The sequence below is a fragment of the Thalassophryne amazonica genome, chromosome 20, assembly GCF_902500255.1.
Source record: "Thalassophryne amazonica chromosome 20, fThaAma1.1, whole genome shotgun sequence".
NCBI classification, from domain to species: Eukaryota; Metazoa; Chordata; class Actinopteri; order Batrachoidiformes; family Batrachoididae; genus Thalassophryne; species Thalassophryne amazonica.
This window is the reverse complement of record NC_047122.1, coordinates 27,044,813-27,188,991: the sequence shown is the minus strand read 5'-3', so window position 1 is coordinate 27,188,991 and position 144,179 is coordinate 27,044,813. Positions and strand designations below refer to the sequence as shown.

Below are 144,179 nucleotides of genomic sequence, written 5' to 3'. Positions count from 1 at the left end.
GGAGAGAGCATATCTCACCCATATTGGCCTCTCTTCATTGGCTTCCTGTTAATTCTAGAATAGAATTTAAAATTCTTCTTCTTACTTATAAGGTTTTGAATAATCAGGTCCCATCTTATCTTAGGGACCTCGTAGTACCATATCACCCCAATAGAGCGCTTCGCTCTCAGACTGCAGGCTTACTTGTAGTTCCTAGGGTTTGTAAGAGTAGAATAGGAGGCAGAGCCTTCAGCTTTCAGGCTCCTCTCCTGTGGAACCAGCTCCCAATTCAGATCAGGGAGACAGACACCCTCTCTACTTTTAAGATTAGGCTTAAAACTTTCCTTTTTGCTAAAGCTTATAGTTAGGGCTGGATCAGGTGACCCTGAACCATCCCTTAGTTATGCTGCTATAGACGTAGACTGCTGGGGGGTTCCCATGATGCACTGTTTCTTTCTCTTTTTGCTCTGTATGCACCACTCTGCATTTAATCATTAGTGATCGATCTCTGCTCCCCTCCACAGCATGTCTTTTTCCTGGTTCTCTCCCTCAGCCCCAACCAGTCCCAGCAGAAGACTGCCCCTCCCTGAGCCTGGTTCTGCTGGAGGTTTCTTCCTGTTAAAAGGGAGTTTTTCCTTCCCACTGTAGCCAAGTGCTTGCTCACAGGGGGTCGTTTTGACCGTTGGGGTTTTACATAATTATTGTATGGCCTTGCCTTACAATATAAAGCGCCTTGGGGCAACTGTTTGTTGTGATTTGGCGCTATATAAAAAAATTGATTGATTGATTATGTAAACCAACATGTTAATGTGACGTCTGTCATGTGTTGGTGTTTACAGATAAATGTGCTTTTGTAAAACATTCCATTTTTTTTATTTGTAAAAACAGGAATTTTTACAGAGCCCTGGAAGTGTCATCGCAAAATGTTTTGCATGTGGAGAGAATGGGCGCACGTTTTATGATGTTGTAAAACGTGCTTTACACTGTGCAAGATGATTTTTCATGCAGGAATTTTTTGGACCAAGTTTCAGGTTAATCACACGTCCTGCATCGTGTAGTGTACATGGAGTAACAAGCTGCGTTTAACATCTCAGGACCACCTCCTGATCGCCGATCATATGGTCCAATGAAAATCAAACCTGTTTGATATTATTCTGGTCGGCCGTCGTGAGGGTATCCTGCTGCTGAAAAGCTACAAGCATCTAACCGCTCGCACTGTGCCTGTGCAAACACTGCAGAGCTGTCTTGTAATGTTATTTTTTTTTTTTTTTGCTGTTGTTTTGTTTTTAAACTTCATTTGTAAAAAAAAAAAAAAAAAAAAAAAGCCATTTGCAAAGCCAAAAAGTTGATTTGGTGCCCAGACGCTTAGTACTTAGGGCGAATACTGAATACTGCCATGAACACTACTGGCCAGTAGATGGCAGTAGAGGCCTTGAAAACAAAATTCCAGATAATCCCTGTCTGCTACATTTAAAATGCGTGGAATTTAACAAACGCAAATACAATAACGTCTATAAACCCAGAGAATATATTCACGAGAGTTTTAGGCACTAGAGTTTAATGCTGTTGTCCGTGGAGCCTGAACAGAGTGTCTGAAATGCAATTGTCCTGTCGTGAACGTACTGAGATTACATCATCCTACCCATAATGCACTGCTGGGCACAGCATGTGCTCACAAAACCTTAAAAATTAGCACATTACTTTAAAACTAAAACATATATCTGATATTTTCACTTTATAAAACTTCAGACATGACAGTAATTTTAAATAACTTGTCCAAAATTAGTTTGGTTAAAATTTGAACCATAAGTTAAAAATGTATGCCTCTGGATGACTTAGGTGATATTGCCAGCATATCGGTATGGTGTTAAAAAGGAAAATTTTTTTTTTTTTTTTGGCCATTTCTCCTTTGTCTACAGAGGATAGAGACGCTTTTCATAGAAGCAGCTCTCTTCTGTTAGCAGAGGGTATAACTGTCCATCTGTTACAAAACTTTTAACAGGTAGGTGCTGAACTGATTTAAAATTTTAAAAATGCTTGTTGCTGTTCAGCTTTGTTTACTTTATCGGTCTAAAAGTTATCGGACAAAAATTAATCCGAAGATAACTGGTCCGATAATGGTTTTTAAAGTTATCTAAAAAGATAATCTGATAATGAAAACATTATCTTCGATAATTATCTGCTATCAGATTATCGGAAGTGTGCCCACCACTGCTTGCCATGAAGGCAACCTAATATGTGAAATAGTGCTGTCACAACATGGAGTTCTAGTTTGATGGTCGGCATGAAAACAAGTTGTGTGCCAAAGCACACACTACTGCTTCAGTGGCAGGAAATACTCACGCAAAGCTGGGTGCATTGTGTCTGATTTACTGTGTTCATCAGGCAGGAGTTTGTTTTAGTTCTAACACATCATTAGCCAATCAGAGTGGCGTGTGTCCTTCCCTTTAAACTGGACTACATCGGGCGCATAGCGCAGTGATATGAAAGAAGGAAACACAAGTGAGAGGACTTCTAGTATGTTAACGAATTAGTAGCAAGGTGATGTTGTTTGAGAGACAAGTATACAGAGACACACAGCGAGACAAATGGGGGTTCTAACTTATATATGACAGGCCTTGACTGTATGTAGTAGGATTCAGGTACTCAAACATTTAAAACATTGTTACAGTCACTATGAATAGAACACAATAAGGAGTTCTGCACATTGACATTTTTTTTTTGCTCTAACAGAGGGATATAGAAATGCTGTCCATCTGTCTGAAACACTGCAGAACCTTTCACAGATTTCAGACAGGTTTCCCACATTTGCAGCAGGGATTCATCCCTTGAAGGTCTAGGTCAAGTTCGATGATGAGTGACCATGACCAACACTGAAGGTCACAGAGCCATAAGTGTCTGCAACGGGGAACATGAGGTCTTCAGTCAAATATTGAATTTTTGCTACAGAGGCATGGAGGTAAGATACACTGATGGAAAGTAAAACTCAAACAAGCAGCAAATATGATCAAGATGTTTTTGCTCACTTGTCATGAACAAGGCTGGACAGCAAGGGTGCCAGACTCTGTACAGGTTTCCTCTTATGGACTTCCGGTGTGGGAGGGGTCTGGTCCACTTCTATCACCTAGAACGCAGACCACGCAGTACAGATACAAAAATATATTTTTAAAAGTTACATAACTCAAAAATCGAGTTGATTTTCATAAATTGCAGGGAGATTTACATTGGGTAATTTCGATTTCAATTTATTTGCATTTATATAGCGCCAAATTACAACAAGGTTGCCTCAAGGCGCTTCACACAGCAACAGTGGTAAGGAAAAACTTCCTCTAAGGAAGAAACCTCAAGCAGACCAGACTTAAATGGGTGACCGTCTGCCTGGGCCATGCTACAAACACAAATTACAAAACAATTCACAAAACGAACATACAGAAAATGTTGCCGATGGTATTGTTAAGATTTTAACTAGACTACTACTAAGTGGAACTGCTTACCAATCCAGTGTTGCCGACCAAACGATACCCCCTAAAAATCGGTCCAACCTGCCTTCGCTGCACATGTCACTTTGGAGCTCGGCAGTGTCATTTCTGAGTGTCACTAGCATTTCACTGATTATTCACTTTGTTTCTGCTTAAAACTGCACTCCAGTCATTATCTAGCTAAGCGACAGATATCTGAATCTTTTGTACAACAATTGATTTCACGTAACTTCAGCATTATTTCATAATAAAAGACAGAGGACGCGCCTACGTCATTTCAGACCGTCAGTAACAACTCACCGATTATGACCTCGTTTCTGCTTAAAACGGCCTTGTTTCTTCTTAGAATTGACTTTAGAATGATTTAAGACATTTTACCTTGTCATCAGATGGTTAATAATCACATTATTCCCTTTGATCGCTCTGGGTGTGGAGAGTCATTTTCAGACGAGCTGCTGAGCTCTGAAATGATGCATGCGCAGTAGAGACAGAGACGACCGTTTGGTCAGTGACATCGGTATTTTAAAGGTACTAGTGCAGTGCCCATAGGAGGAATGTATTCCTATAGAAAATTGGAAGCTTAAGTAGATTTTTCATGACTGGTCATATGAGGCTGTGTTTGAAGGTGGGATGTACAAAGAAGTGTACTTACTCTTACATAGTTTTAACAGACAAAGTGTATGTTTGTTAAGACATGGTGGGCATTAAGATACAAAGAGACACGAAGTACAGTTATTTTAAGAAAAAGACTGACATTCATCCCACATGGTCAGACATATATACACCATGTTTTCTTAAATTATTAAATGTTACATTATATTATTATTTGAATATAGTATTGTATATTGTTTTCAAAAATCAGTTTTATTATCAATTATATGAAAATAAAAAGATTTCTATTAAATAGGTTACTGGAAGACACTCACACAAAATTAAACAGAACATTTAGAATATTTAAAACAGCAAATCCTCAGTACCCCCACCTCCTGAACAGTGTATTTAAACTTGAACTCACAAAAATATAAGATTTTATTCATCTTATTTACTTACTGAAACTATGTACAAATTGTGGGAAATTTGTTTTTTTGTTTTTTGTTTTAGCAAAAAACAGATTTTAGCTAATGTGCCCTCAAGTGCTGTCAAGTTAAACTCAGTTGCAAGGAACACTGACAGCATGCCTTTCATAGTAAAAGCATTTGCTGGGATGCTGGCATTAAACTTTTTTTGTGAAATGGTGTGCGCAAAATGAACGATCTAATGTTGTTTAACTTTGCTACCAGTAACATCAGCGAGGCACAATTGGTATTATTTGCAAACAAATGTGAAAAGAACACGTTTAATTGACTGCTGTTCTCAAAAGTCATTCTCCTGCAGTCTGTTTTCTCACTTTACCCTGACACTGAAGTTGTAGCTTTTGATCAGCGTTAGCTTACTGTCATGTAGGTGGCAAAAGAGTAGGACAGAGACGCCATGGAGGGCACCATCTTGAAGTACTGATGTTAAAATTAATCAAAATAAAGGTTTTGAAAATTAATCCCCAAAATTTTGATAATAAAGGATGCACATCATCGTGCTATGAGAAAGCCATACCTGAAAGCTGAGGCCAATCTGACAAGCAGTCAGAGAGATATGTGAGCCCCCCCCCCCCACACACACACATTTTTCTTGTTTTAGTAGATAATATTCTGATTATTACTTTTTTTTGGGGGGGGGGGGAACCAAACTAAAAACAGAATTAATGTTTTATTTTGTACCATCCATTTAAGAAGTGCAACCACATCCTTGAGTACTTAATTGTCAGATCTGTGCATGCGCGCACCACACACACACGTACGTATATAGTATGGGAATAAAACCATTTAGGTTTAAGTTGTTGAGTTCTCACCTTTACTGGAGAGTCAGATTTATTTGTGTCTTCATTCGCAGGTACTTCCACCACAGAGTAGGTCCTGACAGTCACCTATGAACAGCAAAAGGCTGATTAGCATTTATCTGAATTGCAGCTCGCATGACAAAATCTTTGTCTTTATTGTATGGCTTTGTATGTTGTGGGATGAATGCTTACGCCACATTCATTTAAGCCAGCATTCTCACTTCCAGTCTTAATTGTGGGCACATGTACTCACTGGTCATGAAAATTTATGTTACAGTGGATATTTTGGCAAAATTACACCAAAAATGATCTCAATAACTCATTAATGTCATTGTTTTAAGTGTTATTTGTAGACGGAAAAAGAATTTGGACAGTAGGCCGCAGCAAAGTCGAGCCTTTGACATTCATCTGAAGATTCAAAAACATTGTTATTTAATGATTATATCATCATTCTATTTGTCACTTAATATTGTTATTATTTAATATACAGACAGGCTGCCGCTAAGTAAAAGACAGTTATGCATGTATCACAAGTCAAGACAGACAAAGAAATTCAGAAACAATCAAGACACAGACCAACTGAAGAAACAAGAAAACTATTGCATCAATCTGGGTCAAGGACTATCGGATACATTTTATGATTACAAATACGAGTAAATAAATACGGGCTCGGGCCTGGGCCGATACCCGATACTGGTATAGAGATCGATGCATCCCTAATACAAAGTGTTGGAGGATCACCCAAGTACACCCTTATGCTAAATATGGTCAACTGGTTCTTGAGATATTGATTGTAGTTCATTTCACTCTAAAAATCTGAGGAAAATGGGCTGTTCCAGACATTGTTCAGAAAAACAGTTGAAATGATCTCAAATGCCTTAAAATGGCGGTGTGGGGGGTGCGTTCTGGCGCCGCCGGGCTGTTCCCCTGGTGGTTCATTGTGCTGCACCAGTGGTTCTGGTGGCTGCCCTTCCTGGCCCCTATGCCCTTCCACTGCCCCTTTTCTCCTGGTTTCTCCTGGGGCCCTGCGTCCTGGACCCATTTCCATCGTTGCGTGCGCCCGGTTGTATGGCTTCTGACGTGCCAGAGTGGTCCACGTTATATGTTAAGGTTCTGTACTTTTGTCTTGGCCCAACACACCAGCCACAGTAGTGATCGGATATTTAGCTGTGATCTGGGTCTCTGCGCGTGGATGGTTTGTGTTTGTGGCCGTCACATTTCGATTCTGGATACTCTCAAGGGGATCAAGACTCTGGTGATCTAGATTAGTGTATGGACGCTCACTATTTAGACAACAGAGTGTTGCTGTTACTGCTTGTTCACGTGTGGTTGTTTGTCCTGGTAAATTGTATGGTTGGGGCCCCGGCTCCTTGGTGTCTCACTTCTCATCACTTCACAGTCACTGCCTTCACCACTTGTCTTTTGTTCTTGTCTGTCTTTATGTTGTTTTAGTGGTCAGCCCTTCCTGATAGAAGTTGTCGGTTGGCTTTGGGTAGGATGCTGTAGGCTGATTCAGAAGGGCGGATGGGGGGTCACACATGCACACCACATTCACTCACACACTACATACCTTCTGTCTTGCAAGAATAAATTGCATATATGTGTATTAATGTATATAAATGGTTCTGCCAGTGTGACATTTACCATTACTATGTAACCAGAAAACCACAATTCAAATGGATCGAAGAATTGCCAGAGTGGCAAAGACTCAGCTAATGATCAGCTTCAGGGTGATCAAAGAAGATCTAAAGTTACCTGTGAGTACTGTAACAATTAGAAGAGGCCTATGTGAAGCCAAACTATGGGCAAGAAACCCCCACAAAGTCCCATTGTTGAAAAAAATTACATGTGCTGAAGAGGTTATAGGGATGCACCGATCCACAATTTTTCACTTCTGATCCGATCCCTGAATTTGGATATCTGCCAATACCAATACTTTTCTGATCCGATACCAGAGCTCTGTTTGCTTTAATATCATTATGATTATTGTTGATTTTAAATGAGGATTTTCTTAAAAAGGAGACCTGAAAGTTCAGCTACAATTTGCCAGAAGGTGTATCTAAGATGAAAGCCTAGATCTGATGTTTTGGTGAAAGAATTAAGTACTTTTATAGCCTTATTTTTATAGACTTAAAGAGAAAAGACAGCATTCTCTCTCTCTCTCTCTCTGTCTGTCTCCCTCTGTCTCTCTCCCTGTCTTTCGCTTTCCCTCCCTCTCTGTCTGTCTTTCTACTTCTCTGTCTGTCTCTCACTCTGTCCGTCTCTCTGTCTGTCTCTCCTTCTCACTTTTTAATTTCAATGGGCTTTTATTGACATGGGAAACATGTTAAAACAAGTGTTAAGAGTAAAAAAATAAAAATAAAGTTCTCTCTCCCCGTCTTTCTGTCTCTTGTTTGCTCTATCTCTTTCTCTCTCCCTCTGTCTCTTTTTCTTTCTCGCTGTTTTCATGCTGCGCAAATTTCAAACTTTTTGGAAACATGAAGCCTTTCGAGTGTAAAACCGGAAATTTCTAAATGTATCATCATTGACGCTCACACGCAGGATTTTAATGGAGATTTTTTTTTTCCTTTCAGCGGACAGAATCTCTGTTCGGCTACACGCTGAGCTGGCATTTCACAGCCTCTGGACACCGAAGTGGCTAACTTTTCAGCACACATTTTCAGCAACAATTCAGTTCAATTTTCGGAAAATCCATGCTCAGTGAACAGACAATTTGAACCTGAGAACCGGGCAGAAATTTGCCGCTACCCGCAACTAGAACACTGCTGAAGAGAGCGCTCTTAAACAGCCCAGCTTCAGAAACCTCCCCGCCTCCTGCTCGGAAGCAAACAAACAGAGAGCAAACAACAGCATCAGAGGATTCACAGTGGCTCCTCGTGTATCAGAAAATGCCACGGGTTGGATTGGTATTTTCCAATATTTGAATTACGTTGCTATCAGAAGCTGATGCCGATACCGGATCAGATCAGATGCAACCTTAGGGTCCTGTCCCACTGGCGTTTAGGAGGATTTGCAGATGGAATGCGCACAAAAGTGGCCCACATCCGCCAAACAACCGCAATAACCGTGTAACATTCCTGTATGAGTCGGCCGCCATCCGAACACGTCCGTGATCATCCGCAGAGGCACGCATGTCCGCAGCCAGGATTTTTGAGCGGCTCAAAAATCCTGCTGCGGATGAGACCCGCATCACTGCCTGAACACATACTGAAGACATACGCAGGACATACACAACCAACGTGCCGCATATCCTCTGTCATCCCCTGATATCCGCAACCGACGGGTTGGAGCGGCTTGGCGGCGGACCGGGACAGCGTGCAAAACAGATATGACGCATGCCCAGCATGGCCACATCACGGTCGCAAATGGTATGTCGCGCATGCAGACAGAGTGGATGAAGCGAGTGCATCACGGCCGCTGTGCCCCTCATGGGGGCGCCTCTGCGGTCGCCTTCGCTTCTGTTGCCTGTTATATCCGCTTTTCTTCCTCATGTGTTCGCTGATCCACCCCGGGACATTTGTCATTTCCACCCACCTTTGTTGCGGACGCTCAGCTTTTGTCTCCTCATTTCATGCGCAAATCCTCCTAAACGCCAGTGGGACAGGGCCCTTAGTTATAATTTGCCCAACAACACACTAACTGGCCTGAAGAGAAATGGAACATTTTGTGGACTGATAAAAGCAAGATTGTTCTTTTTGGCTCTCGTGGCCACAGCCAGATTGTTAGATGACTGCCAAAAACTGATTTCAAGCCACAGTGTACTGTGAAGACAGTGAAGCCTGGTGGAGCAAGGATCATAATATGGAGATGCTTTTCATACTATATGGTGTTGGGCCTATTTATAGCATACCGGGGATAGTGGATCAGTTTGAATTAGGTATGGGCCGGTATGATAACCGTGGGCAAAAATAATGCGGTTTCACGGTATTATGTATATTTATGTATATGGCTATTTGCATATGAAGCGCGCATGATTCAGGTGCACTGATTGACGCGACATCTACCGCTACGAGCAGTATACCACTGATAACTTCAGAGAAAATACCAAAATGATATTCTCTCTTTTAGATATTTAGCATCTGCCCCATGGGAAGCATGACTTACTTGCTTAGGGAGAAACGTGGCTGGAATAAGGTCCGGACGTTCGGGTGCTCAATACTTGGCCCAGCTTCACCAACAAAGTGCTTGGAATAGATGTATTTGTACTTCTTGACATGTTTGTGGGAGAAATTTGGTCGACCACAAGCACAACTCAAGTCCACTGCTTGTACTTCTCAGTGGTTTCAAAGAAAGGATAAAGTTTACTTCTTCCATGTAATCCTTTGCGGGTATCTTGAATCGCTCAGATTACGGCACAGGCTACGGTGCTTTGTTGCCACCATTTTGGTTTGAAGGGCTATTCCGCGGAAAATAAAACCAAAAAAAAATAATAAATAAATAAAAAATGTTGGACGACCTCCTTCCTCCAATTCGTTGGAGTCTGCCCATGTAATCCCATACAGGCGACTTGGTCCTTTTAGACGGAGGGAAAAGTTCAGTGCAGACTTCGCCTCCTTCAGCCATGATGCAGAGCTAGCTAATGTTAGCTGCTTGTCTGTAAACAGAGACAGAGATGCACGCCAGGGGGAAGGGCGGCAGCGGCTGCCTCTGCTGTGCCTGTGAAGTAGTCTCATAATCCGCTCATACCGTAGGGACGGTATAATGGAAAATTTTAGTGGTTTTGATACCGTGGCTTTTTCATACCATGAAACCGCGGTATACCATGAAACCGGTTATCAGCCCATGTCTAGTTTGAATACATCAAAATAATTGAAGAGGTCATGTTACCTTATGCCGAAGAGGAAATACCCTTGAAATGGGTGTTTCAACAAGACAACAACCCCAAACACACCAGCAAGCAAGCAGCAGCTTAGTTCCTGACCAACAAAATGAAAGTTATGGAATGACCAGCCCAATCACCGGACCTTAATCCAATAAAAAAACTTGTGGGGTAAAATCAAAAATGCAGTCTCTGAGGTAAAATGAAGAAATGCAATATTAATTCAGTGATTCACAGTAAAACTAAATCACAATCAACCATTTTTCATTTATTCACTAAATATTTGAGTTTGTAAAAAAAAAAAAAGAAAAAAAAGCAGACTGCTATTTTTTGAACAGCCTAATATTCCTCTTTCTTCACTTTGTGTAAAGTAATAAAAAAAATTGATACATTCTATTTGGAATAGAATGTGCAGTGTTGTGTGGGCCACCAGAAGCGGAGGTACTGCTGGCCCACCACCAGAGGGCGCCCTACCTGAAGGCGGGCTTCAGGCACCAGAGGGTGCAGTTGCCCCCCCCAGGAGCCGGAGCTGACAGCTGTCATCAATCATCCATCATCACCATCTTCCATAAAAACCTGGCAGTGACATCACATCCCTGCCGAGAAATCTGCTTACCCTACAGGTAACCTTCTCAGCCTTTCTCTGTGCTGTACGCACATATTGAATGCTAACCTGTTTGCAGTCGTAACCTACCGTAACTAACAGCTTGGAGCTGGTGTGTTGGAAATTTGGAGGAGTCGGCGATTCCGCGCCTAAATTTCTTCGTGTTCAGTAGGCACTGCACAAACTGGTTTTCATGCTACCTGAGAATGAAGGACTTGTCACTCCAGAAAGAACTGTGAGTTGCTGACTGTTGCTGGGTGTTTCACACACCCACATAATCTGTTTGTGCTTCCTGCCAGCAGTACCCGATCCGACAGCTGAGGCAGTGGCCACCTGGGGACTCAGGACCTGGCGGCTCCGGTGTGTTACAGGTCTCCGCTGGCAGTGGAAATCGTGTGGGGGCAGACTCTTCTCTGGACAGGCGTCTCCTATCCTCGAGCCTGCCCACATGTCACCTATTGTTTAATTGACTGTTTCCTAAAGTGGTATCTGTATTTCGTTGTGCACATTTTCACAACATTAAATTGTTATCTTTTGGCATTTTCATCGTCCGTTCATTCACGCCCCCTGTTGTGGGTCCGTGTCACTACACCTTCCCAACAGGATTTCTCGGCCAATCGTCATGGACCCCGAGGGGCGTCAACCATCGAGTGAACCACCAATGGAAACGCAAGGTGCACAGGCGCCAGCAGGAGGCGTATTAGGTGAGCTGCAGCAAATCCTAACCGCCTTCACTGCTCGGTTAGATCTGGTAACCGAGCAGAATGTTATACTCAATCAGAAGATGGAGGCTCTCACTGCCCAGGTGGAGGCGCACAGCGCAGGGCGCTGCTGCAGCACCTCCTCCTGCTGACCGAGTATCGAATACAGACATTCCAGTGGTCGTTCAACGAACCCCCCCCCCCGTCCCCTGAAACATACATAAGCCCTCCGGAGACGTGCGCTGACTTCCTGATGCAGTGTTCGCTCGTTTTTACGCAGCGTCCCATCATGTATGTGTCAGACGCCAGCCGGGTGGCTTATGTGATAAATTTGCTTCAAGGAGAGGCACGCGCCTGGGCTACGGCGCTCTGGGAGCAGAATTCACGGTTCCTAACCACATATACTGGGTTTGTGAGGGAGTTCAAACAGGTTTTTGATCACCCCAATAGAGGCGAGACCGCTTCGAACGTGCTGCTGTCAATGAGACAGGGGTGTCGGAGTGCAGCCGAGTATGCAGTCGACTTCCGCATCGCAGCAGCGAGGTCCGGCTGGAATACTGTTGCACTCCGCGCTGCCTTCATAAACGGACTGTCTTCGGTCCTGAAGGAGCATCTGCTGGCTAAGGACGAGCCGCGGGATTTTGACGGGTTTATCGACCTGGTCATACGGTTAGACAACCGATTAGAAGAACATCGCCGGGAGCGGGGCGAAGGGCATGGCCGGGCATGAGCAGTCCCTCTTCCTTCCGGGTCCGAAAGGGTGCCGCCGTCCCCACGCTCCACAGCCAGAGAGCTCCGTGTGGCAACAGCTCCCCCTGCTGACGAAGCTATGGACAGGAGCAGGGCCAAAGTAAAATCAAATAACAGACAGAGGCTGGCCCGCGGGGAGTGTTTTTTCTGTGGCTCAAGTGAGCACATACAAAAGAACTGCCCCAAGCGGTTAAACTACGACACCCGCCCTTAGAGACTGGGTTAAGGGTGGGCCATAACACTCACGCAGGGAAACCCCGTAAATCCGCACGTATCCCAGTCACGATCCTGAGTGGGGATCTAACCCTTCACGCCCCAGCACTGGTGGACACGGGGTCAGAAGGGAATCTGCTGGACAGCAGATGGGCAAGGGAGTTTTGGCTCCCTCTAGTGGCCCTACCTTCACCATTGAAGGTAGGGGCACTAGATGGCACCCTTCTTCCACTAATCACACACCAGACACAGCCCGTGACATTGGTTGTGTCTGGGAATCACAGGGAGGGGATTGTGTTTTGTGTAACACCTTCTACCTCCAGAGTGATTTTGGGTTTTCCATGGATGGTAAAACACAATCTCCGGATTGATTGGCCGTCTGGGGTTGTGGCTCAGTGGAGCGAAACCTGCCACCGGGAGTGTTTAGGATCCTCGGTTCCACCCGGCGTGGCAGCTAAGGAGGAGGTTCCAGTCCCCCCCAATCTGGCGGCGGTGCCGTCCGAGTACCACAACCTTGCTGACGTTTTCAGCAAGGATCTGGCACTCACACTGCCCCTGCACCGCCCGTACGATTGTGCCATTGATTTGATCCCGAGCGTTGAGTACCCGTCCAGCAGGCTGTACAACCTCTCACGTCCGGAGCGCGAATCAATGGAGATCTACATCCGGGACTCTTTAGCTGCTGGGTTGATCCGGAACTCCACCTCCCCGATGGGTGCTGGTTTCTTTTTTGTGGGCAAAAAAGACGGTGGATTCCGTCCATGCATTGACTACAGAGGGCTGAACGAAATCACGGATCGCAACCAATACCCGTTACCCCTGTTAGATTCAGTGTTCACGCCCTTGCATGGAGCCCAAATCTTCACCAAATTGGATCTTAGAAATGCATATCACCTGGTTCGGCTCCGGAAGGGAGACGAGTGGAAGACGGCATTTAACACCCCGTTAGGTCACTTTGAGTACCTGGTCATGCCGTTCGGCCTCACCAATGCGCCCGCGACGTTCCAAGCTTTGGTTAATGATGTCTTGCGGGACTTCCTGCATCAGTTCGTCTTCGTATACCTAGACAATATTCTCATCTTCTCCCCGGATCCTGAGACTCGTGTGCAGCATGTACGTCAGGTCCTGCAGCGGTTGTTGGAGAACCGGTTGTTTGTGAAGGGCGAGAAGTGCGAGTTCCACCGCACTTCTTTGTCCTTCCACGGGTTTATAATCTCCTCCAACTCCGTCGCCCCTGATCCAGCCAAGGCTGCGGCGGTGAGAGATTGGCCCCAAGCGACGAGCCGTAGGAAATTGCAGCAGTTCCTCGGCTTTGCAAATTTCTACCGGAGGTTCATAAAGGGCTATAGCCAGGTAGTTAGCCCCCTGACGGCCCTAACCTCCACTAAAGTCCCCTTCACCTGGTCGGATCGGTGCAAAGCCGCATTTAGGGAGTTGAAACGCCGGTTCTCGACTGCTCCAGTTCTGGTGCAGCCCGATCCCAATCGCCAGTTTATAGTTGAAGTGGATGCCTCTGACTCAGGGATAGGAGCTGTGCTGTCCCAGGGCAGGGAGTCCGATAAGGTCCTCCATCGTTGTGCCTATTATTCCCGCAGGTTGACCCCGGCCGAAAGGAACTATGACGACGGCAATCGGGAACTTCTGGCGGTGAAGGAGGCCCTTGAGGAGTGGAGACACCTGTTGGAGGGAGCTGCGGAACCTTTTACGGTTTTCACGGACCATCGGAACCTGGAGTACATCCGGACCGCTAAGCGTCTGAACCTCAGGCAAGCCCGTTGGTCATTGTTCTTCGGTCGGTTTGACTTCCAAATCACGTATTGCCCCAGGACCAAAAACCAACGGTCCGATGCACTGTCCCGGGTGCATGAAGAGGAGGTCAGGCCAGAGCTGTCAGATCCACCGGACACCATCATCCCCGAATCCACTGTTGTCGCAACCTTCACCTGGGACGTGGAGAAGACCGTCCAGGAGGCCCTGACACGATACCTGGACCCCGGCGATGGACCGAAGAACAAACTGTACGTCCCACCAGAGGCCAGAGCTGCAGTCTTGGATTTCTGTCACGGTTCCAAGCTCTCCTGCCACCACGAGGTGCGAAGAACCGTGGCAGTGGCCCGGCAGCGCTTCTGGTGGGCATCGATGGAAGCCGACGTCCGGGAGTACGTCCAGGCCTGCACCACCTGTGCCAGGGGCAAGGCAGTACATAAAAAGGAACAAGGACTCCTCCAGCCGCTGCCCGTGCCACGTCGCCCCTGGTCCCACATAGGCCTGGACTTTGTCACGGGTCTCCCCGCGTCCCAGGGTATGACCACCATCCTGACAATAGTGGACCGTTTCTCCGAGGCGGCCCACTTCGTGGCCCTCCTGAAGCTCCCGACGGCCCAGGAGACTGCGTCTGCATGGTATCCCGACGAACATCGTATCAGATCGTGGTCCCCAGTTCTCCTCGCAAGTCTGGAGGAGTTTCTGTAGGGAACTGGGGGCCACCGTGACCCTTTCGTCCGGGTACCACCCGCAAACCAACGGACAGGCAGAGCGGGTCAACCAAGAACTGGAACAGGCCCTCCGGTGTGTAACCTCCGCGCACCCGGCGGCCTGGAGTAACCATCTGGCCTGGATCAAGTACGCACACAACAGTGAGGTATCATCAGCGACCGGCCTCTCCCCGTTCGAGGTGTGTTTGGGGTACCAGCCCCCATTGTTCCCAGTCGTGGAGGGAGAGGTCAGGGCCCCCTCGGTCCAGGCCCATCTCAGGAAGTGCCGTCGGGTGTGGCGTACTGCCCGCTCTGCCCTGCTTAAAGCCCGGACGAGGGCTAAGGACCACGCAGACCACCGGCGTACCCCAGCCCCTGCATACCAGCCCGGGCAGGAGGTGTGGCTCTCCACCAGGGACATCCCGCTACAGGTTGAGTCGCAGAAACTCAAGGACCGCTATATCGGACCCTTTACCATCATCAAGGTCCTCAGCCCAGTACGCCGGCTCCTGGATGTCCGTCGAAAGGGCCGGGGGTTCCAGTATCTGGTGGACTGGGAGGGTTACGGACCCGAAGAGCGCTCCTGCGTGAAGAGGAGCTTCATCCTGGACCCGGCCCTCCTGACCAATTTCTACAACCGTCATCCCGACAAGCCTGCTCGGGCGCCAGGAGGCGCCCGTTGAGGGGGGGATCCTGTTGTGTGGGCCACCAGAAGAGGAGGTACTGCTGGCCCACCACCAGAGGGCGCCCTGCCTGAAGGCGGGCTTCAGGCACCAGAGGGCGCAGTCGCCCCCCAGGAGCCGGAGCTGACAGCTGTCATCAATCATCCATCATCACCATCTTCCATAAAAACCTGGCAGTGACATAACATCCCTGCCGAGAAATCTGCTTACCCTACAAGTAGCCTTCTCAGCCTTTCTCTGTGCCATACGCACATATTGAATGCTAACCTGTTTGCAGTCGTAACCTACCGTAACTAACAGCTTGGAGCTGGTGTGTTGGAAATTTGGAGGAGTCGGCGATTCCGCTCCTAAATTTCTTCATGTTCAGTAGGCACTGCACGAACTGGTTTTCATGCTACCTGAGAGTGAAGGACTTGTCACTCCAGAAAGAACTGTGAGTTGCTGACTGTTGCTGGGTGTTTCACACATCCACATAATCTGTTTGTGCTTCCTGCCAGCAGTACCCGATCCGACAGCTGGAGGCAGTGGCCACCTGGGGACTCAGGACCTGCCGGCTCCGGTGTGTTGCAGGTCTCCGTTGGCAGTGGAAATCGTGTGGGAGCCGACTCTTCTCTGGACAGGCGTCTCCTATCCTCGAGCCTGCCCACACGTCACCTATTGTTTAATTGACCGTTTCCTAAAGTGGTATCTGTATTTCGTTGTGCACATTTTCACAACATTACATTGTTATCTTTTGGCATTTTCATTGTCCGTTCATTCACTCCCCCTGTTGTGGGTCCGTGTCACTACACCTTCCCAACAGTGCAGTGTTCCCAATACATTTGCATGTCTGGTAATAAAAGTGATTATTAGGATTTTGAAGCTTCAGTCTCTTTTTAAACACACTGCTATTATGTTGAACACAATTGTATGTGTTATTACCGGGGTGGTCAGAGATACATGTATGGAGGCACTCAGGTGTACCTTTGTTCCAGGTTTGAGGCCGCTGAGCTGAGGAGGGCGTACATGTGTACGATGGTGTAGTACTTTGTGCTCATTGCGGTCTTTCACATACAAGAAATGGAGACGACACCTATCACAGCCAAGTAACTGCTGCTTCCTCTGAAATCACACAGGAGACCATATCATCACTGTGCACATGGAATCTGACACAATTGCTGGCATGTGCGTGTTTACCAGGTGTCTCATGATGTGCTCCTGATAGCATGTGCTCTTGCGTAGAATGCGGAGACAGAAGACACACAGGTGGTTGTTGGTTTTGACGTGAGCTTTGCTGAAGTGAGAGCAGACATCAGAATGAAATGATGATCGGAATTCACACACCTGCAGGACAGACAAGAGTCATCAGGAGATGACATATCTCCGGTGCCCACAAATCAGAAATACAAAGTGTCAGGGGATCACCCAATTACATAAAATATGAATGAAATTGGTCAACTGGTTATTGATATACTAACAAGGGTGGCAATGACATTATCTTGAATATCTCACTGTGACCTTGAAATTGACCCCAAGGTCATCATAATCAACTGGTGTCAGGGGATGACCCAAGTACACCCTTATGCTAAATATGAATGAAATTAGTCAACTGGTTCTTGAGATATCACGCTAAAGAGCAAAAACTGATGGACAGACAGACAGACAGATGGGTGGACAGACATGCTCATCACTGTATCTCCTGTATTTCATAGCAGGGAGATAAAAAGGCAACAAACTCTGTACAACTACATTTATTACCAAACACATAAAGGTCTACAGCATACAAAAGAGGAGGAACAAAATCTGCATGTTAATGGTGGCGTGCACACAGCAAAACACTAATTTATTTATTTTAATTGCAGTGTGATCAATTGTCCAGCCATAGTGTTGAATGTGAAAATGAAAAACATGTTGCTCAGACCTGGCAGACGTAGGGCATCTCTCCAGGTTTGTGGGTCATCTTCATGTGCCACAGGAAGGCCTGCTCATTTTCAAAACCCAACTCACAGATCTTACAAACAGCTGGAACACAGTTTCAAATAATCCACATTAGCACAAAGACATGTTCAGCAACAATCCATCAGTGTGATGGTGCAATTTTTAATGTTCTTTGGTGAGCTGGTGCACCAGTAACAACCTGGACCTGAATGCCAACAAGACAAAGAAAGTCATCATTGATTTCAGGAGGAACCAGCCCACCCACATGCCCCTCTCCATATGAGGTGCGACTGTAGAGATTGTCCAGTGCATCAAGTTCCTGGGGGTGCAAATCTCCAGCGACTTAACCTGGACCTGGACACATCTCCCTGACCAAGAAGCCCACAGACGACTGCACTTCCTCAGACAGCTAAGGAAAGCTCACCTTCCCCATAAATCCTCACCACTTTCTACAGGGGCACGGTTGAGAGTATCCTAACAAACTGCATCTCTATCTGGCATGAGAGCTGCACTGCAATGGACCATGAGACCCTGCAGAGGAGAAGTGGTAAGAGCCACTGAGAAGGTCATTGGCTCTCCCCTCACTCCCATTAAGGCCACTGCCCACAGCCGCAATCTGTCAAAAGCCACAAAAATCACTGCAAACAAAGAGAAGAGGATCTCTGTGGACCACGACTACACCACTGAGGTTCTAAAACGCAGACGTGAGTACAATGAAGTCAAAAAGGTGCTTTGAGAAAAGTCCATTCACTTCCAGACTCCCTACCCAGCTAGACTAAGAGTGTTTTTTGAGGGAGAGACCTGCCTTTATAACTCTGCAGAGGAAGCAACCAAAGATATGGTGGAAAGGGGTTTCCCTGTATCAATCATCCAGGCTCCCACTACAACTCTGGATAAAATTATGGCTACTATGTGGCAGAAGGTAAAGGCAAGGGAGCCAGAGAAGGGATATGATGGATCTGTGAAGAAAGGATTTAAGAAGAAACTTGCTGTCTTTCGTAAGCAATAACAACACCTGATGAGGAGCCAATGTTGACACTTGGGAGAAGGTTGTTCTTCAAGTTGGGACTATAAAGGATGACGAGGACAGTAAAGGAGATGGAGAGGATGGGACGACATGAGCATGCTGCACTCTGGGGGGCCCCTACCACCTGGACTGGAGAGGACTGGGTCCTGCCCCCTGCAGCCACCTACCACTTACCAACTGGACTTTTTAAGGGTCATAATGAAGACCCCTGCCTTGGAAGTCAAGTTGGTGTTTGTACAGATCGCTTCGGTTGAAGTGACTGTTCCATTGTTATCTGTTTTGGTTCGTTATGTTTTCACAGAAGCTGAGTTCATAAATGTGAATGCAATGGTTAAAAGGTGTTTAAAAGGGGGGGGGGACTAAATGGCTAATAACTCATCTTTGAGGATTATTTCTTATAATGTCAAGGGTCTCACAAATCCAGTTAAAAGGGCAAAAATGTTAACTAAAATGAAGAGGGAGGGGGCGAAATTATTTTTCTACAGGACACCCCCACCTGACCAATGATGAACATTTAAAGTTAAAACGACAAGGCTACAATAAAGTTTATTATGCATCTTATGATTCTGGACGTAGGAGGGGAGTAGCAATTTTGATTTCAGCAGGGGTGGTTTTTGAAATAATATCTGAAATATGTGATCAGAATGGGAGGTATATAATGATCATTGGTCGGTTATGATTTTTCATGCAGGAATTTTTTGGACCAAGTTTCAGGTTAATCACACGTCCTGCATCGTGTAGTGTACATGGAGTAACAAGCTGCGTTTAACATCTCAGGACCACCTCCTGATCGCCGATCATATGGTCCAATGAAAATCAAACCTGTTTGATATTATTCTGGTCGGCCGTCGTGAGGGTATCCTGCTGCTGAAAAGCTACAAGCATCTAACCGCTCGCACTGTGCCTGTGCAAACACTGCAGAGCTGTCTTGTAATGTTATTTTTTTTTTTTTTGCTGTTGTTTTGTTTTTAAACTTCATTTGTAAAAAAAAAAAAAAAAAAAAAGCCATTTGCAAAGCCAAAAAGTTGATTTGGTGCCCAGACGCTTAGTACTTAGGGCGAATACTGAATACTGCCATGAACACTACTGGCCAGTAGATGGCAGTAGAGGCCTTGAAAACAAAATTCCAGATAATCCCTGTCTGCTACATTTAAAATGCGTGGAATTTAACAAACGCAAATACAATAACGTCTATAAACCCAGAGAATATATTCACGAGAGTTTTAGGCACTAGAGTTTAATGCTGTTGTCCGTGGAGCCTGAACAGTGTCTGAAATGCAATTGTCCTGTCGTGAACGTACTGAGATTACATCATCCTACCCATAATGCACTGCTGGGCACAGCATGTGCTCACAAAACCTTAAAAATTAGCACATTACTTTAAAACTAAAACATATATCTGATATTTTCACTTTATAAAACTTCAGACATGACAGTAATTTTAAATAACTTGTCCAAAATTAGTTTGGTTAAAATTTGAACCATAAGTTAAAAATGTATGCCTCTGGATGACTTAGGTGATATTGCCAGCATATCGGTATGGTGTTAAAAAGGAAAATTTTTTTTTTTTTTTTGGCCATTTCTCCTTTGTCTACAGAGGATAGAGACGCTTTTCATAGAAGCAGCTCTCTTCTGTTAGCAGAGGGTATAACTGTCCATCTGTTACAAAACTTTTAACAGGTAGGTGCTGAACTGATTTAAAATTTTAAAAATGCTTGTTGCTGTTCAGCTTTGTTTACTTTATCGGTCTAAAAGTTATCGGACAAAAATTAATCCGAAGATAACTGGTCCGATAATGGTTTTTAAAGTTATCTAAAAAGATAATCTGATAATGAAAACATTATCTTCGATAATTATCTGCTATCAGATTATCGGAAGTGTGCCCACCACTGCTTGCCATGAAGGCAACCTAATATGTGAAATAGTGCTGTCACAACATGGAGTTCTAGTTTGATGGTCGGCATGAAAACAAGTTGTGTGCCAAAGCACACACTACTGCTTCAGTGGCAGGAAATACTCACGCAAAGCTGGGTGCATTGTGTCTGATTTACTGTGTTCATCAGGCAGGAGTTTGTTTTAGTTCTAACACATCATTAGCCAATCAGAGTGGCGTGTGTCCTTCCCTTTAAACTGGACTACATCGGGCGCATAGCGCAGTGATATGAAAGAAGGAAACACAAGTGAGAGGACTTCTAGTATGTTAACGAATTAGTAGCAAGGTGATGTTGTTTGAGAGACAAGTATACAGAGACACACAGCGAGACAAATGGGGGTTCTAACTTATATATGACAGGCCTTGACTGTATGTAGTAGGATTCAGGTACTCAAACATTTAAAACATTGTTACAGTCACTATGAATAGAACACAATAAGGAGTTCTGCACATTGACATTTTTTTTTGCTCTAACAGAGGGATATAGAAATGCTGTCCATCTGTCTGAAACACTGCAGAACCTTTCACAGATTTCAGACAGGTTTCCCACATTTGCAGCAGGGATTCATCCCTTGAAGGTCTAGGTCAAGTTCGATGATGAGTGACCATGACCAACACTGAAGGTCACAGAGCCATAAGTGTCTGCAACGGGGAACATGAGGTCTTCAGTCAAATATTGAATTTTTGCTACAGAGGCATGGAGGTAAGATACACTGATGGAAAGTAAAACTCAAACAAGCAGCAAATATGATCAAGATGTTTTTGCTCACTTGTCATGAACAAGGCTGGACAGCAAGGGTGCCAGACTCTGTACAGGTTTCCTCTTATGGACTTCCGGTGTGGGAGGGGTCTGGTCCACTTCTATCACCTAGAACGCAGACCACGCAGTACAGATACAAAATATATTTTTAAAAGTTACATAACTCAAAAATCGAGTTGATTTTCATAAATTGCAGGGAGATTTACATTGGGTAATTTCGATTTCAATTTATTTGCATTTATATAGCGCCAAATTACAACAAGGTTGCCTCAAGGCGCTTCACACAGCAACAGTGGTAAGGAAAAACTTCCTCTAAGGAAGAAACCTCAAGCAGACCAGACTTAAATGGGTGACCGTCTGCCTGGGCCATGCTACAAACACAAATTACAAAACAATTCACAAAACGAACATACAGAAAATGTTGCCGATGGTATTGTTAAGATTTTAACTAGACTACTACTAAGTGGAACTGCTTACCAATCCAGTGTTGCCGACCAAACGATACCCCTAAAAATCGGTCCAACCTGCCTTCGCTGCACATGTCACTTTGGAGCTCGGCAGTGTCATTTCTGAGTGTCACTAGCATTCACTGATTATTCACTTTGTTTCTGCTTAAAACTGCACTCCAGTCATTATCTAGCTAAGCGACAGATATCTGAATCTTTTGTACAACAATCGATTTCACGTAACTTCAGCATTATTTCATAATAAAAGACAGAGGACGCGCCTACGTCATTTTCAGACCGTCAGTAAACAACTCACCGATTATGACCTCGTTTCTGCTTAAAACGGCCTTGTTTCTTCTTAGAATTGACTTTAGAATGATTTAAGACATTTTACCTTGTCATCAGATGGTTAATAATCACATTATTCCCTTTGATCGCTCTGGGTGTGAGAGTCATTTTCAGACGAGCTGCTGAGCTCTGAAATGATGCATGCGCAAGTAGAGACAGAGACGACCGTTTGGTCAGTGACATCGGTATTTTAAAGGTACTAGTGCAGTGCCCATAGGGGAATGTATTCCTATAGAAATTGGAAGCTTAAGTAGATTTTTCATGACTGGTCATATGAGGCTGTGTTTGAAGGTGGGATGTACAAAGAAGTGTACTTACTCTTACATAGTTTTAACAGACAAAGTGTATGTTTGTTAAGACATGGTGGGCATTAAGATACAAAGAGACACGAAGTACAGTTATTTTAAGAAAAAGACTGACATTCATCCCACATGGTCAGACATATATACACCATGTTTTCTTAAATTATTAAATGTTACAATTATATTATTATTGAATATGTATTGTATATTGTTTTCAAAAATCAGTTTTATTATCAATTATATGAAAATAAAAAGATTTCTATTAAATAGGTTACTGGAAGACACTCACACAAAATTAAACAGAACATTTAGAATATTTAAAACAGCAAATCCTCAGTACCCCCACCTCCTGAACAGTGTATTTAAACTTGAACTCACAAAAATATAAGATTTTATTCATCTTATTTACTTACTGAAACTATGTACAAATTGTGGGAAATTTGTTTTTTTTGTTTTTTGTTTTAGCAAAAAACAGATTTTAGCTAATGTGCCCTCAAGTGCTGTCAAGTTAAACTCAGTTGCAAGGAACACTGACAGCATGCCTTTCATAGTAAAAGCATTTGCTGGGATGCTGGCATTAAACCTTTTTTTGTGAAATGGTGTGCGCAAAATGAACGATCTAATGTTGTTTAACTTTGCTACCAGTAACATCAGCGAGGCACAATTGGTATTATTTGCAAACAAATGTGAAAAGAACACGTTTAATTGACTGCTGTTCTCAAAAGTCATTCTCCTGCAGTCTGTTTTCTCACTTTACCCTGACACTGAAGTTGTAGCTTTTGATCAGCGTTAGCTTACTGTCATGTAGGTGGCAAAGAGTAGGACAGAGACGCCATGGAGGGCACCATCTTGAAGTACTGATGTTAAATTAATCAAAATAAAGGTTTTGAAAATTAATCCCCAAAATTTTGATAATAAAGGATGCACATCATCGTGCTATGAGAAAGCCATACCTGAAAGCTGAGGCCAATCTGACAAGCAGTCAGAGAGATATGTGAGCCCCCCCCCCCCACACACACACATTTTTCTTGTTTTAGTAGATAATATTCTGATTATTACTTTTTTTTGGGGGGGGGGGGAACCAAACTAAAAACAGAATTAATGTTTTATTTTGTACCATCCATTTAAGAAGTGCAACCACATCCTTGAGTACTAATTGTCAGATCTGTGCATGCGCGCACCACACACACACGTACGTATATAGTATGGGAATAAAACCATTTAGGTTTAAGTTGTTGAGTTCTCACCTTTACTGGAGAGTCAGATTTATTTGTGTCTTCATTCGCAGGTACTTCCACCACAGAGTAGGTCCTGACAGTCACCTATGAACAGCAAAAAGGCTGATTAGCATTTATCTGAATTGCAGCTCGCATGACAAAATCTTTGTCTTTATTGTATGGCTTTGTATGTTGTGGATGAATGCTTACGCCAACATTCATTTAAGCCAGCATTCTCACTTCCAGTCTTAATTGTGGGCCACATGTACTCACTGGTCATGAAAATTTATGTTACAGTGGATATTTTGGCAAAATTACACCAAAAATGATCTCAATAACTCATTAATGTCATTGTTTTAAGTGTTATTTGTAGACGGAAAAAGAATTTGGACAGTAGGCCGCAGCAAAGTCGAGCCTTGACATTCATCTGAAGATTCAAAAACATTGTTATTTAATGATTATATCATCATTCTATTTGTCACTTAATATTGTTATTATTTAATATACAGACAGGCTGCCGCTAAGTAAAAGACAGTTATGCATGTATCACAAGTCAAGACAGACAAAGAAATTCAGAAACAATCAAGACACAGACCAACTGAAGAAACAAGAAAACTATTGCATCAATTGGGTCAAGGACTATCGATACATTTATGATTAACCAATACGAGTAAATAAATACGGGCTCGGGCCTGGGCCGATACCCGATACTGGTTAGAGATCGATGCATTCCCTAATACAAAGTGTTGGAGGATCACCAAGTACACCCTTATGCTAAATATGGGCAACTGTTCTTGAGATATTGTGTAGTTCATTTACTCCTAAAAATCTGAGGAAAATGGGCTGTTCCAGACCTTGTTCAGAAAAACAGTTGAAATGATCTCAAATGCCTTAAAATGGCGGTTGTGGGGGGTGCGTTCTGGCGCCGCCGGGCTGTTCCCCCTGGTGTTCATTGTGCTGCACCAGGGTTCTGGTGGCTGCCCTTCCTGGCCCCTATGCCCTTCCACTGCCCCTTTTCTTCCTGGTTTCTCCTGGGGCCCTGCGTCCTGGACCCATTTCCATCGTTGCGTGCGCCCGGTTGTATGGCTTCTGACGTCCAGAGTGGTCCACGTTATATGTTAAGGTTCTGTACTTTTGTCTTGGCCCAACACACCAGCCACAGTAGTGATCGGATATTTAGCTGTGATCTGGGTCTCTGCGCGTGGATGGTTTGTGTTTGTGGCCTGTACACATTTCGATTCTGGATACTCTCAAGGGGATCAAGACTCTGGTGATCTAGATTAGTGTATGGACGCTCACTATTTAGACAACAGAGTGTTGCTGTTACTGCTTGTTCACGTGTGGTTGTTTGTCCTGGTAAATTGTATGGTTGGGGCCCCGGCTCCTTGGTGTCTCACTTCTCATCACTTCACAGTCACTGCCTTCACCACTTGTCTTTTGTTCTTGTCTGTCTTTATGTTGTTTTAGTGGTCAGCCCTTCCTGATAGAAGTTGTCGGTTGGCTTGGGTAGGATGCTGTAGGCTGATTCAGAAGGGCGGATGGGGGGTCACACATGCACACCACATTCACTCACACACTACATACCTTCTGTCTTGCAAGAATAAATTGCATATATGTGTATTAATGTATATAAATGGTTCTGCCAGTGTGACATTTACCATTACTATGTAACCAGAAAACCACAATTCAAATGGATCGAAGAATTGCCAGAGTGGCAAAGACTCAGCTAATGATCAGCTTCAGGGTGATCAAAGAAGATCTAAAGTTACCTGTGAGTACTGTAACAATTAGAAGAGGCCTATGTGAAGCCAAACTATGGGCAAGAAACCCCCACAAAGTCCCATTGTTGAAAAAAATACATGTGCTGAAGAGGTTATAGGGATGCACCGATCCACAATTTTTCACTTCTGATCCGATCCCTGAATTTGGATATCTGCCAATACCAATACTTTTCTGATCCGATACCAGAGCTCTGTTTGCTTTAATATCATTATGATTATTGTTGATTTTAAATGAGGATTTTCTTAAAAGGAGACCTGAAAGTTCAGCTACAATTTGCCAGAAGGTGTATCTAAGATGAAAGCCTAGATCTGATGTTTTGGTGAAAGAATTAAGTACTTTTATAGCCTTATTTTTATAGACTTAAAGAGAAAAGACAGCATTCTCTCTCTCTCTCTCTCTGTCTGTCTCCCTCTGTCTCTCTCCCTGTCTTTCGCTTTCCCTCCCTCTCTGTCTGTCTTTCTACTTCTCTGTCTGTCTCTCACTCTGTCCGTCTCTCTGTCTGTCTCTCCTTCTCACTTTTTAATTTCAATGGGCTTTTATTGACATGGGAAACATGTTAAAACAAGTGTTAAGAGTAAAAAAATAAAATAAAGTTCTCTCTCCCCGTCTTTCTGTCTCTTTTTTGCTCTCCCTCTTTCTCTCTCTCTCTCTCTCTTTTCTTTCTCGCTGTTTTCATGCTGCGCAATTTCAAACTTTTTGGAAACATGAAGCCTTTCGAGTGTAAAACCGGAAATTTCTAAATGTATCATCATTGACGCTCACACGCAGGATTTTAATGGAGATTTTTTTTTTCCTTTCAGCGGACAGAATCTCTGTTCGGCTACACGCTGAGCTGGCATTTCACAGCCTCTGGACACCGAAGTGGCTAACTTTTCAGCACACATTTTCAGCAACAATTCAGTTCAATTTTCGGAAAATCCATGCTCAGTGAACAGACAATTTGAACCTGAGAACCGGGCAGAAATTTGCCGCTACCCGCAACTAGAACACTGCTGAAGAGAGCGCTCTTAAACAGCCCAGCTTCAGAAACCTCCCCGCCTCCTGCTCGGAAGCAAACAAACAGAGAGCAAACAACAGCATCAGAGGATTCACAGTGGCTCCTCGTGTATCAGAAAATGCCACGGGTTGGATTGGTATTTTCCAATATTTGAATTACGTTGCTATCAGAAGCTGATGCCGATACCGGATCAGATCAGATGCAACCTTAGGGTCCTGTCCACTGGCGTTTAGGAGGATTTGCAGATGGAATGCGCACAAAAGTGGCCCACATCCGCCAAACAACCGCAATAACCGTGTAACATTCCTGTATGAGTCGGCCGCCATCCGAACACGTCCGTGATCATCCGCAGAGGCACGCATGTCCGCAGCCAGGATTTTTGAGCGGCTCAAAAATCCTGCTGCGGATGAGACCCGCATCACTGCCTGAACACATACTGAAGACATACGCAGGACATACACAACCAACGTGCCGCATATCCTCTGTCATCCCCTGATATCCGCAACCGACGGGTTGGAGCGGCTTGGCGGCGGACCGGGACAGCGTGCAAAACAGATATGACGCATGCCCAGCATGGCCACATCACGGTCGCAAATGGTATGTCGCGCATGCAGACAGAGTGGATGAAGCGAGTGCATCACGGCCGCTGTGCCCCTCATGGGGGCGCCTCTGCGGTCGCCTTCGCTTCTGTTGCCTGTTATATCCGCTTTTCTTCCTCATGTGTTCGCTGATCCACCCCGGGACATTTGTCATTTTCCACCCACCTTTGTTGCGGACGCTCAGCTTTTGTCTCCTCATTTCATGCGCAATCCTCCTAAACGCCAGTGGGACCGGGCCCTTAGTTATAATTTGCCCAACAACACACTAACTGGCCTGAAGAGAAATGGAACATTTTGTGGACTGATAAAAGCAAGATTGTTCTTTTTGGCTCTCGTGGCCACAGCCAGATTGTTAGATGACTGCCAAAAACTGATTTCAAGCCACAGTGTACTGTGAAGACAGTGAAGCCTGGTGGAGCAAGGATCATAATATGGAGATGCTTTTCATACTATATGGTGTTGGGCCTATTTATAGCATACCGGGGATAGTGGATCAGTTTGAATTAGGTATGGGCCGGTATGATAACCGTGGGCAAAAATAATGCGGTTTCACGGTATTATGTATATTTATGTATATGGCTATTTGCATATGAAGCGCGCATGATTCAGGTGCACTGATTGACGCGACATCTACCGCTACGAGCAGTATACCACTGATAACTTCAGAGAAAATACCAAAATGATATTCTCTCTTTTAGATATTTAGCATCTGCCCCATGGGAAGCATGACTTACTTGCTTAGGGAGAAACGTGGCTGGAATAAGGTCCGGACGTTCGGGTGCTCAATACTTGGCCCAGCTTCACCAACAAAGTGCTTGGAATAGATGTATTTGTACTTCTTGACATGTTTGTGGGAGAAATTTGGTCGACCACAAGCACAACTCAAGTCCACTGCTTGTACTTCTCAGTGGTTTCAAAGAAAGGATAAAGTTTACTTCTTCCATGTAATCCTTTGCGGGTATCTTGAATCGCTCAGATTACGGCACAGGCTACGGTGCTTTGTTGCCACCATTTTGGTTTGAAGGGCTATTCCGCGGAAAATAAAACCAAAAAAAATAATAAATAAATAAAAAATGTTGGACGACCTCCTTCCTCCAATTCGTTGGAGTCTGCCCATGTAATCCCATACAGGCGACTTGGTCCTTTTAGACGGAGGGAAAAGTTCAGTGCAGACTTCGCCTCCTTCAGCCATGATGCAGAGCTAGCTAATGTTAGCTGCTTGTCTGTAAACAGAGACAGAGATGCACGCCAGGGGGAAGGGCGGGCAGCGGCTGCCTCTGCTGTGCCTGTGAAGTAGTCTCATAATCCGCTCATACCGTAGGGACGGTATAATGGAAAATTTTAGTGGTTTTGATACCGTGGCTTTTTCATACCATGAAACCGCGGTATACCATGAAACCGGTTATCAGCCCATGTCTAGTTTGAATACATCAAAATAATTGAAGAGGTCATGTTACCTTATGCCGAAGAGGAAATACCCTTGAAATGGGTGTTTCAACAAGACAACAACCCCAAACACACCAGCAAGCAAGCAGCAGCTTAGTTCCTGACCAACAAAATGAAAGTTATGGAATGACCAGCCAATCACCGGACCTTAATCCAATAAAAAAACTTGTGGGGTAAAATCAAAAATGCAGTCTCTGAGGTAAAATGAAGAAATGCAATATTAATTCAGTGATTCACAGTAAAACTAAATCACAATCAACCATTTTCATTTATTCACTAAATATTTGAGTTTGTAAAAAAAAAAAAAGAAAAAAAGCAGACTGCTATTTTTGAACAGCCTAATATTCCTCTTTCTTCACTTTGTGTAAAGTAATAAAAAAAATTGATACATTCTATTTGGAATAGAATGTGCAGTGTTGTGTGGGCCACCAGAAGCGGAGGTACTGCTGGCCCACCACCAGAGGGCGCCCTACCTGAAGGCGGGCTTCAGGCACCAGAGGGTGCAGTTGCCCCCCCCAGGAGCCGGAGCTGACAGCTGTCATCAATCATCCATCATCACCATCTTCCATAAAAACCTGGCAGTGACATCACATCCCTGCCGAGAAATCTGCTTACCCTACAGGTAACCTTCTCAGCCTTTCTCTGTGCTGTACGCACATATTGAATGCTAACCTGTTTGCAGTCGTAACCTACCGTAACTAACAGCTTGGAGCTGGTGTGTTGGAAATTTGGAGGAGTCGGCGATTCCGCGCCTAAATTTCTTCGTGTTCAGTAGGCACTGCACAAACTGGTTTTCATGCTACCTGAGAATGAAGGACTTGTCACTCCAGAAAGAACTGTGAGTTGCTGACTGTTGCTGGGTGTTTCACACACCCACATAATCTGTTTGTGCTTCCTGCCAGCAGTACCCGATCCGACAGCTGAGGCAGTGGCCACCTGGGGACTCAGGACCTGGCGGCTCCGGTGTGTTACAGGTCTCCGCTGGCAGTGGAAATCGTGTGGGGGCAGACTCTTCTCTGGACAGGCGTCTCCTATCCTCGAGCCTGCCCACATGTCACCTATTGTTTAATTGACTGTTTCCTAAAGTGGTATCTGTATTTCGTTGTGCACATTTTCACAACATTAAATTGTTATCTTTTGGCATTTTCATCGTCCGTTCATTCACGCCCCCTGTTGTGGGTCCGTGTCACTACACCTTCCCAACAGGATTTCTCGGCCAATCGTCATGGACCCCGAGGGGCGTCAACCATCGAGTGAACCACCAATGGAAACGCAAGGTGCACAGGCGCCAGCAGGAGGCGTATTAGGTGAGCTGCAGCAAATCCTAACCGCCTTCACTGCTCGGTTAGATCTGGTAACCGAGCAGAATGTTATACTCAATCAGAAGATGGAGGCTCTCACTGCCCAGGTGGAGGCGCACGCGCAGGGCGCTGCTGCAGCACCTCCTCCTGCTGACCGAGTATCGAATACAGACATTCCAGTGGTCGTTCAACGAACCCCCCCCCCGTCCCCTGAAACATACATAAGCCCTCCGGAGACGTGCGCTGACTTCCTGATGCAGTGTTCGCTCGTTTTTACGCAGCGTCCCATCATGTATGTGTCAGACGCCAGCCGGGTGGCTTATGTGATAAATTTGCTTCAAGGAGAGGCACGCGCCTGGGCTACGGCGCTCTGGGAGCAGAATTCACGGTTCCTAACCACATATACTGGGTTTGTGAGGGAGTTCAAACAGGTTTTTGATCACCCCAATAGAGGCGAGACCGCTTCGAACGTGCTGCTGTCAATGAGACAGGGGTGTCGGAGTGCAGCCGAGTATGCAGTCGACTTCCGCATCGCAGCAGCGAGGTCCGGCTGGAATACTGTTGCACTCCGCGCTGCCTTCATAAACGGACTGTCTTCGGTCCTGAAGGAGCATCTGCTGGCTAAGGACGAGCCGCGGGATTTTGACGGGTTTATCGACCTGGTCATACGGTTAGACAACCGATTAGAAGAACATCGCCGGGAGCGGGGCGAAGGGCATGGCCGGGCATGAGCAGTCCCTCTTCCTTCCGGGTCCGAAAGGGTGCCGCCGTCCCCACGCTCCACAGCCAGAGAGCTCCGTGTGGCAACAGCTCCCCCTGCTGACGAAGCTATGGACAGGAGCAGGGCCAAAGTAAAATCAAATAACAGACAGAGGCTGGCCCGCGGGGAGTGTTTTTTCTGTGGCTCAAGTGAGCACATACAAAAGAACTGCCCCAAGCGGTTAAACTACGACACCCGCCCTTAGAGACTGGGTTAAGGGTGGGCCATAACACTCACGCAGGGAAACCCCGTAAATCCGCACGTATCCCAGTCACGATCCTGAGTGGGGATCTAACCCTTCACGCCCCAGCACTGGTGGACACGGGGTCAGAAGGGAATCTGCTGGACAGCAGATGGGCAAGGGAGTTTTGGCTCCCTCTAGTGGCCCTACCTTCACCATTGAAGGTAGGGGCACTAGATGGCACCCTTCTTCCACTAATCACACACCAGACACAGCCCGTGACATTGGTTGTGTCTGGGAATCACAGGGAGGGGATTGTGTTTTGTGTAACACCTTCTACCTCCAGAGTGATTTTGGGTTTTCCATGGATGGTAAAACACAATCTCCGGATTGATTGGCCGTCTGGGTTGTGGCTCAGTGGAGCGAAACCTGCCACCGGGAGTGTTTAGGATCCTCGGTTCCACCCGGCGTGGCAGCTAAGGAGGAGGTTCCAGTCCCCCCCAATCTGGCGGCGGTGCCGTCCGAGTACCACAACCTTGCTGACGTTTTCAGCAAGGATCTGGCACTCACACTGCCCCTGCACCGCCCGTACGATTGTGCCATTGATTTGATCCCGAGCGTTGAGTACCCGTCCAGCAGGCTGTACAACCTCTCACGTCCGGAGCGCGAATCAATGGAGATCTACATCCGGGACTCTTTAGCTGCTGGGTTGATCCGGAACTCCACCTCCCCGATGGGTGCTGGTTTCTTTTTGTGGGCAAAAAAGACGGTGGATTCCGTCCATGCATTGACTACAGAGGGCTGAACGAAATCACGGATCGCAACCAATACCCGTTACCCCTGTTAGATTCAGTGTTCACGCCCTTGCATGGAGCCCAAATCTTCACCAAATTGGATCTTAGAAATGCATATCACCTGGTTCGGCTCCGGAAGGGAGACGAGTGGAAGACGGCATTTAACACCCCGTTAGGTCACTTTGAGTACCTGGTCATGCCGTTCGGCCTCACCAATGCGCCCGCGACGTTCCAAGCTTTGGTTAATGATGTCTTGCGGGACTTCCTGCATCAGTTCGTCTTCGTATACCTAGACAATATTCTCATCTTCTCCCCGGATCCTGAGACTCGTGTGCAGCATGTACGTCAGGTCCTGCAGCGGTTGTTGGAGAACCGGTTGTTTGTGAAGGGCGAGAAGTGCGAGTTCCACCGCACTTCTTTGTCCTTCCACGGGTTTATAATCTCCTCCAACTCCGTCGCCCCTGATCCAGCCAAGGCTGCGGCGGTGAGAGATTGGCCCCAAGCGACGAGCCGTAGGAAATTGCAGCAGTTCCTCGGCTTTGCAAATTTCTACCGGAGGTTCATAAAGGGCTATAGCCAGGTAGTTAGCCCCCTGACGGCCCTAACCTCCACTAAAGTCCCCTTCACCTGGTCGGATCGGTGCAAAGCCGCATTTAGGGAGTTGAAACGCCGGTTCTCGACTGCTCCAGTTCTGGTGCAGCCCGATCCCAATCGCCAGTTTATAGTTGAAGTGGATGCCTCTGACTCAGGGATAGGAGCTGTGCTGTCCCAGGGCAGGGAGTCCGATAAGGTCCTCCATCGTTGTGCCTATTATTCCCGCAGGTTGACCCCGGCCGAAAGGAACTATGACGACGGCAATCGGGAACTTCTGGCGGTGAAGGAGGCCCTTGAGGAGTGGAGACACCTGTTGGAGGGAGCTGCGGAACCTTTTACGGTTTTCACGGACCATCGGAACCTGGAGTACATCCGGACCGCTAAGCGTCTGAACCTCAGGCAAGCCCGTTGGTCATTGTTCTTCGGTCGGTTTGACTTCCAAATCACGTATTGCCCCAGGACCAAAAACCAACGGTCCGATGCACTGTCCCGGGTGCATGAAGAGGAGGTCAGGCCAGAGCTGTCAGATCCACCGGACACCATCATCCCGAATCCACTGTTGTCGCAACCTTCACCTGGGACGTGGAGAAGACCGTCCAGGAGGCCCTGACACGATACCTGGACCCCGGCGATGGACCGAAGAACAAACTGTACGTCCCACCAGAGGCCAGAGCTGCAGTCTTGGATTTCTGTCACGGTTCCAAGCTCTCCTGCCACCACGAGGTGCGAAGAACCGTGGCAGTGGCCCGGCAGCGCTTCTGGTGGGCATCGATGGAAGCCGACGTCCGGGAGTACGTCCAGGCCTGCACCACCTGTGCCAGGGGCAAGGCAGTACATAAAAAGGAACAAGGACTCCTCCAGCCGCTGCCCGTGCCACGTCGCCCCTGGTCCCACATAGGCCTGGACTTTGTCACGGGTCTCCCCGCGTCCCAGGGTATGACCACCATCCTGACAATAGTGGACCGTTTCTCCGAGGCGGCCCACTTCGTGGCCCTCCTGAAGCTCCCGACGGCCCAGGAGACTGCGTCTGCATGGTATCCCGACGAACATCGTATCAGATCGTGGTCCCCAGTTCTCCTCGCAAGTCTGGAGGAGTTTCTGTAGGGAACTGGGGGCCACCGTGACCCTTTCGTCCGGGTACCACCCGCAAACCAACGGACAGGCAGAGCGGGTCAACCAAGAACTGGAACAGGCCCTCCGGTGTGTAACCTCCGCGCACCCGGCGGCCTGGAGTAACCATCTGGCCTGGATCAAGTACGCACACAACAGTGAGGTATCATCAGCGACCGGCCTCTCCCCGTTCGAGGTGTGTTTGGGGTACCAGCCCCCATTGTTCCCAGTCGTGGAGGGAGAGGTCAGGGCCCCCTCGGTCCAGGCCCATCTCAGGAAGTGCCGTCGGGTGTGGCGTACTGCCCGCTCTGCCCTGCTTAAAGCCCGGACGAGGGCTAAGGACCACGCAGACCACCGGCGTACCCCAGCCCCTGCATACCAGCCCGGGCAGGAGGTGTGGCTCTCCACCAGGGACATCCCGCTACAGGTTGAGTCGCAGAAACTCAAGGACCGCTATATCGGACCCTTTACCATCATCAAGGTCCTCAGCCCAGTACGCCGGCTCCTGGATGTCCGTCGAAAGGGCCGGGGGTTCCAGTATCTGGTGGACTGGGAGGGTTACGGACCCGAAGAGCGCTCCTGCGTGAAGAGGAGCTTCATCCTGGACCCGGCCCTCCTGACCAATTTCTACAACCGTCATCCCGACAAGCCTGCTCGGGCGCCAGGAGGCGCCCGTTGAGGGGGGGATCCTGTTGTGTGGGCCACCAGAAGAGGAGGTACTGCTGGCCCACCACCAGAGGGCGCCCTGCCTGAAGGCGGGCTTCAGGCACCAGAGGGCGCAGTCGCCCCCCAGGAGCCGGAGCTGACAGCTGTCATCAATCATCCATCATCACCATCTTCCATAAAAACCTGGCAGTGACATAACATCCCTGCCGAGAAATCTGCTTACCCTACAAGTAGCCTTCTCAGCCTTTCTCTGTGCCATACGCACATATTGAATGCTAACCTGTTTGCAGTCGTAACCTACCGTAACTAACAGCTTGGAGCTGGTGTGTTGGAAATTTGGAGGAGTCGGCGATTCCGCTCCTAAATTTCTTCATGTTCAGTAGGCACTGCACGAACTGGTTTTCATGCTACCTGAGAGTGAAGGACTTGTCACTCCAGAAAGAACTGTGAGTTGCTGACTGTTGCTGGGTGTTTCACACATCCACATAATCTGTTTGTGCTTCCTGCCAGCAGTACCCGATCCGACAGCTGGAGGCAGTGGCCACCTGGGGACTCAGGACCTGCCGGCTCCGGTGTGTTGCAGGTCTCCGTTGGCAGTGGAAATCGTGTGGGAGCCGACTCTTCTCTGGACAGGCGTCTCCTATCCTCGAGCCTGCCCACACGTCACCTATTGTTTAATTGACCGTTTCCTAAAGTGGTATCTGTATTTCGTTGTGCACATTTTCACAACATTACATTGTTATCTTTTGGCATTTTCATTGTCCGTTCATTCACTCCCCCTGTTGTGGGTCCGTGTCACTACACCTTCCCAACAGTGCAGTGTTCCCAATACATTTGCATGTCTGGTAATAAAAGTGATTATTAGGATTTTGAGCTTCAGTCTCTTTTTTAAACACACTGCTATTATGTTGAACACAATTGTATGTGTTATTACCGGGGTGGTCAGAGATACATGTATGGAGGCACTCAGGTGTACCTTTGTTCCAGGTTTGAGGCCGCTGAGCTGAGGAGGGCGTACATGTGTACGATGGTGTAGTACTTTGTGCTCATTGCGGTCTTTCACATACAAGAAATGGAGACGACACCTATCACAGCCAAGTAACTGCTGCTTCCTCTGAAATCACACAGGAGACCATATCATCACTGTGCACATGGAATCTGACACAATTGCTGGCATGTGCGTGTTTACCAGGTGTCTCATGATGTGCTCCTGATAGCATGTGCTCTTGCGTAGAATGCGGAGACAGAAGACACACAGGTGGTTGTTGGTTTTGACGTGAGCTTTGCTGAAGTGAGAGCAGACATCAGAATGAAATGATGATCGGAATTCACACACCTGCAGGACAGACAAGAGTCATCAGGAGATGACATATCTCCGGTGCCCACAAATCAGAAATACAAAGTGTCAGGGGATCACCCAATTACATAAAATATGAATGAAATTGGTCAACTGGTTATTGATATACTAACAAGGGTGGCAATGACATTATCTTGAATATCTCACTGTGACCTTGAAATTGACCCCAAGGTCATCATAATCAACTGGTGTCAGGGGATGACCCAAGTACACCCTTATGCTAAATATGAATGAAATTAGTCAACTGGTTCTTGAGATATCACGCTAAAGAGCAAAAACTGATGGACAGACAGACAGACAGATGGGTGGACAGACATGCTCATCACTGTATCTCCTGTATTTCATAGCAGGGAGATAAAAAGGCAACAAACTCTGTACAACTACATTTATTACCAAACACATAAAGGTCTACAGCATACAAAAGAGGAGGAACAAAATCTGCATGTTAATGGTGGCGTGCACACAGCAAAACACTAATTTATTTATTTTAATTGCAGTGTGATCAATTGTCCAGCCATAGTGTTGAATGTGAAAATGAAAACATGTTGCTCAGACCTGGCAGACGTAGGGCATCTCTCCAGGTTTGTGGGTCATCTTCATGTGCCACAGGAAGGCCTGCTCATTTTCAAAACCCAACTCACAGATCTTACAAACAGCTGGAACACAGTTTCAAATAATCCACATTAGCACAAAGACATGTTCAGCAACAATCCATCAGTGTGATGGTGCAATTTTTAATGTTCTTTGGTGAGCTGGTGCACCAGTAACAACCTGGACCTGAATGCCAACAAGACAAAGAAAGTCATCATTGATTTCAGGAGGAACCAGCCCACCCACATGCCCCTCTCCATATGAGGTGCGACTGTAGAGATTGTCCAGTGCATCAAGTTCCTGGGGGTGCAAATCTCCAGCGACTTAACCTGGACCTGGGACACATCCTCCCTGACCAAGAAAGCCCACAGACGACTGCACTTCCTCAGACAGCTAAGGAAAGCTCACCTTCCCCATAAATCCTCACCACTTTCTACAGGGGCACGGTTGAGAGTATCCTAACAAACTGCATCTCTATCTGGCATGAGAGCTGCACTGCCATGGACCATGAGACCCTGCAGAGAGAGTGGTAAGAGCCACTGAGAAGGTCATTGGCTCTCCCCTCACTCCCATTAAGGCCACTGCCCACAGCCGCAATCTGTCAAAAGCCACAAAAATCACTGCAAACAAAGAGAAGAGGATCTCTGTGGACCACGACTACACCACTGAGGTTCTAAAACGCAGACGTGAGTACAATGAAGTCAAAAAGGTGCTTTGAGAAAAGTCCATTCACTTCCAGACTCCCTACCCAGCTAGACTAAGAGTGTTTTTTGAGGGAGAGACCTGCCTTTATAACTCTGCAGAGGAAGCAACCAAAGATATGGTGGAAAGGGGTTTCCCTGTATCAATCATCCAGGCTCCCACTACAACTCTGGATAAAATTATGGCTACTATGTGGCAGAAGGTAAAGGCAAGGGAGCCAGAGAAGGGATATGATGGATCTGTGAAGAAAGGATTTAAGAAGAAACTTGCTGTCTTTCGTAAGCAATAACAACACCTGATGAGGAGCCAATGTTGACACTTGGGAGAAGGTTGTTCTTCAAGTTGGGACTATAAAGGATGACGAGGACAGTAAAGGAGATGGAGAGGATGGGACGACATGAGCATGCTGCACTCTGGGGGGCCCCTACCACCTGGACTGGAGAGGACTGGGTCCTGCCCCCTGCAGCCACCTACCACTTACCAACTGGACTTTTTAAGGGTCATAATGAAGACCCCTGCCTTGGAAGTCAAGTTGGTGTTTGTACAGATCGCTTCGGTTGAAGTGACTGTTCCATTGTTATCTGTTTTGGTTCGTTATGTTTTCACAGAAGCTGAGTTCATAAATGTGAATGCAATGGTTAAAAGGTGTTTAAAAGGGGGGGGGGACTAAATGGCTAATAACTCATCTTTGAGGATTATTTCTTATAATGTCAAGGGTCTCACAAATCCAGTTAAAAGGGCAAAAATGTTAACTAAAATGAAGAGGGAGGGGGCGAAATTATTTTTCTACAGGACACCCCCACCTGACCAATGATGAACATTTAAAGTTAAAACGACAAGGCTACAATAAAGTTTATTATGCATCTTATGATTCTGGACGTAGGAGGGGAGTAGCAATTTTGATTTCAGCAGGGGTGGTTTTTGAAATAATATCTGAAATATGTGATCAGAATGGGAGGTATATAATGATCATTGGTCGGTTAGATGGAGTAGAGGTTACACTTTTTAATGTGTATGCCCCCCTGGGCTCAAACTGGATGTTCTATAAACATGTTATTGACCTAATGATAACAAAGGCAGAAGGTATACTGGTCTGCAGCAGTGATTTTAATCTGAGATTGGACCCCAAGGACTCCTCTGGCCTGGCAGCCGGGTCTGTCAATATACAAAATACACGAATGAGTAAAATGATGAGTGAGTTTGGTATAAGTGATATATGGAGAGAACTTAACCCCACAGGGAGGGACTACTCTTTCTATTCAAATGTTCATAGAACATATTCCAGAATCGATTACTTTTTGTTCTAAATAGAGACACTGAGAGAGTGACATCATGCAAATTTGGATCGATAGACCTTTCAGACCACTGTCCGGTATATCTGAATCTAAAATTGGGCGTCAAAAAATTTACCTCATTGTGGAGATTAAATACCAGTGTACTTAAGGGACAGATTAGAGAAGAACTAGAAAAGGAAATTCAAACCTACTTAACTGATAACGATAATGAAGAAGTGTCACCAATCATTCTGTGGGACTCATGCAAAGCAGTCCTCCGAGGAAAGATTATAGCTAAAACATCATTACTTAATAAACTAAGAAAAGAGAAGCTGCATGTTTTAACAAAAGAATTAGAACTCGAAAAAAATAATAAAAACAAAATAGATGATGAGACAATTAAAAAAATTAAGGTAACAAAAAACCAAATTGACAATTTACTTAATGTAGACGTGCAGAAAAAATGATGTTTCTGAAACAAAAATATCAGGAAGTAGGACCTAGATCAACCAAATTACTTGCATACAAATTGAGAAAACAGCAGGTAGAAAGGGACATTTATAAAAATAAGGATCCAGTTTCTAAACATATAAAATATAAGATGCAGGAAATAAAAAACTGTTTTCAGACCTACTATAAAAATCTGTACTCTTCCCAATCCCAGCCGGTCCATAACTTTTCAGAGACCATTCTTAAAACACTAAATCTGCCAAAAGTTACAGAAAATCAAAATAGGGCTCTGTCTGCAGAGATAACTAAGGAGGAGTTAAAGAGAGCAATACAAGGTCTTAAATCAAATAAGTGCCCCGGCGCAGATGGTTACCCTGGAGAGTGGTATCGGCTTTATTCAAAAGTTCTGTCACCGGTCTTACTGAGACCTTTTAACTGGGTTTTAAAGTATGGTGAATTACCTCCCTCTTGGAATGAAACACTCATAACAATGATTCCCAAAGAGGGTAAAGATAAATTAGATTGTGCCAATTTTAGACCAATTAGTTTATTAAATCCACATTATAAAATGTTCACTTCAATTTTGGCTAGAAGATTGGAAATAATATTACCAGAAATTATTCATTTGGACCAAACGGGCTTTATAAAAGAGAGGAAAACGCGAGACAATATTCACAGGACTTTACATGTTGTCCACCATATACTTGCCCAGGATGAACAGGCAGTAATACTGGGATTAGATGCGCAGAAGGCGTTTGATTCAGTAAAATGGGGCTTTTTGTTGGAGGTTTTGTCAGTATTTAATTTTAGTGATACATTTATGAAAACGGTGAATGTCCTGTATCAGAACTCTACAGCCAAAATTAAAATTAATGGAGGTCTTTCAGACTCATTTAGAATACAACGAGGGTGCAGGCAGGGGTGCCCGATCTCCCCACTACTGTTTGCATTATTTATTGAACCATTGAGCCAATGGGTTAGAGAGAATCACAATATTAGAGGAATTGTAATTAATCAGGAAATTCACAAAATAGCCCTCTTCGCAGAAGATGTGTTATTGTACTTAAAAGACCCCAACGACTCTCTTCCTGAACTTCATCAAATATTGAAAATGTATGGAAAATTTTCATGCTACAGGATCAATTCTTCCAAATCCCAAGTTCTATCATTTAACTATAGACCAAATCATCTTTGTCAAACTTTATTTGAGATCAATTGGGAAGCGGAGGAATTGGAATACTTGGGAATCACAATACTCAAAAAACCCCATTCAATAGCGGCTCATAATTATGGAGCCTTGTTGAGAGATCTGAAAACAGATATATCTAGATGGAATCTGATACCCTTCTTAGACTTAGCATAAAGAATTGAAACTGTTAAAATGAATGCATTGCTGAGGTTTTTATACCTGTTCCAACCTATACCATCAGAACTCGCAATTAGTACATTTCAAGAAATTGACAAAATTATATCATGCTTCATCTGGCAAGGGAAAAATCCAAGGGTGCGGTTTAAGACATTGCAGTTGGCAAGAGGAAATGGAGGACTCTCACTTCCAAATTTTCAAAACTATTTCCGAGCAGCTCAGATAAGCCCTCTAATCGACCTGTGTGATTCTCAATATAAGGCAAGGTGGAAAAAGATTGAATGTGGTATACCTGGGATTATTCCTCTACCTGCTCTGATAGGTAATGCCTCTGGTAAAAAATATTTTAAATTGAACAACCCTTGGACTGATGCATCATTGAATGTTTGGTTTAATCTTGTTAAAGAGTATAAGGACCCATGCCTGCCATTTACATGGATAGCTCATGATCCTAATTTTACACCTAATGTCACAAATGATACTTTCAAACGCTGGGCAAGTAAAGATCTTACAATTTATGATGACCTGAGAGACAAAAAAGGAAATCTAAAAACCTTCCAAAACATTAGAACTATGTACAACTTAGATAATAAGGACTTTTATGGATTTCTCCAAGTTAGACATTATTTGGGAAACACAAAGGGAACACAAACTAAAATGCCCTGTGAAATAATTAAAATGTTTATAGAGGCATATAGAGATGAACCAAGAACAAAAGTCATCTCTAAATTATATAATGCTGTTCAGAATAGTGGCGGGCATGGGACACAATATATAAAGGAAAAGTGGGAGAAAGAGGGAGGATTTGTGTTGCAGATGGAGGAATGGGAGGACATCCTGGCAAACAATGTGAAGTGTACATCATCCATTACTTGGAGGGAATTTGTATGGAAAAATATGATACGTTTTTCAGGGTGCCCTCCCAGGGCTCTTGGGTAGGGATACCTCCTGCTGGAGAAAATGTGGGATGGGTCGGGCCGACCATTACCATATATTCTGGGGATGTCCCAAGATTTCGTCCTTCTGGCAACAGGTTGGGAGTAGTGTAGGAAAAATACTCTTTCAAATTACCACACAATTTTTAAACACTGTATCTTGGGAAAAGACAAGTTGAACTGGTAGAACAATGGAAGAAATACATGTACAGTATACTATTGGCTGCGGGAAAGAAAAGTATTACAAGGAAGTGGTTAAGTGACACTGCCCACACCCTGGAGGAATGGATGAATGCTGTCCATGATATTTATGTTATGGAAAAAGTGTCCTTCTCTTTTAAGCTTGAATTTGATAAATTTTCCAAATACTGGAAAGCCTTTATAGAATTTATTACCCCATTTAGATCTGACTTTAACTGAAGGTAATTGCTGAAACCACTGCATTGTTTCTGTTATTGTTCCCGTTTTTGTAATTTTAATTTCTATTTTTATTTTTTTTTGCTTTGTATATTTAAAACGTAAAACTGTTAAGTACGTACAGTGAATTGATCTATTTGGAAAAAAAGGGCTAATAGTTATTTTCGTTGTATTATTGATATGTTAATGTATGATAACTTTTCCCCTCAATAAAAATTTAATGGGAAAACAGCGAAGTATAAACCAGACACTACATACCACACAATAGTAGTGTCAACCATGAAGACCTTATGCGTGTCTTCATCATCATGACACAGCCAGTGTTGGTGTTGCCAACCGAACGGTCCCCCCTATAAATCGGTACCCCCTTCATTCATTGTGCATGCGTCATTTCAGAGCGTCAGCATAGTCATTTTTAAGCATCAGCTGTGATCCACCGATAATCACCTCATTTCTGCTTAAAACTGCACTCCAGTCATCATCTATCTCAGCGACAGATATCTGAAGCTTTTGAACAAAAATCATTTCCACATAAATTTAGCCTTATTTCGTAATAAAAGACAGTGGAACGATCAAAGCGCAGCAGACGTTTGACTGTGCAGCTGCACCTATGTCATTTCGCTGCATCAGTAGAGAAATTATCCGATTATCGCCTCGTTTCTGCTTAAAACGGCCTTGTTTCTGCTTAAAACTAATTTTAGAATGTTTTAAAAGGTTTTACGTCATCATCTGATGGTTAATAATCACATTATTCCCATTCATCGTGTTGGGTGAAAGACGCGCTGCTATGGTCCCAAATGACACATGCAGAGTGAAAGCAGAGCGGATCAATTTTTAGGGGGAACGTTTGGTCTGCAACATCGGCCTTGATCCAAACCAAGGTCAAACTGGACAGTGTGCAGCAGGCAACACATATGTTGGACTACTGCTACCTATTAGCCATGTAGCCAAGTGCTATGAGAAATGCCACGTGGCTAAAAGAATTTGGCTGCTTTTAGCCACAGTGGCAAAGAATCATACATGGCACTCTTGCTCACTTGAGAGAAAAAACAAACAAACAAACAAACAAAAAACACCACTGACCTGTGGACTTGAAGTTGTGAACAGCCTTCAGGTGGCAATGCAGCTTCTTCTGAGAGCCAAAGCATCGAAAACATTGAAGACAAGAAAATTGTGCCTCCTGCTCGAGCACCAACTTCACATGGTACAGCATGTGGTCCATTAGCCTGAGAGAGAAATAGTGAAGCAGGTCACAGGTTCACTCAGGACTCAAAGATTTCTGGTTTGTTTTTACAAAAATGTTCATTTGTTGTTAAAATAACTAGCATCAATCATTCAAAACACTTTACTTTGAAACCTCCCCACTTTTTAAATTACGTTATAAATATAACACAATGTTAAAATACCCTCGGCTGTATGAACATAAAAATAGGAAACAGAAACCTTTTGACCTCATAAAATAGGTCAAGGTTAGCCATCTTTGAACTTGTCCAAGGTCTGTGTCCCAAGAATACTCCCTTTGAAAGTGAAGACCCTGGCAGTAAGAGGACTGGACTTGTGCTGAGCACAGACAGATGGACAGACACAAAGTCTTCACAATACCCAATAGCCATATTTTGGCCTCGGGTAAAAACAGAAATCTGCCAAATTTGAAAATACATACTTTTCACAGACACCACCAGACTGAAGGTTTTTTAAAACAATCTGAGTCTTACTCAATGTTGTTCTGGAGGGTCTCTTCACAATGAATGCAGCGGTACGGCCCAATAAAGACATTGGCTGCCCAGTGGTCTCCAGATGTTCTGCCTGGACTGGAACCATAGTAGAAATCTTCTACCAGGATAACCATTTTTTGTGGAGGGGGGCACAACAGTGCCTTAGACTGGTCCTGATTGGGACTGGATGTGGGTACAGGCAAAGTGGAGGCTGTGTCGATTTCTGGTATAAAGATGGCAGCATTCTTCTGGATAGATGAGATCACTTTAGACTGAAGACAAAAAAAGAAGATGAGGATGAAACAAAAGAAATTAAAGAAGACCTGCATTGAAATAAATGTGGTCAGATTTCAGAAAGAAATAGCTGATATGTATTTATAAGACCCTTGTGAATGCAGTAAAGTAAATCTGTAAGCCCAAATTTGTAATTCAGCGGAGAAATCTTCGTTTAAAAATGACAAATTTGCAGCTAAAATTTAGCCCTCTGTGAAAACAGTTTGTACAGCCGTATCATTTTCATGACGTCAGGGGCAAGACGACGCGCTCCCGCCTTCAGTCCGATCCCGCGTTGAAATTGATTTCATCTGTTAGTAATGTTACTTATACACGTCCTGGTTTCAACATCCAAAAGTAAGCTGCAATGAATGTGAGATACAGATCTGTGTGCTCAGATCAGCAACGACATCGACAGAGGGCGCCGTTCTTCCTCTCCCTCTCTGCCTCCGCTACGCTTAAGTCTGCGGGCTCGTTAACGAGCTCGTTAACCGCTGACGCGGGCCACTCACACCGCCCGTGTCTGCTTTGCAGCCGGTGTTGTGCCAGATTCAGCACACAACACCGGCATCACCTCTCTGTCTACTGAATGGAGCTGCAGCACACTTGGCACAAGTCCTGAGATTATGCTCGCTGTTTTAATGCGAAGCGGCCGGTAGACCTGTTGCTGCAAGGACAGACTTCTTGCGGCAAAAGCCACAGCACCGCACGTCTCGGCAATCGGAGCCCCAGAGCTCCATGGACGCTGAGAGAGGTTTATATATTTTTAATGACTGGGATTCTTTGCGGGTCTCGCCTCCATATCCCGCGATGGTACCGGAGGCGAAAGACAGTAGCTTTTCATTGCGACACCACTCAATCAAACGGGCGTATGAAAAAGTCCCCCAAAATAATTTTCAAGCACAAATAAAAGAAATGTGTACTCACCAAACGTGCCGCAAGACAATATTGAGTTTTAAAAAAAGTAGATCCTTCCGTATAAGACAAGAAAAAGGTGCAGATGCAAACTGACATAAATCCACAAATTACAATTGGCGCAATGCATGCTGGGAGAGGGTCTTGTCCGTGACGTCTCGGCAGCGTCCATGATGAGAGGGACAATTTGCGGAGGGCTAAATGTTAGCTGTAAATTTGGCATTTTCAAATTAAGATTTCTCAGTTGAATGACAGATCTGGGCTTGCAGATTTACTTTACTACATTCAGAAGGATCTCATGTGTAAATGTAAGTCATTTTTTGTTCAAAAAATCTGACTGCATTTTTTTCAATGCAGGTCTCCTTTAAAACTAATGTTTATATTATCGATTACTCCATCAGGATTTGTGCTGGACAAACCTGATCATGAAGGAATGAACACAGGGCGTCTGGAGTGTTGGAATGTGTAATGAACCTGTCCCTCTCAGTGCTGGGATTTCCTACAGAGAACCCTGGCTGAGTCCTGAAGCTTCTTGGGGATGTCTGATTGAAGTATTTGGATTTGTCTCTGTTCCTTCTGTGGTGTTTCTGCTTCTTCTTCAGGTTTTTCAGACTGTGAGCGATCACAGGACTGCACAGCTGGACATAAAAAAGGACACTTGTTATGAGAGTCTGATGGCAAATCAAAAATGGTAGATGCAGTAGGCTTTGCACATCCTGAGGATAGAGGGGTCAATTTGCAGACTTACACACATGAATCCTCTGAGTGAGGGGATCATTCGGTACTGGGACCTGCAGGTGGAACAGTCTGGAGGTGAGATGGGTCCCAGCAGCCCTGAGGACAAACACACCACTGGATAATAAAAGGCTACCCTGGACATAGTTAAAATGCACCCAAACACTGTGGACCATCTTTGACCCTGGTAACAGCAGGAATATGCAAAGTCTTGTTTGTGTGTTCTTGTAAACAGTTGTTGCTTGACATCTGGTGATGTAGTGACTTCTTGTGGGCAGCTTTTGGCAGGGTGGGGTTAATAATTTCCAACACTATGTCTGTCTGACTCGTGTGCTACACAGTTCTAAGTCCCAATACATTCATTTCCTATAGATGCAACAGGCTGACCAGCAAAAAGGAATTGGCATTAACCTGGTGGAAGGACACAATGTCCAAAATGGTATCACTGCCATATTAATGTCACATCATCCAATTTATAACATTCTGCCCCACCAAAATATGAGCTCTTCCAGGCAGTTTAAACACAATGCTAAATAGTATAAATTTGTGATATTCACACAATTGTTATTTATTAGGCGGCAGAGAAGCTAACCGGCTAGTTAGCATGGCACAGTTGCACAACTCTCTAGGGTTGGGCAGCTGGACAATTCCAACGTCCATATCCAACAGTTGTGTTGTGAAAGTGTAGGAACACGGACCCACAACAGGGGGGCGCAATGAACGGACAATGGAGAAGGTAAATAACAAGGTTTACTATTGTGAAACGAGCACAATAAATACAACAATCACAATTTGGGGTCGAATCCGCTGGTGTCGTGTGGGCAGGCTCGAAGGTAGGAGACGTCCGTCTCAGTCGAACCGGAGCCACCCAGATCTCCTCTGCCACCGAACCCTGGAAATACTGGAACCGCCAAGTCCCGAATTCCCAGGTGGCCACTGCCTCCGCTCGTCGGATCCGGTACTGCTGGCGGGAGAGAGCAACAACACACAGGTGTGGATGCGACCGCACCCAGTAACGGAGAGGGGAGAAGCCGCCTCCACCTCTTGTCAAAGTACAGCAGGAAGGTGAGTACTTATCCAAGCAATGAAGCTATCAGTAGTCAACAGTCCTGAAAAGGTTTAACAAGTTTAGCTGGTTGTTCAGAATATAAATGCAGAGAATATTACCTCAGTCTTAGGCGATATCTCAGCACTGAGGTGGAGACGCCGTCCTCCTGATATACCTCTGTGCTGAGTGGAACAGCTGTGTCTGGTGATGGGTGACAGCTGTCACCCAGGTTACTTCCATAAGGCGGCAGCGCCCTCTGGTGCCTGGAGCCCGCACTCCAGGCAGGGCGCCCTCTGGTGGTGGTGGGCCAGCAGTACCTCCTCTTCAGCGGCCCACACAACAAGTTGACCAGCATCACGATGCGGAGCCACTGCTGTGACGACACACCCTCATCCTACCACACACACACTAATTCCATTGTTATTGCTATAATGTAAATATATTTGCTAAGGATATTTACTTTAGTGTCAGCCAGAGTGTGCACCAATGCAGGACAGTGGAGAATCTTTATTTCTATGTTGAAATGGCTGTGATGTGCTGTGTAGGGCAGTCTGTGATGGTGTGCATTAGGGTGGTCCTCCACAGTATACCAAAAATAAAAATGTGACTTTAAGGGCCCCGTAACTGTTGGGAAAGTGTAGTGACACGGACCCACAACAGGGGGCGTAAATGAACGGACAATAGAAGGAGTTAAATTAGAACACTTTACTGTTGTGAATGCCACAACCAAACACAGCAGATTACAGAATGTATACAAGTCAATCAATAAAGGTGTCGTGTGGGCAGGCTCGACGATAGGAGACGCCCGTCTGGAGACGAACCGGAACCACACGATTTCCACTGCCACCGAACCCGAGGGATACTGGAGCCGCCAAGTCCCGAAGTCCCCAGGTGGCCACCGTCTCGGCGTGTCGGATCTGGTACTGCTGGCGGAAAACAAAAACAGTCAAGTGTGGGTGTGTGTACACTCAGTAACAATTATGGTGGGAATTCCACCTCCACCTCTCACTCTATATCTTGCAGAGTACCGCAGTGATTCCTCAGGGGAAAAGAGTGCCGTCCAGCACTCTCTCAGCTTCCACCGACAGAGGTACCGGTACTCCTGCAAACACTCACAATATACAAATTATATTGTAACTCACAAACGGCTGAGGATATTACCTCTCAATGAAGATGATATCTCGGCGATGTGGTGGAGGTGTCTTCCTGCTTTTATTCCTGGTGTAATGTAGATGATCAGTGACAGCTGTCATGGTTGATGGGTGACAGCTGTCACCTCGGCAGTTCCTGGAGGCAGCAGCGCCCTCTCTGCCTGAAGCCCGCACTTCAGGCAGGGCGCCCTCTGGTGGTGGGCCAGCAGTACCTCCTGTTCTGGCGGCCCACACAACAGTAACACTAGAGCAGGAATGCCATACAAATCACACGAATTGGAAAAACAAAAACAATTTGAGCTGCATTCGCACAGGACAGACATTCTTACAGCCGTGTACGAATACCCAGAATGTGGAACAAATGAAATGATTCATTTCATGCAATTCGGAGTGCAGCAGCACCTGAATCCAGGTTGAATAACCAGAGTACAGGTCGAATCCAGATGCTTTTGGAGCCGTTCCAAAGATGATTATTTACTTTATTTACATTGTAACACCTCAAACAGTTGCATCGTCAGTCCTTCTAATGGTTTAGATGATGTATCAGCGCTCCTGAACGGGGTGTTACAGCTGCAATGAACAAATGACAGAAACATCATCTAAGCCAATAGACTGACGATGCAAGTGTTTACCGAGGCACTACAATGTAAATCAAGTAATTAATCATGTTTGGAACGGCTCTAGAAGCGGCTCCCATAGCACGGCGACCACCAGCCATGCTGCAGCCTGTCATGCAATCCGTGTGGACCTGGGTGCGACATGGGATGGTGACATCTGCCATGATACGAGGGCAGATGCATCATCCACTAAGAAATAATTATTCCATATGATGCCATGTCCAGCGGCGTAACACCTGATCACACAGATCAGACAGTCCATCATGTGCAGCATTAACTGATTGGCAGGACCCACATGCCTGTTCCACCAACCCATGTTAGTGTGATCAATTAATACAGCTAATAATATCCTGGAGAGAGGAAGGGCATGGAGGGAGGGCGAGGCCTGAGCCACAGTGGGAGGGAGGAAGAGAGAAAGAGTGAGAGAGCGCAGCGACGTCAGAGGTGTCATAGTGATGTCAGGACCTGCCTTACCTCTCCTCTGAATTATGTATTTTATTCAATATATGGACAGATGTATATAATCCAGGGTCTCCAGATCCCAGGTTTACTGTGATGCACCACGGACTTAGTGGCTATTACTGGTAATAACAGCTGTGGGTGTGCACATCAGTGTTCTGATGGCTGCAGTAATCCGATCACACGCTGTACAGTAATGCGATAGTCAGAGGACCCTGATTTACATGTTCTCAGTTCATACGCTGGATGTCATGCAGCATCCAGCAGAGACACACGGCAGGCCCTCAAAAGATAGTGGACCACAGCGCTCGCTCTCCCACGCTCCTCCCCTTTGTTGCCTTTCACCCAGACTTTGGCTGGCGATTGGACTGCACTCGCACAGCATTCAATTTCATTCTTGATATTCTTGCTGCACTCTGGGTATTCGTACTGTGTTCCAACTGCATGTGAACTGCATTTGTGAGCATACACACAGAATGCGCCGAATCAGTCGAGGTGGGATCCGCCTGCATTCTGAGTACTCGAGTGGCTGTCTTAAGGCAGCTGTTTGTGAATTTGTGTTCATCCCGACTGCGCCTCAATGTTTGTTTTTCCTCCCCCCATTCAGTCTGATTCGGTTTCACATTCGTGCCAAGTCTGACAGGGCCCTTAACAGGTTAAATAGTCACATTGAGCCTCATGAATCAACGTTGCGTACGACGATATTTAAGCGTATATGGGGTGTACGCCAAAATGGCTGCGCTACTTGGCATTTATCAATGTGGTCGTTGGCGTATGGTGCGCTGAAAATATACACCAGGTCGAGAGGTGGTGTAAATTATACACCAAAATGAACCAGCACTGGAATCCACATAAAAATGAAAATGATCAACGATAAACAGTGCCATCATACAAATCAATGCATATGTTAAATAAATAACACTTTCTTGATTATACTACATAATAATTAATACAAATCCCGCTTTTGCGGGATTGTTGGTCTCGAGCATGATCCGTGGCCACAGCGCTGACCGCTCACCTTTTTCTCCAGACTTCGAGCCTGGAGCCAGAGCAGCGCTGAGCTTAACTTTATGTGGTGTGATCGTTTTAGACAATGGAATTGATAATTACAACTGTAGTGTTGTCATTCCCTTCACCCGTGCGGCAATCAGGTTTTGTCTTCTCCATTCGTTTGTTACAATAAAATAAATAAAGAAATACATTCTAAAAATAAAGAAATCTGAAAAATTAGGCGTGTCTTATTAATTGAGCTAGCAAATATCCACGTCGAGAATTATTGACATGTGAAAAGAGAATACAGTGGTCCCTTGCTATAACGCAGTTCACCTTTCGCGGCCTCGCAGTTTTGCGGATTTTTTTAGTCCAATTTTGCATGCTTTTTTTTTTTTTTTAACAGTGCATTGTGGTCTGCGTGTCTGTTTATAAGAATCTTCTCACCCAGAAGAAAAAAAGAGCGCCACCAATTACTCTTAACTGTGTTCTTCACTCGGAAAGAGACACCTGCAGCGAGGTGTGAGTGGAAAAAGGTGCGGCGTCAGGACGCAGAGGCGCGATCAGAGGAACTGTGAAATACTGGTCAGTCACTATTAATAATTTCTTATGTGTCCAACCTCATAGGTTGATTGTTAAAATTAAATTCGTTAGTTCTAAAAGCCATCATAATTATTTATAGGAAAACGTTCTATTTTTATTTCTCAAAATTTCTCTATTTTATTTCTCTATTTTGCACAAGCTGTAATTTATTTACATTATTTACTGAAGTATTTGACCAGACAACTGCACAATAATCCAACTGAGACAATTGGTGGAGTTCTTTTTCTTTGCCATCTTCCTGGCTTCCATGTCGTAAAATGAGGGTGTGTCTGAAGTGGAGTCTGAATATTTATGGGCGTGTTTATTATAATTACGATTGTTTTCACCCGCCGCATTTATCAAGGTCACGTCAGGCGTACGCTGGAAATGGGCAGGTGCGCACTGCTTGATACATGTCACGGCAAGTTTGGTGTACTTCAAATTTACACCGTAAATTTACGCCACAAGTGTGCAACGTTGATACATGAGGCCCATTCTGTTTCAATCTGTTTGTTTTTTTTTTTGAGTGGTGGGGGTGACAGCCAATCACAGTAGAGCTGCACAGTGACGTCAGTGGTTGGTCTCTCAAAAATCACTGTTTTCTGCATTCATATACGTGTCTCGTTTCTTATGCAAAAGCTAGTTAAAAATAAACACTGGAGACTGCTTACTACATCTACAGGCAGGAACATCCTGAAGATGCAAATGCCATACCATGTCAGCATGAGTTTTTTTTTACCTTCTTATGAATAACCAAAAAAACAATATACAAAATTGGAGATGTCTACACATTATATTGTACCACAGTATAATGACAGTGCTATACTCATAGAACAAAATAAAACCATAACAGTGCAAACCAACCTCAAACTGTATGTCAAACCTCAAACCAAATACGTAACATTAAAAACACAATTTATGCATGCTAAGTCACATTTCATTTATGTACAGCAATATGAGATCCCGAGCAGCATGGTGGCTTAGTGGTTAGCACTGTTGCCTCACAGCGAGAAGGTCATGGGTTCAATTCCCATGGCCTTTCTGTGTGGAGTTTGCATGTTCTCCCTGTGTTTGCGTGGGTTTCCTCTGGGTGCTCCGGTTTCCTCCCACATCCAAAGACATGCGGGTTAGGTGGATTGGACTCTTTAAAATTGTCCGTAGGTGTGTGTGTGTCTGTGTTTGTTTGTCTATTTGTGGCCCTGCGACAGACTGGCGTCCTGTCCTGGGTGTACCCCGCCTCGCGCTCTGTGACTGCTGGGATAGGCTCCAGCCCCCCGCGACCCTTAATTGGACTAAGCGGTAGAAGATGAATGAATGAATGAATGAATATGAGATGCCCAAAAAAACTTTTTTCAGAATCTTTCTACAATCTTACAAAAGTCCTCTATTTCATGTACTTTAAAGAAGCATATTATTATTTGTCTTTAATAGGGAGTTTGCCATTTTTACACCATCACTGAAAGAATACACAGATTATTTTGTTTTCCAGCAAACTGCGGTACACAAGCTACCCGCCAGCTTGTGAAGTGGTGTTGAGGATCACTGGGACGACAAAACCAGGTTGGGCTACCAGCTTGTGCCGCCAAGACAATGAAGGACAATTTTCCCTCCAATTCTGGGATATATGAGGGATTTCAATATGTGTGAAAATAAAAAGTGATGTCTTAGTACCCATGAAGACGTTCTCTTTGTTTTTACTTTTCCTGTCAGTCTGTAACAACCTAATCTAGGTACTTCTTAACAATAATTTCCATACATCATGCATCCTAAGGCACAATCTCAAGTAGCAGTTGCACAACAAAACATGATGAGTGTACATCGAAAATGTCAGGGGGATGGAGGGCCGCAGGTGAAGTGTTGCTGGTGCAACTGGCACAGGATGTAAGTCCTGCTGTGCAGTCGGCAGCTGTGATGTTGCTGAATGAGATAAGACCTGTGGAGGTTGTTGTGCTTCAGCAGTATAGAAATGGCTGTCATCCACCATCTGGATATCTGTGTCCAATGTGAGTGCACGTTGCTGCTATTGTCTTTCAAGACAGGTGCTCTGAAAATGCAGTTAAGACATTTGTTTCATATGTTTACACCGTCTAGATAGGGTGGTCTTAAAATATTAAGAGAGTTTTTAAAATCTAGAGGTGTTCAAACAGGATTCATTGCATTTACTGTCTAAAAATTTAAAAGCAAGTAGAATTACATTATACAATTAGAATGAAAGGTGGCTTTCCGGAAATGGCCTGCAGATTTATGAAGATCAGCATTCATTTTAAACAACGTATATATCATTATGGATAATGGAGCGTATATTATTATTGATATATAGAACGTATAGCTGGAATCAAAGTGTACTTTGTGTTCATCTCTGGAGCTGTTTGTTTTGACTGGCTTATGTGCATGACTGTTCACAAAAGTGCACAAATACAGGTATATCTCATGGCCTCCAACAGCCAAAATCTGATTTGTTTCAAATATTGTGATATAACTGGCAGCTACATGTCCTTTCATTGATTACTTATGTTAACTTATTACACTAAATATATATCATAAAGAATGATATCCTTTATTCTTATAGATATTTATAGGGATGTCCCGATACGATCACGTGGTTTCAGACTTGATCGAAATTGGACGTTGCATCCCGATCAGGACTCCGATATAGATTTTATCCTCATTATTTTGATCAGCGCTATTTCAGGCTCATTATTGCAGATTAATGGGCCTTTCACGCGTTGGAAGCATCAGAGGCGTGAGACGCGTTGCTTTTTGGTTCTGACGGGAGCGCGCATTGCCGCTTGTCGGCAGGCTGACGTGGTCAAAGTTAAACCCAATCTTCTTTTTTTTTTAAATTGAACAAAAGAAAAAACATCAGTTCATCCGGACATTCTCGCACACGCGTGCAGCTGAAACCGATTCCTGTGGAGAAAAGGGAACAAGTGTAGCACCGTGAATTTGGGAAGAAGAGATGGAATTGTAACCCGGACAGAGGTGGGGGGAGTTACGCGCGCAAAGTTTCTTTCGCAGAACTGCTGCTGGTGTGTTTACATGCTCAGCCTGACGTCTCGATGGAATGACAAGAGCATGATGGACACTTTCCCACCGAAACTCTTGCTCAGTCATCCTTCCGTGCGCAGCAGGACCCGGTGCTGACCAAGTCCTCAGGACGACGATCTGTCATCTGATTAACAAAAAGAAAAAAACAAATTGTCCTGTGATCGTTTGTCTGCAAAACGGAGCAAGAGATGGTGTGTGCACGAGACGTGCGCACTCATCACATTTAGGAGCGCGTCTTAAAGAGCTTCCGTCTTCATTCACGTTCACTGCGCTGCTCTGACTTGTTGAACACTGATAAAGCGTCAGAGGTATACTGAGGACTGTCAGGACGCAAATGTAAGTTTTTTTTTTCCCTTTTATTTTTTAAGTTGACTTTTGAACTTTCGACGGTCTGAGCTGTGACGTAGCTTCACGCTGTCCAAGAGGAACGACGCATCGAGTCAAAACACGGAAGACTAGTGGCAGAAACCACTGATCTGTACAAATGGTAAATGGACTGCATTTATATAGCGCTTTTCCATCTGCATCAGACGCTCAAAGCGCTTTACAATTATGCCTCACATTCACACAGATGTCAGGGTGCTGCCATACAAGGCACTCACGACACACCGGGAGCAATAGGGGATTAAAGACCTTGCCCAAGGGCCCTTAGTGATTTTCCAGTCAGGCAGGGATTTGAACCACAGATCAGTGCAGAAACCACGTGTCCGAAGAAAAATCCTTTTTGTTGTTTTTGTTTGTTACCTCAAAATTTCTGATTACTGTTTAAAAAAGTTTAGCACACTTGTAGTTAAAATAACTAAATCAATAAATGTTTTTTAGAAACCTTTCATCTATAAATTAAAACCACCTGTTATTTCAGATTAGATAATTTCTTGTTTAACATACGGAACCTTGGACATTTATTTTTAGACAAATAAAATAATATGGAAATTTGTACATTTTTTTTAAGTCTGGTAGATTGTTACTTGATTGTTCAAGCTACCTCAAGGAGCAGTGTACTGTTTAAGTGATAAATAATAAAATATGGTGATTAAAATGAAATTATTATATATTTAGCATTTGTTCACTGTTCATTTAGTTTTTTAAAGTATCGGATCGGGACTCGGTATCGGCAGATACTCAAAATCAGATGACTCGGAATCGGATCGGGGCCAAAACAAACAAAAAAAAAATGATCGGGACATCCCTAGATATTTATAACTATGGCTGGACTCAGAATATTGAAAACAGAATAGAATTACGTGTTGAAGTTTTACGTTTGTGACTGCAGCGGATTTTCTCCTCTTTGGTGGACCAGGATCACACCCGCAGACTTTAGTGTCTTGCTCCACAGACACATAAAGCTTGACGCGAGCAGGCTTAACAGCCAGGATGGTGTGTGGCTGCAAATCCAAACAACCCCAATGCCCACTTAACCACGCTCCACAACCAACAAAATTGTCATGGACGACAAAATGCTCTCTGCACATGGTTTATGTAATGGTGGGACCCCTCCAGAACCTGCAAGTTGATTTCACAAGCCCTGTCCATTCTGTCGCCCGATCAGGGTCGTCTTTAGGCCAAGTATGCAAGTGATCTGTTTTCGCTCCTCTTTTGGCAATACAGAATCGCTGTAATGGTTGTCACAACCTCCTACGATACATTCTTGTGTCATTGTGACCGTGCAGAATATCCATGAAAAATAACTGTTGTAGTTTTCTTGCTTACTTTAGCAGAGGTTTGTCTTCACTGTCAGAAACACTCAGAAAAACAAATAATCAGAAGTACTTTGTTTTCAGCAGTCTCTGTAACTATTTGTTGCGAATGCCGTATACTCTGAGACCGGTCAGGGAAGTGCACAAAATAATCCCGCTGTATCATTGGAGGGTCATTAACATCTTAAATCTAAGTTGTTATGATTTCTGTGTGATATGTCCTTTAAATCCTTCATCTTCATGAAAGAAGTACAGACAGATGATAAAGAAAAGCATTTATGAGGAATGTGTTTTGCATTTAGTCCTCTCAAATATTAGAGATATTTGGTTATCAGGACTTTGCACAATTGCTAAGTTACCAAAAATAAATAAATAATAACAAAAAAAACCAACCTTTTCTCAGTTGTCTGGGAGGAGGGCTGCTGATGCTGCAAGGGGGTGTGGCTAGGAATGAGGCTTTAGGAGGGTCTGAGGCTGGATAGGGCCTCTTCAGCAGTGTCTGAGATGTGCTTGACATCCCCTGAGGAGACTGACTAGTAAAGTTCACATTGTGATCGCTCAAAACCTTCTTGGCTGCTTCACCTGAGACCACACCTACACAACAGAGAGAGAGACAAAAAAAATTACTAAGGGTGTAGTGCATGGGTTAAAGCAATAAATTTTCATCTGACTGAAATTTTTTCCTAGCAAAAATCAATGCCAGCAATTTCCTAAAATGTGGCATAGTGGGGGCACACGCTCTTTTTTCCTCAATAAATACAATAATCACATTATACTGTATATAAATCTATTCTAAATAGCCTCTAAGGAGAGAGAGACAAAGCACAAAAAGAATGCAAAACCTGAACATAAAGGTACATAAATGGGTGGTGGAGGGCGGGGGCGGGTCTTGATTCTGGGGGGTCTTGGGGATCTCTCCCAGAAAACGTTTTAAAAGAGCAAGTCAAATTTTGTATATTCTGGTGAATTTTAATGAGTATGAACCCTCTGAAACAACAAAAACTCACTTCAAGCTGTTAAGTAAAAAATACAGTATTGATTATGGGGGGTCTGGGGGATCTGTCAAGTAAAGTCTTTGTCTTTTGTAGCATTTTGATCGGTTCCATTCCGGTAAATGCACCAAAAGGGTGCTGTGTCGCTGGTTGTACAGTAAATAAAATACAAAATTAGGGCCTAAAGCAACTGACAACATTGTTCTGCTGTGCACAAAGTAACACTGTCACCAGTTTTGAAAACGCATGTGCACTGAGAAACTCAAAACTGGCTTATTCACATTTAATTGGTAAAATGCTCTCACTCGTAAAACAAACTAGGGCTGCACCTAACGATTTTAGTAATCGATTAATCGGTTGATTATTTTTTTCAATTAATCATTTTTTATTTTTGTTTACTTATATGTGAGTTTTGCCATTATTTCTTGAAGTGAGTTATTATTAAAAGGCCTTTATCATGCAACATCAATGTCTGAGCTTGTAACAAAGTTCTGATGTTATATTCTTGTCAAAAACATACATAGTGTTTTGTTTTATTTTGCACATACACACATCACCGACACACCACAAAGAGATTTCTATCAGGTTTCACCCGATTATGAGCATTTTTAGATGCCTACAGAAACTATCTCAACCTCTGACAACATATTACAGCAAGAGTCCACAAAGGTTTTTGAAGGCCTGACTAAAGTGTAATATTATAGTATAATAAGATATTTTCATGAAAAAAAGACACAAATGTGCAATTTACTGCATTTTTTTTTTCTTGTGTAAAAACACAGCTTAGATGTGGTTTGACCAAAACAAACTGTCATTAAACTTAAATAAAACAGGGATGGCGTGGAGGTGTAAGAGTCACTAGGTGTTCACAGGAAACAGCTATTTATTTCTATATTTATTTATTTATGTTCATTGTTAGTTGGTTTTATCATTTGTGTTGTTTCTTTTTGTCTGTTTCTCTAAAATTGTATTGTAGCATTATTAGTTATTATTACTATTATTGTTGTTGTTGCTATTATTATTAAAACATAAATAAAAATGAATAAAATATTACAATTTGTAATACATTTGACTTTTACAGCTTAATGCTAACTTTAGCATTGAAAACGCCATAGACATGCTAACGCGTTAACATTGGTCCCGTTTTTAAGTTATAAAATACTTCTATCAACTGTTTCAGAAGACCATAACAGGTAGGTAAAGGTAAAGATACATATTACTCACAGACATATGCTCTTTAGGGTTTTAACAGGGAAAAATTAAGATAAAGAGAAATAAAACAAAGAACCGAAGCACCAGATCGAAGCATTGCTTCACTGCTTTACTGGTTCAATACAAAGCCACGCCCTGCTCTACTTGGGGAAGGTCTGCCAATGTTCCCACAAAGACATGGAGGAGAAGGACCGTGGCTCATGGCAAGCAGTAAACAGAGTGCAGAGGAGTGAAAATTCACACAGTCCCTTTCTCCGCAGTCCACGTTGACATTGCTGCTGCTTTGATTCGCGCAGAATGGGATGTTGCTTTGACAATGAGAGTATCATATTTTGGCCCCAAAACACGCATGACACCACGTGCACGCGCGTATGTGTAGTTAAATTTTCCAAATGACGGAAATCCGTCGTGGTGACAGAGAACTTTAACCATGATGTAGCAATACATGTATTTGTACTGAACCGGTTCTGTACAGGGCTGTGCACGGGTGAGTTCACGATGCGTGTGTTTACATTCAGTGTTGCCGACTTTCTCGCTAAATCTAGTGACTTTCCAAACCCTCTTGACGACTTATTTTCTCAAAAGCGACTAGCAACAAATACAGCTACTTTTCCTGGCGTTACTGGAGACTTTTCTTTTGTTTGGAGACTGAAAGTGAAAGTCTCTGATGTCACTGAGCAGCAGCGAGTCCTCCTCACTTGGACTCGCTCAGCCTACTGACGTCGTTTGTTGCACTCTGTTCCAAGACTTTGAGAAACCCTGGCCTTGAGAAGTTATTTAATTTTAATAAGTGATGGCCAATTTTAATGGCAAAATAAATAAACAAACCAAGAATCAAGTTTATTTGTGGTTCTAAATATTTTAAGGTAGTTTTACTCATTTTTTTGCCTCTCCCACAATGTTTTTGTTTTCAAAACTTTATTTAAAAAGATATATTAACAAACTAAATGAACAGTGAAATGAAAGCGATAGAAAATACAGCCCCGATAGCAAATATTTACTCATTTTGAAATGGATGCCTGCAACACACTTTAAAAAAGCCGGGTCACTGGTACTGTGTTACATCACCTTTCCTTCTAACAACACTCAATAAGTGTTTGGGAACTGAGGACACTCATGATTGGGTATAAAAGGAGCATCCCCAAAACGCTCAGCCGTTCACAAGCAAAGATGGGGCGAGGATCACCACTTTGTGAACAACTGCATGAAAAAATAATCCAACAGTTTAAGAACAATGTTTCTCAATGTTCCATTGCAAGGAATTTAGGGATTCCATCATCTATAGTCCATAATATAATCAGAAGATTCAGAGAATCTGGAGAACTTTCTACATGTAAGCGGCAAGGCCGAAAACCAACACTGAATGCTCGTGACCTTCACACCCTCAGGCGGCACTGCATTAAAAACAGACATCATTGTGTAAAGGATCTTACCACGTGGGCTCAGGAACACTTCAGAAAACCATTGTCAGTTAACACAGTTCTTTGCTACATCTACAAGTTCAAGTTAAAACTCTACCATGAAAAGCGAAAGCCATACATCAACAACATCCAGAAATGCCACCTTCTCTGGGCCTGAGCTCATTTGAAATGGACAGACACAAAGTGGAAAAGTGTGCTGTGGTCTGATGATTCCACATTTCAAGTTGTTTTTGGAAATCATGAATGTTGTGTCCTCCGGACAAAAGAGGAAAAAGACCATCCAGATTGTTACCAGCGCTAAGTTCAAAAGCCAGCATCTGTGATGGTATGGGAGTGTGTTAGTGCCCATGGCATGGACAACTTACACATCTGTGATGGCACCATCAATGCTGAAAAGTACATCCAGGTTTTGGAGCAACACATGCTGCCATCCAAGCGACGTCTTTTTCAGGGACGTCCCTGCTTATTTCAGCAAGACAATGCCAAGCCACATTCTGCATGTGTTACAACAGCGTGGCTTCATAGTAAAAGAGTGTGGGTACTAGACTGGCCTGCCTGCAGTCCAGACCTGTTGCCCACTGAAAATGTGTGGCGCATTATGAAGCGCAAAATAAGACAACAGAGACCCCGGACTGCTGAACAACTGAAGTCATACATCAAGCAACAATGGGAAAGAATTCCACCTACAAAGCTTCAACAATTACTGTCCTCAATTTCCAAATGCTTATTGAGTGTTGTTAGAAGGAAAGGTGATGTAACACAGTGGTAAACATACCACTGTCCCAGCTTTTTTGAAACGTGTTGCAGGCATCCATTTAAAAATGAGGGAATATTTGCACAAAAACAATAAAGTTTATCAGTTTGAACACTAAATATCTTGTCTTTGTGCTGTATTCAATTGAATATAGGTTGAAGAGGATTTGCAAATCATTGAATTCTGTTTTTATTTACATTTTACACAGCATCCCAACTTCATTGGAATTGGGGTTGCAAAATAAATTGTACAAAAGTAAAGGGATTCTTTAATATTAATTATTTTAAAAAATTCCTTATAGAGTGTGAGAGTTTTGGACAAGTTAATTTTTCTGGCAAAAAATATGGAGGTTAAATAAAATTGAACAGGACTTCATGCTGGCACAGTTGTGCTGCGCTTTACTTGTGGAAAAATTTTGTTAAAAGCTGTTTACTAGGAATTTTATTTTTTATAATATTTCATACATTTGTTGTTTATTTGAGAACATTTGTGTATGTTACACCCCTAAAAATTACACATCAAAACCTGAATCCAAGAGCCTCATAAAGAGCTATGTTACTATGAGCACAAGGTGTTGAGATGCAGTCTCAGATGAGATGACATGCAGTCTCAGATAGTCATGTTTTCTACAGTATTCACCAGTGATGATGGGGGTGCAGTCAGCTACGTATCCCTGTGAAGAGGAGGTCTCAGCAGGAGGCGCCATGGACGGGGTGATGGAGGCAGTCAAAGAAGCTGTAGTGTTGATACGGCAGATGCCGGCAGGGCTGTGGACTGTCAGCGTCACAGGGATCTGCACAGTAGTGAAACCGCTCACTGAACCTTGAGGGTGGGACAGCAGCTTTAGCTCTGCACCCTCACCTGCAGGACAGAAAAGCTATTTAAATGAAGATCACAGAGGCCTTCTTTTCATTTTTTCTGTGATTACATCAAGTTCTTGTAGAGCACGTAGCTCAGTTGTTAAGGGGCTGGCCTGCCAATATGCAGGTTCCGACAGGTTCATGGTACTTGTCTGTGTCCTTGGCCAAGAAACTCAGCTATAAAATGGATGCTGGCCTTGGTTGGGGAAGTAAAAGCGGAGGCATCATTGTAAAGCACACTGAACATTTGCAAGATGGAACATGCGATAGAAATGCAGTCCTCCTACTTTTGCAGCAACCGTGGTTCAGGAGCATTAGCACCACAAATCACTGAATTCAAACCAAGAAAACCACTCTGAGGCGGTGACTGATGCAGGGAACAAGTAGTATGTTTGTGCATTTTACATGTGACATTTCAACTTCCACTGAAATCAATTTTTGTTTTTTTCAGCACTGAGATTTGTGTGTCAATGTCCTATGCTCTTTAAGAGTGTCTGTTACTCAGTCATCATGTTGAACAACTAAATTATATGTTCATTCATTTAAAAATTTTAAACTGAAACTTTAACCTTAGAAAAATATGATGTACATTGCTTTTTTAATATGACTTGATATACATTCTCTACAAATGTATTATTTAACTTTTCCCACAGAATACTGTTACCAGAAGGAAACAAAAGTCACCATAATATACATCATAATGTCATATTGCAATATTTGTTGAATTGCATTTCTTAAGAATTGCAATATCTACACTAAAATATGCACACCCAGTGATCTTAATACACATCATATGTGGAGATAAGTGTATCGTCCCAGTCAGAATAAACACTGCTTTATAAACAACAGAATGAGGAGAACTGACCTCCAGGCTGGAGAGGGATGAATCGGCCATTCACCATGAAGCCAAGAAAAGTACCTGAATCCTGTGCAAAAGTTAATGATGCATCAATATTCAGACAAAGATTGTGTAAGAATACATATTAAACATTATTAATACAAAATGTCTCAATAATTAAAGAACATATATCCAGTGCATCTGGAAAGTATTCACACCGCATGTTGTTGTTACAGCCTTAATCCAAAATGGAGTAAATTCATTCCCCCCTCAAAATTATACTTACAACACCCCATAATGACAACATGAAATTAGTTTTTTTTTTTTTTTTTTGCATATTTATTAAAAATAAAAAAATTAAAAAAATTAAAATCACGTACATAAGTCTTTCACACCCTTTGTTCAATACTTTGTTGATACACCTTCAGCAGCAATTACAGCCTCAAGTTTTCTTGAATATGATGCCACAAGTGTGGTACACCTATCTTTCAGCAGTTTTGCCCATTCATCTTTGCAGCACCTCTCAAACTCCATCAGGTTGGATGGGGAGCGTCGGTGCGCAGCCACTGTCAGATCTCTCCAGAAATGTTCAATCAGATTCAGGTCTGGGCTCTGGCTGGGCCACTCAAGAACATTCACAGAATTGTCCTGAAGCCACACCTTTGATATCTTGGTGTGTTTAGGGTCATTGTCCTGCTGAAGATGAACCGTTGCCCCAGTCTGAGGTCAAGAGCTCTCTGGAGCAGGTTTTCATCCAGGATGTCTCTGTACATTGCTGCATTCAGCTTTCCCTCAATCCTGACTAGTGTCCCAGTTCCTGTCGCTGAAATCATCCCCAACCTATGATGCTGCCACCACCGTGCTTCACTTTAGGGATGGTGCCTTGTTTCCTCTAAACATGTCGCCTGCCATCCATGCCAAAAAGTTCAATATGAGTCTTTGTCATATCAGACCAGAGAATTTTGTTTCTCATGGACTGAGAATCCTTCAGGTTCCTTTTGGCAAATTCCAGACAGGCTGCCATGTGCCTTTTACTAAGGAGTGGACTCTGTCTGGCCACTCTACCATACAGGCCTGATTGGTGGATTGCTGCAGAGATAGCTGTCATTCTGGAAGGTTCTCCTCTCTCCACAGATGAATGGTGGAGATCTGATGGAATAACCATCAGGTTCTTGGTCACCTCCCTGACTAAGGCCCTTCTCCACCAATCACACAGTTTAGATGGGGCCAGCTCTATGAAGAATCCTTGTGGATCCAAATTTCTTCCATTTACAGATGATGGAGGCCACTGTGCTCATTAGTACCTTCAAAATAGCATAAATGTTTCTGTACCCTTCCCCAGATTTGTCCCTCGGGAGGTCTACAGATAATTCCTTTGACTTCATGCTTGGTTTGTGTTCTAACATGCACTGTAAACTGTGGGACCTCACATGTATATAGGCCTTTCCACATCATCTCCAATCAACTGAATTTATCCCAGGTGGACTCCAATTAAGCCGCAGAAACATCACAAGGATAATCAGTGGAAACATGACACACCTGAGCTCAATTTTGATTTCTTAGGATTTTTTTCCCAAAAATTTGCAAAAATCACAAAACAAAACTTTTTTCACATTGTCATTATGGGGTATTGTGTGTAGAATTTTCAGGGGAAAAAAATTAATTTCATCCATTTTGCAATAAGGCTGTAACATAAAATGCGGAAAAAGTGAAATGTTGTGAATTCTTTCCGGACGCACTGTATGCACTGACCCATTTTCTGACCATATCTACTGTGCCCAAACGAGTTACAAATGACTTGTTGGTGGAAGATGGTAGGATCATAACTTAGAATATATTTGCCTGACTTTGGTACAGTAAAAGGAAATTCAGATGCCTTTTTAAAACTGTCTGTAGCCAGTGTATCTTTCATTTTAGTAAATTTTTGTCAATGTGATGTTACAGTGTGACCACTGAGTTTCTTCTTTCACTCACATTAGGGGGTGCTACAGAAAATCATTCATTTCCATCTCATCCTGTCCTCTTCATCTTCTTCTGTCACACCAACCACCTACATGCCCTCACTAAGCACATCCATAAACCTTCTCTTTGGCTTCCATCCTCAGCATATTTCTCGCTATAAAACCCTGGATCCCTCCCCTGCACATGTCCAAACCATCTCAGTTTCACCTGACTGCTGTCTCCAAACTACTACCTGTGCTGTCCCTCTAATATACCCTTTCCTTGTCCTAACCTCTTTGCTAGCACCACTGCTAACAAAAGTGCACAATATAGCTGGTCTCACTATCATTTATAAACTTTCCCTTTCACTTCTTGCAGATATCCTTCTATCATAAAACACACCTGCCACCTTTCTCCACTCACTCCACCTTGCCTGCACACTCTTCTTCAGCACTCTGTCACACTCTTGATTATTTTTATCAGTTGACTCCAAGTACTTATACTCCACCATTATATTCTACTTCACCACTTTTAGTCCTTGCAACCTCAACATTCCACTGTACCTCCTCTCATTTACACACGTGCAATCCATCTTGCTCCAACTGTCTTTCATTCCCGTTCTCTCCAGAGTGTACCCACAACTCTTCACACTCATCTCAACCTGTTCCATACACATCACAGTGACATCTGCAAACATCATAAAAGTACTGCAAGGACAGACTGCTACAACCTAATTAAGGCTGGTGTTACCTGCAGGGTGGCCTTGTCTGTGGGGAAGCTGCAGTTATTTTCTGGTTGGAGCGGGATAGGGATGACCCTGACAGATGAAGACTCCTCCTCCACTGGGTTGTCAGTGGTCTCCATCACTGTGGAGACAGACATTAAAATTTATTTTTATGTTTGTCCCCAAAGAAAGGCATTCAGGCACTGAAGCAAAAGCTTTTAGCTCTCTGAAGTCGTGTCGTGTCAGAGATGAGTATGCAGTAGTTTCACAGTTACTGAAGTCTTTCAAAAACTTGGAAAACAATCTCAAAAAATGTATAGAAAATTGAAGACGCAGTACACCACATTCCACAGACACATTAAGAATTACGTTAATTACAACTAAGAGACAGGAACTCCTGAAGTAAGTGAATGTCTCCATAAGTTTGACCACTGTCACCACATACAGATACATTTCTGATGGTCAACTCCACAAAGTCATCCAGCATCTTGTGGTTTTGCAAGATGCTGGCTCATTGTCTTGAGCCAGCATTTTGCAAAACCACAGTTAAGATATCCATTGGTTTCACAAAGATCACAGCATCATCGGAGAAGTCAAGGTCAATAAATCCTTCTTCACAAAAAAAAAACAAAAAACAAAAAAACAAAAACCTAAGCCACTGGTTTCTACAACCCAACACCTAGTCCATACAAGCATTAAACCAAAACACATCCCTGGCGACGTCAGAAATCACTGGGAAATATTTAGAGATTCTTACCCTGCTATGCATAGCCCTCACAATACCCATCCGTGTAAAGGCTCACTATGTCCAGAAACCTTTTCATCATTCGACCTGTGTTGTACCAACATCAAAACAAATAACATGGCAGAAAAATAGGAAGCGAGTCATTACGTACCTTCTACATTCTTAGGATGTTACAGAGAGCATATTGATCAACTGAACCAAACATTTTTTTATATTGTTTAATGTGACTGTGGCGTGATTATATTGAGTTTTGGATTGATGGTGAGGCAAAACAGTAAAATGAAAACATGAGTTTGTTCTTAGAGAAACTGAAGTAGACATTTTTGTCTGAGAAAAGGTAAACATCAATATTTTAAATTGAACCTTTAAGGCCCAGTCACACGGGACTTAATGAAGGGTGATGAAGTCCTGACGAAACAGGAAATCTGGACTTTCATTGGCATCGTTAAAATTTGAACGAAGGGCAACAAAAACCTCAATTCGTCTGTTTCATTTTCCTGTCATTCATGACGTTCTTTAATCGTTTGTTTACTTTTTGTAACGTTATTGCTTAATTTGACTTCGTTGGAGCAGCTGAATGTTTTCACACAGTGCAGAGCCGGTTTGTGAGCGCTGAGGCTGCTGCTGCTTCATGTACCGTTGGAAAATACAGGGCAAACTCAGCCTGCTTTCTTGGATTTTTTTTTATCTGTGTGTGTGTGGGGGGGCAGCTTCAATGGGCTCAGGCACCTTACATAGGCCAGAATTAATCTTTTGTGTGGATATAATTAATTATTTTGCCACAAGCAACTGTTGAATTTGAAACAACAAAAAAGTTGTGTAAATTCCGATGGTACCTGAATGCAGCATGAGCAGCAGAAGGAGCTGCTGCGTGCGCTTATAAATTAAATACAACCCCTGGCAAAAATTATGGAATCACCAGCCTCGGAGGATGTTCATTCAGTTGTTTAATTTTGTAGAAAAAAGCAGATCACAGACATGACACAAAACTAAAGTAATTTCAAATGGCAACTTTCTGGCCTTAAGAAACACTATAAGAAATCAGGAACTGACTGTGGATGACTGGATGAAAGTCATATTCAGTGATGAATCTCGAATCTGCAATGGGCAAGGTGATGATGCTGGAACTTTTGTTTGGTGCCGTTCCAATGAGATTTATAAAGATGACTGCCTGAAGAGAACATGTAAATTTCCACAGTCATTGATGATATGGGGCTGCATATCAGGTAAAGGCACTGGGGAGATGACTGTCATTACATCATCAATAAATGCACAAGTTTACGTTGATATTTTGGACACTTTTCTTATCCCATCAATTGAAAGGATGTTTGGGGATGATGAAATCATTTTTCAAGATGATAATGCATCTTGCCATAGAGCAAAAACTGTGAAAACATTCCTTGCAAAAAGACACATAGGGTCAATGTCATGGCCTGCAAATAGTCCGGATCTTAATCCAATTGAAAATCTTTGGTGGAAGTTGAAGAAAATGGTCCATGACAAGGCTCCAACCTGCAAAGCTGATCTGGCAACTGCAATCAGAGAAAGTTGGAGCCAGATTGATGAAGAGTACTGTTTGTCACTCATTAAGTCCATGCCTCAGAGACTGCAAGCTGTTATAAAAGCCAGAGGTGGTGCAACAAAATACTAGTGATGTGTTGGAGCGTTCTTTTGTTTTTCATGATTCCATAATTTTTTCCTCAGAATTGAGTGATTCCATATTTTTTTCCCTCTGTTTGGTCTAAAAAAGTAACCATTACTGACTGCCACAATTTTTTTCCCGATTTCTTATAGTGTTTCTTAAAGCCAAAAAGTTGCCATTTGAAATGACTTTAGTTTTGTGTCATGTCTGTGATCTGCTTTTTTTCTACAAAATTAAACAACTGAATGAACATCCTCCGAGGCCGGTGATTCCATAATTTTTGCCAGGGGTTGTATAACAGTATGAGTGTAGGAATGACAATCCATCCCTTCTGTACATGTGGCAATAGGTAGATGAATCAAAATGATTACATAAAGAGCTGTTCTGGAAGGAAGAATTCACGTTGTGGATCAGTGATCAGCTGGTGGAATAACCGCACATGTGAGTCAATGCTCGCATTCACACGCACTGATTAATTTACTGCTCTGATATATTCAATCATCTTTACACTTATATTTATATTTATTCTCCTTTTGACAGTTTTCTGTTATAAATCAATATATATGGCTTAGAACATAATACTGTGATACAGCAATGACCACAGCACACTTTTTATTTTTTATTTATTTATTTTTTTAATTGGAGGAAGACGGAGCGTGCAGCGTGTCGACAGACACTGAGGATTCTCATGATGATGGAGATGATCCCTCTTTTGTTTTGGACGAGGAACCATAGCAGGTGGTTCACCGACATGCACACAGATCTCCACAGCTTCTGTTTGCAGTTTCTCCAGGACTCAGGTGCTATGAGCGCCGTCCCAGTGCAGAGTCCTGGAACTCAGAGATGCAGACACACACTGCTCCAGCTGTGGCTCCAGGCACGTTTCGTAAAAGCGTCGAGATCGTGAGCTTCGGTTTTGTTAAGTTCCTCTTTCGTCCCTTTTGTGCTCTTGCTTTGCAGACTGTTCGGTGATAAAAGCTCTTTCATCCACCTTTTCTCAACAAATTGTGACGTTTTTTACTTTTCGTCGTGTGCCGTGTGACTGGGCCATTATTTAACCAAGTTAGTCCCATTGAGATCGATATCTCTTTTACAAGGGAGACCTGGACAATTTTTAAAGTTTCCAATTCACCTAACCTGCATGTCTTTACATGATGCAGTATAGCAAGTTTCACAGACACAGATTAAGAATCACTTTAATCATAACTAATTACCACTGAAGCTCAGTCTGTTCTGAATACATTCAAAATCTTGCCGTTTCAAATCTGTAACACAAAACTGTATTCACATGACCAATGCGTTCAATAGAAGGTATGAGGCATGACATCTTTCAATTATTGACAGTATGCTGTGCACCAACAACATCACAATTCAAAATAACTGCTCAACTAATCATTAGTTTCTAACTATTTATAACAAAATAATGGACTGTATTTTTTAGAGTCCGACCAATATATCGGCCGATATTATCGGCCGATATAAGCCCTTTTCAAAGTACTCACTATCGGCTGAAATTTTGTCGATAATTTCTCATAAACAGAACAGTTACTGAAATAATGTTTGTGTCGGCAATGTAAAATGTCCTTGCACCATTTGTCCAGTAGATGGAGCTCTGACTCCATTCAACTGAGAACTGCTTACACCCATGCTTAAATATGCTCATCACTGGCCCCCGTAGTTCACCGTCACGCTGCACTGATCGGCTGACAAAAGCATACAAGTAAGTTTATAAGGATGTTGTTTGTAATAACTTTGCGATTACATTTGCCCCACATTTACAGGAGTGTTGTGAAAATAATGTTTCCTTAGTGTTTGTGTTTCTTTCCTCTCACAATTACTTGTCTGCAACTGAAAAAGTTTTTCTACCTGTAATATAACCAGTATCTAATTTGCAGCAACAAGAGGTACAAGATCAGATGTATTTCACAACTCTTTTTAAGGATATGTATTTGCTAATTTCACAAAGGTTTAATTCTTGATTGTATTTTTTTGAACTTGCAAATTGTTCTCTATTATAAAGTTAATCAATATGAGGTCAAAGCTTCAGCTTTTAGCTCATACCTTTTTTGTTAAGGGTCCAAAAAAGAACATTTTATTCATAAAAAAAAAGTAATAATATCGGCTGATTTATCGGCTATCGGCAAATTGGCCGATTTATCGATTAACTGCATTTTTTCATCCAAATATCGTTATTGGCACCGGCCTCAAAAAAATCCATATTGGTCGGGCTCAAGTATTTTTAATCTGATTTACAATAATGCCTCAAATGAATGCAGTCACCAAGGTCAGTGTCCAGGTCAGCTAAATGTTCAACTCACACCATCAACACCTTTGGCTCAAGTGCAGGTTACACATATTCCTGTCCAATTAGGGAATTGAACCTGTTACCCTCTGGTAACTAGCCCACTTCTCCAACCTTTAAACTCTAAAAATAATTTAAATTTTCTGTTTTCTGGTTAGTACGTTTTTATTTTTAGATAATGAATTGAATGTAGTAGCAAAACAACTGTCACTGATGAATTAGCCACGTTGGATAGCATGCTAAGCTAAGCAGTATTAGCTTGTGGCTGACCTAAACAAACACATGCACTGGCATACACTTTTGTTATGTGTGAGCTTTGTTTATGTAAAATGTAATGCTAAAATATGAAGCTTTGTGATGCACTCGGTCCTTGTGTCTCCCATGTAGCATTAGCAGAAAGCTAACACAGCAGCTAACTACTGAATGACTTCAAAAACTCGTAGTCACACGCGTTTAAAAAATTTGCATACATTCGCTTACCTTATATGAAGCTTTTATGTATCAAAGAAAGACGTATTGCGCCACAGTTTCAAACTACTTTATAATAATTTCTACATTGAGCTTGATCAGAGAACACACTGTTATTAGCCGACCCAGACTTCAGGCATACTGCACAATAGTATCCCTCCGCCTATCCGCTCCATGGTTTGTGGAACTATACGACGCGCGGAGGGATACCTACTTTATGCAATGCTTATTTTATTATTTACCAATATATTCAAGCAAACCTCGGTTATCCGTAAACATAATCCTCCGACATTCGATTATCCTTCGAATACAAACTTAAACTGTGACCACAACGAGACAGTAAACGTGTTTAAATCACATCCAACAAGTAGTCCCCATGCTAATAATAGTTAGCATAAATATTCATGCTTAAGATAGCCGAAGCTAACGTTTCGCAAAGCTTCCATTATCCTCACGGCTAACCTGAACAAAACATAGTTTCTTTCATAGCATGTAATTTAAACGTTTAAATGATGACTAAAACCGTTATGGTAACAGGCTTCAGCTTGCTGCTAGCTAAGAGCAGCTACTGCTAATGCTAGCATAACAATGCTAACAGGTTAGCTGGTGTTTTTTCGGGGTTTGTGTGATAATATAGTACCACTAAGCCAGTTTGTCATTAAAATTTACACGCTATACATGGCTAGCTTGATGATAGCCACGAAAAGCAGATAACTGGCAATTATTTAGTAGTAACCTGACCCCTTCATGTTTTATCTACATATACACATACATACAAATGCTTTCTATGTTACAATAAAAAGCTAAGATTAGCTATTTGGAAAATGGACAAATACATTATATACATATATATCTTGATAACGTCACCCTTACACAAAAACACTACATTATATAGCAATGCTAGCAAACTATTCAAAGCAAAATTTACACATTTTTTTGTTAAGTATTACACATTTCTAATGTAAGTATTGCTGTATACAGATCCCTTGGACATTTGAAAAGAAAAACCCCATGTACTTCCAGAAAAAGCACGTTCATGAGTTTACCTCAAATATAAATATAGATTCCCACAGGAACCTCTGTTCGCCTTTGCGCTAAAGCTAGGCGTACATTATCTTTTGGATTTAATGAAATTATCAGATGTTTTTGCTGATGTGTGGTGCTGGTAACTTAACTAATTGTACATATAGTGTCAATATATTACATATATACTCAACAAAAATATAAACGCAACACTTTTGGTTTTGCTCCCATTTTGTATGAGATGAACTCAAAGACCTAAATCTTTTTCCACATACACAATATCACCATTTCTCTCAAATATTGTTCACAAACCAGTCTAAATCTGTGATAGTGAGCACTTCTCCTTTGCTGAGATAATCCATCCCACCTCACAGGTGTGCCATATCAAGATGCTGATTAGACACCATGATTAGTGCACAGGTGTGCCTTAGACTGCCCACAATAAAAGGCCACTCTGAAAGGTGCAGTTTTATCACACAGCACAATGCCACAGATGTCGCAAGATTTGAGGGAGCGTGCAATTGGCATGCTGACAGCAGGAATGTCAACCAGAGCTGTTGCTCGTGTACTGAATGTTCATGTCTCTACCATAAGCTGTCTCCAAAGGCGTTTCAGAGAATTTGGCAGTACATCCAACCAGCCTCACAACCGCAGACCACGTGTAACCACACCAGCCCAGGACCTCCACATCCAGCATGTTCACCTCCAAGATCGTCTGAGACCAGCCACTCGGACAGCTGCTGAAACAATCGGTTTGCATAACCAAAGAATTTCTGCACAAACTGTCAGAAACCGTCTCAGGGAACCTGATCTGCATGCTCGTCGTCCTCATCGGGGTCTCGACCTGATTCCAGTTCGTCATCGTAACCGACTTGAGTGGGCAAATGCTCACATTCGCTGGCATTTGGCACGTTGGAGAGGTGTTCTCTTCATGGATGATGCGAAGGAGATGTGTTGCCTGCATGAGGCAAATGGTGGTCACACCAGATACTGACTGGTATCCCCCCCAATAAAACAAAACTGCACCTTTCAGAGTGGCCTTTTATTGTGGGCAGTCTAAGGCACACCTGTGCACTAATCATGGTGTCTAATCAGCATCTTGGTATGGCACACCTGTGAGGTGGGATGGATTATCTCAGCAAAGGAGAAGTGCTCACTATCACAGATTTAGACTGGTTTGTGAACAATATTTGAGGGAAATGGTGATATTGTGTATGTGGAAAAAGTTTTAGATCTTTGAGTTCATCTCATACAAAATGGGAGCAAAACCAAAAGTGTTGCGTTTATATTTTTGTTGAGTATAGCAGCAATGCCTTAAAAACTCATTTATAGATGCATTTTCAACATTAGTAACATTACTGTCTCTCCAGTTGCAAATGGGGTCACCATGGCTGTGATGTTAACCCAGATACCTTGGATTGTTCAATTGCCTCAGGAGTATCCAAGCGAAAATTTTGACCAGAAGTAACATTCAAGGCATTTTTCCCTGAGGTCAAAATCTCCAAACTTCCAAGGGTTATGAACGTGGCATTATCTAACATTAAAAGGTATGCAGTGGCTGTGCTAGCTAACTGGACACAGCAACTGATATGACAAAGACAGCTATTAAATTTGCAAAATTTTAGGCAGTGATTACTAGCAACACATCCCATGAAATAAATGTTGGCAAGAAAAACTATGACATCTATCCAAATATAAATAAATAAACATGCTAGTCAGCTTCCCAGGCAACAGAACGCTCATAAGATAATATTAGGTAACAGCCCAGTCTCACGTTTTTTTTTTTTTTTTTCGTGCTCCCGTGACGAAATGAGTCAAATTTTTGTGACAGGGTTTTTAAACTCACTATTCCTAACCCTAATCCTACCCCCAACCCTAACCTTAACCATAACCTAATCTTACTCTTTCCCCCCACCCTAACCATAACCACCCCTGCCTCCCCCACTTCACTTTTAATTTCGCGCAGCCATCACGGAATGAATTAGAATGAATTGGTGCTGCCATGACGAAAATGAGGCGCTTTTCTTCACAATATCACAAACCAATAGATTAATGTATATTTTGTGCTGCTGAATCACAACTTGCCATGATACCAGGTTGCAGGTAACCACCAATCTCGCCAACATCATGACATTTGCATTATATATATATATATATATATATATATATATATATATATATATATATATATATATATATATATATATATATATATATATATATATATACTTAAAAACAAAAATACATACACATTTTCTTTCCCCACTCCCAGTGTTTACAAGGTGAAGTAAAAGCTGTTTATTTCTTCTGTCCATGCAAAATGTTTATTACATAAAAACCCTTTTTTCCCTTCTTTTTTAATGTATTAGTGAGCTAAGGCAAAATTTTGGATCCTCTACTCTGAAAGCCTCTTTTGTTGTGGCAAAAGCTGCCAACCACATCCTTTATGGTCCAAGGAGCTATTTTCCCTATACCATCATTAGATGGGAACTCCCTCATTAATGATCTTGAAGTCCTTTTTATCACTGCCTAACCACATCAACCTTGTTGATCTTCATATTCTGAATAATTTTCCAGATATTCCACCAATCCTGGATCTCAACAAGCCACCTCAGTTCTGTGAAATCTGTCAGGCCAGCAGAACAATGAAGACAACAAAACTGCAGGATGTGATCTATTCCCACGTAGGTCCTCAAACATGGAGTGTGTAAACTTGATCACAAACATCTGGAAGTCTAAAATCCATCCACTAGACTGGAGGGTCATATACAAACAGAAGATGGACAGAGCAGATTGCCAGAAGAGCTTGGGATACATGTGTCTGTCTTCTCTGTCAAAGGGGAAAGTGTTGGCAAAATTGTGCTGAACAGACTGGTGGAATACAGTCCAGAAAATGCCCTCCAATAAACACAATTTGGTTTCTAGAAATCCAGATCCCTCACAATTATGATCTTTGTCTTACAGCACTTACAAGAAGAACAGAGAGCAGCACATTTATCTGTACATGGCAAAGACTTTTCCTCCGTAAACCATGAGATGCTCAGGGAATAACTTTCTAATCTTAGGGTGCCATGCGTTTTTACCAAGGTCTCACCATTTTGCCCCACGTGCATGCTAGGATGTATGACACAGTCCTCGCAAAAGGACTTCAATCAGAATCCTTCAAGGTCAATGTTGCCGTGAAGCAAGGCTGTGTCTTAACTCTAGGTCTGTTGAACATCCTCCTTTGAGTCATTACACGCCTCTTCCACCATGCTCGAGGACCCTGAGATGGTATTCCCCTGGAGGAATGTCTTAACAGTATATTCAACACCTGGTGGCTCCAGGCTCACACAAAGACATGCCAAATTTGACAACCCTCTGGGGGAAAACAAGTATACTGGCACTGATATTTAAAAATAAGGGAGATGGGCAGACCTGCACTAACTACAGTGGCATAAAATTCATCAGCCACAGCATGAAGTTAAGGGAAAGAGCAGCAGTTGCAGTTCTTAGAAAAGAGGTGAAGAGTAATACAGTTTCATGTTTGCACTGAGAGTACTGTTGCAGAAGTATAGAGAAGGCCTGAAGGAGTTACATTTTATGTTTGTTGATTTAGAAAACACTTCTGTCAGGGTATCAAAAGAAGAGTTGTGGTATTGTATGAGGAAGTCTGGAGTGGCAGAGAAGTATATGAGGGTGGTACAGGATATGTACATGGACAGTGTGACAGCAATGAGATGTATGTGAATGAATGAATGAATAAGTTTTATTCAGCACGCACATAAACAAAATACCAATGAAGGAACCTCTTACTACCAAAACAAATTGAAAAAACAGAAGAAAATACGACAATAACTCAAACGATTTCCCAATTGGGTGCAGCCAAAAGGGCGTGGGCTGAAGCAAAAGCTTATAAATGCCCACCCCCTACACCAGTTATTATACACATTTAAATACACTCAGAACAAGGCACCAATCAGAAAAATAATAACTGAACACAACAAAACAATCAGTAATACAGTATAATGTGCAAATAAACAAAAAGTCCCTATGAAAACAGTTAGCCTAATATGGCGTACTATAGTAAGAAATTATGTTATTTTTATAAAAAGTCTTTTGACACCTACCGATGTACCAGATGATTTAATACTATCAGAACAATTATTCCAGACCTTTTACAGAAATACACTGACTTTTTACAGTAGTTTCTTCTCTCAAATATCAGTCCTTGCAAATGATAGCTGGACTCCTGAACATGAAGAGGCAAAAGATTAGTTTTAACTTTGTACATGGTCTGTATCATAAAATAATCCACCAAATCTTGAAATTTCAAAATACACAAACAAGCAAATGATTGGTTTGTAATATGTTCTTTATTTATAACTCTTATAGGTTTCTTTTGTAAAAAAAAAAAAAAAAAAAAAGGATTTGTTTTTGTTTTATATGTGTTTCTCCAAACCTTAATACAATAGGTCATATATGGGACAAGTAAAGAATGATACAGTGTGACCAACTAATGTTGGGGGAGAAAATATTGTGCTTTATACAAAATTGAAATAACTTTTGAAATTTTAGATTTAACATAATTTATGTGAGTTTTCCAACTTAATTTATCATCAATAAAAATGCCATGAAATTTAGTTTCAGGTACAATTTCAATTTCAACATCGTTCAAATGATAAGTTTCTATTTAAATTCCTGGTCTTATTTCCAAATATACTACACTTTGTCTTAACAAAATGAAGTGACAATTTATTAGCATCAAACCAATGTTTAAATTTAGTAATTCCCTCTCCATCATTTCCAGAAGTTGCCCCAAATTGCCCCCACTACTGAACACAGTCATGTCATCTGCAAACAAAATACAGTGCACAGACTTTGACATCAAACTTATATCATTAACATACAACAAAAACAGCAACGGTCCAAGGACTGATCTTGGGGCACCCCACATGTAATCCTCAATAATTCATAATTTGTCCCACCAAAATGGACACACTGATACCTACTGCATAAATAACTAGCTAACCAATCCAATCTGTATGTTGGGAACAAAAAATGCATTAACTGAGCGCTTTCTTGTTCGCAGTGGTGATGGACAGAGTACAGACTGACACATGTGTAAATGAGAGAGAGCTCTGTGGAATAGTGAGATTATAAGGAGGAGAGGTGATGAAGGTAGATGAATTTTAGGTTTATAGATGTGGTTAGAGAGGACACACAGGTGGTTGGTGTGACAGAGGAAGATGTAGAGGACACCTAATGAGGACACCTCATGTGGCTCTCTTTGTACTGATAAAACAGAATTCAGTCCAAAATAAATACATAAATAAAAGTTATTGCAGTTCCCCAGCCGTTACCAGTTAGTTAACCTACAAAATTAATGTTTCTGTGACAGGTGAGAAGTATTATCTGTGACTGTGAATGGGTGGGATGATATATTATTTGGGGGAGAGTGAACTGGAAATAATGACAATAATAGTTTTTTTCTTCATATACAGTGAAAACTCAAACACAACCATATTGTTGATCACTTGCAAATTTGTTTATATTTATTTAAATAACATGATGGTTACTTCTTTCAAAATGCAACACTGACAAGTGACACTTAGTAATTCTTAAATGAGTTTCTCGCTGCAAACATTAAATTCTTCAAAGCTTCAGCCTTATGGAAAATAGGTTGCTTATAGATCTTCATTATTGTTGTTATTATTATTATTATTAATATTATTATTGCTTTCAGTGCCAGCAGTGGGACCTTTTTTTTTTTAACTTTCCTTACACAAGATGACGGACGGAAACAAGCATGTTTGCGCTCGTGTGTTTTCCTTCTCTGCCGACGTCACACTAACCCGGAAACAGTCGTTGCAGTGTTTTTATCGGAGCGTCTTGAGTTTTGTGCAAAAGGCAGTGGAGACCGATTAAGAGTTGTTTGTTTGTACGCACGCACGCACCATGAATGTGACGCTCGCCGTAAAGCAGTACATCTCTAAGATGATCGAGACCAGCGGATCTGGAATGAAGGTTCTACTAATGGACAAAGACACGGTGAGACAGAGACACTGTGAGACAGTTTGGGGGACGTCACTAATCTGATGGACAGAGACATGTGAGACAGTTAAATAGGAGTCATCAGTAATCTGATGGACAGAGACATGTGAGACAGTTAAATAGGAGTCATCAGTAATCTGATGGACAGAGACACGTAAAACAGTTAAATTGGAGTCATTAGTAATCTGATGGACAGAGACACGTGAGGCAGTTAAATTGGAGTCATTAGTAATCTGATGGACAGACACGTGAGATAGTTAAATAGGAGTCATCAGTAATCTGATGGACAGAGACACGTGAGACAGTTAAATAGGAGTCATCAGTAATCTGATGGACAGACACGTAAAACAGTTAAATTGGAGTCATCAGTAATCTGACGGACAGAGTCACGGTGAGACAGTTAAATTGGAGTCATCAGTAATCTGACGGACAGAGTCACGGTGAGACAGTTAAATAGGAGTCATCAGTAATCTGATGGACAGAGACATGTGAGACAGTTAAATAGGAGTCATCAGTAATCTGATGGACAGAGTCACGTAAAACAGTTAAATTGGAGTCATCAGTAATCTGATGGACAGAGTCACGGTGAGACAGTTAAATAGGAGTCATCAGTAATCTGATGGACAGAGACATGTGAGACAGTTAAATAGGAGTCATCAGTAATCTGACGGACAGAGTCACGGTGAGACAGTTAAATAGGAGTCATCAGCAATCTGATGGACAGAGACATGTGAGACAGTTAAATAGGAGTCATCAGTAATCTGATGGACAGAGTCACGTAAAACAGTTAAATTGGAGTCATCAGTAATCTGATGGACAGAGTCACGTGGGACAGTTAAATAGGAGTCATCAGTAATCTGGTGGACAGAGACATGTGAGACAGTTAAATAGGAGTCATCAGTAATCTGATGGACAGAGACACGTGGGACAGTTAAATAGGAGTCATCAGTAATCTGGTGGACAGAGACATGTGAGACAGTTAAATAGGAGTCATCAGTAATCTGATGGACAGAGTCACGTAAAACAGTTAAATTGGAGTCATCAGTAATCTGATGGACAGAGACACGTGGGACAGTTAAATTGGAGTCATTAGTAATCTGATGGACAGAGACACGTGAGACAGTTAAATTGGAGTCATTAGTAATCTGATGGACAGAGTCACGTAAAACAGTTAAATTGGAGTCATCAGTAATCTGATGGACAGAGTCACGTAAAACAGTTAAATTGGAGTCATCAGTAATCTGATGGACAGAGACACGTGGGACAGTTAAATAGGAGTCATTAGTAATCTGATGGACAGAGTCACGTGGGACAGTTAAATAGGAGTCATCAGTAATCTGGTGGACAGAGACATGTGAGACAGTTAAATAGGAGTCATCAGTAATCTGATGGACAGAGACACGTGGGACAGTTAAATAGGAGTCATCAGTAATCTGGTGGACAGAGTCACGTGGGACAGTTAAATAGGAGTCATCAGTAATCTGGTGGACAGAGACATGTGAGACAGTTAAATAGGAGTCATCAGTAATCTGATGGACAGAGACACGTGGGACAGTTAAATAGGAGTCATCAGTAATCTGGTGGACAGAGACATGTGAGACAGTTAAATAGGAGTCATCAGTAATCTGATGGACAGAGTCACGTAAAACAGTTAAATTGGAGTCATCAGTAATCTGATGGACAGAGACACGTGGGACAGTTAAATTGGAGTCATTAGTAATCTGATGGACAGAGACACGTGAGACAGTTAAATTGGAGTCATTAGTAATCTGATGGACAGAGTCACGTAAAACAGTTAAATTGGAGTCATCAGTAATCTGATGGACAGAGTCACGTAAAACAGTTAAATTGGAGTCATCAGTAATCTGATGGACAGAGACACGTGGGACAGTTAAATAGGAGTCATTAGTAATCTGATGGACAGAGTCACGTGGGACAGTTAAATAGGAGTCATCAGTAATCTGGTGGACAGAGACATGTGAGACAGTTAAATAGGAGTCATCAGTAATCTGATGGACAGAGACACGTGGGACAGTTAAATAGGAGTCATCAGTAATCTGGTGGACAGAGACATGTGAGACAGTTAAATAGGAGTCATCAGTAATCTGATGGACAGAGTCACGTAAAACAGTTAAATTGGAGTCATCAGTAATCTGATGGACAGAGACACGTGGGACAGTTAAATAGGAGTCATCAGTAATCTGATGGACAGAGACATGTGAGACAGTTAAATAGGAGTCATCATTAATCTGACGGACAGAGACACGTAAAACAGTTAAATAGGAATCATCAGTAATCTGATGGACAGAGACATGTGAGACAGTTAAATAGGAGTCATCAGTAATCTGATGGACAGAGACACGTAAAACAGTTAAATTGGAGTCATTAGTAATCTGATGGACAGAGACACGTGAGACAGTTAAATTGGAGTCATTAGTAATCTGATGGACAGAGACACGTGAGACAGTTAAATTGGAGTCATTAGTAATCTGATGGACAGAGTCACATAAAACAGTTAAATTGGAGTCATCAGTAATCTGATGGACAGAGTCACGTAAAACAGTTAAATTGGAGTCATCAGTAATCTGACGGACAGAGTCACGGTGAGACAGTTAAATAGGAGTCATCAGTAATCTGACAGACAGAGTCACGGTGAGACAGTTAAATAGGAGTCATCAGTAATCTGATGGACAGAGACATGTGAGACAGTTAAATAGGAGTCATCAGTAATCTGATGGACAGAGTCACGTAAAACAGTTAAATTGGAGTCATCAGTAATCTGATGGACAGAGACACGTGGGACAGTTAAATAGGAGTCATTAGTAATCTGATGGACAGAGTCACGTGGGACAGTTAAATAGGAGTCATCAGTAATCTGGTGGACAGAGACATGTGAGACAGTTAAATAGGAGTCATCAGTAATCTGATGGACAGAGTCACGTAAAACAGTTAAATTGGAGTCATCAGTAATCTGATGGACAGAGACACGTGGGACAGTTAAATAGGAGTCATTAGTAATCTGATGGACAGAGTCACGTGGGACAGTTAAATAGGAGTCATCAGTAATCTGGTGGACAGAGACATGTGAGACAGTTAAATAGGAGTCATCAGTAATCTGATGGACAGAGTCACGTAAAACAGTTAAATTGGAGTCATCAGTAATCTGATGGACAGAGACACGTGGGACAGTTAAATAGGAGTCATCAGTAATCTGATGGACAGAGTCACGTAAAACAGTTAAATTGGAGTCATCAGTAATCTGATGGACAGAGACACGTGGGACAGTTAAATAGGAGTCATTAGTAATCTGATGGACAGAGTCACGTGGGACAGTTAAATAGGAGTCATCAGTAATCTGGTGGACAGAGACATGTGAGACAGTTAAATAGGAGTCATCAGTAATCTGATGGACAGAGACACGTAAAACAGTTAAATTGGAGTCATTAGTAATCTGATGGACAGAGACACGTGAGGCAGTTAAATTGGAGTCATTAGTAATCTGATGGACAGACACGTGAGATAGTTAAATAGGAGTCATCAGTAATCTGATGGACAGAGACACGTGAGACAGTTAAATAGGAGTCATCAGTAATCTGATGGACAGACACGTAAAACAGTTAAATTGGAGTCATCAGTAATCTGACGGACAGAGTCACGGTGAGACAGTTAAATTGGAGTCATCAGTAATCTGACGGACAGAGTCACGGTGAGACAGTTAAATAGGAGTCATCAGTAATCTGATGGACAGAGACATGTGAGACAGTTAAATAGGAGTCATCAGTAATCTGATGGACAGAGTCACGTAAAACAGTTAAATTGGAGTCATCAGTAATCTGACGGACAGAGTCACGGTGAGACAGTTAAATAGGAGTCATCAGTAATCTGATGGACAGAGACATGTGAGACAGTTAAATAGGAGTCATCAGTAATCTGACGGACAGAGTCACGGTGAGACAGTTAAATAGGAGTCATCAGTAATCTGATGGACAGAGACATGTGAGACAGTTAAATAGGAGTCATCAGTAATCTGATGGACAGAGTCACGTAAAACAGTTAAATTGGAGTCATCAGTAATCTGATGGACAGAGTCACGTGGGACAGTTAAATAGGAGTCATCAGTAATCTGGTGGACAGAGACATGTGAGACAGTTAAATAGGAGTCATCAGTAATCTGATGGACAGAGACACGTGGGACAGTTAAATAGGAGTCATCAGTAATCTGGTGGACAGAGACATGTGAGACAGTTAAATAGGAGTCATCAGTAATCTGATGGACAGAGTCACGTAAAACAGTTAAATTGGAGTCATCAGTAATCTGATGGACAGAGACACGTGGGACAGTTAAATTGGAGTCATTAGTAATCTGATGGACAGAGACACGTGAGACAGTTAAATTGGAGTCATTAGTAATCTGATGGACAGAGTCACGTAAAACAGTTAAATTGGAGTCATCAGTAATCTGATGGACAGAGTCACGTAAAACAGTTAAATTGGAGTCATCAGTAATCTGATGGACAGAGACACGTGGGGCAGTTAAATAGGAGTCATTAGTAATCTGATGGACAGAGTCACGTGGGACAGTTAAATAGGAGTCATCAGTAATCTGGTGGACAGAGACATGTGAGACAGTTAAATAGGAGTCATCAGTAATCTGATGGACAGAGACACGTGGGACAGTTAAATAGGAGTCATCAGTAATCTGGTGGACAGAGACATGTGAGACAGTTAAATAGGAGTCATCAGTAATCTGATGGACAGAGTCACGTAAAACAGTTAAATTGGAGTCATCAGTAATCTGATGGACAGAGACACGTGGGACAGTTAAATAGGAGTCATCAGTAATCTGATGGACAGAGACATGTGAGACAGTTAAATAGGAGTCATCATTAATCTGACGGACAGAGACACGTAAAACAGTTAAATAGGAATCATCAGTAATCTGATGGACAGAGACATGTGAGACAGTTAAATAGGAGTCATCAGTAATCTGATGGACAGAGACACGTAAAACAGTTAAATTGGAGTCATCAGTAATCTGATGGACAGAGTCACGTAAAACAGTTAAATTGGAGTCATCAGTAATCTGACGGACAGAGTCACGGTGAGACAGTTAAATAGGAGTCATCAGTAATCTGATGGACAGAGACATGTGAGACAGTTAAATAGGAGTCATCAGTAATCTGACGGACAGAGTCACGGTGAGACAGTTAAATAGGAGTCATCAGTAATCTGATGGACAGAGACATGTGAGACAGTTAAATAGGAGTCATCAGTAATCTGATGGACAGAGTCACGTAAAACAGTTAAATTGGACTCATCAGTAATCTGATGGACAGAGTCACGTGGGACAGTTAAATAGGAGTCATCAGTAATCTGGTGGACAGAGACATGTGAGACAGTTAAATAGGAGTCATCAGTAATCTGATGGACAGAGACACGTGGGACAGTTAAATAGGAGTCATCAGTAATCTGGTGGACAGAGACATGTGAGACAGTTAAATAGGAGTCATCAGTAATCTGATGGACAGAGTCACGTAAAACAGTTAAATTGGAGTCATCAGTAATCTGATGGACAGAGACACGTGGGACAGTTAAATTGGAGTCATTAGTAATCTGATGGACAGAGACACGTGAGACAGTTAAATTGGAGTCATTAGTAATCTGATGGACAGAGTCACGTAAAACAGTTAAATTGGAGTCATCAGTAATCTGATGGACAGAGTCACGTAAAACAGTTAAATTGGAGTCATCAGTAATCTGATGGACAGAGACACGTGGGACAGTTAAATAGGAGTCATTAGTAATCTGATGGACAGAGTCACGTGGGACAGTTAAATAGGAGTCATCAGTAATCTGGTGGACAGAGACATGTGAGACAGTTAAATAGGAGTCATCAGTAATCTGATGGACAGAGTCACGTAAAACAGTTAAATTGGAGTCATCAGTAATCTGATGGACAGAGTCACGTGGGACAGTTAAATAGGAGTCATCAGTAATCTGATGGACAGAGACATGTGAGACAGTTAAATAGGAGTCATCATTAATCTGACGGACAGAGACACGTAAAACAGTTAAATAGGAATCATCAGTAATCTGATGGACAGAGACATGTGAGACAGTTAAATAGGAGTCATCAGTAATCTGATGGACAGAGACACGTAAAACAGTTAAATTGGAGTCATTAGTAATCTGATGGACAGAGACACGTGAGACAGTTAAATTGGAGTCATTAGTAATCTGATGGACAGAGACACGTGAGACAGTTAAATTGGAGTCATTAGTAATCTGATGGACAGAGTCACATAAAACAGTTAAATTGGAGTCATCAGTAATCTGATGGACAGAGTCACGTAAAACAGTTAAATTGGAGTCATCAGTAATCTGACGGACAGAGTCACGGTGAGACAGTTAAATAGGAGTCATCAGTAATCTGACAGACAGAGTCACGGTGAGACAGTTAAATAGGAGTCATCAGTAATCTGATGGACAGAGACATGTGAGACAGTTAAATAGGAGTCATCAGTAATCTGACGGACAGAGACACGTAAAACAGTTAAATAGGAATCATCAGTAATCTGATGGACAGAGACATGTGAGACAGTTAAATAGGAGTCATCAGTAATCTGATGGACAGAGTCACGTAAAACAGTTAAATTGGAGTCATCAGTAATCTGATGGACAGAGACACGTGGGACAGTTAAATAGGAGTCATTAGTAATCTGATGGACAGAGTCACGTGGGACAGTTAAATAGGAGTCATCAGTAATCTGGTGGACAGAGACATGTGAGACAGTTAAATAGGAGTCATCAGTAATCTGATGGACAGAGACACATGGGACAGTTAAATAGGAGTCATCAGTAATCTGGTGGACAGAGACATGTGAGACAGTTAAATAGGAGTCATCAGTAATCTGATGGACAGAGTCACGTAAAACAGTTAAATTGGAGTCATCAGTAATCTGATGGACAGAGACACGTGGGACAGTTAAATAGGAGTCATCAGTAATCTGATGGACAGAGACATGTGAGACAGTTAAATAGGAGTCATCAGTAATCTGACGGACAGAGACACGTAAAACAGTTAAATAGGAATCATCAGTAATCTGATGGACAGAGACATGTGAGACAGTTAAATAGGAGTCATCAGTAATCTGATGGACAGAGACACGTAAAACAGTTCAATTGGAGTCATTAGTAATCTGATGGACAGAGACACGTGAGACAGTTAAATTGGAGTCATTAGTAATCTGATGGACAGAGTCACGTAAAACAGTTAAATTGGAGTCATCAGTAATCTGATGGACAGAGTCACGTAAAACAGTTAAATTGGAGTCATCAGTAATCTGATGGACAGAGACATGTGAGACAGTTAAATAGGAGTCATCAGTAATCTGATGGACAGAGACACGTGGGACAGTTAAATAGGAGTCATCAGTAATCTGGTGGACAGAGACATGTGAGACAGTTAAATAGGAGTCATCAGTAATCTGATGGACAGAGTCATGTAAAACAGTTAAATTGGAGTCATCAGTAATCTGATGGACAGAGACACGTGGGACAGTTAAATAGGAGTCATCAATAATCTGATGGACAGAGTCACGTAAAACAGTTAAATTGGAGTCATCAGTAATCTGATGGACAGAGACACGTGGGACAGTTAAATAGGAGTCATTAGTAATCTGATGGACAGAGTCACGTGGGACAGTTAAATAGGAGTCATCAGTAATCTGATGGACAGAGACACGTGGGACAGTTAAATAGGAGTCATCAGTAATCTGGTGGACAGAGTCACGTAAAACAGTTAAATTGGAGTCATCAGTAATCTGATGGACAGAGTCACGTAAAACAGTTAAATTGGAGTCATCAGTAATCTGATGGACAGAGACATGTGAGACAGTTAAATAGGAGTCATCAGTAATCTGATGGACAGAGACACGTGGGACAGTTAAATAGGAGTCATCAGTAATCTGGTGGACAGAGACATGTGAGACAGTTAAATAGGAGTCATCAGTAATCTGATGGACAGAGTCACGTAAAACAGTTAAATTGGAGTCATCAGTAATCTGATGGACAGAGACACGTGGGACAGTTAAATAGGAGTCATCAGTAATCTGATGGACAGAGTCACGTAAAACAGTTAAATTGGAGTCATCAGTAATCTGATGGACAGAGACACGTGGGACAGTTAAATAGGAGTCATTAGTAATCTGATGGACAGAGTCACGTGGGACAGTTAAATAGGAGTCATCAGTAATCTGGTGGACAGAGACATGTGAGACAGTTAAATAGGAGTCATCAGTAATCTGATGGACAGAGACACGTGGGACAGTTAAATAGGAGTCATCAGTAATCTGGTGGACAGAGACATGTGAGACAGTTAAATAGGAGTCATCAGTAATCTGATGGACAGAGACACGTGGGACAGTTAAATAGGAGTCATCAGTAATCTGGTGGACAGAGACATGTGAGACAGTTAAATAGGAGTCATCAGTAATCTGATGGACAGTCACGTAAAACAGTTAAATTGGAGTCATCAGTAATCTGATGGACAGAGACACGTGGGACAGTTAAATAGGAGTCATCAGTAATCTGATGGACAGAGACATGTGAGACAGTTAAATAGGAGTCATCATTAATCTGACGGACAGAGTCACGGTGAGACAGTTAAATAGGAGTCATCAGTAATCGATGGACAGAGACATGTGAGACAGTTAAATAGGAGTCATCAGTAATCTGATGGACAGAGTCACGTAAAACAGTTAAATTGGAGTCATCAGTAATCTGATGGACAGAGACACGTGGGACAGTTAAATAGGAGTCATTAGTAATCTGATGGACAGAGTCACGTGGGACAGTTAAATAGGAGTCATCAGTAATCTGGTGGACAGAGACATGTGAGACAGTTAAATAGGAGTCATCAGTAATCTGATGGACAGAGTCACGTAAAACAGTTAAATTGGAGTCATCAGTAATCTGATGGACAGAGACACGTGGGACAGTTAAATAGGAGTCATCAGTAATCTGATGGACAGAGACACGTGGGACAGTTAAATAGGAGTCATCAGTAATCTGATGGACAGAGACATGTGAGACAGTTAAATAGGAGTCATCAGTAATCTGATGGACAGAGTACAGTTAAGACAGTTAATAGGAAGTCATCAGTAATCTGGTGGACAGAGACACGTGGGACAGTTAAATAGGAGTCATCAGTAATCTGATGGACAGAGTCACGTGGGACAGTTAAATAGGAGTCATCAGTAATCTGATGGACAGAGACATGTGAGACAGTTAAATAGGAGTCATCAGTAATCTGATGGACAGAGTCACGTAAAACAGTTAAATAGGAGTCATCAGTAATCTGATGGACAGAGACATGTGAGACAGTTAAATAGGAGTCATCAGTAATCTGATGGACAGAGACACGTGGAACAGTTAAATAGGAGTCATCAGTAATCTGATGGACAGAGACACGTGAAACAGTTAAATAGGAGTCATCAGTAATCTGTGGACAGAGCACTGTAAACAGTTAAATTGGAGTCATCAGTAATCTGATGGACAGAGACACGTGGGACAGTTAAATAGGAGTCATCATTAATCTGACGGACAGAGACACGTAAAACAGTTAAATAGGAATCATCAGTAATCTGATGGACAGAGACACGTAAACAGTTAAATTGGAGTCATCAGTAATCTGATGGACAGAGTCACATAAAACAGTTAAATTGGAGTCATCAGTAATCTGATGGACAGAGACATGTGAGACAGTTAAATAGGAGTCATCAGTAATCTGATGGACAGAGACACGTGGGACAGTTAAATAGGAGTCATCAGTAATCTGGTGGACAGAGACATGTGAGACAGTTAAATAGGAGTCATCAGTAATCTGATGGACAGAGTCACGTAAAACAGTTAAATTGGAGTCATCAGTAATCTGATGGACAGAGACACGTGGGACAGTTAAATAGGAGTCATCAGTAATCTGATGGACAGAGTCACGTAAAACAGTTAAATTGGAGTCATCAGTAATCTGATGGACAGAGACACGTGGGACAGTTAAATAGGAGTCATTAGTAATCTGATGGACAGAGTCACGTGGGACAGTTAAATAGGAGTCATCAGTAATCTGGTGGACAGAGACATGTGAGACAGTTAAATAGGAGTCATCAGTAATCTGATGGACAGAGACACGTGGGACAGTTAAATAGGAGTCATCAGTAATCTGGTGGACAGAGACATGTGAGACAGTTAAATAGGAGTCATCAGTAATCTGATGGACAGAGACACGTGGGACAGTTAAATAGGAGTCATCAGTAATCTGGTGGACAGAGACATGTGAGACAGTTAAATAGGAGTCATCAGTAATCTGATGGACAGTCACGTAAAACAGTTAAATTGGAGTCATCAGTAATCTGATGGACAGAGACACGTGGGACAGTTAAATAGGAGTCATCAGTAATCTGATGGACAGAGACATGTGAGACAGTTAAATAGGAGTCATCATTAATCTGACGGACAGAGACACGTAAAACAGTTAAATAGGAATCATCAGTAATCTGATGGACAGAGACATGTGAGACAGTTAAATAGGAGTCATCAGTAATCTGATGGACAGAGTCACGTAAAACAGTTAAATTGGAGTCATCAGTAATCTGATGGACAGAGACACGTGGGACAGTTAAATAGGAGTCATTAGTAATCTGATGGACAGAGTCACGTGGGACAGTTAAATAGGAGTCATCAGTAATCTGGTGGACAGAGACATGTGAGACAGTTAAATAGGAGTCATCAGTAATCTGATGGACAGAGTCACGTAAAACAGTTAAATTGGAGTCATCAGTAATCTGATGGACAGAGACACGTGGGACAGTTAAATAGGAGTCATTAGTAATCTGATGGACAGAGTCACGTGGGACAGTTAAATAGGAGTCATCAGTAATCTGGTGGACAGAGACATGTGAGACAGTTAAATAGGAGTCATCAGTAATCTGATGGACAGAGACACGTGGGACAGTTAAATAGGAGTCATCAGTAATCTGGTGGACAGAGACATGTGAGACAGTTAAATAGGAGTCATCAGTAATCTGGTGGACAGAGACACGTGGGACAGTTAAATAGGAGTCATCAGTAATCTGGTGGACAGAGACATGTGAGACAGTTAAATAGGAGTCATCAGTAATCTGATGGACAGAGTCACGTAAAACAGTTAAATTGGAGTCATCAGTAATCTGATGGACAGAGACACGTGGGACAGTTAAATAGGAGTCATCAGTAATCTGATGGACAGAGACATGTGAGACAGTTAAATAGGAGTCATCATTAATCTGACGGACAGAGACACGTAAAACAGTTAAATAGGAATCATCAGTAATCTGATGGACAGAGACATGTGAGACAGTTAAATAGGAGTCATCAGTAATCTGATGGACAGAGTCACGTAAAACAGTTAAATTGGAGTCATCAGTAATCTGATGGACAGAGTCACGTAAAACAGTTAAATTGGAGTCATCAGTAATCTGACGGACAGAGTCACGGTGAGACAGTTAAATAGGAGTCATCAGTAATCTGATGGACAGAGACATGTGAGACAGTTAAATAGGAGTCATCAGTAATCTGACGGACAGAGTCACGGTGAGACAGTTAAATAGGAGTCATCAGTAATCTGATGGACAGAGACATGTGAGACAGTTAAATAGGAGTCATCAGTAATCTGATGGACAGAGTCACGTAAAACAGTTAAATTGGAGTCATCAGTAATCTGATGGACAGAGACACGTGGGACAGTTAAATAGGAGTCATTAGTAATCTGATGGACAGAGTCACGTGGGACAGTTAAATAGGAGTCATCAGTAATCTGGTGGACAGAGACATGTGAGACAGTTAAATAGGAGTCATCAGTAATCTGATGGACAGAGTCACGTAAAACAGTTAAATTGGAGTCATCAGTAATCTGATGGACAGAGACATGTGAGACAGTTAAATAGGAGTCATCAGTAATCTGATGGACAGAGACACGTGGGACAGTTAAATAGGAGTCATCAGTAATCTGGTGGACAGAGACATGTGAGACAGTTAAATAGGAGTCATCAGTAATCTGATGGACAGAGTCACGTAAACAGTTAAATTGGAGTCATCAGTAATCTGATGGACAGAGACACGTGGGACAGTTAAATAGGAGTCATCAGTAATCTGATGGACAGAGTCACGTAAAACAGTTAAATTGGAGTCATCAGTAATCTGATGGACAGAGACACGTGGGACAGTTAAATAGGAGTCATTAGTAATCTGATGGACAGAGTCACGTGGGACAGTTAAATAGGAGTCATCAGTAATCTGGTGGACAGAGACATGTGAGACAGTTAAATAGGAGTCATCAGTAATCTGATGGACAGAGACACGTGGGACAGTTAAATAGGAGTCATCAGTAATCTGGTGGACAGAGACATGTGAGACAGTTAAATAGGAGTCATCAGTAATCTGATGGACAGTCACGTAAAACAGTTAAATTGGAGTCATCAGTAATCTGATGGACAGAGACACGTGGGACAGTTAAATAGGAGTCATCAGTAATCTGATGGACAGAGACATGTGAGACAGTTAAATAGGAGTCATCATTAATCTGACGGACAGAGACACGTAAAACAGTTAAATAGGAATCATCAGTAATCTGATGGACAGAGACACGTAAAACAGTTAAATTGGAGTCATCAGTAATCTGATGGACAGAGTCACATAAAACAGTTAAATTGGAGTCATCAGTAATCTGATGGACAGAGACATGTGAGACAGTTAAATAGGAGTCATCAGTAATCTGATGGACAGAGACACGTGGGACAGTTAAATAGGAGTCATCAGTAATCTGGTGGACAGAGACATGTGAGACAGTTAAATAGGAGTCATCAGTAATCTGATGGACAGAGTCACGTAAAACAGTTAAATTGGAGTCATCAGTAATCTGATGGACAGAGACACGTGGGACAGTTAAATAGGAGTCATCAGTAATCTGATGGACAGAGTCACGTAAAACAGTTAAATTGGAGTCATCAGTAATCTGATGGACAGAGACACGTGGGACAGTTAAATAGGAGTCATTAGTAATCTGATGGACAGAGTCACGTGGGACAGTTAAATAGGAGTCATCAGTAATCTGGTGGACAGAGACATGTGAGACAGTTAAATAGGAGTCATCAGTAATCTGATGGACAGAGACACGTGGGACAGTTAAATAGGAGTCATCAGTAATCTGGTGGACAGAGACATGTGAGACAGTTAAATAGGAGTCATCAGTAATCTGATGGACAGAGACACGTGGGACAGTTAAATAGGAGTCATCAGTAATCTGGTGGACAGAGACATGTGAGACAGTTAAATAGGAGTCATCAGTAATCTGATGGACAGTCACGTAAAACAGTTAAATTGGAGTCATCAGTAATCTGATGGACAGAGACACGTGGGACAGTTAAATAGGAGTCATCAGTAATCTGATGGACAGAGACATGTGAGACAGTTAAATAGGAGTCATCATTAATCTGACGGACAGAGACACGTAAAACAGTTAAATAGGAATCATCAGTAATCTGATGGACAGAGACATGTGAGACAGTTAAATAGGAGTCATCAGTAATCTGACGGATAGAGTCACAGTGAGACAGTTATAGCGGTATGTAAAAGTTTGGGTACCCCTGATGGCTTCCATGATTTTCCTTTATAAATCATTGGTTGTTTGAATCAGCAATTTCAGTTAAATATATCACACAGCAGACAAACAGTGATATTTGAGAAGTGAAATGAAGTTTATAGGATTTACAGAAAGTGTGCAATAATTATTTAAACAAAATTAGGCAGGTGCATAAATTTGGGCACCCCAACAGAAAAAAATACATCAATATTTAGTAGATCCTCCTTTTGCAGAAATAACAGCCTCTAAACGCTTCCTATAGTTCCAATTAGAGTCTGGATTCTGGTTGAACTGAAGGTATTTTGGACCATACTTCTTTACAAAACATCTCCAGTTCAGTCAGATTTATTGGTTTCCGAGCATGGACAGCCTGCTTAAAATCACACCACAGATTTTCAATGATATTCAGGTCTGGGGGCTGAGATGGCCATTCCAGAACATTGTAATTGTTCCTCTGCATGAATGCCTTAGATTTTGGGCAGTGTTTAGGATCGTTGCCTTGTTGAAAGATCCAATAGTATCTTTAATACGAGAGTCACGATGAGACAGTTAAATAGGAGTCATCAGTAATCTGATGGACAGAGTCACGGTGAGACAGTTCAGTAGTCTCACCTTTTTTCATCAACAATAATGCATGTCAGTGTTTCAGAACACTGACGCCATCACATCATTACCTCGTCCTTCTGTGAGACCTGTTCTAACAATCAGATTTAAAAGGAGAGGAAACGTAATTCCATATTCCACCGGTATGTGAGCCATACGAGAGGGAGAATAGATGCCTTTAAACTGGACTTGAATGACTCTCCAGATCTGTTTTATCTCTGCAGGGAGATCATTTCACAGGAAAGGCTGACGATAAGAGAACACTGTGTGGTGTGCTGACTTTTTTTAGAAGCTTATCTACAATATGTAGTCCTACATCATGCGAATGCAGAGGACAGGCTGGTACATAGGGTTTAATTAGGTTGGCAAGGTAGAGAGGCGCTTGTCTATGAATGATTTTATAAGTTAAAATAAGACCTCACAAAGACAGGAAGCCAATGAAGGGAGGCCAAAATCAGTGTAATGTGGTCAAATGTTCTGCTTCTAGTCAAATTTCTAGCATTTTGAATCAGTTGGAGACCTCTAATGCTGGACTGCAGTAATCCAGAGAATAGGACACTGCAATAATCCAGTCTAGAAGAGATAAAGGCATGGATCAGAGTCTCTGCATCAGCCATACAGGATGAGATGAATCCTCACTATATTACAAAGATGGAAGAAAGCAGGAGAGGTGATGGTCTAATGGTTAAGCGTTGGGTTTCCTCAGTTCAAATCCTGGCCTGACCAGAAAATCACTAAGGGCCCTTGGGCAAGGTCCTCCCAGTGTGTAGTGAGTACCTTGTATGGCAGCATCCTCACATCAGGGTGAATGTGAGGCATTATTTGTAAAGTGCTTTGAGCATCTGATGCAGATTGAAAAGCGCTATATAAATGCAGTCCATCTACCATTTAGCAGTCCTAGTGATTTCTTTAATGTGTAGGTCAAAGCACAGCGTCAAAGATCACCGCAAGATTCCTCACTTTATCACTGTGACATACAGTGCTGAACTTTTATTTATTCATGTATGTATTTATTTATTTAAAAATACAAAATAAACAACTGGATAAGGCTTGTGACAGGTTCATAATTTCCAATACTGTTAGAGACCTTATGTAGTTGTTTGATTTATTTTGTATTTTGTATTATTTACCTGCATGTCATCTACATTTTATTTTTTGTTTTCTTTGTTTGTAGTGCCATGGTGATTCCTTAGGACTCCATTAACACTACCTTTTGTGCATGTGCTTAACTCAAAGTGAGACAATGCTATGTGGATTAAACTATCAAATTTTCTCAAACCAAAAACACAGAGTTTCCCATCTCAGGATAAATCAACTCAGATTTTGTTGACCCTCCTTTCTGAAACAGACTCCTAATGTTGTGGCTTTAGGGAGGTTCTTTTTATATAGAATAGAAATGATTTGAGCCAATGACTGAACCTTGAGGTACACCAGACTCTACAGGTTTGGTTCTGCTGTTGTCATGGAAACATCATTTGTTTTATTTTTGTGTGTTTGTGTGTCAGACAAGCATTGTGAGCATGGTCTACACACAGTCTGAGATCTTACAGAAGGAAGTCTATCTGTTTGAACGCATTGACTCCCAGAACAGAGAAACCATGAAGCACCTGAAGGCCATCTGCTTCCTACGACCCACAAAGGTTTGAAAAAAATTTATGTTTCATAGATTTTTTTTGTTGTGTTTTGTAACTCACTGTGTCAGATGGAAGAATGACTGACAGACAAACAAACAAACAAATAAACAGAGCTCATTATGATAATGTTTGTGTTTCAATCTGCAGGAGAATGTGGAACATCTTGTCCAGGAGCTGCAGAGACCAAAGTACAGTGTCTACTTCATCTGTAAGGAAACTCCCAGTGTGCATCTGTGTGCACCCACATGGTGGAAACAGGAGGCTTTAGAGTGCAAAGCAGGCTTTAGAGAGTGAAGCAGGTTTCAGAATGTGAAGCAGGTTTCATCAGCTGACTGCACTTTGTGTGTTTCAGACTTCAGTAATGTGATCAGTAAGAGTGAGATCAAAACTTTGGCTGAAGCTGATGAACAGGAAGTGGTGGCTGAAGTTCAGGTGAGTCTGAAACAGTGCACTCCTACAATGCACACAAGGCATGCTGGGTAGATTTATGGTGACATCACTGCTACATTATCAGCAATAAGGTGATTAATCAGGGGAGAATAAAAATTTAAGAATTTCTTTTCACACGATAAATGTCATGCTGATAATGACATTTTTCATTTCAGAAGTAAAATAAATCACAGTGACAGAAATTTTCCAGAGTTCACAGAGACAACCAGGAGGTGACGGTTTGAGTCCCAGTAACATAAAATGTTGTTAGGGAGTGTCGATGCTGGAAAAATCTCAAATAACGGAAATGTGATTTAAAAGAAGAATAAGCTCAGACAAGGGACAGAATGAAGAAGGGAGGAGGAAAAGGATTTAGGAAAAGAGACAGAAGAACAAATCCTTCAAACTGTTTTAACGTCCTCTGCAGCAGAGTCCAAAGTTTCACCAAGACAGACTGAAAAATAAGAAATGTGTTTGTCCTGCTAACGCCTGCCTGTGTCTGTCTGTCCATCCATCCGTGTCTGTTTGTATCTGTCCATTCATTCGTCTATCTGTCTGTCCATCTGGCCATGTCTGTTTGTGTATGCCCGTCCATCTGTGTGTCTGTCCATTTATCTGTATCCATCTGTCCGTCTGTAAATCTCTGTCTATATGTCTGTGTCGGTCTGTCAATCTCTCTGTCTGTCCATCCATCTGTGCTTGTCTGTATTTTCGCCCATCCATCTGTTTGTGTCTGTCTATATGTCTGTCCATCCATTTGTCTCTCTGCAGGAGTTTTACGGTGATTTCATTGCAGTGAATCCCCACCTGTTCTCCTTGAACCTGCATGGAGTCTCCAGGGTAAGAACTCAGTCGGTGCTTCATTCCACATGAATCTCTGACTCTGCTTCATACTGATGTTTGTTTGTTTATTTGTTTATTCATCTGTGTGTCAGGGTCGGAGCTGGGAGCCGTCCATGTTGAGCCGCTGCACTCAGAGTCTGACCTCTGTCCTGCTGGCTCTGAAGAAATGTCCCATCATCCGGTACCAGCTGTCCTCTGACATGTCCAAACGCCTGGCTGAGAGCGTCAAGGTTCCCATAGCAACCACAATAAACACACGTCCTTAAGTATGCTAATCCCGATGTGTGCACGCTAACTGTGGGTGTGTCCTCAGCAAATCATCACCAAAGAGTATGAGCTGTTTGACTTCAGGAAGACAGAAGTTCCTCCTCTGCTGCTGATTCTGGACCGAAGCGATGATGCCATCACACCTCTGCTCAACCAGGTTACCCTCCACCATAAGCCACAGTGCCACATACAGGCCACAGCTGGAGCTGCCAGGGGTCAACGGGGCCACTGGGGGCATGGTAGACATCTGCACTCTGATGCTGCGCAACCTTAAGAAAAGTTACGCATCTTCACCTAAATGAATCAGAACCACAAACAGGAAGTTGAGTGCAGCTGATGGTTGTCTTTAAATCTCTTTTTGTGTCCACAGTCTGCCAGACGGAGTGCTCACTTAAACTCCGCCCTCCTCTATTGGTTGGTGGAGATGACGCTCGATTTCCATCATGCCCCAACACAGTAACCATAGTAACCATCTGTCACAGTGAGATGACGTGGACTAGTCTTTTGTCTGTGGAAGACGAACCACATCATTTTTAAAAGAAATGTAGTTCTGCAAGTCAAAGTATAGTACTCAGAGTATCTACTTCTACCTAAGTCCAATTAACTAAGTCCAAATTAACTAGAACACTGCACTTGTAGAGCACACACCCCCACCAACACTAGTTTCCAATTCCACACACATTTTACCTTGAAACAAATTTTCAAGGTCAAAGTCCTGTTAGAAGTAGCTTTTCATAAGCTAAATTAGATGTGATCAAATGTCAGTAGTCTGTATTTAGTTCATGCACTTGAATCAGTTTTTTTTTCTGGTGTTGTCAGGTTTTTTTTTTTTTTTTTCCTCAACTTTTTTTGGCTTTCTGAATTCTTTTTCAGATAATTTTCACAGAACATCAGTTATCTCTGCTCTGCACAATTTGTCATGGCTTTTTGGCACTAACTGGAAGATGGACAAACAGGCATAAAATTGGAACCTCCATCCAGTTTGGGTGGTGTAGGTAAATCCAGAACAGAAAAATGAGAGTGATTGAGGCACTTTTGATTGAGATATAATGCAAAATGTATACCAAATGGGCTTTTCAGTATTAAATTCAAATATCCACAAAATCTATAATCGGGATCAGATCTGGATCAAACTTTGTCAGTCGATAAGGATACCATCCTACATAACACTCTCAAATAGGAAAGAAATTTGATATTTTTTGACAGAGTTATGAACTTTAGAAAATTTGTTTGATGTTAAAGATAGGGATTTTTCCAAGATTTTTTGGCTTTGACCTTTGACTGATGAACTTCAAAAGTTAATCAGCTCTTGCCTATCAGGATATGAATCTTCAGTAAAAAATTTCATGAAGATATATATATGTATATATATATATATATATGTATATATATATATATATATATATATGTATATATATATATATATATATATATATATATGTTCACAAACAAACAAACAGGGGTGAAAACAACCTCCTCCACCTGTGTTGGCAGAGGTAATAAGTGGCTCAGACTCCTCCTTTTCAGCAGATCAAAGAGTCTGAATCCACCTCGAAATGGTCCCATTCCAGACTGCACCCAAGCATACATGAAGCTATCTGAGCGCTGAAAGGGTTTTGGCTTCGCCCACGCCTTTAGTAAGTCTGTTCACCAGGCTTCATTGAACCTTTTCTCCTTTAACCCACTCAGTCCGTTACACGCAGGCAGAATATGCTTAATATTCACACAGGAAATCTTGCAACAAAGAAGTGCTACTTCCTCATGAGTTTACGTTTGTTGGTTCCTTTGCCCCCTAGTGGACATACCAGGCAATGGTCCACGAGTTACTGGGTCTAAACAACAACCGCATCGACCTGTCCAGAGTCCCCGGGATCAGCAAAGACCTGCGGGAGGTGGTGCTGTCTGCCGAGCACGACGAGTTCTATGCTAACGTAAGTCAAAACATTTTTAAAAAGGTAGCTCAGAAAAAAGGTGCAAAAGCAGACTTATTGTTTGTTTTTGTTTTGTTTTTTGTTGTTGTCATCATCATATTTTTTTTTAATTATTTAATTTTTCTGAAATAAGAACCTGTACCTGAATTTCGGCGAGATCGGCACCAACATCAAGAACCTGATGGAGGACTTTCAGAAGAAGAAGCCGAAAGGTCAGCAGAAGCTGGAGTCCATTGCTGACATGAAGGTGAGCTTTAACACCAGCACCAAGGCTCAGGGTTGTTGGTTGAAATTCTGGAGAACAGACGGTAGTTCTTAGCTTCAGCCTCTTTGCAGTGAGCGAAAAACGCACAGCGCAAATTCTCCTGCAATGGGCAGAGCCAAACCAGAGGGCTTTGATTGCATGCAACTAAATACTGATTGGGTGTGTGTCTCTGCCCTGCAGGCATTTGTGGATAACTACCCTCAGTTTAAGAAGATGTCGGGTACGGTGTCGAAACATGTGACAGTGGTGGGCGAGCTGTCGCGGCTGGTGTCGGAGCGTCAGCTGATGGAGGTCTCGGAGGCGGAGCAGGAGCTAGCCTGTCAGAATGACCATTCCAGCGCTCAGCAGGTAGCGTGCACGTTTAACATCAAAGATTTTTAACCTCTGCCGCACACAAAAGATTGTTCTGAAATAAACTCACTCATCGATTTCAAAAATAAATTAACTGAAGCATCATGGGATACATCATTGAGTGTTTTTTTTGTTGTTGTTTTTTGTTTTTTTTTTGCAGAACGTAAGGCGGCTGCTGCAGAACCCTCGGCTGGCCGAGCTGGACGCCGTCCGCCTCGTGATGCTCTACGCTCTGCGCTACGAACGCCACAGCAGCAGTATCCTGCCTGCACTGATGGACGAGCTGAGCAGGAGAGGCGTATCCGAACGGCACCGCAGGGTGATGACATCATCAACACTACCCATCACCAAACATGGCTGCTTCTATCAAAGAATAAAATACCAATCAGCAAAACCAGATGTGACCAAACATCTTTTACACTTCCAGTCGGTCACCACCACCAATGGATATTTTCATTATTCATTAATCTGGGAATCATTTTTACCAATAATCACAAATTTTGCCTTTTTTGTACTGAATAATGACTTCCAGACAAAGCATGTCAGTAATGTTCAAGTTAATTTGATGATTTAGATTAGAGATTAGATATTTATTTCAAACGTATTCAAACATTTACATTTCTTTCTGACATATTCAAAATGGAGTAGGCGGAAGTATAAACTGGTTTGTTCCAAGCAGAAACAGTATTTTAGCATTTCTGGTTTGGGTTTCACCCCAAAAATTTATGTTCCCGAACTGGTTAAAAAAAAAAAAAAGTTCCCGAACCATTTAATAGCATTCCATGTCAGCTGTGGGACATAAAAATAGGTAGGCTTAACTTTAGGTCTTTCAAATTGGCTATTCAATTTACTTTATTTGTATAGTACCAAATCATAACAATGCTGCCTCAAGGTGCTTCACATGAGTAAGGTCTAACCTTACCAACCCCCCCCCCCCCCCCCCCCCCCCCCCCCCCCCCCCGAGCAAACACACAGGTGACAGGGGTAAGGAAAAACTCCCTCTGATGATAATGAGGAAGAAACCAGAAGCAGACCAGACTCAGAGGGATGACCTATTGCTTAGGCCATTCTAACAGTTACAAGATTTTTACAGATTGCACAAGAATTTCTTAACAAACAGTCAAAAACAAAACAGAAGAGCAGCAAAAACAGAGTCCTTAATTAAAACAAAAATAAGAGTCCATCTTGGGTCTCTAATCCATGTCCAGCACTGATAGGATCCAGAGGTATGATCTCCAGTCATTGGTGCAATAAGCAAGGCATCCCAAAGTCAGTCTGGTGGCCTGGGGTGTAAGGCCAGCATCCATCATGGGTATTGTCAGTACCTCAGACAGAGAGAAAAATAGCAGAATCAGTTGGCTGGAAATAACTGCACATAAGGCATTAATTTTCCAGCAGTAGATTGACAGGGAAGCACAGCGATTACTACTAAGGTGGTTGCTGGCAGCTAGCCCTGCACTTTACTAACAGACCCAGAATTTAGATGTAATGAGGTCAAACCCTGAATGCCTTGCTGGAATCCTAATGCATCTATAATGTCCATGAATGATTTACAGAGTTTACATAAATATTGAAATCACAAACAATCAGAATATTATCTGCATGGGTTGCCAAATTAGAGATAAACTTACTAAATTCATCTAAGAATTCATGATATGGGCCCGGGGGCTTATATACGGTGACAAAATAAAATGGTTGATTTTTATTCTTCTGACCTTGGCTGTATGTGGCATCCTGAGCACAGCAGAGAGTCAAATGTTCAAATTAGGTATATTTTAGACCTCCAAGAGCCAGGAAACTAAACCCAGATTTATGCATAAAAGCAACACCTCCGCCTTGCTTGGTATTGCGAGGGACATGACTAAATGTGTATGCAGGTGGGCAGGCTTTGTTTAAGGGGAGGACAACGGTAGCTTTAAGCCAAGTTTCACATAAACCAATCATACGAGGTCTGTTAGAAAAGTATCAGATCTTTTTATTTTTTCAAAAACCTGATGGATTTGAATCACGTGTGCTTGCATGAGCAAACCTTGAACCTTTGTGCGCATGTGTGAATTTTTTCACGCCTGTCAATTGCGTCATTTGCTTGTAAGCAGCCTTTGTGTGAGGATGGGTGTTGTCTCTTGTCGTTTTTTTCTTTGCAAGGAAAATGGCGGAACGACTGGAGCAGCGCGACTGCATCAAATTTTGTCAGAAACTGGGCCACAGCCAGGTGGAAACCATTCGGATTATTCAGACGGCTTTCGGTGACGATGCTATGGGCATCACACAGATTAAGGAGCGGTACAACCGGTTTAAAGACGACCTCACAACGGTGGAGGGTGAGCCGCGCTCCAGGCGGCCATCAACATGCAGAAATGACCAGATCATTTCCAAAGTGAACGCTGTGGTGATGTGGGACCACTATCCAAAAAATTGCAGAAGAGGTGGACATCAGCACTTTTCGGCACAGAAGATTTTGCCATGAAAAGAGTTGCAGCAAAATTCATGCCGATGGCTTTGGCACGAAGCTGACGACGGAGCAAAAGCGCCTCCGTGTTGAAGTCTCACAGGCCATGCTGTGACATGCCCACCTCTTCCACAATTTCTTGGATAGTCACACGACTGTAAAGCCACCGAAAGCCGTCTGAATCTTCCGAATGGTGGAAGAGCTGGGCATGTCACAAAATGTCCTGTGAGACTTCAACACAAAGGCGCTTTTGCTCCGACATCAGCTTCGTGCCGAAGCCATCAGCATGAATTTCGCTGCAACTCTTTTCATGGCAAAATCTTCTGTCACAGTGGAATGTGCCGAAAAAGTGCTGATGTCCACCTCTTCCGCAATTTCTCAGATAGTCCCACATCACCACAGCGTTCACTTTGGAAATGATCTGGTCATTTCAGCATGTTGATGGCCGTCCGGAGCGTGGCTCGCTCCCCACCGTTGTGTGGACATCTTTAAACCAATTGTACCGCTCTTGAATCTGTGTGATGTCCATAGCATCGTCACCGAAAGCCGTCTGAATAATCCGAATGGTTTCCACTTGGCTGTCGCCCAGTTTCTGGCAAAATTTGATGCAGTTGCGCTGCTCCAGTCGTTCCGCCATTTCCTTGCAAAGAAAAAATGATGAGAGACTACACCCATCCTCACACAAAGGCTGCTTACAAGCAAATGACGCAATCGACAGGCGTGAAAAAAATCACGCATGCACATGAAGGTTCAAGATTGGCTCATGCAAGCACATGTGATTCAAATCCATCAGGTTTTTGAAAAAAATTAAAAGGTCGGATACTTTTCTAACAGACTTCGTATCGAGGCGGTGTTCCATAATTACATCATTTATCAGCAGTGACTTTGAGGAGAGTGACCTTTTATTAACAAGACCCAAACTAAGGACCTCACTAGGGTTGGCATTTTGACTGTTTGAATTCAGGGATGGTTTCAAAGTAATATATGTAAGATGCCTTAGATTAGGTTTGGGTTTGTGAAATTCCACACAGGGTGAACATAGCAGACACGGAATATTTGACATTGTAGAAACAGCCATTGGGGCACCCTCAGTTTTAGTGTTATCTAGTGTAGTAATGAGCACTAAATTTGCAAAACATGCCCCCCCCCCCAACAGTGGTATTCAACTCGTTCCAGAAAGGATCGAGAGGGTGCAGATTTTCTTTCTTTTCTTTAACAAAAACAACAAACAAAAACACAATTTAATTTGATGTTCAAATGCTTTTATTGTGAAATACATTAAGGAAAATGGGTGATCAACACTTTTACACATTTCCACTTACTATGCATCAGAGAATAAATAAGCCGTTATGTGTTAGGTTTAGTTAGCCCGATAAAGAGGTATATTGACAAATTTTCTGAGGTCTTCTTGGATAATGCTGACATTCCATGTTATGGTGCCATCGCCATAGCGATAGACTAGCAGCCTTTCTAAGGTTAACTCTGCTTCTTGCCCAGTGTCTGCTGGGATAGGCTGCTTAACTACCCCTTAGGGCCCGGGCACACGGCGATCGCTGAACAAAGGAAAAAAAGCCCCAAAGTCACAAATCGTTGAGAAAAAGTGGACGAATGAGCCGGCACTTCTCCCATCACAGAAAAGCCGGCAACCTTGATGTTGTGATCATTTCTGCAGCGAGTCTGTGCTCTCCACAGCCACCTACAGCTGCGTTGTCTTGACAACAGATTTGTCTTCACTACAACATGTGCGTGCACATTCACGTTGGAGTCAGAGGCGGTTGGAACGCGTGTAAATAGTTAAAGTAGCTGATCAAATGTCTTTGCCGCTATTGTTTCTGTATGAAAACATTGCTTTTCGTCCCACACATGGACAAGTCACTTTCAGCTCATCGGCTCTTTAGTTATTGATCTGTTCAGATATCGTCAGTGTTTGTGCAAGACGTCAGACTTGGGAGGTTGTACGAAGTTGGACGACAATCAAACGGAACGCTGACGGTACAGGAACTACGCAAACGATGAGGAACTGCTAAGACAGAAAGCAAAACGGATTATGAACGAATTGAGGTTGTGGTCAGGATTCGTTCACATTTTTCAACAGTTTGAAAATTCTGACGAAGCGCCAGCTACGGAAACAAAGCTAGACGACGGTTAAACAATGTCTCAGAAAAGTCATCGTAAGTCCAGATTTCTTGTTTCATTTTGGATTCGGTGTCCTTTGTTAGTGCCATGTGACTGGGGCTTTAGCTGGTGTAAGCAGGTTTAGAGAATGGATGGATGTCTCTTGACGGAACAAATCCAGCACTCGCCCACTGTGCCTGCAGTGACACTTGTCCACCACCAGGTGGAACACTGTCACCTGAGTAGAAATCAACAGTTGGCATTATCAAGAAAACAAACACTTCCAGCAGCCAGTCAGAGCAAAACAACAAATCATTTATAATTAATTTGTAATTCTGTGTGTGCACCTGTGAGCAGATGGTTCAGTGTGTGGTGGAGTACGGGGGAAAGAGAGTCAGAGGAAGTGACCTCATCACACCCACAGACGCTGTTGCCATCACTAAACAGTTCCTCAAAGGCCTCAAGGTACTCGCACCATACACCCCAGCAGTGTCATACATGTGGTTACATGTGGCACTGGTGTCAAATCCGCACTGCAACACAATATTATGGCCTCCTTCTCCTTAGCAACCATCCAGCATCACCACAGTAACTATCTCCTTCTCCTTTAGCAGCTGCACAGCATCACCGGGGTAACCACCTTAAGAAATGGTGCACTGCTGCACTTTTTGCTCATTAAAGCTTGTAAAATTACAAATTACTCAGTCATATATTATGTCAGTTTTTTTATTTGAAATACAGCAGGAATAATGCATGCTACAATTTAATGTGAAGCTGCCTGTAACCAGCAGCGTGTTTGATCACATGGTGGCTGTTTGCGTGCAGGGTGTGGAGAACGTGTACACTCAGCATCAGCCGTTGCTGCACGACACTCTGGATCAGCTGATCAAAGGAAGACTCAAGGACAGTCAGTTTCCCTACCTGGGAGCCAGCAGCCTGAGAGACAGGTACTCAGTCATCAGCAGTCTGATTGGAGACTGATTAGTTATTGATTGGACAGCAATTAGACTTTGCTTGTTGCTTCAGCAAAGGTATGAACTTAGTGCCCATCTACTTCATTTTACGCTGTTTTTATATAAGTAAATAAAGGCCTATTAATAATAAACTTTATTTAAAACTTCACAACATCATAGGTCATAATCATCTTTTCATAATGTTAATATATTAAAGGCAGGGGTGGGGCCAAGTGGTTAGTGCATCTGGTTTCAGTGCTGAAGGCTCCTGGTTCAAGCCCCACCCCTGCCACATTTCTTCATGTATTGTGGAGTTGCAGCAGGAAGGGCATCCGGCATAAAACTTGTGCCAAATCAACAGTGACCACCTTGTGCACTTTAAGAAATGCTACTACAGTGACCCTGAGTAAAAACAAGGGAGCAACCGAAGGGACTTACTTTTTTACTATAACATATTAAAACGAACAATCAGAGATTTCTGACGTCCACCAGTCTGGATCTCGATCACCTCCAAAAGTTCAGTGGAATCTTCCATGGCCTAATATCTATCTGTGGTGCAAATGTGGTGAGAATCCATGAAGTAGTTTTGACATAATCCTTCAAAGCCTATATAAAGTTAAAGCTTGATCCAGAATCTGGATCTGGAGTCTGGAGTCTTCCATAGCCTAATATATATCTGTGTTGAAAATTTCATCCAAATCCGTGCAGTAGTTTTGACATAATCTGCTAACAGTAATCCTTCAAAGCCTATATAAAGTGAAACTTGATCCAAAATCCAGATCCAGATCCGGATCACCTCCAAAATGTAATGGATTCTTCCAGAGCCTAATATGTATCTTGTGAAAATTTTGTCAAAATCTGTGCAGTAGTTTAGACGCAATCCTGCTAACAGACATACAAATAAATAAACGCTGATGTATTGCGTCCTTGGCGGATGTAACTAACAATAAGGAGTAAAATACTTGAGACAAACAAACACAAACACTCTGAAGGTCCACGCTCACTACCATGCTGTGTGTGTGTGTGTGTGTGTGTGTGTAGGCCTCAGGACATCATTGTGTTTATGATTGGAGGAGCTACATATGAAGAAGCATTGACTGTTTACAACCTGAATCGCAGCACACCTGGAGTTCGGATTGTACTTGGAGGAAGTACTGTCCACAACATGAAGAGGTACACACACACACTAGTAAATCAGACTTTAAAAAAAACTTAATTGAAAGATAAATTTTACTCATAAACCTTTCCTCCCTTCTTCTTCTTTCAGCTTCCTGGAGGAAGTGATGTCAGCGATGGGTCATGGTGGTGACAGAGTACAAGGAAGTGGTCGTCATAGCAACAGGCGCTGAAAACAACCACATTTGAATTGCTGAATACACAACATTCCTTTTGTCTGTTTTCCAAACTTGTAAGAATTTAAATGAACAATCCAATGTTTTCTGAGAAGATAAAAATCTGTTTCATCTGCCAGTCCATCTCTGTGCTGTGCTAGGCTAACAGTGCCTACCTCTTCTTTTCTCTTTGCTACACTAAGGCTTTGCTAATACTTTTGCTATGCTAGACTAACAGTAGTCACCCACTTCTTATGTTTGTACTCAGCTAGGGTAACAGCAACCCTATTTGCTTTTCTCTGCTTCCCCTGTTTCTTTTCTCTTTGCTATGCTAGGATAGCTGTTTTGCCCTGACTTTTGTTCTCTATGCTAAGCCAACTGTATCCTCCTGAAAATTTACTCTGTGCTAAGCCAGGCTAAAAGTTGTTCCCAACTTCTGTTGTCTATGCTAAGCTACGGCAACTGTTTTCCCCTTGGTTCTTTACTCCTTGCTAAAATAAGCCAACAATTTCCCCCATATTCTTTTTTTCATTGCTGAACAAGGCTGTTCTCTTAGCTTGTGCTAAGCTAAGTTAAAAAATTCCCCCAGCTTCTTTTCCCTATGCTAAGCTATGCTAATATCTCTGTAATGGATGCAAATTGAACAGATTTGATTAACTGATTAAGCATGTAGCGCTTTTTCTTTCAAAGTCAACATAATAGTCACTAAACTCTGCAGTTTGGAGGTTTGCACTTTCTGTTTAAAGGGGTGATAGTGTGCAAAAGCTTTGTGGTTTTGTGTTAAAGTCACACATTGTGTGATTGTGTGTAAAATAAAGATGATTATGTGTGAAACAGGTTGTTTGAGTGACATGCCAACATGCTCTGTGCCTTCGGAGAGGAGCGTGGTCAGCAGTTCTCCATTTAAAGCAACAGAAACACCCAGGTTGTTTCTTGCTGATCAGATTATTTATTTGGTTGGTTTTGAATGCACCTTAGTGTGTCTTTTTAAATCTGCTCATAATATCATGCTGATGATGTCATTTGAGGCATCAGGAGTTTTCAGGATTCTGACTTTTAGAATTTTTAAAAGAAAACTTGTCTGTTGATGCAACAGTGTGACAAACTAATAGAATCACGTCTCTCTTGTAGATCAGATTCATCAGTGGATGTGATGTTTGTCCTACAGTCTATGTGTTTGTCCCGTTAAAAGAATGTTGTTAGACTGAAAATTAATAGTCACAGTGAATAGATTACTTAGAAATCATTCAAGAAAAGAAACATTAAGATCCAACCTCAGGAATGAAAGTAGCATCAGATAGAGTGCAGGACTTCACCATGTTGCCACAGGAAGGAACCAGAGAAAAGATGAATGAGGTGGTTGAGCGTGCAGCCGAGGAAGACCGAGTGAAGAGGGGCACATGTTGGTGAAGAGGAGGTGATGGCAGATGGCATTAAAGAGAGGAATGTGGAAAGGCAGATGGGGGTTTTCATAAAGGAGTGGCTGCTATGAAGATGTATTTTAAGATGGAGGAGGAACACAATGTGACAGAAGCATGGAGGAAGGTGCACACAGGTGGACTGTCCCATGCAGACAATGTATATAAAGATGCAGGAAATTCATGGAGGAGGTGAAACAGGTGCTTATTGCAGGTGAAATGACTCTTAACTATTGTAGATGTGGAGAGGGAGACAGCCAAGATGGTACTGGGAGTTATATCTGGACAGAGTAAGGAAGACAAGGGGACTTGGTGTCATAAAGATACTCAGGAAGTATAAGGAGGAAGAGGCTGGCACAGAATTGGGATAGTCGGTGAGATGATGAAATTAGACTGGAATACAAAGACATGCTGTATAAGGTGAAAAGAGAAATGGCAAAGGCTTAGGATGGAAGTCGCACATGGAAGGAGAAAAGAAATTGTGCCGACTGGCCAGATAGGGATCGAGCTGGAAAAGGTGAGGTTCGGGTTATAAAGAATGCACATGGTAATGTGCTGACAAGCAAGGAGAGTATGTTGAGAAGGTGGATGGAGTATTTTGAGGAGCTGATGAATGAAGAAAATTAGAAAAGGATGAAGTGAGGACAGCTATAAAGAGTGGGAAGGCAGTTTGTTCAGATGACATTCTAGTGGAGTCATGGAAATATCTAGGAGAAACGTCTGTGACAGCGGTGAAACTGTAGTAGGAATGGCAGATGCATTCAAGGTGGAGGTGGAGATTACATCAAGGATCAGCTCTGAGTCCTTTTTTGTTTGCAATGGTGATGGACATGTTAATGGGTGAGATCAGACAGCAGTCTCCACGCATTATGATGTTTGCAGATGACACTGAGCTGTAGTGAGAGCAGAGAGCAGGTTGAGGTGGAGAGGAGGTGATACGCTCTGGAGAGATGGAGAATGAAAGAAGAAGCAAGACTGAGCGTGAATGAGGGAGCACAGTGGAATAGTATAGTTATGGAAGTGCTGAGGGAGGACATACAATGCCCTCCAAAAATATTGAAATACATTTTGTACATATTAATTTGTACAAGTATATGCCATTTCAAATACAAAAAGTAAAAATTTCTAAAATTATCTTTAAACTCAAACTGAAATCAAATCACTATAATTTGATATAAATGAATTAAAAATATAAAAGCCAAGATGATGGGTTGCATAAATAATGGAACACTTTGGTATAATACCTGTAAATAATCAGTTTTATTGCCAGCTTTCTTCAGACAAGTGGGGATGGATATTTTATATATATTACATTTCAGAGTCACTGAATATGTCTTGGATTTTTTTTTTTTTTTACATCAGTTATGAAGAAATACAAACAGTATGGCACTCTGTGGTAATATGTATGGAGTAGATAGTTCTCAAAAACTGAGTGACTGTGCAAGAAGAGTGAGAAAAGCCACGAAGACAACCTGGAAGACGTTATAGGCTGTGATTGGAGAGATTGTGCATAGTGCATGTTTTGCATTTTGTAGGAGGATTTTCTTTCACCAAAACATCAAATCTAGGCTTGCATCTCACATATACCTTCTGGAAAATTGTATCTGAGCTTTCAGGTCTTTTTTAAGAAAATCCCACTGATCAACTGAACCCATTTGGAAGGTTGGAGGAAAAAAAAAAACTCGCTGTAACAGAAAATACTTTGTGGTTTCTGGTGGGATTTAAACTCCAAAACTTCACCTTTGTCTTCTGAGATCAACTGTGAAATTAAGAGGCCAGCACAAATCTCAAAGATTATTTCCCTTTCGCTTTACAAAGTGCCTACCGACCGCCAGGGGGCGCTGTGCTGCTTTTCCGGGAAGACGGTGGGAGGCATGTGCGCGTCCACCGGGGAGAGCGCGCGTGCGAGGAGGGCGGGGGAGAGCATCTGTTTCCACGCACGCGCACAGGGAGGATGCTGGCGCGGCGCGCAGACAACAGCCACTGAAGAGAACCGGACTCGCCGACACCAGGCTTCATCCGGCACCGAGATCCCGGGACCGGTCCGGACCGAACCTCCGGAGGAACATGAAGAAAAGCAACCAGAACAAACGGGTAGGAGCGCGTGCGCGTCAGAGAGGGGGGAAAAGAAAAGCGAACACGTGACGACCCATTCAGCAAGGTCCCGTTAAAATCCCGTTAAGAAGGTTCTTTTGATCCTGCTTTTATTGCGTCATGTTCGTCACAAAGCTGGAAATATCACTTGTTCTAAAAATATGACAAAACAGTAATAGAAAGAAAATCAAGCAAAACAATCGGGAAGCCAAAATAAGATTTTTTTTTACCAGAGAATTATTTTGGAATAGTTATGCAAATTCCTGTAATAATTTTTTTAAAATATAAATTTTGAAATCTTCGACCTAAATCAAACTTTAAAGACGGATTGTTTTTGTTTACAAACTGATCTGTAAACAGTATTTTACAGTTTGGTTGCCCTACCCCTGCAGAGAGGGGGCGGGGCCAGTCGCAGGTCATCTCCATTTAAAACAACAGTGATTTCTCTAAAGCTGAAAACCTTTAAACATTTTAAGACGTATAAGCTCAGAAACAGAAATCTGACATCTTAAAAGTCTTTAAAGATGTGAAATGTTTTTTTTGTTTTTTTTTGTTTGTTTTTTTCCGCTATGGAGCTTTTCTTGAACACTGTCAAAAATCATAAAAATTATTGTGCTTTTTTACAAGAGCTAATGTAACTCATACAGCTGAGATCTCATAAACCGGACTGTCAGTTTGGAATGGACACGATTATACTCTCGTCTGAAACGCAGAAATAATTCAGACTGATATTTTAAATAAACGTCAACCATTCAAAACTCTGCAGGTCATCATGGCATCAGCATAGACCTTTGTGATGTCATAAGGCCAGAGAGAAAGGTTTAATTGCTGGAGGACCCTACGGAGAGGTCACATAACCTCTCAGTAATGGGTCTTGGGTAATAGGGCACCGCAGTCTTGTTTGAGGGCGGGCGCTAAAGGGTTAAAATATCAAATCAAATCAATTTTATTTATATAGCGCCAAATCACAACAACAGTTGCCCCAAGGCGCTTTATATTGTAAGGCAAAAGCCATACAATAATTACAGAAAAACCCCAACGGTCAAAACGACCGCCTATGAGCAAGTATGCAATGAATATGACAAATATGACATATATGATGTAATTTCTCACTTCTGGGGACGGAAACATGCCATTTTCTCTGAGTTTTTGGGCAAATTACATGTAAACAAAGTGAAAATGACAAGAAAAGGTGAGGATGCAGTGGAAAGTGGACACATGTGTTGCAATTTGTTTATGACCCGGAGCTCAAATGTGTCGAGGCGGTTGTGCAGGCGAGACAATGCAGCTACTCTGGTTAGCTGTGTAGGCTAGCACTTACTGACATGACTGCTCCCATTCGCCTCATTTATCCTTCTCTCCACTGAGAACCAAAAAAACTACTTTTCGCAACTGCTTTGGTGATTGCAGCCGAAAATAAAACGATACACCAGAGCGGCTTTTCCCATAAGTGGTCAAATCCTGCGATATCACACAGGGTTCAAAAGAGACTGCGGTGCCCTAATGGTGAAAAACATCCAATTGTTTTTTTTTTTTTGAATGTTTGGCATCTTGAAGTCAGACCGCCCCACATCCAAAGACATGCATGTTAGGTGAACTGGAAACTTTAACTTGACTGTAGGTGGACGCACAGGTGTGAATGTGTCTGTCTGTGTGGCCCTGTAACAGATTGTCCTCATGTCCAGGGTGTACCGAGCCTCACGCCCTGTCACTGTTGGGGTTGGCTCCAGGCCCTCAATGGATGGATGGAAGTCAGACTGCAGCCTGCTGTCAGAGCTTGAACTGCAACTCAGGAATGATTTTTAATTACCCCCATCTTTAAAAAAAAAAATCTTACTGATGCTTTAAACATGTTTGATTTTTCTGCTTGCTGACATTACATAATGAAGTGGGTCAGTGTGACTTCCTCATCTTCACCATCTTCCTCACGTGTGCTCCATCTGTCCAATTAAAATATTTATGACTGAAGAAAAAAGCTACTCACGAAAAACACACCAGCTGCTATTTTTCATTTTCTTCATTGAAAACAGTTAAATAATTAAAAAGAGGCAGAAACATAATTTATAGTCAAATTTTCAGACAAAAAAACAAGTTTATCTTTAATTTGAGAACAGTGATCTTCAGCTTCACATTTTCAGCAGAAAGGAAGGAATTATTTGTGATGTCCAAGAAATCCAGTCTCGAACCTAGTGTATTGAAGAATTATAGACCGATATCTATCATTTTGATCTAAAATCCTGGGAAAAGTGGTTTCGCGACAGCTCGTGGACTACCTCACTGAGAATAATCTTTTTGAACCACTACAGTCTGCTTTAAGAAAATATCACTCCGCAGAGACAGCACTTACTAAAGTAGTGAATGACCTTTTGTGAGCAGTGTACTCAGATACCACTACAGTCTTGGTGCTGCTGGATCTTAGTGCTGCGTTTGATACTGTGGATCATCATATTTTACTCAATAGGCTGGAAAATCACTTTGGGATTACTGGAACTGCTCTTGCCTGTTGACGTCATACCTGTCCAGTCGCTCTTACTGCGTATTGTGTAATGGCATCTCCTCTGATCGTAGGGACATAAAGTTTGGGGTTCCCCAGGGATCCGTTTTAGGCCCCCTGCTTTTTTCCCTTTATGTAGCACCTCTTCGGAATATACTGTGGCGCTTTGGGATTTCCTTTCATTGCTATGCTGATGACACTCAATTGTACATGCCAATAACTGCTGGTAATCTCACTCACAAAATCTTTGGAAGACTGCCTTGCATCAGTAAGAAGTTGGATGTCTAATAACTTCCTACTTTTAAATGCTGATAAGACTGAAGTTATGGTTCTTGGTCCAGCAAGGTATCGGCATAAATTTGATCAGCTAGCACTTAGCTTAGGTCCGTGTGTTATACATCATACGTATAAAGTGAGGAACCTTGGAGTAATTTTGATCCTACGTTGTCCTTTGATCTCCACATTAGAGACATTACGAGGACTGCTTTCTTCCATTTGCGAAATATAGCGAAGATTCGTCCCATCCTGTCTATGGCTTTGATTCATGCATTTGTCTCTTCTAGATTTGACTATTGTAATGCTCTATTTTCTGGTTTACCGCAGTCCAGGATTAGGGGTCTTCAACTGGTTCAAAACGCTGCTGCCAGACTTTTGACACAAAGCAGAAAGTTTGACCACATTAAACCCGTTTTGGCGTCCCTGCACTGGCTTCCTGTTCCTGCAAGATTAGATTTTAAAGTACTGTTATTAGTTTATAAAATCGTTCATGGACTTGCACCTCCCTATCTGGCTGACCTGGTAAGCCCCTATGTACCAGCTCGGGCCCTGCGTTCTCAGGGTGCAGAGGGTGCAGGACTTCTGTGTGTTTCAAGGGTGAATAAAAAGTCTGCCGGTCACAGAGCTTTCTCCTACCGTGCCCCAGCTCTGTGGAACGATCTCCCAGTACACATTCGGCAGTCAGATACTGTGGAGATTTTTAAGTCACGTTTAAAGACTCATTTGTTTTCTCTGTTTTATAATTAGTGTTATGAAGTGTTTTTATTCTTGTATTCTTTTATGGTTCTCTTTCTTTTATGGTTGTTTTTATTGTGTTTTAAATTTTTAATTGTTTTTTTGTGTGTGAAGCGTCTTGAGACGATTTTATCGTGAATTGGCGCTATATAAATTAATAAATTTGAATTTGAATTTTATGTCACAAAGTGTGCAGGAAAAATGTTTTGATTTCCAGAAAGCAATAGATGAGGAGAATTTAGAGTTAATTGACAGAAATGGATGGTTGGTCTTGCTGTTTCTGAACTCTGTGGTTTCTGGTTGTTTCAGGGGGTTCAGGATCCGGGGCAGCAGCCCATCCAGCAGCCAGAGAAGGCAGGCTGGATCAGGAAGTTCTGTGGACGAGGGATCTTCAGAGAACTTTGGAGGAACCGCTATGTGGTTCTGAGAGGAGACCACTTGTACATCTCTGACAAGGAGGTGAGCAAACTAAAGGGGACTTCAGGTAGACATTTGATGGGTCTACCTGCCAGACGCAGTCTGAAGCCTGCATAGCTTCAGTGCGACATATGGTAGTCATGCTTTGTGATGATGTCCCGTGGCATCACAATCAGCTTTTCCTCATCCTGAAACTATTCACCACACTTCACTTTTCCACATATTGTTATATTACAGCCTTATTCCAAAATGGAATAAAGTCATTTTTCCCTTCAAAATTCTACTCACAACAAACATCCATAATGATGACATAAAAAGGCATTTTTTTTTTTTTTTTACATTTTTGCAAATTTATACTTTTAAAAAAAAAAAAAGAAATCACGTGTCTATAAGTATTCACACACTTTGCTCAGTACTTTGTTGATGCACCTTTGCCAGCAATTACAGCCTCAGATCTTCTTGAATATGATGCCACAAGCTTGGTGCACCTATCTTTGGACAGTTCTGTCCATTCCTCTTTGCAGCACCTCTCAAGCTCCTTCAGGTTGGATGGAGAGCGTTGGTGCACAGCCATTTTCAGATCTCTCCAGAGATGTTCAATCAGATTCAGGTCTGGGCTCTGGCTGGGTCACTCAAGGACATTCACACACTTGTCCTGAAGCCACTCCTTTGATATCTTGGCTGTGTGCTTACGGTCATTGTCCTGCTGAAAGATGAACCGTCACCCCAATCTGAGGTCAAGAGCGCTCTGGAGCAGGTTTTCATCCAGGATGTCTCTGTACATTGCTGCATTCATCTTTCCCTCAGTCCTGACTAATCTCCCAGTTCCTGCCGCTGAAAAACATCCCTACAGCATGATGCTGCCACCACCATGCTTCACTGCAGGGATGGTGCCTTGTTTCCTCCAAACATCACACCTCACTTCTGTCTGGCCACTCTACCATACAGGCCTGATTGGTTTATTGCTGCAGAGATGGTTGTCCTGGAAGGTTCTCCTCTCTCCAAAAAGGAATTTTTTTTCTTAATAAATGTGAATAAAATCTCCAAAAAAACTTTTTTCACACTGTCATAATGGGGTATTGTGTGTAGAATTTTGAGAAAAAAAAAGAGAGAATTGAATCCATTTTGGAATAAGGCTGTAACATAAAAAAATGTGGCAAAAGTGAAGTGCTGTCAATATTTTCCTGTTGCACTGTATGTTTGCATTAAAGGACATGCCGCAATGGAATCCTAAAAATTTAGATTCAGGCTATTAGTGACCATCCGATGATCCACTGGGATTACTTTGTGCACTTCTGTGACCGGTTTCAAAGTAAACAGTTTTCGCAGCAAACGGCTACGAAGACGCCCGACAACAAAGTACTTGTGAGTACTCGGGTGTTTCTGACAGGTGACGTAGCTATTAGAAGCATCCCAGTGTGCACTTTAATGGAATTTAGCACTGTGGGCTTCACTGGAATGTAGAACTGAGGCACAGATTAATTCCAAAGGTTACATAAGTGTGATGTTGTGTTATGACAACTTCTTTTTAAGTGAAAATTCATTTTGATGCAGTCACGTTTAAAGCAGCAGTTCTGAGAAGGTTTAGTGCACCTACGGCCATTCATCATAAATGCAGCCTGTTATTAACAATCTCTGCTCAAGGCTCAGCTTTGTGCATGATTTATTATAAATGTTGTTATCAATAAAATCGAAAAAAAAAGTACATCTGGTGCAGGAGAAAAAATGTTGTGGAGACACTCATTGACATTGACAGGAGCTGCTGCCCATCTCAGCAGCTGCACAACGTGCGCGCGCACACACACATTCCAGCTCCAAATTCAGACTTAAAGTAAAAAAAAAAAGCTTGCCACAAAACACAAAAGGAGGAAAATCCTGAATTTTCTAGATTCACCTAGTAGTAGATTTCCAAATGTAAACTCCACACGGTCAAAACAACCCATGTAACTACCAACTTGTTTCCCAATGCAACATGTGATGTTTCCCAACTGTAAGTTGTGCTTGTCAAGCGAAATTACTGTCCGTCCGTCCTTATGGCAAAACCTTCTGTGTCCTAAAACTCAAGAACAGTTATACTCTCAAAATCTAAATCTTTATACATAAATACCAGGAGGTCAGAGCACTCCCTGGTGCCTGTGCCTACAAAAAAAAATAAATAAATAAATAAAAGCATTTCTGGCTTTTTTTTTTTTTTTTTTTTTAACTGAGTTTTTGGTTTCAAGTGTGAAATGTACTAGAAGCCAAAAGCTGCTGAAATGTGCGACAAGGTCTCGACTGTTTTATTCATTGGGGAAGTTAACTTTTGTCAAAAATAAGATGGGCTGACAGCCAAAAATCAAGTTGTGTCTCTTGCCATTATGGGGAATTTACTTGTATTTTCCTTTTTGAAAGTGGGAAATAAAAGTATTTACAACTAGAAGCACTCGGAGAGTGCAAACCTCCGCCAAGGCCATGGGGTCACTGACGCCATAACATCTACACGCTGTGGAATCATTGAACCTAAAAACGTCTAACAATGATGTTTGCCCAGTAGTAAAAAAAGTTTCATCTGCTGTGACTGGATAGCATGTATCCTTAGTGCTTGGCATCACAGTTTATTGCAACTTGCACCTTTCCCAAAAGCTACTGTCATCTGAGCACTGATATTGCATGTGCTCATAGACAAAAACAAATAAGAGACAAAATTCAATTTATTATTCAACTAAACTGCAAATATATGAATTTTTTTAACATTTATGAAACACTTCTCTAAATAAATAACAGTAAATTCTGAAATAGAACTATTTTTTAAGTGTTGCATGTGCTACACAAGGCCATAGGGTCACTGACCCTAAAGAGATTCCCTCCTTGGCACAGTGATCTATTCAGCAGTTCAGTGTTACAACCAAAACTATGATACATACACTTTTCTTTCCTTTATATTTGACATCCTTGACCATGAAAACATACCACTAGAACTTGGAATCACTTTTATGTCTTTATTAGTTCAAAAGTTATTGTATAAAAACGATTTTTCGGTAGTGGCGGTTTTCTTCTGGATCTAGCTCCATAACATTTGAAGCTACATCAAATCTGATGACACCTTACTGAATCAGTACAGATTCAGCTACAATTTGGTGCTAGTTGTGCATCTCTAGCTTCATTTGTCACCTCACACTGACACATTTTCTATTTTCCCTATATTTTTGTATATTCTGGATCACCGGATCCGGAATCCGTATCTGATCATCACCAAACTTTGTTGTTTGATAGACCATTTGACTATGTTACACCCTAATTTTTTTTCAAGCCTTTCTGCCTTGTTTTTGTGGAGTTAGAAACTAGATTGTCAAAATTCCCCCTATCCTGCAATGGTGAAGAATCCTTTAGAAAATTCCTGGATCCGGATTGTGATCTGGATCACCACTAAAATTTAATCACTTGTTCCTCTTGTCATTTCCAACCACTCCACAAAATTTCATCAAAATCCGTTCAAAACTTTTTGAGTTATCCTGCTGACAAGCAGACAGACAAACAAACAAAGAAACAAACTCGTTCGAAAACATAACCTCCTTGGCGGAGGTAATAATTAAATTCAGTGAAAATGTCAATCACTATAGCAACACAGAATGATATGCGGAATGACAAAGCGTACTTGGTATGATTCCAGCATATTTCATAAACTTATCAGTTTAAGCTTTTGCTCATAATTAGAGAAACAAATGATTTAAGACTTTGTGTAGATGATTTCTTGTGTTGTGAACTTAAAACAAATCAGTTTAGTTTGCACCCAGCCAGCTTTTAATACCGTTAGTGGTTGAGCTAGCAAGCATGTTAGCTAGCGTAATTCACACTCTCACGAGTGCCACTAGTTTAGCTTATGACAAGCTAAAAGTGGACGCGCTTGTTATGGTCGAACAACTGTCCAGTTTCCGGGTATTCTGTGTTAGTATGCGCCCGCGGCCAGCGTGCTTGATGAATTCCTGCACAAAAAGTAGTTACCAGATAATTGTGATATATTCCTGTGAGATAATGAGTATATCTCATCTAAATCAATTCTAAAATTTACCAGTAATAAAATTATAAAGCTAACTGAAGTTTTAAGAGTGGCCGTAATAAATATTTAAGAAACTTTAAGTTTATGAGCAACTTCACATGTTATTGCTCAAGCACATTGTAAACATTGACATGATGGAGTATGATGCGGAAGAGTTCAGAATGATACGATTGGAATGGTTTGATTACCATTTACAGTTGGCAATGAAAGACTTGGGTGTTTACTTCATGTTAAAGTCAGAACAACAAGTTGCACTGAAAGAGATCTAATAGTGGCGCTCGTGAGAGTGTGGCGAAAGTAGTCCGGCGAGTTAAATCTGTGGGCACGAGCTATCCCACAATTCCAAAATAGCAGAGATGTTGGTCCAATGAGAGCGGCACTCTGAGCAGGGTGAGTGTAATTAAGCACTCCTGATGTCCTAACTTTAGCAAGTAGCATTCAGCTAGTTCAAAAATAAACCTATCACATTTGATTGCGGGGACACTTATTTTACCAAATTATTTAACCTGAAATCTTAAATGTTTGATCAGAATAACAATCAGAATTGAATTTATTGCCAAGTAAGTTTTCACATGCAAGGAATTTGATCTTGTGTTACTGGTGCATAAACAACAACAAAATAAAAGCAAAATGTAGATGTACAGTACCATTCAGTCTGTACTTTGTGGGGGGGCAGGTTAGTAGGGTAAGTGGGGGTGTCTGGCATTATTTCTAAGTTTAGCTGCAGACAGAAAGAAGCTGTTTTTGTGTCTTGAGTTTTTTTAGTCCTGATGGACCTCGGCCATCTGCCAGACGGGAGGGTGACAAAAAAGTTTGTGTCCTGGGTGAGAGGGATCGGCCACTATCTTCCTTGCTCGCCTCAGGGCCCTGGAGGTGTTCAGGTCCTGTAGGGATGACAGATTGTAGTCAATCACCTTCTCTGCTGCGTGAATGATACGCTCTAGTCTGCTCCTGTCCTTAGCAGTGGCAGCAGCGAACCAGATGGTGATGGAGGAGGAGATGATGGACTCAATGATGGTAGTGAAGTTCACTATCATTGTTTTTGGCAGGTTGAACTTCCTTAGCTGCTGCAGAAAGTTCATCCTCTGTTGTGATGACATCACAGCAGCTATTGCACTGCCAGCAGGAAGTCAGATGTCACCACAGCCAGTTGGATCTTTAATAAAGCTGTATCTTGTTTTTTAATGAAACACAAGTCAATAAAGTGCAGCTTCAGCACGAGGATAATTTTAGCAGAGGCTGCTGGAGGACCAGCCGACACGTGTCGCTGAGTCACGGCTGAGCCTGCAGGCACGACGCTGAGCCGCTGCTGCTGATTGGTCCAGTTGTTGGACAGTAAACTGGAATCTGTCACAGAATGCAGCAAAGCTACCCCCCCCAACGGTCTGTATCCAACTGATGCTCAATAGCATGTTAGCGTCATGTGAGCTTCACATCTTTTTCAGGCAGCTTTTCCTTTGATGCCTTATGACATCACAAACATTTATGATTTGCACAGATGTTATTGGACACTGATTTAAAAACTAATTGGAGAAGAAGGTCTGTTTGTGCAGCGGCTGAAAGGTCCAGCGCTCACGCTGTCTCAGCTCTTTAAGAGCACAGCCTTATAAAATGCTGAGTCAGCAAGTTGCACAGACACAAGATTTTGTGAATTATGAGAATGTACTCAGATTTTCTGACCTCGCCCAGTGCATGCTGGGATACTTTTAATCCACCCTGACCTCTGCACAAGAAGAAGTGATAAATTTATGAATGGATGGACAAACAGACAGATAGACAGACATACGTACGGACAGATGGTTGGACTGTTGGATTTCTTTTGGGTCACCCAGAATTTGACTCAAACACAAAAAAGTAACAGAAAAAAGTGGGTTTGTTGAAAATGTAACAGGAAGTGATTAAACCTAAATAGAGATTAAAAATGGGGGGGCAGCAGAGTGGACAGGTGTGAACTGTCAAAATAAAAGTCCATTTTACTGGGATGGACTGCAGAAGCAAAAATGGTGACTTGTTTGGTTTGGCAGCGTAACAGCACCGGTTATTTTAGCTCAAAGTTTAGTGTTAAAAGAAGTTTGCAAAAATATAAGATGAGCACTTTAATGGCTCATATTGGGTGTAATGCTGATGTTAAACGTGTCTGTGTGCAGGTGAAGGACGAGCGGAAAGCACAGGAAGTCTTTGACCTCGCTGATTATGAGCGGTCGGAGGAGCTGAGGAAAGCCAAAAGCCGAAGCAAGAAAAACCACAGCCGGTTCACGGTTCTGCGCTGCCGCCAACCCGGAAACACTGTGAGTCCACACAAGAAGTCAGGAGTTTGAGCAGTCTGACGGAAAATCATTTTTCACAGTAAAAGCATTTGAGCAGAACAATGACGCCGATCTGAGCAAAGACGCTGCAAAACAAAGTCAAACTTGGTGCCAAATGTTTGATGGTGAAAGCTAACTTCATGTTAGCTTGTCCAGTGCTTCAGGTTAGCTTCATGCTATTTTATTTATATCTCTTATATCTATATTCATTTAGCTGGTATGCTGCATTCACACCAGGCGCGACCAGGCGCCACAAATTCGCGTAGGTCGCGTGGCGACGGACGCGCCACCATCGCCCAGTGTGTCACTCTACTTTCGTTGCGAAAATTTGCCCCAGTGCGTCATCAGATAGGAGGAGCTTCCATTCCGCTTGCCGGCTCCGGTTGTCAGTCGAGTGAACATGACGGACCTTGATCACATGGAGCGAGTTGTTGTGGAAAGCTGACAAACGTCATGAGACGTTCCCAATTCGGGGAGTATCATTATTTGCTGCAGGGGCTGCGTCTGGATGATGGCCACTTTCAGCGGTCCTTCCGCCTCTGCAAGACCCAGTTTGAGGACCTTCTGTCCCGTTCATGCGTGCACATGTAAACAATTAAAAAAAAACCTCCGCTGCTTGCTGTGGGGCTGCTCCTCGCTCTCCCCCAAAAAACTCTGTCATAGTTGTGCTTAGAAACCAGTCACCATTTGCTTTATTATGCATCTGTGTAGTTAATAAATAAAATAATCTTCACGGACGATTCGCTCGCACGCACACGTAAAGAAAAGAAAAAAACTCTGCTGCCCCTGCTGTGGGGCTGCTGCTCGCTCTTTCCCCAAACTCTGTCATAATTGTGAAATAAAGGACAAACGGGACATAAGTCCTGCTCATAGGCTGGCTACCAGAGACAGGACATGTTCAAGTCCAACTCAGTCAAACTCCAGACATCTCCACATCACCTCATATTCAGTCCCTGATTGGTCATCGCGGCGTGACAAGATGAAAACGTTCAGATTTTTCAACTTGGGGAGGAGGGCAATGCGACGTGACGCAACGCAATATCACGCCACAAACGCGCCAATCGCTCAACATTGCTTCACTCGCGTAGTTTCATTCGCGTCCATCGCATCAAGCTGCGTGGCTTGGCGCCACAACGCGTCCTTCCATAGGGATTACATGGCAACCTGTCGCTCGCGTCACGCCTGGTGTGAACGCAGCAGTAGAGAACAGACAGCCAATCAGATGTGAGTGCAGCAGGGAGAGATGAGAAGTATGCACGGCACGTGTCTGCAAAGACAATCATTAAAACAAAAACATCAATAATACAAATGAACATAAAAGCTTTTATAGACGAGTCCTGTGGTTTACCAAAACAACCAGAAAGAGGCGGTTCAACACTCTCACATCAATTCCAGTAGGGCAGTGCAGTCTTGTTTGAACCCCTGCCTGATATCGCGGGATTTGACCACATCCGGGGACAGCCTGTACAAACACGGCAGAGACTAATCCCTGGATGGAGTGTAGGAGTTTCAGCACAAACCATTCAGCCCAGCTTGGTCAATTTAAAAGCATACTCACCGTAAAAAATAGTTGTCGCTGAAACCTTCATCCTCCAAATAGTTTGTGCTGACACTCCCACACTCCACCTGCAGATTAGTCTCTCCCCACAAACAGCATCACTTCGACCAGAAAAATATTATACTGTTTTGTTTTTAGCTGCAATCACCGAAAGTCGCGAAAAGTGCAATAGAGAAGGGAAGACGAGGCAAATGGGAGAGGTCATGTCGATAAGTGTTACCCCACACAACTAACCAGAGTAGCTGCGATCTCTCACCTGCACATCCGCTTTGACACGTTTGAGCTTGGGGTCATAAACAAACCGCGACGCATGTCCACATTCCCACCGCATCGTCACTTTTTCTTTACATTTTCACTTTGTTTGCGTGTAATTTGCCCAAAAACTCAGAGAAAGTGCCATGTTTCAGATGGGGACAGACGAGGGCTGTCCCCGGATGTACAATTATTGCGTCATATTTTACCCCTTTAGCGCCCACCCTCAAACGAGACTTCAGTGCCCAATTAAGTCATTGACATCAGCAACTACTGTGGAGAAAGAGCGAATAATCTCATAAGAAGAACCGTGTGGTTTTATGCACACATTTAAACTCCACATATTTATTGACAGCAGACACTTTACATTTTGCCTTTTATAAAGCTCCAATAAAGTTAAAAGCTTGTAGCTGTCCTAGACTTTTCTACCAACAAAAAGGAGAAGGTTCCCCTGGAAATAAAAGTTGTTTTTTTTTATTATTGCAGCCTCATGTGTTTGATGAAGCTGTGTTTGGCCTATAAATAAATCAAACTGAGCTCTGCAGGCTTATGCCACACTCTCACTTTTCATTCCAGACACCATGCACACTGATTCCACCAGCCATTGCCTCATTGGTCAGTTTTCATCCACTTCTATTTTAGGATTGGTGAATCGGCTGTTGGTCTGCAGTGATTGGTTGATTTCTGAGACGCTATAATCTGCACAATCCCATTAGTCTGCAGAGGACGTTAGAACAGAATAATCCCACACGCTCTCTTTTATAACCACCACATCGACTTAAAGTCACGCATTACAATTTTACTTCTGTAATTTTTTTTTCTTTCTGCAGGCGTCAGATGAAAATCAGTTTCACAAAAACAGAACAGATTCATTGAAGAAGATCATAAGTGATGAACAAATGTTCACAGACAGCATCTGTAAAAATATAGAGAGCTCAAAGAGTCCACGGAGCGTCTTTATCTGGTTTTAACTTTCAAGAAGCTTATTTCAAAATGACAACAGGTCATAAATGTTTTGAAGAAATAATTTTTAAAGTGGTCTCTATATTTGTTAGTTATTACTGAATAGCATATTCATATGTTGGAGGTTAAACATCCCGAATATCTCACAGTTATGAAATTTAGTGCATAAATGGTTCATTTTGGACTTATGTGACATACATTACAAAAATCCAGAATCAGTTTCCTGATTAATCTGGTTTGTAAACCTCCAATTACTAGCTGTTATCCAGATTTGTAACTAACAATCAAAAACAAACACAAAAACACAACCTCTGATCTGGGGCCTGTTTCAACAAGCAGGATAAGTGAAAACTCTGAGTTTGTTAACCCTGAAATGAGGGAAAATGCCCAGAGAGGTAAATTAAACTCAGAGTCAGTGACTGTGGAAAGTTAACGTGGTCAGGATCAAGTTTTCTTCAGTAAGTCCTCCTCCCTCTTACAGCTGCATCACTTCCTCATTCATTCATTTGTATCATCTGGTGAAGATGAGCATTATGTTTTAGTACAACCCCTGGCAATAATTATGGAATCACCGGCCTTGGAGGATGTTCATTCAGTTGTTTAATTTTGTAGAAAAAAAGCAGATCACAGACATGACACAAAACTAAAGTCATTTCAAATGGCAACTTTCTGGCTTTAAGAAACACTATAAGAAATCAGGAAAAAAATTGTGGCAGTCAGTAACGGTTACTTTTTTAGACCAAGCAGAGGGAAAAAAATATGGACTCACTCAATTCTGAGGAATAAATTATGGAATCACCCTGTAATTTTCATCCCCAAAACTAACACCTGCATCAAATCAGATCTGCTCGTTAGTCTGCATCTAAAAAGGAGTGATCACACCTTGGAGAACTGTTGCACCAAGTGGACTGACATGAATCATGGCTCCAACACGAGAGATGTCAATTGAAACAAAGGAGAGGATTATCAAACTCTTAAAAGAGGGTAAATCATCACGCAATGTTGCAAAAGATGTTGGTTGTTCACAGTCAGCTGTGTCTAAACTCTGGACCAAATACAAACAACATGGGAAGGTTGTTAAAGGCAAACATACTGGTAGACCAAGGAAGACATCAAAGTGTCAGACAGAAACCTTAAAGCAATATGTCTCAAAAATCGAAAATGCACAACAAAACAAATGAGGAACGAATGGGAGGAAACTGGAGTCAACGTCTGTGACCGAACTGTTTGGGGATGATGAAATCATTTTTCAAGATGATAATGCATTTTGTCATAGAGCAAAAACTGTGAAAACATTCCTTGCAAAAAGACACATAGTTTCAATGTCATGGCCTGCAAATAGTCCGGATCTTAATCCAATTGAAAATCTTTGGTGGAAGTTGAAGAAAATGGTCCATGACAAGGCTCCAACCTGCAAAGCTGATCTGGCAACAGCAATCAGAGAAAGTTGGAGCCAGATTGATGAAGAGTAGTGTTTGTCACTCATTTAAGGTATATTTCAACATAGACTCCTTGGAGTGGCTCAACGTAATTAATCCCCCATCTCAATGTGAATCCTAGGTCCTTGAGTTATAGGTAAATCACATTTAATATCCATGGGTAGGTATCTGGACATCTTAACTCTGGCTTCTTAACTGCTTGGATGGGGCTGTTAGTGATCGGATTTAATTCCACTCGAATGATCCCCAAAGCTTCCAATTCTTTTACTATTTTATCCATTTCCTCAACCGCTCCAGGGTTCAAGGGATATTGTTGCACCGGTGAATGTACTCCTCCTTCGATGACATGAATGTGTTTAGCCCCCAAATCTCCACAATCATTTTTAAATCGTGCTACTTTAGCTTCGGAGATAATTTCCCTCAATTTTTCTTTCCCTGCTTCAGAGAAATCACTTTCTTCAATCTTTTCTTCTGTGACAGCTGGTACATCCACTTCTTTGTACCAGCTTACTGGACTCTTTCCAATTGGAGTTATATCCATTCGTACAATTCTTGCTTGTAATTTTTTCACTCGTCGTCTTATTAGAGTTCAAAGTCTTTTGGGCCGATGCAATTCTCTCAAATCCTTGACTGTTATCAAATTAAAGGGGCCTTTTAACCAAACTATCCCTTTCCATATTCCAAATGGTGTTCTCTCCGTTGCCCCATTTGCATACTGGATCAATAGGTATCCTATGGTAACAAGGTTTCTGCGGGTCATGGACACCTCTGCTCCTGTGTCCACCAGGTACGGTTCTCCATCCACATCAGTGTAGATATCGTCCCCTTCCCAGTAGGCATGGTCTAGCGTGACCTGCGCCTCCGAAGCCATTACTTCTTTTGCCCTCCAGCCGCCGCTGTAGCTTGGCGGACTTCCTGGAGGGCTTTCCTTTGTTCTGGAGTTAATTTGTCGTACTCCTCTTTAGGGAGATAGCCACCACTATGAGGTGCAGGTGTAGGTCGCGATTGTGGTGGTGGAGGTGGTGGACCTCTCGGCCGAGAGCTCCATTGTCCAGCTGGAGGCCTTTGATTATTCCTCTGTGGTGTTTGATGTGACTGAGGAGGTGGTGGTTTAGGTACTGAATTTCTTTTCTCCACTCCCACCGGTTTTTGTCCTGATCTCGGTGTGCTCTCCTTCTTCCTCTTTTCTTCATAGAACTGCTGCTCCAGATCCCAGCTTTTTACCACCGCGTCCATTTGTGGGACTGTAGTGCCGTCTATGGGCATTTTTACAAAAGTTATCTCCCCTCTTCTTCCTTTAGTGACCTCTCTCAGTGCCCTAACATAGCATTGTGGCAAAATCGTCTGTTTCAGCCCATGCCAAACTTGAACCAATGTTTGACCTTTGTCTAGTCCAGCTTTAGCTCGAGCAATATGGAAATCTTCATCGTTGGGATCTTCCAACACTAACCTGGCATAATGGTTTCGTGCTGGTTCACCCTGACTGATGGGTTGACTGGTAACTTGGGCTAGCCACATAGATTTACCCTCTTCACTGTTAGAAGCTCTGTCAATAAGGGGCCATACTTCTTTCAAATAGTCCTTTAGGTCTTCATTTGGTTCTTTCTCTCTCACCAACATCTTTAATTTCTTGAATTCACGGAATTTCCTGCCGTCTGCTTGGATTTCAGCTTGAATTGCTGGCAGACTTTGCTCTCTAGATCCAGCAGGAAAGTTCTGATTTGGGAGGCTCGCTGGTAATCCTGACGATGGTGGAATTGTTTCTCCCTCATCATCCAGATTTTCTTCGTTGGTTTCTCTCAACACTTGCCGTGACCAGCGTAAAGCTGCTGTTTTTAGTTTACACTAACACTATACACTTACATTAACACTATAAGAAATCAGGAAAAAAAATTGTGGCAGTCAGTAACGGTTACTTTTTTAGACCAAGCAGAGGGAAAAAAATATGGACTCACTCAATTCTGAGGAATAAATTATGGAATCACCCTGTAAATTTTCATCCCCAAAACTAACACCTGCATCAAATCAGATCTGCTCGTTAGTCTGCATCTAAAAAGGAGTGATCACACCTTGGAGAACTGTTGCACCAAGTGGACTGACATGAATCATGGCTCCAACATGAGAGATGTCAATTGAAACAAAGGAGAGGATTATCAAACTCTTAAAAGAGGGTAAATCATCACGCAATGTTGCAAAAGATGTTGGTTGTTCACAGTCAGCTGTGTCTAAACTCTGGACCAAATACAAACAACATGGGAAGGTTGTTAAAGGCAAACATACTGGTAGACCAAGGAAGACATCAAAGCGTCAGACAGAAACCTTAAAGCAATATGTCTCAAAAATCGAAAATGCACAACAAAACAAATGAGGAACGAATGGGAGGAAACTGGAGTCAACGTCTGTGACCGAACTGTTTGGGGATGATGAAATCATTTTTCAAGATGATAATGCATTTTGTCATAGAGCAAAAACTGTGAAAACATTCCTTGCAAAAAGACACATAGGGTCAATGTCATGGCCTGCAAATAGTCCGGATCTTAATCCAATTGAAAATCTTTGGTGGAAGTTGAAGAAAATGGTCCATGACAAGGCTCCAACCTGCAAAGCTGATCTGGCAACAGCAATCAGAGAAAGTTGGAGCCAGATTGATGAAGAGTAGTGTTTGTCACTCATTAAGTCCATGCCTCAGAGACTGCAAGGTGTTATAAAAGCCAGAGGTGGTGCAACAAAATACTAGTGATGTGTTGGAGCGTTCTTTTGTTTTTCATGATTCCATAATTTATTCCTCAGAATTGAGTGAGTCCATATTTTTTTTCCCTCTGCTTGGTCTAAAAAAGTAACCGTTACTGACTGCCACAATTTTTTTTTCCTGATTTCTTATAGTGTTTCTTAAAGCCAGAAAGGTGCCATTTGAAATGACTTTAGTTTTGTGTCATGTCTGTGATCTGCTTTTTTTCTACAAAATTAAACAACTGAATGAACATCCTCCGAGGCCGGTGATTCCATAATTTTTGCCAGGGGTTGTACTTCAACCTTTGGAGTACTGAGTAGTTTTCTCACAGGTAAGAGACAATAAGGTTCCACATGGCAGATAATTCCAATGGAATGTATTGAGGCAATTCAGAAACTTCCCATGGAAGGGAAATTTTATATATATATATGTACTGGCTGAGTTATCCGTTCTACGCACAGGTAATAGAGAATGAATTTTGCCATGTCATTGTATATTTCATGTCACTTTAGTTAAGGTGTAGTAAGTTTCATTGCATTGTGTGCATGTTGTCATCATTAATTTTCATAGAGCAATTTGTGACATTCATGAGACTGAAGTGAATGATGATAAAAAGGTAACAGCATGTCAGATCACTGCAGTGCTCTGGGTATAATGTTCTCAGTGTAAACCTGAGGTGCACAAACGTGGTAAGTAAAGTGTGATGCTTGCTGCCTGACCTGCTCTCACAAGCTAAGCAATATGAGATCTGGTTAGTACTTGGATGGGCGACCTCTTTGGAGCACCAGCGGCTGTGTGTGTTTCTCCAGGTAATACTGGAGTTGTGTCAGGAAGGGCATCCGGGGTAAAACTTGTGCCAAATAGTAATGCAGATCTGGCTGTATCCGCGACCCCAAACAAACAAACGGGAGCAGCCGAATGGACAACAACATCTATCTAGCTATCTATATATAAATCTTCCTCTCGCATTCCCCCTCCCTGCCCTGGGTCAGGGTGTGTGTGTGTGTTCCTCAAGCTCGGATCCTTTACCAGAGGCCTGGGAGTTTGAGGGTTTGGTGCAGTATCTTACCTGTTCCTAGGACTGCACTCTTCTGGACAGAGACCTCTGATGTTCTTGAAATCTGCTGGAGCCACTCTTCCAACTTGTGGGTTATAGCTCCTAGTGCTCCTATTACCACTGGGACCACTTTGGACTTCACCTTCCACATCTGCTCCAGTTGCTCCTTCAGCTCTTGGTACTTCTTTATTTTCTGGTGCTCCTTATTTCTGATCTTGTTGTTAGCTGTGATTGCTACATCAATCACAACTGCGGTCTTCTTTTCCTTGTCAACCATGTCTGGTTGGTTGGCCAGCAGCTGCTTGTCTGTCTGGAATTTGAAGTCCCACAGGACCTCAACCCTGTCATTATCAACCACCTTTGGTGTTGTCTCCCATCGGGACTTGGGCACTTCTAATCCGTATGCGTGGCACAGATGTTCCTGTACACGATTCCTGACACTTGGTTGTGCCTCTCAGTGTCTGCTGTCCCAGCTTGCATCTTGCATCCTGCTACTGTGTGCTGGACTGTCTCTGGCTGTGGGGCTCATTTGCACAGCCTGCAACTTGGGTCCTGTGCTTAGGACTTGTTCTTGTACTGCCATGATAAGAGCTGCCGTGCTGTCCTTTAGGCCAGACTTTTCTAGCCACTGGTAGGTCTTCTTGATGTCAGCCACTTCCTCTATCTGTCGATGGTACATTTTATGAAGGGGCTTGGTCTTCCATGATATCTCCTCCTGTTCCTTATCACCGTCCGTCTTCAGCTGCCTGAGACATTCTTGTAGTAGCTGATACTGGGGCGGGGGGCATCTTTGTCATGACAAAAAAAAGGGGGGATAATTGTTTGCCACAAGAGGAGATAGATGGCATTGATGTCAAGACACGAAAACTCCTCACAATACACAGACGTTTCCACCCAAAGTCCAGCACCCTGAGGCTCTATAAGCAACACAAGGAGGGAAGGCGAGGATTAGTGAGTGTCAGAGCCACAATCCAGGATGAGACGAGCATCTGTGAATATACATTGGGGAAAATAGGTATTTGATACACTGCCGATTTTGCAAGTTTTCCCACCTACAAAGAATGGAGAGGTCTATAATTTTTATCGTAGGTACACTTCAACTGTGAGAATCCAGAATATCACTTTGTATAATTTTTAAATAATTAATTTGCATTTTATTGCATGAAATAAGTGTTTGATCACATACCAACCAGCAAGAACTCTGGCTCTCATAGACCTGTTAAGAAACTCCCCTATTCTGCACTCATTACCTGTATTAATTGCACCTATTTAAACTTGTTTCCTGTATAAAAGACACCTGGCAACACACTCAATCAATCACACTCCAACATATCCACCGTGGCCAAGACCAAAAAGCTGTTTAAGGACACCAGGGACAAAATTGTTAGCAAATGGAACACAAGATGACTGTCAATCTTCCTCGATGATTCTGAGAAAAGTAAGGAATCAGCCTAGATCTACACGGGAGAACCTGGTTAATGACCTGAAGAGAGCTGGGACCACAGTCGCAAAGATTACATTAGTAACACACTAGGCCATCATGGTTTAAAATCCTGCAGGGCAGCAAGGTCCCCCTGCTCAAGACAGCACATGTCCAGGCCTGTTTGACGTAAACTCTCATCTGCTTCAAACAGGATTCAGGGATAAGCAACAGCACTATAGGGCCTCGGAGCCGGCCTGGACAGCAAATATGTGTAATATTCCCAACAGGCACACTACGTGTTATTCACGTGAAATTCACGTAATCCATGTACGCATGTCAATTACGTAAACATTTGGTAGAACATGTTAGTTGAATTTACGTGTTTATTGCAACGTCACATTTACGTGCTTTATGTATGTTGAATATACGTGTTGAAAAACATGTAGTTTTCACATAAAATGAACCCAGCATATATTTGATTATTTCATTTTATTTTACAGGTATACACTGAAAATTGAACAGTTTAGATCAATCAATCAATCAATTTTTTTATATAGCGCCAAATCACAACAAACAGTTGCCCCAAGGCGCTTTATATTGTAAGGCAAGGCCATACAATAATTATGTAAAACCCCAACGGTCAAAACGACCCCCTGTGAGCAAGCACTTGGCTACAGTGGGAAGGAAAAACTCCCTTTTAACAGGAAGAAACCTCCAGCAGAACCAGGCTCAGGGAGGGGCAGTCTTCTGCTGGGACTGGTTGGGGCTGAGTGAGAGAACCAGGAAAAAGACATGCTGTGGAGGGGAGCAGAGATCGATCACTAATGATTAAATGCAGAGTGGTGCATACAGAGCAAAAGAGAAAGAAACAGTGCATCATGGGAACCCCCCAGCAGTCTACGTCTATAGCAGCATAACTAAGGGATGGTTCAGGGTCACCTGATCCAGCCCTAACTATAAGCTTTAGCAAAAAGGAAAGTTTTAAGCCTAATCTTAAAAGTAGAGAGGGTGTCTGTCTCCCTGATCTGAATTGGGAGCTGGTTCCACAGGAGAGGAGCCTGAAAGCTGAAGGCTCTGCCTCCCATTCTACTCTTACAAACCCTAGGAACTACAAGTAAGCCTGCAGTCTGAGAGCGAAGCGCTCTATTGGGGTGATATGGTACTACGAGGTCCCTAAGATAAGATGGGACCTGATTATTCAAAACCTTATAAGTAAGAAGAAGAATTTTAAATTCTATTCTAGAATTAACAGGAAGCCAATGAAGAGAGGCCAATATGGGTGAGATATGCTCTCTCCTTCTAGTCCCCGTCAGTACTCTAGCTGCAGCATTTTGAATTAACTGAAGGCTTTTTAGGGAACTTTTAGGACAACCTGATAATAATGAATTACAATAGTCCAGCCTAGAGGAAATAAATGCATGAATTAGTTTTTCAGCATCACTCTGAGACAAGACCTTTCTGATTTTAGAGATATTGCGTAAATGCAAAAAAGCAGTCCTACATATTTGTTTAATATGCGCTTTGAATGACATATCCTGATCAAAAATGACTCCAAGATTTCTCACAGTATTACTAGAGGTCAGGGTAATGCCATCCAGAGTAAGGATCTGGTTAGACACCATGTTTCTAAGATTTGTGGGGCCAAGTACAATAACTTTAGTTTTATCTGAGTTTAAAAGCAGGAAATTAGAGGTCATCCATGTCTTTATGTCTGTAAGACAATCCTGCAGTTTAGCTAATTGGTGTGTGTCCTCTGGCTTCATGGATAGATAAAGCTGGGTATCATCTGCGTAACAATGAAAATTTAAGCAATACCGTCTAATAATACTGCCTAAGGGAAGCATGTATAAAGTGAATAAAATTGGTCCTAGCACAGAACCTTGTGGAACTCCATAATTAACTTTAGTCTGTGAAGAAGATTCCCCATTTACATGAACAAATTGTAATCTATTAGACAAATATGATTCAAACCACCGCAGCGCAGTGCCTTTAATACCTATGGCATGCTCTAATCTCTGTAATAAAATTTTATGGTCAACAGTATCAAAAGCAGCACTGAGGTCTAACAGAACAAGCACAGAGATGAGTCCACTGTCCGAGGCCATAAGAAGATCATTTGTAACCTTCACTAATGCTGTTTCTGTACTATGATGAATTCTAAAACCTGACTGAAACTCTTCAAATAGACCATTCCACTGCAGATGATCAGTTAGCTGTTTTACAACTACCCTTTCAAGAATTTTTGAGAGAAAAGGAAGGTTGGAGATTGGCCTATAATTAGCTAAGATAGCTGGGTCAAGTGATGGCTTTTTAAGTAATGGTTTAATTACTGCCACCTTAAAAGCCTGTGGTACATAGCCAACTAACAAAGATAGATTGGTCATATTTAAGATCGAAGCATTAAATAATGGTAGGGCTTCCTTGAGCAGCCTGGTAGGAATGGGGTCTAATAAACATGTTGATGGTTTGGATGAAGTAACTAATGAAAATAACTCAGACAGAACAATCGGAGAGAAAGAGTCTAACCAAATACCGGCATCACTGAAAGCAGCCAAAGATAACATAACAGTATGGCAGCACCTGTTTTGTTTTCAAATAATTGCAAAAAGTAAAGAACTGTCAATCAAAACATCCCTAAACACAAGTACGTACAGCTTTTTGAAAAATACACTTGATGAGTTACTGTTAAATACACATGCCAAAGAATTAGGTATTGAGTGAACTACAGCTCTAACTTTTGAAATACAAGTTTATTCTAAACATATTTCTTTTCAGGGTAAATAATCATGGGTAAATAATCATCTTCTTCTTCAACATTCAGTGGCGGAAGGCACCATTTTAAGGTGCATTTACCGCCACCTACTGGGCTGGTGAGTGATTGCTAAGACTACAAATTTCTAGCTTCTGGCAGCCACAGTCATTTGCTTAGATGCATGGGTAATGCTTGCACGCAGTGATACAAATTATGCAGATTATTCATCATAACGTTTCACACTTGTAGGATCTATGTTGAAAACACGTGAACACTGTCACAAAAAATTTGCATTGAGTTTTTGATTTACTCTATACGTAGAATTTACGTAAATATCATGTGGGGATATGTAACTAGCTTATGATGCTTACATACATGTGCCTGCTGGGTTAGCTGAGGCCCTTTGCTACAAGCTACAGAATGAAAGACACTGACTAATGTTCAGCTATGCTAGCTATAGCTAGAGCAGCTACAAAACAGAATATCAACCACAGAAACTCAAATGACTTACTCACCAAAAATAGTCCAAAATCATACCTGCATTAAACTAACAATTTAACTATGCTAGTGCCACCAAAGAACTTTATAAGTGACACCACAAAAGTACTTGTTAGCTAAATACTATACAAATAATTTTATGTTGCAAATCTGAACAACAATAAAAATTGTTAAAAGTCAAACTTTTATTGTTCCGGATGGAAATTTTCTTCAGTTTTTGCAGCAAGCGGCTTAAACGTTGATGACATTTCAGTCTGTCCACTAAAGTCAGGAAAGAAAATAAATAAATAAAGGTATTAAAATATTTTCCCATTTTCTTTTCAAAGGTTCCGAACCTAATTTTTCTGGCCGTAAGTCCTGAGGAAAAGGAATCGTGGATTAATGCCATCAACATGGCTATCATCAGAGCCAAGAACCGGGTTTTTGATGAGGTACAGACTTCATTTGATGGCTCCGTCAACGACATGATGCAGATTTTAAAGGTAACGATAAGGTTCAAAAGTCAAACGTTTGAGTCTTTTATGTCTGTGGTCAGGTAACCGTTGATGATGACCAGGTGTTGGTTCATCCCACAAGAGACCGAGCGAGGGTTCCTTATGGCCGTCGGCTGCCGACCAGAGGACACCTCGCGGCTGTGGTATGGCTCTGTTCCCGCCTTCTTTCTGAATCAAATGAAGTTTGAGTTCACAGTAGTCATGATGTTTCTGTTACAGGCTTCCTCCCACCGTATGCTGACCCTTGACTTGGTTGCTGAAGAGGACTGCTTCTTTCCTCAGTGTCACAGTGGGATACAGAAATTCTGGGAAAACAGTTTCCATGGGGAAAGTTCTTGTGGATCGCGTGGGTTCGGATGTCGTCAGCGGGCTGGGACCGATGTCTCAAAGCTGCGAGTGACCTCCAAGGAGCCCCGAGTGAAGACGGGAAGCCTGCCCAGGGGCACTGAGCGCTCATGGTGCAAACAGCCCCACCTGGAGGCTGCACAGTTCCACAAGACTCAACAGGTTTTAAGTGGTTCAGTTTCCACAGATTCACAATTCACACTCTGGAGACTCTCTGAGTACTTTTCAGGAGTTAATATCCCACGATGCTCCACTGGCATGTCTGTTGTCTTTCTGAAGACCACATATGTTACAGAATCCCTGTGTTACACACACCACCAGCATCAAGTGTAAATATCATCAACTTTAGCCTTAATTTTCTCAGATGGAGTTTTTAGGTAATGTAGGAGTAAGTTACGTTATGATCATGATGATGATTTACTTCCTGGAAGCAGACAAGAGAAACAAAGAATGTGACATAACTGCTAATAAGTAAGACCATCATAAAATGTTATTAATCACAGATAATAATCAATACATCAAAGCACAACAATATTTATGCTATATAACAACATGAAGGTTGAGTTATAAAGGACATGAACAACATTAATGGTTTACAATTTGTAGGACTTCCTGGCCACCTGGAAAGATCTTATGGAGTCATTTGCTGAAGCTGATATCTTTGCAGGAGAAGGAAGGTCCAAGTCTTTAGCATCCTGGTGCTTCCTGTCTTGCTGTATGGTTGTCAGACTTGGACTCAAACCAGTGACCTCAGGTGACATCTGGATGTCTTTGGTACCAGGTCTCTTTGGAGGATCGTTGGGTCCTACTGAAATGACTTTGTGGCAAATGAACAGTTACTTAGTGACAGTCAGATGAGGAGGATCACGTACACTATGAGGCAACATCAGCTGTGATATTTTGTCTATATGGTGTGTATCTCTGGACATGATCCAGCAAGCAGGTGCCTCAGGGTTGAGGACCCCAGCGGCTGGAGAAGGTCAAAGACACACCCACGTATCACCTGACCAAGGACACGCCCACATATCACCTGGCCAAGGACACACCAACATATGACCTGACTGCTGCAGGTAGATGGTTACTTTGGAGAGGTGGTGATGGACTGGTTGTCTGTCTGGGTGGTTGTCTTCCAGGATCCAGGGTGGTGAGGTGGTGTGGCACCCTTGCACGCTCCCTGACTTGTCTTGTTTACATGAAGAACTTGTTCTCAATATCTTCATCCACATCACAGAACACGAAATGAAAGCGGCTCAAACCCTGAGCTGGATTTTAGATCTGAGTTTTATTTTTTAGTAAAATGGTGTAAAAAATGACACTGAAGCATCATGGGAAGTCCAAGCCCAAAGTGTCCTTTCAGTTGTGGTGCTGAGATGTATCTTTAATTTTTGTGTAAGCTAAACTGTTTCTTCTCACTCCTTTGGACTCAGTCTCAAACACCGCAGCCTGGGAAGCGCTTCACCCTGCAGGGGCGGAGTCGCTGCGCCTCATTGGATGAAGTCCTCTCCTCCAGGTACATGACAGCGACATGACACTTTCATGCCCCATCCCTCCACCTAACCTTTGTCCTCCTTAGACCGGCAATGATCCGCTCCGAGTTGCGCTCTGCTTTGCGCTACTGTCCCACCAAAGAGGAGGGACAGGGCGGAGCTTCAGTCCAACCAGTTGGTCAGCTGCAGAGTCTCATCGCTCAGAGGATGCAAAGAGCTCAAGAACTGCTGGAGGAGATGAGACTACAGGTTTGACTGCTTAATCAGTCAGTTGATCTGGTGTCTGATTGATTTGATCACTGTGACAGTTTGATTGGCAGGAGCTGCAGAAGGCCAAAGCTGAAAGAGAGCGAGCCAACGGATCCCCTTACCTGAAGAGCCTCGACTCCCCTCGCCTCCACCACCTCAGGGGCTCAGAGTCTCCTCATTCCAGGTCAGTAACATTCCATCAGTGCGTGACCCTCAAAATTCACAATAGTACAGTCCAAGGTCACTCGGGATCAGAAAGTCCTCTGTCGCTGTCCATCCTTTGGACTTGGATGCAGCAATGAGCATGAGGACAAATGTGACCAATGTAACATTTCAAAGTCACTTGATGAGGTTACAAAGAATTCCTGTTGCTGGACTCACAGATATTCCTCAACTGAAGAGAAGAACGCCTTTGTTTTTTGTCACCACGAAAAACCAGGCACATGGAGCTTCTGCTTCAGACCCAACTGATCCAAGTCTAGTTTAGGCACAAACCAGATTCAAGTCCATCTTAACCTTAACATCCAACGAGACAAAGATCAGGAAAAACCACTGGGATCTGTCTTAGACACACAGACTAATCCAATTAAAAAAAACATGTTGGATGGTTGCGAAGTTAAGCAAAACCTGTCCATTTGTTCCAGAATGTGTCCCTTTGTTCCACACTTTATTTTATAACTAGTGCAGTCCCCGTAGGAAGTTTGTATACCTTAAGTACATTTCTCATGGCTGGTCGTATGAGGCTGTGTTTGAAGGTGAAATCTACAAAGAGGTGTACTTATGTTATATTATTATTTGAATATAGTATTTCATATTGTTTTCAACAATCAGTTTTATTATCAGTTATATAAAAATAAAAGGATTCCTATTAAACAGGTTACTGGAAGACACTCAGACAAAATTAAACAGATCATTTAGAATATTTGAAACAGCATATCCTCAGTACTCCACCTCCTGAACACAGTTTATTTAATCTTGAACTCACGGCAAACATAAGATTTTATTCAGCTTATGTACTTACTTGAAACATTGTACAAATAGTGGGAAATTTATTGGTTTTAGCAAAAAACAGATTTTAGCTAACGTGTCCGCAGTGTTGTCAAGTTAAACTCAGTTGCAAGGAACACTGACAGGATGCGTTTCACTGTAAAAGTATTTGCTGGGATGCTGTCATTAAATGTTTTATTGTGATATGGTGCGCGCAAAATGAACTATCTGATGTTATTTAACTTTGCTACCAGTAACATCAGCAAGCCACGCCATTTTGGACGTACGAATATCACAGTGTTAATTGAAATAAAGGTTTCAAATAAAGGTTTCAAAATTGATTCCCAAAATTTTAATTATAAAGGATGCACATTATCATGGCATGCGCAAGCCATATCTGACAAACAGTCAGAGAGATATGTGAGCCACATACTCGCACTCACACAGACACGTCTTGCTTTATAGATAGATATAAAGAACTCAAATCCCGTTTCAAATGAAGGTTCTTCTTCCAGCTGATCCTTCTCATCTTCCACAGCAGGTCTTCTGGATCTCAGAGGAGCCGAAGCAGTGACTCTCCTCGTCTTCGAGGGAAAGAGTCTCCACGCTCCAAAGTCAAGAGGAATCGCTCCAAAGGAACAGACTCACCTCGGTCCAGAGGATCCCGTTCGCCCATCTCCAAAGCCAACACCTCACCTCGACTTGGTGCGTCTCCTCATTTGTCTTCCAGTGATGCACCTCCAACAAAACACTCAGGAGCATCAAAACTCCAGAGTTCTGCTTGTTCCAGTAAAGATGAAGACTTGCCTGAATCAGGATTCAACGCTGCACATGACGATGGATTTGATCAAACCGACTTCCCTCAGCTGAGGAGCGAAAAGGAGTCACCTTGCCAGAGTGAGAACTTCCCAAGTGTGTCCGGATCCTGTGAGTCCTCGCAGTCTAAAATCCCAGACAGCCTTTCCTCGCTCTTTCTTGCCTCCCCTTCTGCTCCACTGACAGAGGAGGAGCTGGAGGTGGAGAGGAGGCGTGCTGAGGCTGAGCGCCTCCTCGAAGAAGCCATGTCATCATGGAAGGAGGCACAGGAGGTCCTGCAGGAGGTGAAGGAGCTGCAGAGCCAGACGCTCCGACGTCAACGCAGGAAGACCTACGAGAAAACAACGTCCACAGCGGCCAGGTCGCCTACGGCGACGGGAGGAGGCAACGACACAGATGAGGAGGAATCTGAGACGGCTTGACCAGGATTCATTCTGTGAACGTTTATTAAATTATTGAATTTTCTCAGCAAAAGTAGCAGCGTGAAAAAACCCCCAACACAAAATCAGGTTTGCAGAATTTTTGCAATTTAATTCTTTGGATTTCTTCCTTAATCTTTGACTTTGAGGAAACGGATGTGGATGATTTAAAACCAGCAGCGGTCGAGTTCTTCCTGGACATTTAGTGACTTTAATCCTATTTTATTCCCTCAGATGTTCTTTGATTTGAGCAGATTTCACCGTTTTATTGATTTTCTTTTATAAACATTAGCTACGTGCTAATAAGTAAGGTGGATAATTTGAGACTAGCTTGCCAGGTCAAAGGTGAAATATTCCGTTTTCTCTCATAATGCTGTGTTTTCGTAACAGTTTATATTCCAGTAGATCAGGGTTCTACAAAACAGGATTATGTGAGTGCGAAGTTCATATGACAAATTTTGTGCATTAAATTTTGGTGGCTGTAAAACTTTTTCCCAAGATTTTGCTGCAAATTTCAGTAAACTTTACAAAATGGGCTTTAACATCAAGAAAGTCTGATGGACATTATTTGTCATTAAGTTACATTAAGTTCATCAAGTTTCTTCTTGACAATTTATTATTTTATTAAATTTATATTCTTTGATTTCATGTCTTGGTAATATGAATTTGAATCATAGTTTAATTTCAATACAATCAGAATCAGAAAATGTATATTTCATTTTCTCGAAAGAAAGAAATTTTAAAAATCAGAAAAAAATGGAATAAAAATAAGATTGCCAGAATTTCATCAATTACACATTATTCATATTTTTCATTTAAAGGGTTCATCAAATAAAACACACAACTTTAATAATTGCTAGATTGATCAAAAATGTAGGTTTTTCGTCCCCTAAAAACAAAACAGACAAAATAAATAAACTACATGCTGCATTCATGCTGTTAATTATTGATTACAAAACTATTGATACAGTAATCAGCATATGTCAAATGTCTACCACTGAAGAAAAAAAAAACCCTCCTGAATATTATGATCTATAAATGTAAGGAGCCAGTGTTAAGACATGGTTAAAAAAAAACAATAATTTTACAAGAATTAATTCAGTGTCTCTTTATTTATTTCTGTATTTGTTTGAATCTTCCTGATAAAAATCATGTTATTTCCTTAACATTAGGACTTTGTCTCAAAAATTTAACTGATCTCAGAAAAAGGTTTTCACTACATTGGCTTTCTTTTGCTTTTTAAAAATACAATAAATAAATTAATTTTGAAAATTTTGGATTTTTTTTTCAACATGATTAAAATAATCACTTATATAATAAAATCTGAATCACAAAATAATAGACTGTGTAAACAGGTAGATCATCACTGTTACAAAAGCATTTTTATTTTCAAGGAAATCAGAAAGAGAGACTCTGACATACATCAGTAAATGTGTCTGGAGCGAGTGAGGGAAGTCGCCAAGACAGACATGACAAGCTCTAAGGTTCAGTGCCTGTGACTGGATAGACTTTGGTCAGCTGCTTCTCCAGTCACAGCAAGCTCATAGGTGAAACAAAGACTTTGGTCAAAAGAAGAAAAGTCAAATTGAAGGTAGATTTGTCCACGTGCCTTCTAGCAAAGATGAGCCTCTTTTTTCCATAGCTCTTCTTTTTAAAAAAGATTTTTCACTGAGATTAAAGACCATACTTTTAAGTATTTCTTTATTTTAAAAGGGCAGATGTTTTTCTGATTTTTGCTCTAATGTCATAAATTAAATAGATGTCAAAGCACAAAGACATGATTGTTTTCCCAGTAATAATTATATCATAATTTACAGTTTTCTCATAAAATAACAATTCTAATAATGTGATTATCTTTTCATTTTTTAAATGTATGAAACGGAGTTCACACTGATCGTTTCCAGCCACTTGATTGATGGTGTCATCAGACTGAACACATTTTCACTTGTTCATTTACATGTTCATTCATGAGTTTAAACTCTTTGAATCAAATTGTTTTTGCACATTTGTAAAATATTCTGAATTAGTCTCGTTTTTGTTTTGTTATTTTTATTTAATGATCATACTGTGTTTATAGTTTAATTTGATGTCTCTTAATACACGTCTTCAAGTTATCAGGTAAAGATTTCTAACTTGATGCTTTTGAGTGTTTAGTGATTCAGACAAAAAGTCTATTTTTTTGTTCTTTGAATTCAGGTTGGGTTTTTTTTATAAATTGCAGGTTGGATAAACTTATTTCTAAAAAAAAAAATAAATTAATTAAGTCAATAAAAGGAAAAAGTGACATGCAACCAAAAGACATTGACTCTTCTTGTCCACATCTTGGACAGAGTGATCATATGCACATTGTGTGAGATTGAGTGTTCAGATTGTATGTTCAGATTGTGTGTGCAGATTTTGTGAGATTGTGTGTTCAGATTGTGTGTGCAGATTGTGTGAGATCGTGTGTTCAGATTGTGTGAGATCGTGTTTTCAGATTGTGTGAGATCGTGTGTTCAGATTGTGTGAAATTATGTGGTGAGATTGTGTTCAGATTATGTGTTCAGATCGTCTGAGATTGTGTGTTCAGTTCGTGTGAGATTGTGTGTTCAGGTCGTGTTCAGATTATGTGTTCAGATCGTCTGAGATTGTGTGTTCAGTTCGTGTGAGATTGTGTTCAGATTGTGTGAGATCATGTGTTCAGATCATGTTCAGATTATGTGTTCAGATCGTGTGAGATTGTGTGTTCAGTTCGTGTGAGATTGTGTTTAGATTGTGTGAGATCGTGTGTTCAGATTGTGTGAAATTATGTGTTCAGATTGTGTGAGATTGTGTGTTCAGATCGTGTTCAGATTATGTGTTCAGATCGTGTGAGATTGTGTGTTCAGTTCGTGTGAGATTGTGTGATCAGATCGTGTGAGATTGTGTGTTCAGTTCATGTGAGATTGTGTTCAGATTGTGTGAGATCGTGTGTTCAGATTGTGTGAGACTGTGTTCAAATTGTGTGAGATTGTGTGGGATCATCTGTTCAGATCGTGTGTTCAGATTGTGTGAGATTGTGTGATCAGATCATGTGAGATCATGTGTTCAGATCGTGTGAAACTGTGTGTTCAGATCATGTGAGATTGTGTGTTGGGATTGTGTGAGATCGTGTGTTCAGAATGTGTGAAATTGTGTGTTCAGATCATGTGAGATCGTGTGTTCAGATTGTGTGAGATTGTGTGTTCAGATCGCGTGTTCAGATTGTGTGAGATTGTGTGTTCAGATTGTGTGAGATTGTGTGTTCAGATCATGTGTTCACATTGTGTGAGACCATGTGTTCAGATCATGTGTTCAGATCGTGTGAGATTGTGTGTTCAGATTGTGTGTTCCGATCGTGTGAGATCGTGTGTTCAGATTGTGTTCAGATCGTGTGAGATCGTGTGTTCAGATTGTGTGAAATCAAGTGTTCAGATCGTGTGTTCAGTTTGTGTTCAGATTGTGTGAGATCATGTGTTCAGATTGTGTATTCAGTTTGTGTGCAAATTGTGTGAGATCGTGTGTTCAGATCGTGTGAGATTGCCTGTTCAGATCGTGTGAGATTGTGTGTTCAGATTGTGTGAGATCGTGTGTTCAGATCATGTGATTGTGTGTTCAGATTGTGTGAGATCATGTGTTCAGATCGTGTGAGATTGTATGTTTTCCGATCGTGTGAGATCGTGTGTTCAGATTGTGTGCAGATTGTGTGAGATCAGGTGTTCAGATTGTGTGAAATTGTGTATTCAGATTGTGTGAGATTGTGTGTTCAGATCATGTGTTCAGATCGTGTGAGATCGTGTGTTCAGACTGTGTGAAATTGTGTGTTCAGATTGTGTGTTCCGATTGTGTGAGATTGTGTGTTCAGATCGTGTGTTCAGATTGTGTGAGATCGTGTGTTCAGATTGTGTGTTCAGTTTGTGTTCATATTGTGTGAGATTGTGTTTTCAGATCGTGTGAGATCGTGGGTTCAGACTGTGTGAGATCACGTGTTCAGATCGTGTGTTCAGTTTGTGTTCAGATTGTGTGAGATCATGTGTTCAGATTGTGTATTCAGTTTGTGTGCAGATTGTGTGAGATCGTGTGTTCAGATTGTGTGAAATTGTGTGTCCAGATTGTGTGTTCTGATCATGTGAGATTGTGTGTTCATATTGTGTGAGATTGTGTGTTCAGATCGTGTGAGATTATGTGTTCAGATTGTGTGAGATCGTGTGTTCAGATCATGTGATTGTGTGTTCAGATTGTGTGAGATCGTGTGTTCAGATCATGTGAGATCGTGTGTTTTCCTATCGTGTGAGATCGTGTGTTCAGATTGTGTGTTCAGATTGTGTGAGATCATGTGTTCAGATTGTGTGAAATTGTGTGTTCAGATCGTGTGAGATTATGTGTTCAGATTGTGTGACATTGTGTGTTCAGATCATGTGAGATCGTGTGTTCACATCGAGTGAGATTGTGTGTTCAGATTGTGTGAGATCGTGTGTTCAGATCATGTGTTCAGATTGTGTGAAATTGTGTTCATATTGTGTGAGATTGTGTGTTCAGATCGTGTGAGATTATGTGTTCAGATTGTGTGAGATTGTGTGTTCAGATCATGTGATTGTGTGTTCAGATTGTGTGAGATCGTGTGTTCAGATCATGTGAGATTGTGTGTTTTCCGATCGTGTGAGATCGTGTGTTCAGATTGTGTGAGATCATGTGTTCAGATTGTGTGAAATTGTGTGTTCAGATTGTGTGTTCAGATCGTGTGAGATCGTGTGTTCAGATTGTGTGATTGTGTGTTCAGATTGTGTGAGATTGCGTTTTCCGATCGTGTGAGATTGTGTGTTCAGATTGTGTGCAGATTGTGTGAGATCATGTGTTCAGATTGTGTGAAATTGTGTATTCAGATTGTGTGAGATTGTGCGTTCAGATCATGTGAGATTATGTGTTCAGATTGTGTGAAATTGTGTTCAGATTGTGTGTTCCGATTGTGTGAGATTGTGTGTTCAGATCGTGTGTTCAGATTGTGTGAGATCGTGTGTTCAGATTGTGTGTTCAGTTTGTGTTCATATTGTGTAAGATTGTGTGTTCAGATCGTGTGAGATTATGTGTTCAGATTGTGTGAGATCGTGTGTTCAGATCATGTGATTGTGTGTTCAGATTGTGTGAGATCGTGTGTTCAGATCATGTGAGATCGTGTGTTTTCCGATCGTGTGAGATCGTGTGTTCAGATTGTGTGTTCAGATTGTGTGAGATCATGTGTTCAGATTGTGTGAAATTGTGTGTTCAGATCGTGTGAGATTATGTGTTCAGATTGTGTGACATCGTGTGTTCAGATCATGTGAGATCGTGTGTTCAGATCATGTGAGATCGTGTGTTCACATCGAGTGAGATTGTGTGTTCAGATTGTGTGAGATCGTGTGTTCAGATCATGTGTTCAGATTGTGTGAAATTGTGTTCATATTGTGTGAGATTGTGTGTTCAGATCGTGTGTTCAGTTTGTGTTCAGATTGTGTGAGATCATGTGTTCAGATTGTGTATTCAGTTTGTGTTCAGATTGCGTTTTCCGATCGTGTGAGATTGTGTGTTCAGATTGTGTGCAGATTGTGTGAGATCATGTGTTCAGATTGTGTGAAATTGTGTATTCAGATTGTGTGAGATTGTGCGTTCAGATCATGTGAGATTATGTGTTCAGATTGTGTGAAATTGTGTTCAGATTGTGTGTTCCGATTGTGTGAGATTGTGTGTTCAGATCGTGTGTTCAGATTGTGTGAGATTGTGTGTTCAGATCGTGTGAGATTATGTGTTCAGATTGTGTGAGATCGTGTGTTCAGATCATGTGATTGTGTGTTCAGATTGTGTGAGATCGTGTGTTCAGATCATGTGAGATCGTGTGTTTTCCGATCGTGTGAGATCGTGTGTTCAGATTGTGTGAGATCATGTGTTCAGATTGTGTGAAATTGTGTGTTCAGATCGTGTGAGATTATGTGTTCAGATTGTGTGACATCGTGTGTTCAGATCATGTGAGATTGTGTGTTCAGATCATGTGAGATCGTGTGTTCACATCGAGTGAGATTGTGTGTTCAGATTGTGTGAGATCGTGTGTTCAGATCATGTGTTCAGATTGTGTGAAATTGTGTTCATATTGTGTGAGATTGTGTGTTCAGATCGTGTGAGATTATGTGTTCAGATTGTGTGAGATCGTGTGTTCAGATCATGTGATTGTGTGTTCAGATTGTGTGAGATCGTGTGTTCAGATCATGTGAGATTGTGTGTTTTCCGATCGTGTGAGATCGTGTGTTCAGATTGTGTGAGATCATGTGTTCAGATTGTGTGAAATTGTGTGTTCAGATTGTGTGTTCAGATCGTGTGAGATCGTGTGTTCAGATTGTGTGATTCTGTGTTCAGATTGTGTGAGATTGCGTTTTCCGATCGTGTGAGATTGTGTGTTCAGATTGTGTGCAGATTGTGTGAGATCATGTGTTCAGATTGTGTGAAATTGTGTATTCAGATTGTGTGAGATTGTGCGTTCAGATCATGTGAGATTATGTGTTCAGATTGTGTGAAATTGTGTTCAGATTGTGTGTTCCGATTGTGTGAGATTGTGTGTTCAGATCGTGTGTTCAGATTGTGTGAGATCGTGTGTTCAGATTGTGTGTTCAGTTTGTGTTCATATTGTGTAAGATTGTGTGTTCAGATCGTGTGAGATCGTGTGTTCAGACTGTGTGAGATCACGTGTTCAGATCGTGTGTTCAGTTTGTGTTCAGATTGTGTGAGATCATGTGTTCAGATTGTGTATTCAGTTTGTGTTCAGATTGTGTTCCGATTGTGTGAGATCGTGTGTTCAGATTGTGTGAGATCATGTGTTCAGATTGTGTGAAATTGTGTGTTCAGATTGTGTGTTCAGATCGTGTGAGATCGTGTGTTCAGATTGTGTGATTGTGTGTTCAGATTGTGTGAGATTGCGTTTTCCGATCGTGTGAGATTGTGTGTTCAGATTGTGTGCAGATTGTGTGAGATCATGTGTTCAGATTGTGTGAAATTGTGTATTCAGATTGTGTGAGATTGTGCGTTCAGATCATGTGAGATTATGTGTTCAGATTGTGTGAAATTGTGTTCAGATTGTGTGTTCCGATTGTGTGAGATTGTGTGTTCAGATCGTGTGTTCAGATTGTGTGAGATCGTGTGTTCAGATTGTGTGTTCAGTTTGTGTTCATATTGTGTAAGATTGTGTGTTCAGATCGTGTGAGATTATGTGTTCAGATTGTGTGAGATCGTGTGTTCAGATCATGTGATTGTGTGTTCAGATTGTGTGAGATCGTGTGTTCAGATCATGTGAGATCGTGTGTTTTCCGATCGTGTGAGATCGTGTGTTCAGATTGTGTGTTCAGATTGTGTGAGATCATGTGTTCAGATTGTGTGAAATTGTGTGTTCAGATCGTGTGAGATTATGTGTTCAGATTGTGTGACATCGTGTGTTCAGATCATGTGAGATCGTGTGTTCAGATCATGTGAGATCGTGTGTTCACATCGAGTGAGATTGTGTGTTCAGATTGTGTGAGATCGTGTGTTCAGATCATGTGTTCAGATTGTGTGAAATTGTGTTCATATTGTGTGAGATTGTGTGTTCAGATCGTGTGAGATTATGTGTTCAGATTGTGTGAGATCGTGTGTTCAGATCATGTGATTGTGTGTTCAGATTGTGTGAGATCGTGTGTTCAGATCATGTGAGATTGTGTGTTTTCCGATCGTGTGAGATCGTGTGTTCAGATTGTGTGAGATCATGTGTTCAGATTGTGTGAAATTGTGTGTTCAGATTGTGTGTTCAGATCGTGTGAGATCGTGTGTTCAGATTGTGTGATTGTGTGTTCAGATTGTGTGAGATTGCGTTTTCCGATCGTGTGAGATTGTGTGTTCAGATTGTGTGCAGATTGTGTGAGATCATGTGTTCAGATTGTGTGAAATTGTGTATTCAGATTGTGTGAGATTGTGCGTTCAGATCATGTGAGATTATGTGTTCAGATTGTGTGAAATTGTGTTCAGATTGTGTGTTCCGATTGTGTGAGATTGTGTGTTCAGATCGTGTGTTCAGATTGTGTGAGATCGTGTGTTCAGATTGTGTGTTCAGTTTGTGTTCATATTGTGTAAGATTGTGTGTTCAGATCGTGTGAGATCGTGTGTTCAGACTGTGAGATCACGTGTTCAGATCGTGTGTTCAGTTTGTGTTCAGATTGTGTGAGATCATGTGTTCAGATTGTGTATTCAGTTTGTGTACAGATTGTGTGAGATCGTGTGTTCAGATTGTGTGAAATTGTGTGTCAAGATTGTGTGTTCCGATCATGTGAGATTGTGTGTTCAGATCGTGTGAGATTATGTGTTCAGATTGTGTGAGATCGTGTGTTCAGATCATGTGATTGTGTGTTCAGATTGTGTGAGATCGTGTGTTCAGATCGTGTGAGATCGTGTGTTTTCCGATCGTGTGAGATCGTGTGTTCAGATTGTGTGTTCAGATTGTGTGAGATCATGTGTTCAGATTGTGTGAAATTGTGTGTTCAGATCGTGTGAGATTATGTGTTCAGATTGTGTGACATCGTGTGTTCAGATCATGTGAGATCGTGTGTTCAGATCATGTGAGATCGTGTGTTCACATCGAGTGAGATTGTGTGTTCAGATTGTGTGAGATCGTGTGTTCAGATCATGTGTTCAGATTGTGTGAAATTGTGTGTTCATATTGTGTGAGATTGTGTGTTCAGATCGTGTGAGATTATGTGTTCAGATTGTGTGAGATCGTGTGTTCAGATCATGTGATTGTGTGTTCAGATTGTGTGAGATCATGTGTTCAGATCGTGTGAGATTGTGTGTTTTCCGATCGTGTGAGATTGTGTGTTCAGATCGTGTGAGATTGTGTGTTTTCCGATCGTGTGAGATCGTGTGTTCAGATTGTGTGAGATCATGTGTTCAGATTGTGTGAAATTGTGTGTTCAGATTGTGTGAGATCGTGTGTTCAGATTGTGTGATTGTGTGTTCAGATTGTGTGAGATTGCGTTTTCCGATCGTGTGAGATCGTGTGTTCAGATTGTGTGCAGATTGTGTGAGATCAGGTGTTCAGATTGTGTGAAATTGTGTATTCAGATTGTGTGAGATTGTGTGTTCAGATCATGTGTTCAGATCGTGTGAGATCGTGTGTTCAGACTGTGTGAAATTGTGTGTTCAGATTGTGTGTTCCGATTGTGTGAGATTGTGTGTTCAGATCGTGTGTTCAGATTGTGTGAGATTGTGTGTTCAGATTGTGTGTTCAGTTTGTGTTCATATTGTGTGAGATTGTGTTTTCAGATCGTGTGAGATCGTGGGTTCAGACTGTGTGAGATCACGTGTTCAGATCGTGTGTTCAGTTTGTGTTCAGATTGTGTGAGATCATGTGTTCAGATTGTGTATTCAGTTTGTGTGAGATCGTGTGTTCAGATTGTGTGAAATTGTGTGTCCAGATTGTGTGTTCTGATCATGTGAGATTGTGTGTTCATATTGTGTGAGATTGTGTGTTCAGATCGTGTGAGATTATGTGTTCAGATTGTGTGAGATCGTGTGTTCAGATCATGTGATTGTGTGTTCAGATTGTGTGAGATCGTGTGTTCAGATCATGTGAGATCGTGTGTTTTCCGATCGTGTGAGATCGTGTGTTCAGATTGTGTGTTCAGATTGTGTGAGATCATGTGTTCAGATTGTGTGAAATTGTGTGTTCAGATCGTGTGAGATTATGTGTTCAGATTGTGTGACATCGTGTGTTCAGATCATGTGAGATCGTGTGTTCAGATCATGTGAGATCGTCTGTTCACATCGAGTGAGATTGTGTGTTCAGATTGTGTGAGATCGTGTGTTCAGATCATGTGTTCAGATTGTGTGAAATTGTGTTCATATTGTGTGAGATTGTGTGTTCAGATCGTGTGAGATTATGTGTTCAGATTGTGTGAGATTGTGTGTTCAGATCGTGTGAGATTGTGTGTTTTCCGATCGTGTGAGATCGTGTGTTCAGATTGTGTGAGATCATGTGTTCAGATTGTGTGAAATTGTGTGTTCAGATTGTGTGAGATCGTGTGTTCAGATTGTGTGCAGATTGTGTGAGATCAGGTGTTCAGATTGTGTATTCAGATTGTGTGAGATTGTGTGTTCAGATCATGTGAGATTATGTGTTCAGATTGTGTGACATCATGTGTTCACATTGTGTGAGATCGTGTGTTCAGATCATGTGTTCAGATCGTGTGAGATTGTGTGTTCAGACTGTGTGAAATTGTGTGTTCAGATTGTGTGAGATTGTGTGTTCAGATCGTGTGTTCAGATTGTGTGAGATCGTGTGTTCAGATTGTATGTTCAGTTTGTGTTCATATTGTGTGAGATTGTGTGTTCAGATCGTGTGAGATCGTGTGTTCAGACTGTGTGAGATCACGTGTTCAGATCGTGTGTTCAGTTTGTGTTCAGATTGTGTGAGATCATGTGTTCAGATTGTGTATTCAGTTTGTGTGAGATCGTGTGTTCAGATTGTGTGAAATTGTGTGTCCAGATTGTGTGTTCCGATCATGTGAGATTGTGTGTTCATATTGTGTGAGATTGTGTGTTCAGATCGTGTGAGATTATGTGTTCAGATTGTGTGAGATCGTGTGTTCAGATCATGTGATTGTGTGTTCAGATTGTGTGAGATCGTGTGTTCAGATCGTGTGAGATCGTGTGTTTTCCGATCATGTGAGATCGTGTGTTCAGATTGTGTGTTCAGATTGTGTGAGATCTTGTGTTCAGATCATGTGAGATCGTGTGTTCAGATCATGTGAGATCGTGTGTTCACATCGAGTGAGATTGTGTGTTCAGATTGTGTGAGATCGTGTGTTCAGATCATGTGATTGTGTGTTCAGATTGTGTGAGATCGTGTGTTCAGATCGTGTGAGATTGTGTGTTTTCCGATCGTGTGAGATCGTGTGTTCAGATTGTGTGAGATCATGTGTTCAGATTATGTGTTCAGAGTGTGTGAGATCGTGTGTTCAGATTGTGTGATTGTGTGTTCAGATTGTGTGAGATTGCGTTTTCCGATCGTGT

At 42.1% G+C, this 144,179-nt stretch overlaps 2 protein-coding genes and 2 long non-coding RNA genes across 5 annotated transcripts; all 4 read left to right on the top strand.

The window, feature by feature from the left end:
• Nucleotides 1-55,995: 55,995 nt before the first annotated feature.
• vps45 (vacuolar protein sorting 45 homolog) lies at nucleotides 55,996-101,987 on the top strand. 2 transcript variants are annotated; one of them, XM_034160141.1, is made up of 16 exons: nucleotides 55,996-56,018; nucleotides 74,910-75,029; nucleotides 90,816-90,950; nucleotides 91,092-91,152; nucleotides 91,297-91,376; nucleotides 92,145-92,213; nucleotides 92,309-92,446; nucleotides 92,530-92,640; nucleotides 94,280-94,414; nucleotides 94,548-94,661; nucleotides 94,860-95,027; nucleotides 95,191-95,349; nucleotides 99,952-100,059; nucleotides 100,420-100,541; nucleotides 101,589-101,720; nucleotides 101,815-101,987. In XM_034160141.1, exons 2-16 carry the CDS (start codon nucleotides 74,937-74,939, stop codon nucleotides 101,894-101,896), a joined length of 1,707 nt encoding a protein of 568 aa, XP_034016032.1. In that variant the 5' UTR covers nucleotides 55,996-56,018; nucleotides 74,910-74,936; the 3' UTR covers nucleotides 101,897-101,987. The 2 variants fall into 2 exon arrangements, with proteins under 2 accessions (XP_034016032.1, XP_034016031.1); XM_034160140.1 differs by lacking the exon at nucleotides 55,996-56,018 and having other exon boundaries at nucleotides 74,850-75,029.
• On the top strand, nucleotides 88,480-88,682 carry LOC117501295. The gene is made up of 2 exons (XR_004558000.1): nucleotides 88,480-88,575; nucleotides 88,620-88,682. It is a non-coding gene; the product is annotated as an uncharacterized LOC117501295 (long non-coding RNA).
• Nucleotides 101,988-102,150: 163 nt separating the features above from the next.
• Nucleotides 102,151-102,708, top strand: LOC117501294. Its single transcript, XR_004557999.1, has 2 exons — nucleotides 102,151-102,424; nucleotides 102,468-102,708. It is a non-coding gene; the product is annotated as an uncharacterized LOC117501294 (long non-coding RNA).
• Nucleotides 102,709-105,215: 2,507 nt separating this feature from the next.
• Nucleotides 105,216-133,196, top strand: plekho1a (pleckstrin homology domain containing, family O member 1a). Its single transcript, XM_034161178.1, has 10 exons — nucleotides 105,216-105,390; nucleotides 109,205-109,354; nucleotides 115,496-115,636; nucleotides 128,654-128,758; nucleotides 128,863-128,964; nucleotides 129,041-129,328; nucleotides 130,594-130,676; nucleotides 130,740-130,902; nucleotides 130,974-131,086; nucleotides 132,428-133,196. Exons 1-10 carry the CDS (start codon nucleotides 105,364-105,366, stop codon nucleotides 133,125-133,127), a joined length of 1,872 nt encoding a protein of 623 aa, XP_034017069.1. The 5' UTR covers nucleotides 105,216-105,363; the 3' UTR covers nucleotides 133,128-133,196.
• The last annotated feature ends 10,983 nt before the right edge of the window (nucleotides 133,197-144,179 follow it).

Coding starts and splice junctions, on each gene's coding strand:
- plekho1a (XM_034161178.1), top strand. CDS start 105,364: ATGAAGAAAAGCAACCAGAACAAACGG. Junction 128,965..129,040: donor GAGGACACCTCGCGGCTGTG/GTATGGCTCTGT, acceptor TTTCTGTTACAG/GCTTCCTCCCACCGTATGCT. Junction 131,087..132,427: donor TCAGAGTCTCCTCATTCCAG/GTCAGTAACATT, acceptor CATCTTCCACAG/CAGGTCTTCTGGATCTCAGA.
- vps45 (XM_034160141.1), top strand. CDS start 74,937: ATGAATGTGACGCTCGCCGTAAAGCAGTACATCTCTAAGATGATCGAG. Junction 92,641..94,279: donor TCACACCTCTGCTCAACCAG/GTTACCCTCCAC, acceptor TTTGCCCCCTAG/TGGACATACCAGGCAATGGT. Junction 95,028..95,190: donor ACCATTCCAGCGCTCAGCAG/GTAGCGTGCACG, acceptor TTTTTTTTGCAG/AACGTAAGGCGGCTGCTGCA.